At 32.1% G+C, this 137,144-nt stretch overlaps 8 protein-coding genes and 1 pseudogene across 16 annotated transcripts; 4 read left to right on the top strand and 5 right to left on the bottom strand.

Annotated features, from left to right (window-relative positions):
• Nucleotides 1–57,176: 57,176 nt before the first annotated feature.
• Nucleotides 57,177–60,259, bottom strand: LOC146535670 (cilia- and flagella-associated protein 161-like). The gene is made up of 6 exons (XM_085191618.1): nucleotides 60,060–60,259; nucleotides 59,803–59,965; nucleotides 59,044–59,288; nucleotides 58,592–58,750; nucleotides 58,063–58,152; nucleotides 57,177–57,395 (listed from the first exon to the last, which is right to left on the bottom strand). The coding sequence occupies exons 1-6, from the start codon at nucleotides 60,144–60,146 to the stop codon at nucleotides 57,303–57,305; spliced, it is 837 nt and encodes a 278-aa protein (XP_085047744.1). The 5' UTR covers nucleotides 60,147–60,259; the 3' UTR covers nucleotides 57,177–57,302.
• Nucleotides 60,260–60,393: 134 nt separating this feature from the next.
• Nucleotides 60,394–65,379, bottom strand: LOC146535669 (cilia- and flagella-associated protein 161-like; annotated as a pseudogene). The gene is made up of 8 exons (XR_014878341.1): nucleotides 64,880–65,379; nucleotides 64,229–64,318; nucleotides 64,072–64,144; nucleotides 63,097–63,259; nucleotides 62,514–62,598; nucleotides 61,878–62,037; nucleotides 61,120–61,209; nucleotides 60,394–60,618 (listed from the first exon to the last, which is right to left on the bottom strand). The product of XR_014878341.1 is annotated as a cilia- and flagella-associated protein 161-like (transcript).
• A 195-nt stretch (nucleotides 65,380–65,574) lies between these two features.
• Nucleotides 65,575–66,860, top strand: LOC146535668 (cartilage-associated protein-like). 3 transcript variants are annotated; one of them, XM_085191617.1, is made up of 2 exons: nucleotides 65,600–65,776; nucleotides 66,026–66,860. In XM_085191617.1, exon 2 carries the CDS (start codon nucleotides 66,094–66,096, stop codon nucleotides 66,817–66,819), a length of 726 nt encoding a protein of 241 aa, XP_085047743.1. In that variant the 5' UTR covers nucleotides 65,600–65,776; nucleotides 66,026–66,093; the 3' UTR covers nucleotides 66,820–66,860. The 3 variants fall into 3 exon arrangements, with proteins under 3 accessions (XP_085047740.1, XP_085047743.1, XP_085047742.1); XM_085191616.1 differs by having other exon boundaries at nucleotides 65,600–65,932; XM_085191614.1 differs by having other exon boundaries at nucleotides 65,575–66,860.
• A 257-nt stretch (nucleotides 66,861–67,117) lies between these two features.
• On the top strand, nucleotides 67,118–70,763 carry LOC146535667 (zinc finger protein 532-like). Its single transcript, XM_085190580.1, has 3 exons — nucleotides 67,118–67,470; nucleotides 67,894–68,038; nucleotides 68,134–70,763. The coding sequence occupies exons 2-3, from the start codon at nucleotides 67,908–67,910 to the stop codon at nucleotides 69,920–69,922; spliced, it is 1,920 nt and encodes a 639-aa protein (XP_085046706.1). The 5' UTR covers nucleotides 67,118–67,470; nucleotides 67,894–67,907; the 3' UTR covers nucleotides 69,923–70,763.
• Nucleotides 69,920–72,189, bottom strand: LOC146535666 (uncharacterized). Its single transcript, XM_085190581.1, has 2 exons — nucleotides 71,728–72,189; nucleotides 69,920–71,176 (listed from the first exon to the last, which is right to left on the bottom strand). The coding sequence occupies exons 1-2, from the start codon at nucleotides 71,911–71,913 to the stop codon at nucleotides 70,940–70,942; spliced, it is 423 nt and encodes a 140-aa protein (XP_085046707.1). The 5' UTR covers nucleotides 71,914–72,189; the 3' UTR covers nucleotides 69,920–70,939.
• A 466-nt stretch (nucleotides 72,190–72,655) lies between these two features.
• On the top strand, nucleotides 72,656–86,405 carry Patj (patj crumbs cell polarity complex component). 3 transcript variants are annotated; one of them, XM_085190574.1, is made up of 18 exons: nucleotides 72,656–72,777; nucleotides 73,007–73,104; nucleotides 74,192–74,348; nucleotides 74,741–74,913; nucleotides 75,184–75,313; nucleotides 76,098–76,210; nucleotides 76,649–76,785; nucleotides 77,845–77,993; nucleotides 78,286–78,363; nucleotides 78,538–78,739; nucleotides 79,094–79,267; nucleotides 79,517–79,665; nucleotides 79,993–80,178; nucleotides 80,416–80,564; nucleotides 82,165–82,300; nucleotides 83,408–83,574; nucleotides 84,247–84,398; nucleotides 85,102–86,405. In XM_085190574.1, coding segments are annotated over exons 2-18 (2,343 nt in total). In that variant the 5' UTR covers nucleotides 72,656–72,777; nucleotides 73,007–73,014; the 3' UTR covers nucleotides 85,103–86,405. The 3 variants fall into 3 exon arrangements, with proteins under 3 accessions (XP_085046700.1, XP_085046702.1, XP_085046701.1); XM_085190576.1 differs by having other exon boundaries at nucleotides 72,757–72,895; XM_085190575.1 differs by lacking the exon at nucleotides 72,656–72,777 and adding an exon at nucleotides 72,784–72,920.
• A 3-nt stretch (nucleotides 86,406–86,408) lies between these two features.
• Nucleotides 86,409–100,109, bottom strand: LOC146535664 (long-chain-fatty-acid--CoA ligase ACSBG2-like). 3 transcript variants are annotated; one of them, XM_085190579.1, is made up of 16 exons: nucleotides 99,971–100,022; nucleotides 95,052–95,148; nucleotides 93,512–93,716; nucleotides 92,999–93,133; nucleotides 92,391–92,592; nucleotides 92,204–92,305; nucleotides 91,346–91,495; nucleotides 90,266–90,375; nucleotides 89,307–89,447; nucleotides 89,153–89,218; nucleotides 88,673–88,891; nucleotides 88,168–88,402; nucleotides 87,801–87,941; nucleotides 87,422–87,547; nucleotides 86,839–86,959; nucleotides 86,409–86,640 (listed from the first exon to the last, which is right to left on the bottom strand). In XM_085190579.1, exons 2-16 carry the CDS (start codon nucleotides 95,092–95,094, stop codon nucleotides 86,564–86,566), a joined length of 2,073 nt encoding a protein of 690 aa, XP_085046705.1. In that variant the 5' UTR covers nucleotides 95,095–95,148; nucleotides 99,971–100,022; the 3' UTR covers nucleotides 86,409–86,563. The 3 variants fall into 3 exon arrangements, with proteins under 3 accessions (XP_085046705.1, XP_085046703.1, XP_085046704.1); XM_085190577.1 differs by lacking the exon at nucleotides 89,153–89,218 and having other exon boundaries at nucleotides 99,971–100,109; XM_085190578.1 differs by lacking the exons at nucleotides 89,153–89,218; nucleotides 99,971–100,022 and adding an exon at nucleotides 99,599–99,823.
• Nucleotides 100,110–105,622: 5,513 nt separating this feature from the next.
• On the top strand, nucleotides 105,623–110,667 carry sau (Golgi phosphoprotein 3 homolog sauron). The gene is made up of 5 exons (XM_085190773.1): nucleotides 105,623–105,934; nucleotides 106,023–106,170; nucleotides 106,421–106,519; nucleotides 106,686–106,861; nucleotides 107,485–110,667. Exons 1-5 carry the CDS (start codon nucleotides 105,749–105,751, stop codon nucleotides 107,731–107,733), a joined length of 858 nt encoding a protein of 285 aa, XP_085046899.1. The 5' UTR covers nucleotides 105,623–105,748; the 3' UTR covers nucleotides 107,734–110,667.
• Nucleotides 110,668–111,833: 1,166 nt separating this feature from the next.
• On the bottom strand, nucleotides 111,834–135,982 carry LOC146535662 (C-Maf-inducing protein-like). Of its 2 annotated transcripts, none has more exons than XM_085190768.1 (14): nucleotides 134,905–135,982; nucleotides 126,808–127,041; nucleotides 123,911–124,039; nucleotides 123,778–123,828; nucleotides 123,616–123,687; nucleotides 122,426–122,515; nucleotides 120,825–121,063; nucleotides 119,215–119,433; nucleotides 118,246–118,516; nucleotides 118,049–118,147; nucleotides 117,789–117,944; nucleotides 115,920–116,078; nucleotides 114,611–114,755; nucleotides 111,834–114,523 (listed from the first exon to the last, which is right to left on the bottom strand). In XM_085190768.1, the coding sequence occupies exons 1-14, from the start codon at nucleotides 135,535–135,537 to the stop codon at nucleotides 114,399–114,401; spliced, it is 2,622 nt and encodes an 873-aa protein (XP_085046894.1). In that variant the 5' UTR covers nucleotides 135,538–135,982; the 3' UTR covers nucleotides 111,834–114,398. The 2 variants fall into 2 exon arrangements, with proteins under 2 accessions (XP_085046894.1, XP_085046895.1); XM_085190769.1 differs by having other exon boundaries at nucleotides 115,920–116,075; nucleotides 134,905–135,980.
• Between the last annotated feature and the right edge of the window lie 1,162 nt (nucleotides 135,983–137,144).

Genomic DNA, 137,144 nt, shown 5'->3' with positions numbered 1-137,144 from the left:
AAATATATATATTACTCTTTATATATATAATTTTTATGAAGTTTCTTTTAGTCTCACACTTTATCCCTAGCAGGGTAGCCAGAGAGAATAGAGTACCTTAATTATATAATGTTTAATAGATAAATATATTATATCCATATATAAATTATATACTTTAGGAAGGTATATAAGTGTATGTTCGATCGCCCGTTACTATACAACAAATAATACTATAATATAATAAATATCTATTAAATAATTGAAGGACCTGTTTCCTGTACAATATTTAGAAAGTAATTATTTGCATATCTTCAAGCTTTCTGATTTTATTAGGATTTATGTAGTGAAAATGGTCCTCTGTTTGACAGATGTCAGAGGGCTCGTGAACCACAAGGGAAATGTCCTTTTTACTTGAGGAAAATTATATTTAAATCGCTTGATAAAATTTCGAAGCAGTGCCTAAATTAATTTTCTTTTACAAAACTAAATTCTCTGTACTTACCTGCATGAAAATAAAATACACGATGATTAAATTATTATTTAATAACATTAACAAAAGTCATTGTTTTCCTCCACTCAACCACTCACACTCAACTGAATTCGGGGGCAAGGTGGGGACAGAAATGTCTTCATGGGAATCAAGTAACTTAACACTAGGTTCCCTATGCCTACCCTGATTTGTGCAGGAAGCTAAAAAAAAGTATATTAAAATTACAAATATTTGCGAATCAATTCACAAGCGGAACTATCGATTTCAAATCGATTACCTAAAACAAAAAGTTGGCAATCATTGACTCGCTCTTCAGAGACATAGTTCCTCTTTAAAAATAAACTTATAAAAACCTTCATATTTCACAACTTATTCCTTAAATATTATGTAAAGTTTATATTATGTAGATATATAACTGACATTCTGCTGTCGACAGATTTAATTATTCAGCCAAATTAATTTACGCTAGCTAATAACTTGATATATAGTGTATTATCCTAATGTGAGGTGCGGTAGTGATTTGTAGGATATATGTAGATGTCAAGATAAATAGATACCTTCAGCCGTAATCTCGTTAAGTGGTTGTCACCATATATTAAGTTAAGCCGGGCTGACTTGCGCAGATATTTACTGTAGACGTTTCGAAATATTACCTTAATATCATTGTCTCTGTAAAATTTAATCTAGAGACATAGGTATATACTTTGTATATACTTTTACTTACATATTTGATTTGTGTTTAGTTATTATTATTAATATAGAATTTTCTATATAATGTTTATTATATAGAAAATTCTATATTGTTATTTATTTGCGTATAAACACACTTATTGCCTTGTAAATTGAGCGAATAGTCAGGATCGGAGTGACTTAATTCTACGTTTCCTCTGCTTGCCCTGCTATAAGCGGAATGTAGAAAGATTTATATTATAAAGCAGAAATCATTCGTAAAAAACATAAAATAATTAATAACAACGTTAAAACAGAACTAGCAAAAATACAAAATCAACATCAAAAATGTTCGCTAAAATTAATTCTTCATATCTTTACTACACAATTTTTTATCAAGATAATTAGTTTGCAATTTCATTTTTCAATAATTTTGTAATAAGTTCTATAAATGAATATACTTACTATGGAAGGCAATTAGTCTTTGATATACACGTAGCTAGCTCGTACGTTAAATCATATTTGCTACAACGTTTCGTCTGTTAGAAGCAATTTAGTAACGCAATAATGCAACGGAAATAGAGTTCGTCCTATGTGCACATTCGATCTGCCTAATCAGAGCAAATGTTTAATATCATATAATGTGAATTTAGTGTCTAAACATTATTTATTTATAATTATTAGCTAAAATATATTTGTCTCTATATTTCAGAGGTGTTTGAATTTAGTTTGTACTATATATTAGCCACAATTTTTTTTTAACTAAATTTGTTGGCAACGATGATGCGAGAGATATACCTTCATGAAATTATGAAAGAGTTTATTTTTAATTGTTCGTAGATAGAATACTTGATTCTTTGGTATAAACATAAATTCAGTTTAAAATGGTACATTAAGTACATTTAAAATTTTTTTTACGGCAGCTACTTACTTACCTAAGGTACTTTTTAGCTCACAGAAAGCTCTAGAAGCGGTATAATGAAAAAAATTCTAAACTGTAACCAAAGTTAGGATATATTTTTATTCTTACATAACTACAAGCTGCTTTTCTATTCTTTATCAAAAAATAATTAAAAGGCTATTTTGATAAAGTACGTAATAAATTGTAGAAATGTTAAATGAAATCGAAAACTAATAAGGTACAACCAAAAAAAAAGTAGTAAGAAAAGTTTCACATATAAATTTTACTTCTGTATCTTTCAGATATTTCAAATATGTACCTACGTGGGGACTCTAACAAGTGTTTGAAGTGCAATTTTACTCAAGTAAAAAGGCAAAACATTCCCTTTAAACAAGAAATAAATATACACTGCAAATGATACTATGAGAGGTATTACTAGCAAAGGTATGAGTTGAAAGAATTTAAAGTAATGTAAACACGAAAAGTTTGCTTTCGAGTTGAGGCAACTCAAGCCGGAAGCACATTCAGAGTCAACTACGTGGAAAAATCCGAAGCTGCCGCAGAGACGAGGGCGGCCGATCCTCGCCCAACCGTGCCAGCCCTTTCACGATCACTCTCATTTACTGCAAACGAAATTATCGCACTTCTAACTTGTCTCCACAGTCTCATTGTAATCAGCACGAGTGTGTCTTAATTACTCTTAAAAAAAACATATTATGCTTTCTACCAATACGCTATCATTTTATGAACCTTACAATTATACATAAGGCTATTATAATTATACAATTACAATTATACATAAGATTTATAAACCATTTAAACCCTTTGAGCTGTTGAGGAGCTATCGCTTTGTTAAGAGTTTCAAAGTTGCTGTAAAATTCAAAGTTCATTAAAATAAATAATATATAAATTGAAATGCATGAGGTGTTGAGCTCGGGGCGTGCAGTCGCAGGCAATTAGCACCCTGACAATGACATTCAAAACGTGTGCAAATAGAGCAGGCGGGAGTACCTGCCTCCCACAGGCCCACACTGTCCTACGGTTTCGACAGCTCGATTTACCGCCGCGTAATGTCGGGCCATGGAAACTTTGTACTATGTTTTATTACACTGCCTGGAAATTTATGCAAAGTTCTCACGTGTTTTTACAATTACTAAGAGGTGGATGTATTTAAAGCAGTCTAACTATTCTACAGGTGAATATTATTCGTATACAGTAAGGTAGTTCAAGGAATTTGTATGCTTTTAATTAATATAAAAGTGGTGACGTAAATTAATTCCCCCGAGTGGAGACCACGTACCATTCTTTTACGATAGACTTCATACATTGTTTAATTATCCTTAAATATAGACATTTTTATAATACCTACACATTTTTTATAATAATTACCTCGCTCAGAAATATATTCATAATAAAAATATAGATGTTCTCATTCTCTGGATTTTCTTAAATAACACTAACAATATTTGTTTGGACCAAAATTAAAAACATTCAAAATTAAAATGACATGTACCTTAAATAAATATAAATTTTATAAAAGAGCAACATAAAATTTTATTTAATTATCAATTCACCGTTTAGCATAAAGGATACAAACAATCCTGAACCCTTATTTCCGAGATTAATAATTTTGAAGCAAATTAAAAATCAATATCCGGAGCCACAACGAGTGCTAAAATTTTAATCCAATTAGAGCGAGTCTTTACTCCCCTTATAAAACATTTTACTGTCAAAATTAATTCAACAATAAATAATTGTGTTGCCATGTTTTATTAGTTTAAATTGTTGCCGAGAACATTAATATTTTTGTCATATAAATGTTTAAGAAAATATGTATGCCACAACCATATTATTAGTTTTATAATAACAAAAAAAATAAATAAGTCTTTATAATAAAATAAATAATCTTATATTATAATATATAAGTCTTTTACACTATTTAGAGCAGATAAAGTTACCTATAAATATATACATAACTATGCAAAACCGCCGCAAACTTAAAACTTGTCGCATTATCAGGAAGTTTTTACAGGAAGACATTACTTCCCAACCAATTCCAGGAAATGGACCACACTTGGCTTGAAGCTCGTGGGGTTCATATTAACCGAAATTACGTTTCGGGAAAAAATATATATAAAATAATAATAATAATTTTTAATCAATAAATCATTATAAAATTATTATGTTACGATATTAAATTTTCATTATTAACACAAAGTCGTGTCTTCACAAACACACTTCCTTAATAATAGTTGTGCCTGAGTCTCTAACTGGTGGTTCCGACCCTCTTTCATATCCGTTTTGTTATTAATGTCTTTATCCGGATCTGCAATTATCCCGCACATAAGAGCTCGCTTCTGTTCCAATATAGGACAATAAATGCCATTTGTGCGCTTGACTCGTGATCGTTGGTGTAAGGACTGTAAGGTATTGTTTAAACTTCACTTTCTACTTGAAAAAATATAGCATAATATTTATTATAATAATTTCTTCATTTATGTTCTTTTAATTATCCACTGAGAATCTAGGTCGTTATGAGATCTGAGATTAAAATTAAAAGTAAACAAACAAATGGAATATAAATGTAAAAATGTTATTTTATAAATGGTAGCAGTATTTCATTCAGTAAGTAAGAGGACTATCTAGGTTATATGACAACTGCATGAGCGTAAAATTGTAAGTGACATACCAATGGTAATACAAGTTACAACGGTAATCCGTTCCTGGGCACACAGTAAAAAACAAATATAAGCGCTTCGTAACCGAATGGCAAAATCGGAATTCATAGATTCATCGTGTATGTCTGTCCGTCTATCAGTCTGTATGTCACAGCACCTTTTTTATTTTGTTATTTTTTAATTAAATACAAGTGCAAAAATTCAATTATCGCTTGCAAGATGTTGAGTTTGAAATAGATCGAGTAAAATCTTTACTGGTTGTTATTTCATTTAGCTAAAGGTCTCTAGTATTTAGATTTAATACCAAAGGCCATATACAATGTATTGTAATAAACAAGCTGACACTACATTAGGTCTACTAATTGGTGGCTTGAGGCGGAATATGGTCACTTAAAGAGCAATTAATTGTGAATTGTGATAATTAACCTCCTTATAAGATAGTTGATAATCTCTTCGGATTAAGAAACTTTACATACAGTTGTAATGTTTGAACATTAATATATATTTTTAAATTTCCTTTGACCTTATCACTTATACTTATTTCGTAAAATAGGGAAATTTAAAAATATTGATAATTATATCTTTATTCTACAAGTTCCGTATTCTTTCGTCCTATTCATACATACCGTCGTCTGTCTGTCTGTCAAGAGTCTTTATCTTAGGAACGCCCAAGCGTTCCTAAGATAAAGATCCATATCCAAATATATCGAGTTGAAATTCAAACCATATACTCCTATCTACGGCTCCATAATTTCCTGAAAAAAAAATTCTACATTTAAAAAAAAAAGATGTGGTAAGATTTAAAAAATATATTTATATATTTTAAATGAATAAAATTCTGAAAGATACATCGGCAGTGCTACCGAGCGCAAATGGCTTGATATTGTAGGCTCAAGGGAAATAATGTGAGAGAAATTCTGTGATTCTATTATACTATTGGTTATTCGTGCGTTGGAAATGAAAACAGACGTGAATAATACATTTGTGAGAAATACAATATAAAAAAATAGAATAAAAAAAAGAATTTATATTTTTATATTTGAATAGGCAAAGCTTCCGAGTTCTGCAATTTATAACCATTTGGACCCCTTCACCAGTCCATAAAGTACGTAAAGCTTAATTTAAAACAAAGACGTGAGAAATATAACACTGCATAATTTAAAATGATTATAGTCGACAATTACTTTTTAACAAAACCGCAAATATAATGTGACTCTATAAGTATATTAAAGCCGTTACTTTCGTCTACAGTGGTTATAATGAGAGCAGTACAAAGGTAGTGCAAATTAAATGCGTAACTGATAGTACTGGAGCCGGTGAGCTGTACAGTGTACAGTCAAGTGCTGTTCATTTTATTTAATGGTATGGCGAAAGGCTTACGTTCCGTTTTACGATAAAATGTAAATGTTAAGGTAGAATGTATATATTTTTTTTATGTGATATTAATATGATATGTATTTAGTATGTTAATTTTAATTTTCATACATATTTTTTCAAATGTAAAGATTTATTATCATTTTTATATAAAACTAGCGGCCCGCTCGCGGCTTCACCCGCGTGAACTATGTTATTATTAATTTCTGTCTCCATGACTACGTCCTAGTGACGTCTATGCAAAATTTGAGACTCCTAGCATTTGTAGTAACGAAGTTTCATACAAACTTTCAACCCCAAAAACAACCCTTTAGAAGTCGAATATTGCAAATTCCCGTCTTAGCGAGCACCTACATCCTATAAGTAACTCCTATGCAAAATTTGAGATTCCTAGCACATGTAGTTACTGAGATTTCGTGATGAGTGAGTGACCTTTCGATTTTATATATATAGATATGTAGATTATTCAATATATTGGGTTGAATTTAATAAATTAATTATTTCATACAATCATTATTATATCCAATTTTGAGCTCAGCCATTCCAAGTGAGAAATTGGAATATAACAACCGCCTACACGATGTAATATGAGTTTCATATCAGAGGGGATTACTAAACAAAGTTATAACTGTGTATTGTACGCCCAAGCGATGGGCAGTTAAGGAAGAATCTAACAAAGGAGAGACGGTCTCACAGTCAACAATCTGAAACTCCGCTGTAGAACAACTAGTCGCGTGAGACGTGCCTCGCATGCTTCTCCGCTGGCTTGCGTTCCAACCAAGAGACATTAGTTGGCTTTTGCCTTTTACAAAATCTTTCTTATATTTAAAAATCTTAGAAATATGTTTATTTATAATAGAAAAAAGTATTGATTGAACGTATTTTATAATATTATATAAATAATATATATTTTATATAGTAGACTATATATTAATTTTAAAAATAGTGAGCGAGTTCTAAGTTGCATTTTAAATATAAACTATGATTGTGGAGGACGTGCCGTCAGATAGCAATTATACCAATTTGCAATTAATTATTTCACAAGTGACCGCAGCGCTCTCATGACCACTCAAAGCTACATGAATATATATCTACAAACATTAAGTTTTATTTACTTTAATTTATTAGATATGTATTGGGTTCGATTCCACTCAAAGTAATGAATTATTATTATTTATTAATTAATTACAAATTTTCATTTCAACTGAACATGCAATGCTTCAAAAATACGACGGAAAGTAGTAGAAAGAAAGTAGTAAATGACGGAGTGTTATGATACTCCGTTCCCTTCCCTTCCCTGGCTATATGCGGGATACAGCATTAAGCTAAAAAGAAAAGAAAATCAAATATATTACCGATTAATTTAAAAACCAAAAATTAAACTCGAATAAACTTGTCCCAGATTGGGTTCCTATTCTAGTAATATTGATTTTTAAAGAAGAAGATATAAAATATTTAATAGTTCTCTTTATTTATAATTATTATTACAGAGTTTATATAGAACGGGGGGAAGTATGTGAATTTATGTCGTAGCATGTGGCTACGACAACCTACCTATACATGTGAAACCTATTTAGGAGTTTTGTAATTCTCATTAACGGTTAATAAAATTCCAGGGTGTAGGAGGCCATTTACTCGAGACACTGTCAGTAAAATAAGATGTGATTTTGAGAAGAAAAAGAGCTAGTTGCCTTCTCTTCTTGAATATTAAAATAAATCCAAAAAAAATGTTTATTATAAATAATATGAATTAAATTAACACATTCGTTTTCAAAATTTAATTAGGACGATCGAGTAAACGTTTTAGGAATCAATCTGATTCTTGACATCACAAAGACCATTCCGGGTCCGAATTCCGATTTCAACGCTGCCGAGTTCTTCCTTTGTGACGCTAACTAAAAACCTTTATTCGTTGCTATGTTTCTTATGGAATACAGAAAGCTATAGCTATATATAATATACATTAAACGTGTAATGAGTGTAATTTATGTAAAGTTTCTTTTCTGTTTTTTTCAGCTTCGTACGTTGTATCCGCAGGGTAAACAGAGGGAACCTAGTATTAAGGCATACCACTCCCCACTTTCCGCCAAATTGTGGAGGCATTACGTGGTGTGGAGTGGCGGAACTCAACGCTGGAATACCAAAGCGAAGAAATGAAAATATTGAATATTTCATTTCTTTGAATCGAAATCTAACCCACAACCTACTGTTTACAGTAACACGCTTGTGCCTCTGTGCCACGACTGGCCTAAAATGAGCTTGTAATTTTCACATTTTACGACATATTATGTTCAAATGAAATTTAGAATTATGGAGCAGTAAAATAGTCCTATGAACCAATTTCACAGCAATTGATGACTATAGAATTATGTTAAAAAAATCTAAGGGTTTGTCAGGTTTTCAAGGTGTGTCTCGTTTCACAGGTTTTATCAATCTTAAGAGACCGAAAACGAAGAAGACTTTTACCTTTCTAAAATTAAATAAACAAACAATAATGATTAAATACAGTATAGAGTACAGTTAAGTACAGTAACACAAAATTTTTACTATTATAGATCTTTATTATGTTTTTTTCAACACCTGTATTAGACAGAACGTAACGTAGGATAATAAATATTTTCCAGTCAACAAACAACCCCAAGCCGTGCTACATTAAGTAATATCGACATATCAAAGGCAATTTCGTATTTCCGCTAAGCTTATTTTAGACTTCCCGCATGCAAATATTTTCCATATAAAAATAGATTCGATTTACGTTTTAACGTACGACGAGCAAAAGGATTTTCCGTTTTGGATGTTATTACCAGGCGGCTATCCTGAAAATTGATTTTATAAACGAAACTTGAGACTTCATTTAAAATGACAAATATATCACTGTATATTTAAAAAAATATATAATAACATATATACTTATACATATACTATAAAATATATATAGTATAGTATTACATATGCTATACTATAAGTAAAGATATTTAATAAACAACAAAAATATATTTGTATATTTGTTATTCGCCAAAAACAGTCTCTTACTATTAGTTTTATTAAATAAAAGGTTGCCAGTAAGAAATCACTAGGTATATAAGGCCGCCTTTGCACTATACTGGTAAACATTGTAAAAATAATACCAACTATGTGTTCACATCTTTACGTAATAAAGTGATTTTCTGATATTGATTTTGATATATTCAGTGAATAATCTACAGAAATAAAATTAAGGTTATTCATAGAGATGGCGATATATATAGAGATTTTATTCAGACTTTATTTAAAAGGCAACATAAAAATATAAACGAGGTGTTTAATTTTGTTCGATATCTTTATAAAAGCACAAGTGTCCTTGACATCAGTAACGATTTACGGTTCGCTTACGTGACGAATGTGCGGGGTTGATGGATGTCACCCGAAGCACCCCCTAGTCTCACAGAGAGTCGCTCTCTGTAAGCTCGTAAATTATACTATATTTCTACTGTGACTGATGGATGTTACAGGGGCTTGCTCGAATCGTGATTTTTCGGCAAACTACAATGTTATAAATGAAAACTAATATTTTATTTCGTTTTTAAAGATACACCGTGTTACAGATTTATTTATATAATAAATCTAGATAGTTAACGTTAATTTATTTTTTCGTTCACGCTTTACATAGCAGGGAGGTAGAGGGAATCTGAGAAAGTAATTCGTATAGAATATACTTTTATTAAATTAGATAATCAATTTTACATTTTTAAATATAAATTATTATAAAAAAGATACATTTAAAAATATGAAAAAAAACCACTCTTCCGAGGGCGGGACAAGGGTCCAAGCCATCGGTGGCTAGGGCTCCAGAGAGAGAAACCGCCGCACAATACGTGCCGTCTCAAGTAATACTGCCTTCTGTATCCGGTTCTTGATCCAACAGCTAAGCGATAGCCTCTTAAGGTGTTGGTATTATTGTTACGCAAAGCAAATTGCTATTAATAATTGTGTAATTTACACGTGGTCGCTCATTTTACCGAAAAGAAGATTATACAATATTATAGTATAATTTCCCTTAATTATATATGAATTGTATACCAAAGTATTTGTTTTGTATGTTAAATATATTTTTTTAGGTAAATTTTGAAGTACCCATTGAGATTTTCAGAATAAATCTTTTTACTTTATTTCGGCATTATTAATATAATACTACATATACTTATGGAAATATATAGCTATATACGGGAAAGTATAAAATAAGTACAAAGGTTAAAAAGTAAAGAAAGCTTGTTAACTTAAATATCATTAATCTTAAAGGACGACAAGGGGCAACACACATTTGAACCTCAATTTACAAAAGTTGGGAATTACAACTTGATTAATGCTATTCAAAAGAAAGATGTAATCTATATCTATATCTATATATATAATAAAACTGTAAAGAGGGTAAAATCTGTACATTGAATATAAAATAAAAAAAACACTTCAGGGGGACTTAACATAAGTAATAGAAGGTAAAAATATGATTTTTGGAATTCTTGTCTGTCTGTCTGTTGTGACTCTTTAACTCAAAAACTACTGGACAGATTTAAATGAAACTTCTTTTGTTGCATAGCCATTAGTCTTCGCCTACATATAGGCTATAATTTATTTTGATAGCCCGAATATCTCATGTGAAACTCATTCTCTCATTATTCAGTGTGATCAGCATTTTCTGTTGACATAAAAAAAAATGGATCTAATGTGGAACCCCAGTCACCCAGATACATTTTATAAGAAATAATGAGTTACCTTAAAATAAATTATTCTACGTAATAAACATTTGTTTTGACGTTTTTAATACCATAATTATTATTTGAAATGGTTCAACACCAAATGATATAAATTTAAGTAAATATATTAAGTAACTAAAATAGTAATAAAAATAATAGTAATAGTAATATAAAAAGTTTTAAAAAAATCCATAAATTAGTAACATATATGTGTATCACAGATAAAAAAAATTAAATTCTTATAATTTTGAGGCCCGTTGTGGCGCAGTGGCACAAGCACCGGACTGTATACACGACAGGTTCTGAGTTCGATTCCTACTTGAAGAAATGAAATATTTAATATTTTCATTACCTCACTCTGGAACGAGACAAAAGTAATTTTATAATATCAATAAAATATACGAAATATCTTCTTTTTTATAAAAATTAATCGCTGAATGTGTTTGCTAAGCGCAAATCTCGAGAGCACCTGAACCGATTTCGCTAATATTTTTTTTATAATATTCCTTTAACTACGAGGATGGTTCTAACGGAGAGAAAACTTAAAAAAATTGCCAGAAAGGTTCTAAAAACAACACTTCTATATTCCCATACAAAAGATCCGTATTAATATTTAAAAGTCAATTTGGACTTTAATACCCTACTATAAAGTTTAAATGTTAGTAGCTGGATTCCTGAAAGGCAAAACAATTGAGTAACGTTAGTATCGTATAAATATTACAGCCCAAAATCCCAGAGCCGCCAGACCGACGTCATTTTACCAAAGCTGAAATTTTGAGGACTATTAGTCTTACAGGTAGTTAAGACAGTATGCTTACTCACTAACTTGAAAATGGGATCCTTTCAGAGGAAGCGAAAAATAACGGTATATCTCTTTCTGGGAAAATGATAAAGCTATCGGATTGATCTGGTTGCTTATGAGGGGTCTTGAAATAGTCCGTAAATAATGTATTTTAAATTTTAGATTTACTTTAATGTAATTTGCCCCAATTTTAAGGAACCTTTAGGACGTCTGGCAGAAGTATAGGTCCACGTGAAAGAATGTGAAATATACATTTTTTACTTTAAAACATATATAAAAACTCTCTTCCTTACTTAAGGGAGCGTTTTCAATTGACACTTCCAAGTGAGAGACCTCTAAGCTCATGTGTAACTCTATGAAAGCTTGAGTGCCCTATATTTAATACCTCTTTCTATGAAAAATCCCTCACAGTTCAAGCAGTGCGCTTATGGAACTCACTAACTAACTCTATACTGTCGGGCAATCCATCTCTAAATACTTTTAAAATCAAAATAAAACAACATTTTCTTAATCTCATTTGTTTTTTTTTTATTAATTTTCTTTTTCTGTTTCAACTCTTTTATGTCATTGTATATATTTATGTAGGTATAGTAATATTGATTAATATTATGTATATTTGTATGTAGGTTTATTATTATTATTAACATTATATTAAAATACCGCACCCGAATCGCACCCGATTTAACATCCCCTACATTCAAGGGTTTCTGGTAGAGATCTCTATTAGAGATAAGTTATCCATTGTACACATTTTTTCTGTTGTCATAAGTTTTTGTACTTTCTTTCTTGTGTGGTACATAAATAAATGAAAAAAAAAAGAGACTTTCTACTTTGACGTAACTGGAAGTGTGCTTTAAGTTGGCACTATCTCTGAAGGTTTTTTAAGTTAGAGAGTATTAGTCTTAAGTACATATTAGACTATCAATCCTTAAAATTTCAGCTTTGCTAAAATGATGTAGGTCTGGGGGCCCTGGGATCTCAGTCTATTAATGTCAATATTTGTCAATATTTCTATGGTAAGATGTCACTTGAAATGTAAACGTCTCATTGTGCGTCTATATTATTAAATCTAAAAGCCACAAATTTCTATAATATAAATAAAGTGTTTGCATTGTTGTGTATTTGTGACTTACTAAATATGCTTTCTATAAGGCGGTGGATAGCAGAAGTGGTGGCAGAAGAATCTAATCAGAACTCCCAGAACGTGAAGATTGCAATGAATGTGAGCACGATAGTTGACTGATAATGGTGCAAATTGGAATCGAGCTGCTTTTTGTTACGATATATCAATTGATGCCAGTAGTGCCTACAGCTGTGTTGCTATTGTATCTATGAACTCAGCTTACCAATATTGTAAGGTTATTGTAAAAACCCAGTTTGCCAATCAATTTGGTGGCGCAATGATTTTATTATAAGGAGGAGGATTGCCAGTGGTTCCATGTTCAATGCAAGCTGATGAACTGAATTCATGTTTAAAGTCCTCGAAATTGTGGAAACATGTCAAGGTATTACATTTAAGCAAGAATATGCGTGTCATGTTGCAAAATGATCAATCTGGAGACATATTCTCTAAACAACTCATTGATATTGGTAATGGCAAATTTCCTATAGGTGCGCTGACTGGCTGCATCACCTTTCCTGATAGTTTTTGTCAGTTAACGTAATCAAAAGATGAACTCATTCATAAAGTGCTTCCAAATGTTGCTGAAATGTTGCTGATTATTTATTCCATAATTGGTTGAGCGAAAGAACTTTATTGGCTGCCAAACACACTGATGTAAATGAATTAAATATAAATTTTCAAGATGGCATTCCTGGCAAAATAAGGACACATAAGTCAGTTGATACAGCAACTAATGAAGATGATGTCGTGAACTATCCACCGGAATTTTTAAATTCACTTGATTTGCCAGGATTGCTGCCTCACAGCCTTCAATTAAAGCTTGAATGTGTAGTTATAATGTTGCGAAACATTAACCAACTGAAACTTTGTAACGGCACACGCTTAGCGATAAAAAAATAATGAATAACGTAATAGAAGCAATCATATTGAAAGGAAAGTATAAAGGAGAAGACGTTTTGATACGCCGCATCCCAATGATTGCGACTGACATACCATTCGAGTTTAAAAGACTACAGTTTCCAGTACAGCTTGCTTTCGCAATGGCTATAAACAAATCCCAGGGGCAGTCATTAAGTGTTTGTGGTATTAATATAGAAAACTCATGTTTCTCGCATAATTTTTTGTATGTTGCCTGTTCTCGTGTTGGAAAACCATCTGCTCTGTTTGTTTACGCGCCAGATAACCAAACAAGAAATAACGTGTACCATAAAGTACTACAATGAAAATGAAACTGCATTTAGAATAAGTAAAAATAAAATAAAATATAATAAGTAGGCATCATAATAAGATATCGGAAATTGTTATTTTTATTATTATTTTTAATGAATATTATAAGAATTAAAAATTATTTAAGTTTTTATTTTTTTATCTTACTAGCTGACCCGGTGTTGCGAATAGCAGAATACATATTAAAAAAAAATCGACCTTTAGGCGATACGAAGTTCGCGGGTCTGCTAGTTAAACATATAAACAAATACTCTACAAAGGTATGACATGTAAATTGCAATTTTGATAGAAACTTTTTGTGTTAAATATTAATTAATCAGGCATTTTAAAATCTCCGAAAAAAGTTTTTTTTTATGAAATCCTTATAAAACTTACCGATGTTGGTAAATCTTAAGTTTAAACGTACGTGTTTGAACTTTGTTCGTAATCCGATAGGAAAGGATAACTTTATTTGAATTTCTTCTTTGGAAAAATGCGCTAATGGTATCTAAACCTATAATATCTGAGCAAGGATAAGAGCTATTAGTTTTATTTCTTTACTTTTTCGTATTGCAAAAAATATTTCGACTAAATAATCAATTGTAGATAAATCCATCTCACTTTGCAGCTTACAAAGAAGATTGATATTTATAGTTTCGCTGATATTTATGTAAGTATCTAATTCAGTCATGATAACTTAAGAATTGAGTTAAGGCCAGTCGTGGTGCAGGAGCACAAAGTGTGCTTGTAGATGTAACTGATTGTGGTTCGATTCCCAATCGAGGAAATGAAATATTTATTTAATTTAATATTTTCATATCTCTTTGGTGTTTACGCAAAACGCGACGTCAAGTTCCGAAGTTTCCGAAGTGGGGAACAGAGTGTCTTAACACTAGTTTACTTGACTGTGCAAGATACAACGAATACTGATTTAATTTTGGATTTTTTATAATTTAAGAGCATATTACGTACACATGTCATAACTCCACAATGAAGAGGCGAGCTATGTAGTATGTACGAGTATGTATTTAAATAACATAATACTTATTCAAGGTAAAGAATGTTGACGTCATTAGGGTGATAAGTATAAAACTCTCAGTCATGGCGCGGCGGAGTTAATTCTCTCAATTTCAAGGACCCTTGTGTATTTTAATAAAACATCGTGCTCTTCTTAAAACATAATATTTAATAGGAAAAAAAATCTCTTAAAAGAAGATGTTGTGCTTACTTTAAGGAATATATTATTTTAGATAGTTGACATGTATGGAGGTAAGCGTATAATTTATTTACGTACATATTAGGTACTAGCGGCCCGCTCGCGGTTTCGCCCGCGTGAACTATGTTATTATTAATTTCTGTCTCCATGACTACGTCCTAGTGACGTTATGCAAAATTTGAGACTCCTAGCATTTGTAGTAACGAAGTTTCATACAAACTTTCGACCCCAAAAACAACCCCTTAGAAGTCGAATATTGCAAATTCCCGTCTTAGCGAGCACCTACGTCCTATAAGTAACTCCTATGCAAAATTTCAGACTCCTAGCACATGTAGTTTCAGAGATTTCGTGATGAGTGAGTGACCTTTCGATTTTATATATATAGACTACCATATTTATATTAAAAAAGAGCTAATTTACCTTTTTAAATATATATTTTAGAAAAAAAATATGTTAAAAAAATCTGGACCTGGATTCACACCAGCGGTTGAAGAACCTGAAATCCTCACAACAAGCGCCGTCTGGAGCAATATTACGTTCTGCATTCACTTCATGATCCCATAGCTAAACGCCAACAGTAATAAATACAGTAATAGTCATAATGACTTCCCACACAAAAGTAATCCCATGGGCTAGGCCAAAATATAGATAAATTTATAATGTGTCAGACAATAAATAGATAATTTAGTTATGGAGGTAACAACGTAATGTTAGAATTTATTCTCTTGATATTATTGAAGTTGACTTTAAGAAATTAAAGCTAAAACTACTATGATAACAACTCTCTTTAAAATATACATTACTTTTTTCTACTTAGGTATATATTTTGGTTTTACAGGGAGAATACTACCTCGTTTCCAGCATAGCTTATTAGAGACCGCTAGAGATTGGAACTTGAGCAGGTCACTTCAGATCCTTAATAGCGCAGCAGCATACTTATTTGTGCGAGCAACAAACAACAATGCGGCCAAGATCAAAGTGCTTCGAAATTAATTTACGAACGCTCCTTTCATCCTTCGCTGCTTAATGGCTCCTGTACCTTAAGGAATTCTCTGGAGTTTTGCGTTCACTCTGTTTTTCAATATTTCAATATTGTGTATTATATACCAAATAACTTTATACTGCATAATAAATTTAAAATTGCGTTTTTTAATAAGGTTATTAATAATTATTTGTAAGATTCCTTTAATACAAATATTTCAAAAATGTAAGCTTATTTATCACATGTGGGTATTATTTGAAAAATCCGTAACTAAAAAAACTTGTAGTACAGAAATTCAATTAATTCATTTCTACAAGAATACAATTCCTTGGAAGTCGTTGTATTCAGAGCTGATCGATAGCAGCCGATTAAGATCCTCTTTCTTTTAATGCCATTAATTTAGCTTTATTGCTGGTAGTAAATTTCCCCCCAGTCGAAAACTGTGCACATATATGTACAATAGTATTTTATAAATACACTATATTTTATTTCTCGTAATACTTACAAGTGTGTTTGACGTTTGTGAAAAATTATTTTAGTTTTAACTTGGTTACGTGATTTTTATTTTCAAAAGAATGTTAGAAAGTATATCATTCTGTTAAAATATATAAGAAATTGATAGTTTACAGTGTAAATATATACCTAATTGGAATAGTTATAAGGACAATAAATATTTTTTTTAGCTTTACGCGGTATCCCAAACATAATAGGGTAGGCAGAAGAACTATGGGAACCCAGTTTGCCTCGGTATCAGAGCGAGGCAAAGAAAATATTAAATATTTAATTTCCTCGAATGGGAATCAAATCCTCAACCTCTCACGTTTACAGTTACAAGTATAAAATACTAAAAATAGTTTCGGACTTTTTTCTAATTTTAAAATATAGCCTGAATTTCAACTTTTGCCTGCTTGGCCAAAGCGTATATTATGGAAACCAACATTTCTACTGCAACTTGACGTGAGATTGTTTATTGTTTTTATTTGTTTATAAATTGAAATTTACTTTTGCTCTCACCATATGAAACTAACTTTAGATCGTTACTGCAGTATTAAAGATAACACACCCTATGTTAGATAACGCATGCACTCCCCAAGGCCTTTTGTGCCAAGTTACACTCTACGCCTTGTTTACAGGCTAAGTTCAAGCTTCATTTGAATACTCAGATCAATTTTGTCCCCCACCTGTTTGCATATATTGGAATAAGCAATCTTCATGTTTGTAACAAATAAGCATACTCTGGTTCCTTTCTTTATAACTTTGTCTTTATAAGTTTGTTCTGATCAGTGGCGGACTAAGGGGGGGGCGGCGGGGGCGGTCCGTCCCGGGCCTCGGTTCCAGGGGGGCCTCCAAATGGTGCAAATTCCCTTGATCAAATCCTAAATAAGCCCTTGAAAAAACGCATAGTATCTACTTAAGAGGAAATTTGAGGAGGTAGGGGGCCTCCAATAATCAAATAAGTACAGGGATTAGTGCAGCCTGTACCGGTAGTTTACATTATATTAATTAAAATTACTTTTATCTTTCTAATGTCCGTTTAGGTTGCATGTCGTTCCAGTTTCGTAGTTTTTTACTTCAAGTTCCTAGGGCCTCCAGACCGACGTCATTTTATAAAAGTTTGCGTACTCACTAACCTAAAAGTGGGGCGCTTCCAGAAGTAGTGCAAAATAAAGGTACATCTCTGTCTGGGAGGATGATTGAGCCATCAGATCGGTTTGGGTGCTTATAAGGGGTCTTAAAATAGTCCATAAATAATATATGTAAAATTATAGCGTAATTTTTCAAAGTGGTTTTGGAAGTCAAATGGCAGTTGCTCCATTTAAAAACCACCATCCGCCGCTAATATGGAACGCAACAACGTGTCTAGTACGAACACTGCTTAAAACACTAGTACCCAGACAGAAACTCCGCTTTGCAACGTAGACTATTGGCTCTCTAACTGGACGATGCAGAGAACTCGCAGATGTACTTATAAGATTTCGGGTCCAGTGTGCTTTCCTCCAGGAAGCTTGCTGGAAGAGCAATAAGCCTCGCAATAACGGACAGGGTTACCGCCTTATATACACCGGGTCACCCTCAGGTAAAAACTGTGTGGCAGTAGTTCTTTCTGAAGAGCTTCAGAACTGGCTTCTTGAAGCTGATGGTCGCTGCAATAGCTTGATGCGTATAAGGGTGTTGATTGAAGGCGTAACTACAAACTAAACTAGTGCCTATGCGCCGCAGGCCGGCTGTAGCGTATCCAAAAAAGATTCATTCTGAAAGCAGAATGAAGAGGTTCTACTTGCTATACCGTCTACCGAAATGGTTGTTTGTTGTTGGGGAAGACTTGAACAGTCACGTCAGTAAGGTTGCTGAGCCGTATGAACATGTTCACGGGGGTTTTAGATACGGACTTCGTAATACAGAGGGAGAAAATATTCTGAGAACCTATATTGCGTCTGATCTGGCCGTCGCGAATACGTTCTTCCAAAAGAACCCTCAGCACGGGATTAATGCCAAGAAGAAGTAGAAGAAGTATACGTATTTTGTCCCAATATTAAACAATCTTTAGGACGTCTGGCAAGAGTAAAGCCTACGTAAAGAGTTATACCAGGGTTATAATATGTTTTTTTACATTTTTCTCAAAAATATATTTAAATACGAGCGTTTTTACTTTAACGTAGGTGAGCGTGTACCTTAAATTGGCGCTATCTTTGAAAGGGCCTCACTTTCAAGTTAGTAAGTACGCATACACTCTTACATACTTATTAGACTATTAATCTTCAAAATTACAGCTTTACTAAAATAACGTAGGTCTGGGGGCCCTGGGATCTCAGTCTATTTTATTTTATACGCGGAACTAATATTACTATAGCGTGTGAACTAGCTCATGATGATAAATTATGATCTATATTGGAACTAAGCTTATGATGGAAGCTTCAGATGACGCTCTGGCTGTAGTCCTAGATAATCTGGTAGAAATTTACAATGAATTTGAGAGTGATCAGGTTTTACATCTAGAGCAGATGATTTGCCTCCACCTGTACCTATCTATCGAATGGTAGTAATAGAGAATATCAGTGCTCGTAACATTCTTATTTAGGTTTTGATACAAATTCCTGTTTTCTTCCATACGTTATTTACACGGATGATAGCTTCTTTTGTTATCCCAATTCGTCTTTTTATCTCGAGGACACGAGGATTTTTTTTTGCAAAATTTTAGTACATGTACTTTTGATATTTAGTACACACTAATTTGTACATGAAAAAAAATGTGATATATTAAAAATTTTTTACATTTACAAGGGGGGGGTGAGGTTGGGTTGCTCGAGGGGCCTCATTCAACGACACCGCCCCGGGCTTCCGACGGGGTTAGTCCGCCACTGGTTCTGATATTGCTGTCATTAACTAATTTACAAAACTTATTACTAGTGAAAATAATAGAAATATGCTATCGCTAATTATTTATTATTAATTCGATTTAGTGTCGTCAGCCGCCAACACGACATTTAACATTCATATTAACATACTTTTTATTTTATACATAAAAAGCGGAGAGCAAAGTGACTTTCTTCTCTTTCAAATTTTACATACATATTATTTAAATTCATATATCCTTTATAATACATTTAAATATGTGATACATATAATTATGTTTATTGTTCTCGACACAAAAGTGATATAAACGAGCGCGCTACTAATTAGTGCCAACTAAGCTGCACTAGACGGGGATACTTCAACATGACGCATTGTTTTTGGAGACAAATGAAAAATCGTGCAAATTCTCACAACAAATTCGTAATAAAATAATACATTATTAATTTTAGTGACAAAAACAGCCGACATGACCAAATTTTATGTGTATTTATTATAAAAAATCACACAATTTACAAAATATATAGATTTACCTATGTATATAAAGTTTGCTTCACGCTGTATCCCGCACGCAAGCAAAGGGAAGACTTTTGCTATGGTGTCAGAGCGAATAAATGAAACTATGAATAAATTCATTCCCTCGAGTGGGGATCGAACACACGACAGTCGCCGTTGCAGTCAGTCACACCCATGTGCCCTTGCGGCACGACGCCATACATAATATATTTAATAATTCTTATTATATTTAATTTATTCTAATATAATATTTATTAAACATAAAATTCCTTTAAGAATAATGCTACATGTACTAAGCTTAATTACAGAGTAAGCACAGATCTCACCATTATCTCTGAACAGGATAAGTATTAACTAAGTAAGCCTTCTCGTCTGTCCTCATTATTTTTTCCTCTAGTTGCTCCTAAGTCACGCGATATTTCATATCGATTTTTTACTATTAATTAATAGGTATTTAATAATAATGCACGATTTTTTTTTTACTGTTTTATTAATAGTGTACATTGAACATGGTATAACATATTAATAATATGCATTGATTATAATAATATCTACTATCCGTAAAGTTAGCGTCCCCATGTTGGAGTTTTAATTAAATAAATGTAATACTGTGTTGTGCCCGAGGTGTGCTATCATATGGTGTATTGGAAAAATTAATTATTCACAGGGGAAGAAAACCTTTTAACTATTTAGTATGAAACTGGCTATTTTTTCACTTTAATATTTGATATAGTATAAAATCCCTATTTGCCTTTATCATATATTGGATAAAATGAATGATGAAATATAATAATAATGTCGTCGTGGCGCAGTGGGGCAACGTCCATGGATTCGATTCCCTCCCAAATTACTGAACTATTTTCATTTCTTACAATATTTTTTTCCTACTCTGTATCCTGTATCTTAGCATAGGTAGGCGAAGGGAGCCTAGTCTTAGACACTTCGCTCCCTACTTCTAAGCAAATTCTTGAGGCGTTACGTATTGAGTGGCTTTCCCTCGACACCAGAGCGAAGAATGAAAATATTAAATATTTAATTTCCTCGAGTGAGAATCGAATCCACTACCTGTCGCGTTTACAGTCAGAAGCTTCAAGTTCAAAATTATTCTGTTTTATTTTTAAAATATAGTGCTATAAACTTTAAGTCTACCAGTATTAACAGCTGTATTTAGCAGGCCGAACACCGAAAGGTGCTGAAATGTTAGACAACTCAGGCGTTCAACGGAATTCGCATAGCAGCAGAACTTAGAGCAATTTGTTTACTAGTCTTCACATCCTTTGTTCTGTAACTTTACAGACGAATACGGACCAGCAGCGCCTGAATAAATATAATTTGCATGTATTAGAGTACCAACTCGAAAATGAACAAGTTTATTAACGTGGTGCCCAATGTATAAAATAGTAGGTTGCTTTTGTCTTTTAAATTGGTTTCTGATAGAACAATATAAAAAATTGCTTAATTTGGTTCCCTATAACGTATTTAGTCGTGATTTAATGTAAATCTATAGATTAGAAAGGAATCAAATGTTTTTATATGTAAAATTTCATATATCTATAACTCGAATAAACAAATTCTTTCAGCGTGATTTCCCTCGAGCCATCTATATCGAGATATTGCTTTATATATATGTATATCAAGAATAAATGAAATTTTCGCCAGTTTACCTAATTCTGTGCAAGAAAAAAGAAAAATGTCTTATATGGTTATATGCGGTTGATTGCAAGGTATTTCCGTTGAATTTCAGCATATGGTTGCCGCTCATACTAGCGCAAGATTTTAATACAATATAAATATGTAATATTTATTTCTATATATTTGTTTAATTTTTTAATATAAAATCTTATTAGGAATAATAAATGTTAGTGGAGCAGAGACGAACACGAGCAGCGACGCGTCGCTAGCATTGAAAGTAATTTCAAAGCCTATGTGGTTCTATAGCGACCTCTCGCCGCAAAAGGCTTCATGTTATTTATAAGTTGCCTCTTAAAACTTTCTACGTATTAGTCGTCCCGCTGAATTTTAGTTTATTTTCAATTTGCTATAAAATTTACACTATTTTTAAAAGTCAAGTCATCTTTATTTTTCACTACTGCTCTTCAAAGTATTTATGAAGTGCCCATATTTAAATTTATACGTTTAACGTTTTTTTTTTATTTGAAATAACGTTGAATTAAAATATACGATATTTAAACTTAATAAATATTAAAAATCCTGTAGAGTTTTTACCTTCATAATAAATAAATACATATACACTGTATCACGCAGTACTGCAGGATGCATATAGTAAGGTAGGCAAAGGGAACTTGGGAAACTTGTGTTAAAAGACACTCTGTTCCCAATAAAGACACATCTTTCTCATAATTATACTTAAAATATTGTTTACTGTTCGATTTGCACGAATGCATATTATAGTTTCTCTATGAAAATGTAACGAATATGTCGGTCGTTACGAGGCGCACCTTCCTACGACAAGCAACGTGTAAGTATTTACACGAAGTAGTAATGTCTGCGTCTGCTAACTCGCAACTCAATGAGGAACTTGTACAATGTTGATTACCGTCGCTGAAATCTCAAGCTGTAGACGCGCCACTAATTATAACGCCAACTACTTGCCACCAGTGCAAACACAGCACGGCACGTTGACGTAGCTGCTATAGCTATTGATTATTTATTTTCTAAGTAACAATATTAAGTTTAAAAGATTTTTTTTTATAACTGTTATAAATTTAGAACAATCTTTTTTGTAAAATATTAAAAACTAAACATAATAGTAATGTTTTGTGAATGTAACATTTTAATTATAAATTTCTTTCTAGGTTCGACTTCTATTTCATACATCAAACGAAGCTGCTTATTCAGCTCAGCTGCTTAGAAGTATAAAGTGTCTCAAAGGCGAGATAACATACTAGAGTTTGGAATTCTTAGAGATGCACCTCAGTAACCGGAGGATGATTTGGTTCATATTATTCACTTTCTGTGCATTTTAAAACAAACTTCATGTTGGGTTGTAAGCCAATTATTTTACCTTCACCAGAAACGAGAAACGGTTAACTTAAGAAAATAGCTTTATACCTACACGCATTCTTGAAAAAAAAGGTCTAGACACACAGACAGCCTAATTCAAAATCAGACAGTCAGACAAACATACAGACAGACAGACGCACAACAATGTCATCTAATAAATAATAAGAATTCTATTCTTTCTTTTAAGGTATGGAAGTCTAAAAAGTTTTTAAAGATACAATTTCTGTCCATTCTATTTTTATAGATACCTATATAATCTACCATGAAGAGGAACCCCTATAAAGTGAAAAATCATTTCATTAAGAAGTCTATTGTTTAAACCATATACGTGCTCGAGGGTGGATAGCTCCCCATAATAAAAACGCAAAAGGCGCAAGCCAGCTTTTATCACTTAACATTGAAACGGGCTGAAGTAGTAAGCATCACACATTTTGTAATAATGTATTTTCTTTATACTAGAGTGTTATAGCGTATTTTTCCAATATTCATAACAATCTATATAAGGGTGATATAATTTTTATATGAAACAGTTTTACATACAAATTCTTGCAAGCTTTTGATTCTTTTAAATCTTTTTTGAGTGTCATGCCGAGATGCCATATTTAACAATGCCAAATTTCACAGTTAAAATAATATAGGAGAGCTAAAATTTTGTTACAGAAATATGTATATTAATTGACTTATACTATAAATGTGAAAGTTTGCGAGGATAGATACTTCTTCGATTTTCACGCAAAAACAAAAACTTCAAGTTTACAATAGTATAGCTTGTACATCAGAAGCTCTGGGCTATAATTTACATAAAGTTTTAGTTTTGTATAATTTAGTTATCATATCTTTAACAATAAAGTTTAAGCGGGCGAAGCCAAGTTTGAATCGCTAGTACAATATATATATATATATATATATATATATATATATATATATATATATATACGTACTGCGTCTGTGGAAAGGTAAAGGGGCTAACTAATCTCCTTTAAGAGACTGGCACACAGGTCAGTGATACGGAAGCATGCGAAGCACGTCCTGGCGCGACGCGGCGGTAGGGACCATTCCAGCGCAGACTCAGAATGTTGCCTGTGCACGCGTGTCCTTTGTAAGATTGTTCCTTAACTGCTTACTATCGAGTACACAATAGGGAAGTTTGTAACTTTACTCGCTCTACCCTTTCAAATTATTCTTGTTCGTGCTTCTTCTACATTCACTTTTATTTAATTTAATATTTAATAATATTAGGAATATTATGTCTATATAAACAGATTCAATATCCAAATTAATCAAAGGAATGTTAATTAATGACTGTCGGACTTCTACGCTCAAAGTTCGTAACTTAGTGCTTAAGTAATCTAAGTTGTAAGTTTCATCTCAGTTTAACTCTATATGGAATATTGAATATTCAAGAAGTATGATTAAATTTACACTTGCGTTAATAATGTCATGAAGAATAATAATAAATAGCAATTTTTTAAATTTAATAAAAAAAGAACGTTATATGTTTTTTCTGAATACAGTAGTACAGAACTTTCCTTGGGCTAGCCCGACTCTCACTTAACCGGTTATATTTATTTAACGGTACTAGGTATGGGCATTGTAAATAAATGGGCGTACACGAATGTTTTGATTTACGGACAAAACTATTGAACTATTTGTTGAACTATTCAACTATTTTATTTTTGACAATACTAAAACCACAAAAAGCCCGCGAGCTCAAGTTCATTATTCATGGCTAAAGCTATGAACAAAGGTAGCACTAAGGCAGTTGAATTTATTTGTTGATTTTTTTCGTATATATTTATTTTTAGCTCTTTGGAATAGAACACAATCCAGCCCGCCTGGTAATCATCATACCAGAAATTCATCATACCTAATAAGGTATTATCATAAATCAATAAAGTTTCTAAATTTGAAAAGTAAAATTCATAATTAAAAGAGTCAATTAAGAAAATTATATTTCATACTTCTTTTCGTGCATAAAAATATATTACAGTCAAAAGATTTTCTAATTTTTTTCCAACTAGCGGCCCCCACGCTGCTTCGCCCGCTTAAATTATACGAATATTTATCTAATAATAATAACCCACAAGCCCTAACGCAAGTAACATAAGAAATTACACTTCTTTATTTTCATTACACTTCTTTATAACACATAACATTTTATCGTATCGGTTTTCATAAAATGAAAGTATATAATACCGTAGCTTCGTAAAATTTAATTTGTAATTATATTTACGCAGTTATCGTTTCATTTATATCCGGATTCAAACAATAGCTCTTAATGAAAGGTTGATAAAATATTTTGTTAACTGACATACTGTAGTTATTTTGCTTATCATATTTTAGAGACACGTGGTCAATTGATATTTTAATTAGTATTTCAATGAGACTTCGTCTTGGTGCTATAAAAAAATATATTTATAGAGAGATAGATGTAAAGGAAAAGCGCGGCGTTGAGTTCTGCCAATCAACGCCATGCTTCCGGAATTCAGTGGAAAGTGGGGAACCGAGTGTCTTAACATTAGGTTCCCTCTGCCTACCTTACTGTGTGCAGGATACAACATCAAGCTGCTTTATTTGATTTATTTTATTAACAAAGATTTGAAAACACTTAATGAATTCAGTTACTCAATCGTTATACGTTAAATATATTACATTATTGTATAGTACTTAGTCAGGTCAGTTGGAAGCTCTTTAATTGGCGCTACGAAATGCATTTACGCAGACCATCCACTCGTGTATGCACCACCCATATTGCCTAACAAATAGTATGCAGCGGGGCTCATTGGAACAAACTATTACCGAAACTACCTACTACGACCCAGCGACAGTCTGTGCCATCTAGAATGAAGAGACGTCTGTTTTAGTTATAATATAGATAATTAACGTAGAAAATTTAAAAGAATCGAAGATTGAAGAAAATCGATTTTTTATCACTTAAAACATATAAGTTTTAAGTCATGGAAAAATCTACTTTAGAACAAGGCCATCTGCGCTAAAATTATGCACGACGCTAAGCGGAATGGTACTTCATATTTGGAAGCCGTTTAAAAGGGATGAGAAAAAGATAAAAACATCAGTCTATTCGGGACACCGTGTGATAACACCGGGGATTCTTCATTTAATGAATCGCTGTGCATTTCGGCGTCAACTTTTGCTGATTTATCATATTCGTTTTAACTTCTTTGTCCGTACAAAAATATTCTAGCTTTAAGGTCGTTTTTAAGTATTGTTATGCATATATTAAAAAACGTACCTATGTACATTTTTATTACTTCATATTTTACACTAATATATTAAAGGATTTTTTAGCTTCACGCTTTATCCCCAGTGGGGTAACCAGAGAGAGCCTAATGCTGCAGTCTTTGCAAAGCTCTTTCGCTTTGGCCAACCTCATCAACTTTTTCATACATGCCCTAAGCAGGATCTTCGTGTTTTTCCGTGACCTTCCAGCAGAATAATCGATACTATGTTTTCGAAGGTAACCAAGGTCTCTCTCTCCCTGCCTCTGTTACCACTCTTGCTTTATAAATGTACGAGTATATAATCAATATTATATTGGGAAATGCAAATCTGTCATCATACAAGCGATTGTTTAAAGTAGAATTAAATATTCATACGAAAAGTACTACCTATACTAGAAATGAAATAAACATGAAACCCTTAAACGCCCAAGTAATCAGCGGGGTATAGATTACGATTTAATTTTACGCTACGCCAGAAACGGGAATGGTATTCATTCTAAAATGTATTTTGGTACCCAAATGAAATTGAATTCAAAATGAAATTGAATTCAAAATTTCATTTTCTAACCATTTCATTGTTACCCGTCAATCCTGATGAGAACAATCATTCTATATGAAGTTTAAGTCCATAAGTCGTACATATGTAGGCTGTAGCGTAAACTTTCAGAATAGGAGTCAAGTTAAGAGGATTTGTATGAAAGCAGTTACTTTTATTTGTGAATTATATATAGAGATAAATTAATACGCGTTTGTTATTACTACATAAAAAATAGGATTTTTTAATTTAAATTACAATTATTACGAGTACAGATTTCATCTTAATTTTTGAACTTTATTTACGGCGTTGACTGCCGCCACTCAACAGGCAATGCCTCGAAAATTCGGAAAATGGAGAACGAAGTGTCTTAACAGTACGTTATGCTATCATCAACATACAGCGTGAAAGTTAAATAAATAAATAACTAAATTATAATAATCCACAAGTGCTAGTTAGAGTTTTCAAAAAACAATTTAATTGACAGTGTTCAATAAACAGAATTGAAAATTGATATTTATATTTTAACACGATACAGATGATTCCACTTGTTTGAGAATGATCATATATTTTTATTTTAAATATTATATCAGGGATTATAAGTAAAGATTTCAAATGTTTGGGAATTGACTCGTACGTTCCATTATATACTTTAGTTGGAGCAGAACTTTTTAATGAACGTTCCAATTTGGATAACCTTTTGTGTCTGCTCGCTTATAGTGCCACTTATAAGAGAAAGTAAAAATTAATTGTTTGTAAACAAATTAATTAAGGACATTGTGAATTTTGTAGCAGTAGACCCAGCACTGAGCCCGGATAGTTGTCGTAGTTTGTAAAATGATAGTACAATAAAAGCTTTTTTATACACTTGTATTTAGTGAGAATAATGCATTATGTTGCAATGCAGGATGACAACAGAGTAAAAAAAGTTAAATACAACTTAGGCTAAGTTACTTGGCGATTTTCTATACTATTTATTGCAAAAACTTACTTAAAATAACATTATGCAGAACATGGCAAAAAGAAAGTATAGACTTATTTCTTGCATTTCTCTCACGTAAAAGAGGACTATCGTAAGTTACGCCTGTGTCTCAAAATCGCACGATGTCAATGCGTATAACCGCCCCTGGGTGTATGTTTTCATGAACACCTCCTAAGGTGTTCATATACCCTAATATATTCAAAACCGAAACAAGTATCCTACTGAGGACACTATCCAGATTTTACCCTATATTAGTTATCTAGCTTATATTATGTTGTACAAAATTTAATATTTAATACTGATTCAGGCTTCTTTAAGAAATCGGCGCAGACGTTGTAACCCACAACTTACATTAGGCCGATTACATTTTCTTAGACTCGAAATAATTTAAGATATAAGGCAGCATTCGTCTTGTTACTTGAGGTTTGGTCTGAAAATCTTACATGTTAAGGTGAAAACAAAAAGTAACTCGAAGCTAAGTAAAGTTTCTATTATTAGTAAATATTCTTAAACAAAACATTTGTATTTGAATTTTACGTCATTTTTTTATGTCATTTCCAGTGAGGTCCTAATACCCAACACGCTTCGTCAGACAAAGGTGACGAGCGAACCAACTGCTCATGATATAAGGTAATTTGTATGTTTAAATTATTTTATTGAAGGCTTTTAATTTGTATGCTATTTAATCGTATTGTTGTTTTTGTACGTTTATTATCAATGAAAAGAAATTCCTATTACATTCCAATTTCCTCGTTATTTTCTATAATTTAAGAAAAAATTGTCCAGGAAATTATATTTTTCGTCATATTAGTATTGTAAATGTATTAAAATTGTTAAGTAAGCTGTAGCGACAGAAATTCGCAACAGACGTCAAGCTTCGTAGCGAAACTTATCAAAACTTGCTTACTCGACGTCTTCGCCTTTGTTCTGAGCAACTTTACAGTCTTCGGACACTAGTCCGTCTAGAATAAATTCATTAGTTCAGCTCCAATATTAAAATTAAAACATGCAATTTATTACAAAATATTAATTAATTTAACAAGAAATTGTAAAATTTTCCTAATGTATGTTTGTATTGTCTTGTTTTCAATCTAAAACGTAATCTTTTATTAAAAAAACATATATTTTTCTAATTCTTTGGCGGATTATTCCATTTTAATTTAACCCAACCATAGAAAGCAAAGATATAGCCTGTGAGTGCTTTTAGTTTCTTAAACTTATTACTTCAACATTTCATAGCCTGAAAGGTTTTTTAAAAGTATATTTAGCCAGAAGAGCTACGTTACTACGGTACATTATATTTCTTGATATAACGACATCTTTTTTTATTATCAATCTCACATATGTTATAATATAGACTTTAAGAATTTAGTAATAATAACAATATTAATGTAAGCAAATTATTTAAAAAACCGGTCAATTGCGAGTCGGAATCGCCCACCAAAGATTCCGTAGCCATTTCAGAAATGGCAGCGATTAAAATATGCGTATGCATTTTTGTATAAAATTAATTATAAAAATATTTTTGAAAAAAATGTTTTACGATTCTCCGTGGTGTTTTCAACTTTTTTAAAATCTGAATATTTGATATTAAATTCAGCTTAATGCCTCTACACAAACTCGAAATAAATGGTCTAGACTAGACAGACGGACCGCCGACCAACTAAGTGTTCCTATAAAATGTCTGTATTTCCTTTTGAGGTACGGAACCTTAAAAAGGCAATTTATAATACTTATGTATATATATAAAAGGACTTGTCCTCACTGACTGAGGTAAGACGCACGCACAGCCGTAACCGCTATGCGTAGAAACGTGAAATTTGGACAGATGTTTACTTTCGTAATCTGGACATCCACTAAGAAGGGATTTTGAAAAATTTTAACCCTAAAGGGGTGAAATAGGGGTTCAAAGTTTGTATGGAAAAAAATTTTAATCGGCACCGATTTTTATAAAATTTGAAATTTAGATTTTTAAAAGTATTTAAAAGTATTTTAAAAGTTTTTCATCGTTTTCTAGAATTCTCCGCCTAAGGGTGCAAATAAGGGGTTGAAAGTTTGTATAGGTTTTTTTTAAATCATCACCAATTTTTATAAAATTTGAAATTCAGACTCTTAAACATATATAATTAAACACATGTTTCATGGTTTTCTATAATTCACCCCCTAAGAGTGCAAATAAGGGGTTGAAAGTTTGTATGGGAAAATTCTTAAATCGCCACCGATTTTTATGAAATTTGAAATTTAGACTAAAAAATATTTCATTAAACTCATGTTTCATTGGTTATTAGAATTCACCCTTAAATACGCAAGCGAAGCTGCGCGCGTCCGCTAGTATTTCATATAAGTGAATAAATAATGATAGGTGTATAAAATTATATTAAATATGTGTATATAATATGTCAAAATATTATAATTATATGAATAAATTTATTACCGCATTCGCAAAATATTAACACTTACGGAAACAGCATCAAGTTAATTACATCGTTCTGTCGTACAACTGAAATGTGTAGACGTTAAATTATTATTAACCAAGCCACAAATTAATATATATGTAGGTGGATATTAATTTAATTTGTATGAGTGTTTCATGTATGTCTCTATACACTTTTGATACACTAATAATTTTCAACAACTTCGACGTATTCAATGGAATATTAATTTTAACCTACTGCAGGTATTCAAATAAATAAAATATACATTTTCATCTTAACAAGAATTAGAGAAGCTAGAAACGAAAAAAGAATTTTGATTACACAATTTACAAGGAAAATTAAGACCATTGTTTAAAAAATTACGAAGCACTTCTTAAATTAGAAATTCTTAAAATTTTCGTGTCATAAAATTGGTTAAAATCTTATAAAAGTTGCCATTTTTTCTTAATTTTAAATAATACTGGAATAGATTAAAACAAATCTAAAGACCTTAGGATAAATAATTAAGCTATCCTGGCGCAATGGGACAGATTAATGGCTAGAGCTGTAAGTTCGATCCCCACTTGGGCAAATGAATCATTTTCGTTTCCCAACTCTGAGAAGACAGCGCGCGGTTAAGTAATGCCATTACTTATACAGAAAGTAAAGAAAGGAGTGTCTTGTATAGGTTTTCCTTACTATCCCTGTTGAACGAGAGAAAACGTGAAGCTGGTCTTAAATAATCATAGTCGCTAGAATAGAACGTAGTAAATTTAATGAAAATATAACTTTTTAGATTTGGTTTTCGATAATATTTACAAAATATCTTATTGAAATAACTAGGCAATGTCGATGTTTATACTTGTGTCAGTTAATTTAGTTTTCACTGGCATTCCTTTAATACTTTATAATGTTTATTAATCATTAATATTTTAATGATATTTTTCTATTTAAATATTAATGTTTATCTTGAATTAGATTATTATTATATTTATTAAGAAAACTACGTCGAAATTCTTATACGCTTGTTACACTGCTGTTAACTTAAATAAGTAAAAATTGATTATTATTTGTGCAAAATGTGGTCATCTCAGTAATTATTATACAAAGAGCTTAATATGTTAAAAGTATAAAAACTACATACAATTCATAATAAAAACTTTTCCACAGATTATACTTACAAGTGTACAATTCAAAGTTTTATATTATGAAGAAAACCACGCCTATTTTCATTGCAGTTATGTCTAATAATGAACTAGTGTGATTCATTTGTAATATAGTCTGTGGTTAGTAATGGATGCTAGCTGCCAGTGCTGCCACCACGGCGTGATTAATTACAAATTGTGATAGGTAGTCGTCTGCGTCTGGCGGAGAGCCTTTATCGTTTAACTTAAAAATGTAATATAACTTTGACTTCTATAAGTTAAAGTTATTTCTTAGCACATATTTAATTATGTCTTAGTTGTATTTTTAAAGTACAGTATTTATTTATTTTACATTTCTAATAAAACAAGCATGCCACGACACACACACACACGACAGGATCTGTTTTTGATTCCCACTGACATTTCCATAATGAAGAGGAGTGTCTTCACACTAGGTTCCCAAGTTCCCTATGCCTACAGCTATGTGCGCGATATATACATGTAGACCAGGTAACTAAATTTGTATTTCATTATAATAATTAAATAAAAACTAATGCATACTTACACTTTATAGGAGATCAATTCATTACTTTGCGCAGTCCAGCTTCAATTAGACAAAGTCAACATTCATCGCAGAGCAGACCATTGGTTTGATTAAATGACAGTTTCATAAATATTTGTAGATTAAAAATGTATGCTCTTGTGTCATCATCATATGTAAGCTATAACTAAAACAAGTCATTTATTTTTCATTCTTCTCCAATAAATTTGTTGAATAGAAAATTCTGCGGACATTTTCCACTATAACTATGTTTTGTCATAAATATGACAAACTTTAATGAAAAAATATTAGTGACCACCGCAAAACTAAAATTCTGTTTTTATATACCTATTAATTTAATATTTTTTTTTTTTTTTTTTTTTTTTTTTTTTCATTTATTTATGTACCACACGTGATAGAATGTACAGAAAACTTATAACAACAGGTAAAAAAGTGTACAAAGGATAACTTATCTCTAATAGAGATCTCTACCAGAAACCCTTGAATGTAGGAGATGTTATAAGAAATAATTCGGGTGCGGTATTTTAATGTTATGTTAATAATAATAATAATAATAATAAACCTACATACAAATATACATAATAATAATCAATATTCCTATACCTACATAAATATACTTTTACAAACATACACACATACAAACATATAAATATATACAATGACATAAAAGAGTTGAAACAGAAAAAGAAAATTAATAAAGAAAAAGACAAAGCGACTACTAAAGATTCTAATTAAGATGAAGAAAATGTTGTTTTAGTTTGATTTTAAAAGTATTTAGAGATGGATTGCCCGACAGTATAGAGTTAGGTAGTGAGTTCCATAAGTGCACTGCTTGAACTGTGAAGGATTTTTCATAGAAAAAGGTATTACATATAGGGTACTCAAGCTTTCTTTGAGTTACACATGAGCGTACCGGTCTTTCACTTGGAAGTGTCAGTTGAAAACGCTCCCTTAAGTAAGGAGGAGAGGATGACTTTAAAATGTTAAAAAGCAAAGTGAGAATGTGCAGGTTACGACGTAAACGCACAGGAAGCCAATTCAGTTGTCGACGGAAATCAGACACGTGGTCAAATTTGCGTAATCCGAAGATAAAGCGAATACACATATTCTGAAGTCGGTCAAGTTTGTCGAGAGCCTCTTCATTAGCATCAGGATAACAAACATCAGCGTAATCTAGCAGTGGTAGAAGAAGAGATTGAGCAAGAATGATTTTAGTGCGAATGGGTAAGAAATTTTGAAGGCGTTTAAGAGAGTGCAAAGAATAATGTATACGTTTACTGATTACATTAATGTTCGCAGACCACGACAACTGGCTATCAATTATGAGACCCAAATTTCTTGCTGAATCAGACAACGGTACTATTGTCTCGTTTAATTTAATACAAGGTAAGGTGTTAAAATCTACTCTAGCACGTAGTTGCCTACTACCAATTATTAGAGCTTGAGATTTGGAGGGGGGGATATTTTTATACAAATATCAACTAAAAAAATGATAAATGAAAATAAAATATTAAAAAAGCAAATTTCAAACTTTTATATGCACTAATTTAATACTAACTAAATTGTGGAACATAATGTCACTTATTATTTTATATATATATTTTTAATTAAGAATATGGTTGACGATTATAAAACCTCCTCTTTTATATAAAAGTAGTCGGTTAAAAAATAAATAGGTACATTATCCCTGTCATAGAAAGCTCTAAACTTATTGATGGCCAGGAATAAACTTCCGAGAGCTTAATCCTTACCATAAATATATTTTACACGCTTGCACACAGAAAAACCTTCAGAAGAGAGATAATCTCTATAAAGGTCGTCTTAATATTCCACGGTAACGCTTGTAAAATCCCAAAGAATGGGAATACAGTATTATATTGTTCGTTACATCGTCGTTTCTTGCACCCTATAATTGTAATTGTGAAGATATTTTAGTCATACGTTTAATTATAATTTGATGTATATATTTTCATATTTATATTGCAATTTCATCAGCCTAACCAACTCTGAAAAAATAAGTTGTTTACAACTAAAAAATCCTTTTTGAAGCAACTCTAGCATTTAATCACCAGACGCAAAAAGCTATCCAAATAGAAGCATTCATTAAAATGTTATGCTTGGGAAAAAGTGCAAAATAATAAAGCAAGAATTGGAAACATTGTGACGATTATGATTTTTTAGAAGATCACAATTATAATATGCAATAATTAATTATATTTCTTTACTAAATAATTTATATACCTAATACTTTTCTGATATAACCTAATACTTTACACATTTATTGTATTCACACACACTAGTTATTTGTATGTTCTGTTTTACTTCTATTTTTTTTTATATCGAAATAATTATTTAATTACATAAAAAAATATTATATGAAAAATAAGTACTTATATCTATGAATAAGTAAGCGATAAAGAAAATATATATACAATTGTACGTAAAATGGCCGTAATATAAAAAAAAACAGTTACAAAAGAACAATATTAAAATTAATTTACATTTGCGAAATTTAATTTACATTTGTTGATATAAAAAGCACAGTACAATGCGCAATTTCATAAGAAACAACATCTGTTTAAGTGTGACCGTAGAAAAGAGCGAGACTAATTAATGTTGTTTGAAAATGCGGGGCACAGGTCAACATCAACAGCGAGGAGGCATGCATGGCACGTCTCGGCGCTGCAGTATGCTGGCGCTCGGCGCTCACGTCAGTAGTTAGCTTTCAGTGCAGTTTCAAAATATTACTTAGAGGCAGGCTGTACGTAAGCTCTTTGATGTGATAATACCTATCTGTCCTTTCCATGGTATTTGTTCATTTTATATTAATTTAGTGTGGATTTCATCTTAACTATTTGAAATTTTTTATTTTTATTGATATGCAATATTTATTAGAATATATGTAAATAAAAGTTTTAAAAAAATTATCCCAGTCAATATCTTTTATTTATATATTTTTAATTTATAATAAAAACTGATTCATTAGTAAAAAAACGGGATAAGAGCGAATCAGACCCCATTGAGCCTTCTGTATCAATTTCAGGATTATAGATCAAAGGAAAGTACAAGTTATAAAAGATGTCAAATTTCGGTTTGTTTTCATTTTGTATAAAATGTACTACAAATATAAGTTTGTTATGATATATGCCCTGGTAATAAGGCAAAGCGCAGTGTTGTATTCTGCCACTTAACACGCTAATCCGAGAATTCGGCAGAAAGTGAGGTACCGTGCCTTAATGGAAACAAAGTGTCTTAACTTAAGGTTTCCAGGTTCCCTCTGCCTACCCTACTTCATGCGGGATACATTGTAATGCTGAAAAAAAGAAATAAAAACGAATAAAATAAAGTACGTACATGATACAAAAATGAATAACAAATGGAGAGGATAGATTCCAAACCCAATTTAACTTTTATATTTCTTCCATATGGAATCCTGAACAATATAAAATAAACAAACCACAACAACTCCCATTTCCATGTAAGTAACGCAAAAATCAGGTTACGAGTTACGACTGTTGTCTTTATTATCTTCACTTACGTCGGGACCAGACAACTTTCGCTCGATAAAATATATCTATTTCATATGACATGAAACTTCTACTATCTATTATTTAAAATATAATGGCTCGAAAAGGAAAATAATATAAATAGTAATTGTATACTAAGTGTTAGTTGTAGTTAATAGATATTCTATAAAAGTAAAGATTTACGTTCACAATGACAAAATAAATACAATAAACAGTTAATGTAACGTGAAATGCAGATGAGTTCAGTCGTAGCGCTGAGGCACTCGTTTGTGACGGCAAGCGTGACAGGTTGTGGGTTTGATTCCCATGTGAAAAAAATATTTAAAATTATAATTTCTTTACTCTAGTGTCGACAAAAAGCGCGGTGTTGAGTTCCGCCACTCAACACGAAATACCTTCAAAATTTAAAAGTGGCGAACGGAATCTCAATAGGTTCCCAGGTTCCCTCTGCCTTCTCTGCTATGTGCTGGATACAACATAAAGATATATATGTATATAGAGATTAAAGCGAGCTACACACCTATACTCCGTACGCAAATATGAAATGTGTTCACGTAGCTTATTAGTCGTGTACGAGGCTAAAATTGTCTTCAACTTTTCCAATATCCTTTGCCTTTTGTGCATAAGATAAGGTTAAGAAAGTTACTTCCAATATTCACGTGTAATATGGAATATTGCATATTTTAACTGTCTTTTATTTTAATAATATAGGCAACTTACTGTGCCTTTTTTATACATATAAATAAAATTGAAATGTCTGTCTGTGATTTCAAAATAATCGCCTTTTTCTAGGTGTATATAATATTTACACGATTCCAAAAAAAAACAAAGAAAGAATTTTATGTTTATGTTTGAAAAATAATGCAAAGTAAACAACATTTTTCATTTTTCATTGTTTAAGCTCCAATCACAGTGTGTAAAGCCTCGACCAGTATTTCAAGAGGCTATCGTTTAGATATTAGGTCAAGAATCCGATACAGAATAGAGAATGCAGTATTGTTTTAGCCAATTTTAGCTAAGTTTTCAGTTTGGATTCTTTTTCCCTTTATTGTGGTTTTTAAAAATATTTTTTAATGTAAGTAATTGTTTCATTCTGAAACTAGCACATAGCTATTACAACTTGGTATTTAAAGACAAAGCTTGTGATATTACAATGATGTCTATATTTTATACCATTTAACCGGCGAGACAAAAATTTCAAATATCTTCTCGCAGTCAATCGCACGCTCGCGCACCGCCCAGGTAATAGCAATTTTAAACTCTAATAGGAGATCGTCTTCCCTTTGAGACTATTTCACGCAACGTTTTGTATGAATTATTCATATAGTTCTATATATCTCTGCTATGAAATGAAAATTATATAACTAATATGAAAAAGTACGTATGTGTATTGTATGTATATTATATTTTGATATTTTTGCATGTAATACAACGTAAAGGGACGATAATATATACATTTGTGTAATTATCATATTGGGACTATACAGCTTCACGCTGTATTCCCCTTATTGCAAGGTTGGCAGAGGGAACCTATTGTTAAGACACTGTTCCTCATTTTGTTCCCCGAATCTTCGAGGCATTGCGTGTTTAATGACGAAACTCAAAGACGCGCCTTGGTATCAGAGCGAAGAAATAAACTTTTTAGTAAATAATAATTGATTCCCCCGAATAGGAATCGGACTTACAATCGCGTTACAGTCACACGCTTGTGGTCTGTGCCGCGACGGGCTCTAAAAAATTCTTACAAGTACAAATAATATTTATAATCCCTTGAGCATATATTATTTTAAATATTTCAAAAAAAAACATGAATATATTATAAAAGATTTTCTATTTCATTTCTTTTACAAATTCCCTTAATAAGCCGTCATGTCAGCTTTTGCAAAACTTCTGCTGCTACGCTGGTCGTTACAATAGCACAGCGCGTAGCGTACAGCTGTAGCGCGAATGCGGTAAACAACAGCTTTGGTACTTACAATATGTATTTTTAAAAAGATATTCATATTAAAACTAGTAAACAAGAAAAATATATATATTTTTACTATGGCAGTAGAAATGTGACTTTTTTACTCTCTTCGTACATAAAATGCTTATCAAAATTCAATAAAAATTTGTAAGTATTGCATAAATCGAATAGAATTTTCAACAATAATAATATACCTATCTATCTTATATTTTTAATTATTTATAAATCATAGTACTATTTGGTAAAAAACATTTTATACTTTCTATTCCTAAAAATCATTGTAATTAAATAATAGTTATATGATCTAAAATTTCAATATAAAGTCACAAATCTATTACTATTTAAACTTTCCTAATATAAGAAAACAAGTGAGCAATGCGAAGCCTGTCGACATAGAGGAATACCATCAATCTTCATGAGGGACGAGGACGACCCAACGTTACACTTAAGAACTCTTTTAACAAAACTTGCAACAATGGATATCCCCTTTATAAAAATTATTAATGTATAATTGTTTCTTCAGAATTATTATTTAATGTATTAATTTTATTAAAAAGTTACATATTCATATCGAAATGGTAAAATTGTTTGAAATTCGTTTTTTTTCTCACTTTTTACACGTACTAAATGATTTCCACACACAAGTTTATTGTAATTATCATTATATTAGGTCATACCGGTTGGGCTAATATCGAATAATCGGTGAAAATAACTTTTTTTTTAAATTAGCTTTCAATTTAGACTAGATCCTGGGAAGTTACATTTTATAGAAATAAAAAAATACTACTATTATAAAATAAGTTGCAATCAAAATATTTTATAAGTTGCATATGTATCTTAAACTTTTAATAACCCTAGTAAAGTTATAAACAAGTATTATAAGACTGAAAAGGCTTTCTATGTGAACGACATGTTGCGCGGCTGCTTGCAATTGCCGGTATTGCACTTACGAGTACATTTTACTCGTATTTGCTAATAAGTCAAGAGCTTTTCTTATAAAATGTGTGTGTATAACTACTCGCGATTCTTATTGTATTAGACAGAAATACACAATTATTTATTTACTATCCTTGGTTATTATCGTTTTCTAATAATATTATCAGTTTAAATACAATATCTATATAGGTATATAGAGAAACTAGTCAAGCGCAAGTCGGACTCGTGCAAGAAGGCTCCCGTACATTTATTAAAATGACAAGAAAATCGCATTTATTGTATGGTAGTTTGCTCTTGAATATTTTATTAAAAATCAAATTGTATAAAATTATATTATAATTACTTCAAATTAAAGAAAATTCAAAAATAATAAGTGTAATATTTTGGTACAAGTGTAGGTGTACTGGTATAAAAGCCGTTATTTTTGGAGTTGGTGCTAGTATGAATATTTTTAAAAAATTCTTTAGCTCCTAATGTAAAATTTTTAATAGTATACAACTAGCCTTTGAAGTCCCTATAATATTTGAAAGATTGTCTCCCACTCTTAATCGTTAAGGAGTTAATTATATTTTATCGGTCCATAAATGACTTAGACTATATCTATATTAGACAATCATAAAGAAATAAAGTTATATTAATAAAAATAGAACTTCCCTTTTTGGAAAAAGTAGTCGGTTGATAATAAAATTATTATAGTCAATGCGTTGTATTAGAGCAGATTATACGTATTTTGTTTTCACATTTACACACTGCCTAAGACTTAATCTTTTAGGAAATAACAGAGATACGAACGGCGTATATACTTGTATAACTTCCAACGTATTTAGATGCTTATCTCTCCCCATAAATAGTGTATTAGAATCGTTATCCCTAAGAACCAAACCGCTATAAAAGCAAAAAAAATATCGTTAATGGACACGACGCGATGGTCACAAAGAAATATCTCTAATTACTTTTGCGTATTTTAATGACGTCACGGACCTCATATTTATAAAAAAATATGTTCATATATTTTCTACTATAAAAGTTCACTAACCAAGCGTGAGTGTGTGCTTAACGCCTCATATATCAGACGTTTTTATTAGATACTAGGTTAAAAAATGTCGTTGTAAACTGTCGTGTAAGGCTGTCTGCGTCGTAAAGCTGAAGAGGCCGGCGAGTGCGTTTCGTTTTTCGTTTTCGTTTTTCGATTGAGCAGTATGCTGTTGGCCATATCGGCCTCTACAGCGTCACCGGACTTGGGGAGGCCGAGCTAGACGAGCTCTGACCTTGGCATGGCTACCGTGGAAGGTACCAACAAAAGAGAACACAGTGGCGCAAGGGCGTCTCCTTTGAGACTCGGACCGCGACTTGCGAACACCGTTCGTAGTGGGGGGCTTTGCTTCGATCGGTTCGACCAAAGCCTACTGGGGAGGGCTCTTGATGCCCTATTGGATTAGTGAGTGCGGGCTCCTCTCGCGCCGAGGCGCGATTGGGCCACAGTAAAGCTGGGACCTCGTCTCCACCGGCGGGGACGGTGTGCGTAGCGTGTATGTGTGCGATTGTGTGTGGCCCTACCTACAAATTTAGGGTCGTTCGCTTTAGTGATGGGGTCAGCATCATCGGTTAAGATATCCCGGGGTCGACGGCGATCCCACGGGCGACGTTTGGCGTAATTACACGAGTTTACCACCAGCGGATTCGGATGCGATTCGGCTTTAGTGAAATAACTACTAGAGAGCTTGCGACAGTGCTCTTTTACTGAATCTAATTTGACGTCTCTATGGAGATCGGTATTACGCATGTACCACGGGGCACCGGTAGTATTACGCAAGAAACGGTTTTGAATTACTTGTAAACGGCTAAGGTCTGTCTGTGCGAACACAACACAGGCGTAGGCGAAAATGGGTCTGACGCATGCTTTATAGAGTCGGATTTTATTTCTAAGTGAGAGTTTACTTTTAGCACAAATGAGTGGATACAAACAACTTAGGACGTAGGCCGCTTTGCGGCGAACATAAGTAATGTGGGCTTTAAAGGACAGTTGACTGTCGAGAATGACACCTAAGTATTTGGCCTGTTTGGCCTCGGGAATTATTTTGCCTAAAAGGCGGACATGTGGCAGGTAGTCTGTCCTACGAAGGGGGAAGTAAATGATGTTACTTTTATCGGGATTGACCTCTATGCGCCATTGAAATAGCCACTGACCTATGCGGTCCATGGACTTTTGGAGTCTTTTAGCTATGCAGACTGATACACGGCCGGACGTATAGACGGCGGTGTCGTCTGCGAAAAGGGCTAGGTTTGTACCTGGGGTTTTGGGGATGTCGTGAGTGTACAAATTGTACAGAAGCGGGGATAGTATGGAGCCCTGAGGGACTCCAGCTCTAACTGGCCTACTGGAGGAAAGGGTGCCTTCTACCCTGTATCTAAATGAGCGGTTTGATAAGTAGTCTCGAATGATGTGCACGAGTCTGTCAGGTACGTTAGTCTTTTGTAACTTGTAAATCAAGCCATTGTGCCAGACTTTATCAAACGCTTTTGCAATGTCTAAGAAGATTGCCGCTGATGGCATTAATTTGGCTCGGGATAACAGGAATTCCGTGAGGCGGTGTACCTGGTGTATGCTGGAGTGTTTGGCTCTAAAGCCGAATTGTTCGGGGGGGATTATGTCATTGGCCACGACTGCGGCTTGGAGACGAGTGAGGAGGATACGTTCGTATATTTTGCCCATTGAGCTGAGAAGGCTTATGGGGCGATAACTGGACGGGGATGTGCGAGGTTTCTTAGGCTTGTGAATACCTATGACTATTGCCTCTTTCCATTGGTCTGGGAATGAGCACTCTTTTAAGAGAGTGTTGAAAATGGCAACGAGAAGCGTTAGAATGTGAATGGGAAGAATTTTAAGGATCTTATTCGAGATGCGATCGGATCCTGGGGCTTTCTTTGGCTTAAGGCGCTTTATAATGTCTTGTACCTCTTCGACAGAGGTCGGTCTTATAGGTTCGCCCGCTGGTGGCAACGGTGCCCACGTTTCGACCTGTGTGTCCACCGCGGCGACGTGAATTGGATCACACGGTTGTTCCGAGGGGGAGCATTGACTTTCTAAGTTATCCGCTAGGCATTCGGCCTTTTCGAGATCGTCTGAGGCTAGTGTTCCGTCCAGACGGATTAACGGCGGTAATTCGACTACGGTGTCGTTTTTGAATGATTTGGTTAATTGCCAGAACGCTACGTGCGATGGCGTAAGCTCTGATAACCTATGATCCCAAGATTCGTCTCTGATGTCCTCGAACCGGGCTCGAACCTGTCTTTGGAGCCTCCAGAGTTTAGCGCGGTTAGCCGGCGACGGAAATGAATCGTGCGCCCTATTGGCGATGTTTTTACGTCTCATGAGCTTTCTGAGATCTCGCGGGATCTTAAAATGTCCTTCTGGATTACTTGGAATTTCCCTAGAACACTCGTCGAGAGTGCTACCCAGTCTGTCAGTAAGTTGGTTAATTTCCGCCTCGACTACTTCCACCGAGTCGAATCTGTCAGGTATGTCGTCTGTCGGTTCCGTGTCGGGATTGCCTAGGCGCTCCGCGAACTTAGACCAGTCGGTGATGGTGGTTTTAGGAAGAACTGGAGGACAATCGGGTCCTAATTTAACTATTACAGGTCTGTGGTCTGAGTCTAACTCTGGTATTACCTCGATAGAGCGCAGCCTGAGAGAGACGCCCTGCAGGATGGCTATGTCGAGAATTGAAGGTCGGCCCCGGGGCCCAAATCTAGTGGGAGTGAGGGGGGCTATTATCTCAAAGCGAGAGGTGGTCAGGTCATAGATATTTTCGAGTTCGATTCCTCCTCTATTTGTGGAGTTGCAATTCCACCTGGTACTTTTACAGTTAAGGTCCCCGGCTATGATAACCGAGTCCCCCATGTCTAGTAGTGTCTGTAGGTCGCTTCTAAGTAAACTCTTTGATGGAGAGAGATAGGCGGAAGCTATAATAGTGGGTGGATGTCCAGTCATGTGAACCTTACAGACCGAAACTTCGATGTTAGTGAGCGTCGGCGGCGGATCGAGCGGTATGACGTGAAGCGTCTTTCTGTAAAATATGACGGTGCCGCCTTTGGCGCCGTCTCTGTCGTTACGAATAGTGCGGTAATTGGCTATCTTGGGATCCCTATTGCAATTTCTAAGGAACGTTTCCTGAACTAGAAATAAGTCGAGTTGTCGGTTTGTAACAAAATCGCGGACTAGCCCCATTTGCGTATTGAGACCGTTAGCGTTAAAATAACCTATGTTGAGAGAACGCGGCTTGACTCGCGCGAGTCTTAAATCGGGCGGGTTGATTCTAGAATTATTATTGACCGCCATTGGAAGTTTGAGCATTGACAAGTAGTAATTTGGCTATAAGCTTTCTGTTGAGCTTAATTACTTGAAGTCGACTTTTAGGATCGCCGTTTGAGTCTACTAAGCCTTTCGCGAAGGCCAATAATTCGTCTTTATCTAGTATATCTAAAAAGCTGGTCGCAATGTCGATCGCGTCTTCGATACTATCCTGTTCTGTTACCTCCCCACGGGGCTGTCGGGCAGAGGAAGTGGCCCTGGAGGGCTTGGGTTTGGGATTGGAGGCCTTGGCGGCTTGGGTCTCTGGTAGAGGTTTTTTCCACGCATTGGTGGAAGGAAGAGGGGCTGGTTGGAGTAGTGGCTGAGGGCCGGACGGGTTTTGCGCTGGACGGGAAGGCATCGAAGCCTTATGCGTCCTGCCGCCCTTTCCGCCGGACCTGCGTGGGGCCCTAGGGCATCCGCGGTAATTTGCGGGGTGCCCTTGGGTCTCACACAAGACACAGCTGGGAGGTACGGCCGGGTCTGGGACCTTGCGCGGACAGTCAGCAGTAGCGTGACTTTCTAAGCACTTCACGCACCTGGGTTTTGCGTGACAGTTTTTGGCGGAATGCCCATAGAGCTGGCAGCGGTGACACTGCCCGGGAATGCCACGAGACCATGGCTTATCTATAGTAATGCCCGTGAGTGAGCAGATGGATTTAATATTGAAAATTTGTTTGCCCTCAGGGCTGCGGTCTAGGACAGCTAGGACCATGTCGTAGCTTTTTTTAGTGTACTGATTGTACATACGGTGGACTGCCCTAACGGGAAGATTTTGGGACATTAAGTCCCGAAAAACGGATTGGGTCTCTAACTCGACTGGGATACCCTTGAGGACTACACGTAATTGACGCTCGTCCTCCAGAGCGTAGGAATGGAACCCTATGTTTGAATTCCTAAGGTGGGTCGTAAGGACCCTGTGGTCTTTAGGTGTTAACACCTGAATCCTAACTCCCTGCGCTGTGGATCTGGCAGAATTGAACTGCACTTTAGCGGACAACATCCAAAGTTGTAAATTGTCCCACGCTTTCTTTTCCTGAACTATGATCGGGGGAGGTAACCTATCCCTACGAGCGCCGGCCGGTAGCGGTACCGAACCGTCGCCAGAGTTGGACGCGGGGATCGAGCTATTATTATTGCTTGTCTTTGTTGTATTGTCTGTCTTGTCGGTAGAGTCTACCTGCGCACCCTTTTTAACTACCTGCGCGTTGTCCCTAAACCTACGCGGGGGTGAGGACCGCGGGGAGGGGGTCTTTTCTGCGCGCGCGGCGCGTTTGGCTGGGGTTGATGGCGGAGTACCTAGCGATTTGCGGGCCTTCCGTTTGGCCGATTTTGATTTGACGGTCTCGAAACCGTCATTATCCTCCACACCGGGAGTTTCTTCCTCGTCGGCTGAGGCCTCAGAGGATGATGAAGACGACGAGGAAGCCTCCGCGGCCTCAGACTCAGACTCGGGCTCCGCGTCATTTGCGGAAGCCTCGTCCTCATCCGAGCCGGCGTCGGCCTCCTCAGGTTCGTCCTCCATTTGCTCAATTAGCTCGGGCGACTGAGCAATCGCCTCATTGTCGACGTACGTTTTTAGGCTTTCTAAGGCATCGGGGAAATGTTGCGCGACGTAGTTTAGCAGGTTAACCGCATCTACTCGGATCATTTTGGGGACTATTGACCCCCCGCCGTGGCGAGGGGTGTGTGCCTACTTTGACCTAATGTCTCGGCCTGGTGGGGCCGGGGTGAGTACCTAGCTTAAGCTAACACTGTGTAAAAGTACTCACGTGGGTATGGAATCCAGGTGAAATCCTATGGACACTAACACACTACACTGCACTACACAAAACAACGGAGATCGCCGCTCGCCGAACAAAACGACGCCGATTGGTCCTCTTCGTCTTCTTGGTGTTGCAGGATGGCGTGGCCGAGAGTGCGCGCGTGCGTGGATTGGTTTTTGGTTTTTGGGTTTTTTTGGTTTTGGTGATTGCGAAAGCGATGCCAAGCGGACATTGAGACGTCCTGGCGGTACCGCGGTCGGAATGGAACTCTTCGCCGGCGAGTGCTCGACGCAGAGGCAATATGTTAAGGTAATGGAGCGGCCTCGGGGTGCACTTGATTGAGAGAAGTCTGAAAGCAAGATATCGACATTCTGAAACGATGAAATATTATATATGTATTTTGAAATATCGACTATGTGTTAGACGACAAATGCAGAAGCTTCAGTCTTTCAAGCTATTTTTTCAACTTAATATAACATATTTAAAATTGATTGATATTAAATTCACCTGTTCATACTATTCATAGAAATTGATATTAAAGTTGACTGGTATAATATACATCAATAAAATATATTTTCGTTTCATTATCGTTCTCTAGTAGTAGTATGCACGAGTATAATAAAAATGTAGAGTTGAAGAGTTTATTTGGTTGAAATCACCAATGCTAAGAACTACTGACTCAAATTTTAAAAAAAATATTTTTTTCTGTTAAATAGTCCACATTTAAAATGTATTATCTATCATAAGCAATTTTTAGTTATTGCCATGTGATCGCGAGGACGAAGCTGAACTAAAAATCAGAAAAAGATTTTTATTAATATAATTACTTACTTATTATTAATCGTTGTTCATTATTTTAGTTGAAATCTTGACTTTATAAAAATTGTAAAAATTATAAAGTACCTAATCGAAGATTATGATATAGATGAGGATATATTACTGAATTTAAATAATGGAAGAAGTGACTAATGTAGTACTTGTGAATGGAGACAAGCATACGGGAGATTGTGAATGGTCCCATATACTCGTATATATGGTAATCTGACTTGAAGTAATATTATATTTCAAAAAATTAAATGTAATGAAAAAATTATAAATATGACGTATTTATCCATTTTAAATTATTTGTTTTTCCAGACGATCATTTGCTGTAATTAGGCACTGTCTTATTTTCACTGTAAAATACAAGACGTTTAAAGTTATAAAAAGTCGATATACTTATGAAGCTATGGATAAAAAATTAAAAAGATACAGTTTCCTTCTTCAATGCACTCACTTTATACTTAAAATATACTCATAAGAAAGTTAATATAATAAAATGGAAGGATACATTTGTGGAAACACAATATTATGCAGGATCACGTCCGAATAGGCCGATTTCAACCTCAATGATAGGAAATAGATTCCCTACGAACACTCTGAACGGGACGCCTGGCTGGCGGCAAACTCGTTTCTATACCGATCTCCTCAAATGGGATGGCACTGTTTATATTATACTGTAGTATCTACTTTATTATTATGACGGCATTTAGAAAATCCCACCACTTAGCAATTTTCATTTAAAATATTATACGAAACAAGAATTTTGTTGTTAAAAAGAAGACATCTGAAAATATATGTAATAAATATACAAGATAACCTTTGCAGCAATGTAAACATTTGCCGCTTCTTAGTGATAATTGAAAATTTTTCCAGATCCTCAGAAAAATTGTGTTGTTTCCTTGACAATATATCCTAACAACGGCCGTATCTGCTTGTTAAAGAAATAATTGGTTCGTTTCTCTTCGTGTTCTGACATTATAATATTATCCAAGTTAAATAGCTATCGTATTTTAATGATACATTATATAGAAACATGTTCACTAAATAGAAACGAGTTAAATGTTAATTTAATACATGTCTATTAATGACTAAAAAAAACATTTAGATAATGACTAGCACTAGCACGCGGATAACGTTACTTGTGGATTTTTCAGTGAAACTAGCAACAGTTATAGATTCACATAATGACCATTTATACAAAAAAAATCATGCAAACTATCCCAATAACTTAGCATTTGATACAGCCATTTGGGTGTAATTTAATTTATAAAGTGAAATTGAAATATACGTCTATGTTTTTTAAAGAGTTTTACCTTAAAAATGTGCAAAGAATGTTGTATACATTCTTTAGGTAAAGACATCCTCTCGAGGAACGTGACGTTTTTATCAAAATATATACGAAGGGTGGATGAGTTTGGAGAACTTCATAATTCAAGAAAGTTGTCTCCCAGCGACTTGTATATTTAACTTTTATTAACATAAGCTTTACGTTTGAATCATTTTTATTAAAGAGCCTAATATTTTTTCTAAATTACGTAGTTTACTATTATATTCAATTGTGAAATAGATATGATGGAGCATGAATTAGATAAATAAGTTAAAATTTTTTGAATATTTTATGAATTTATACTTGTTTTATATCTTTTGAGTTTACCGTTTTTGGTATTTTTCATTCGAATTATATTAAAGGATTTCCGAAGTCATAGTAACAAAGCTACCCTATTTGAAAGATACTCAAAAGAAATGAGTTTGCCGGCAACAAGGCAAAACTGAATCCCTTAGAAGGCGGTATATTCATTTTAGATCATTTGCTGGAATAACGATATCCTATATTCTAGTGGGATAGATATATTTCGATACTGATCCTACATAGTATTAAACATAAGTACCTCATAGCATGAGATAGTCTTACATTATACAACAACCAGGGTTAATTGATGTCAAAAGTAGAAACTCAAATAAAACAGTTAGCATAAAGCTGTATGCCGCACATAGCAGGGTAGGCAGAGGGAACCTGTGAGCCTAGTGTTAATACACTGTTCCCATTAAGACACTTCCGTTCTCCTCTTTCCACCGAATTTATATATTTGGCATCAATTTAAAATCAAAAATAACAACATTGTCAGACAGAAGGTGTAGTAGAATTGATTAACAGCAATAAACAATTTACAAAAGCAGCCAAGTGGATAAGTAGACATCCCTCCTTCTAATACGATGGCTAGGTATTTGAATTGCTAATGAATTTTCTGAGCAAATAACTCTGCTAGATGTTGGGGAAACTTTTGTTACTATTGCAAATTCAATATTATATAGTACCTACCTTCTTTTATTTGCGGATAGTCCGAAATTTTGTTCGTTACACTGCATTTTGTCTTTTTTGCCAGATCGAAGAAATTAAAATATTAATAAACAATAATTCATTCCCCTGAGTGGGGATCGAACCCGCAACCGTCGCGTTACAGTCACACCCTTGTGCCCCAACGTACATAATGTACTTATGTATGTAATATTAGTATAATATGACATACATACATATATTACTGATTATAAACAGTTTAATTAACTAACAAGGCACCCTAATCTAAGTTGTTCATTGAATAATAAATTGTCGATAAATAACTAGCTAGCTCATTATGAATTCAGAGCTTGTTCGTAACTAAAACTTGTAGACGTTGCTTGTATAAAATAATTTGTAATAATTGTTGACGATATTACCAGTTATTAATATTATTAGTAATATTTTTCAGCTTCGCATATATTTTAAATATTTTAATTCGTCAATTGGAAATGTGGGGTACAAGCGTGCGACTGTAAGCACGACAAATTGTGGGTTTGATTCCCACTTGAGGAAATTAAATATTTAATATTTTCATTTCTTCGTTCTGGTGTCGAGGCAAAACGCGGTGTAGAGTTCTGCAATGCTTCCAGAATTGGGCGGAAAGTGGGGAGTGGAGTGTCTTAACACTAGACTCTTTCTGCCTACCCTGTTATATGTGGGATGCAACGTGAAGCTGAATAAATCTATACAGGTTCCCATAATAGTGAACAATAGAAATACAAAACTTTCGACCTTTTCCTATAAGTTCCCAATATATTTAGTTACTAACGAATACGGATAAACACATGTGAGGTCGTTAGTGGTTTGGTGTATTTATTTTATCTGAACCCAACCGGAACCAAATGTCTGTTGATCCACTCGTTACTATATCAAACTTTTGGAATATGTAGTGACTAATAATCCATATAGTTTATTATACATATTATACGTTTATTAAGTACGTCATAATTTCAGCTAACTTATATTATTATGTTCTTCTTTGTATAGTCATAACACATATGATATACTACTATACTAATCCCCCTCAATTATTATTTTGGAAATATATTCAATGTACAGCCATTTTTACTTTTTTATTATATGTTTGTATAGATTAATGTTAAGACATTATATAATTTTATGGTGTAACTAATAAAAGGTTTACAAATTCAACCACATTTTTTTTCATCTAAAATGAAAGAAAGCTAAAAGGGCAAGAAAAAGTTAAAGAGTTTTTCTTAGAAAGTTCGACTTCGAAAGCGCCGCAAGTTTGTAAGCTACATACACTTATTGTAAAGAAGCTCCTGAAATTTGCAAATATTTGTGTATCTATAAAATACTTGTAAAATTATGAAAAAATTATACACTCCTAATATATAATATTGCAAATATTAAATATATTTTATGGGTAAAAATTGATGACATTAATGAAATTAAATAAATTTAAACGAGTACTCTAAAGAAGTCTAGAAATAGTCAAACCGCGGTCCCAATATATATACTTTCTATAACGCTATATATTTCGGTCCGCTTATAAGTAAAACTTTGTAGATTGTGGTAACAAGTTTGTATATAATCATAAAATTAAGGAAAATAAAGAAAACTGTTTATGTATATATATATGTACTTTAATAAAAATATGAACGTGTCACCTGAATTTAGTAGCTTTTTTATGCAATACAAGTTCAAATATAATTAATTACAAAAACACGAGAAGATTCTTAAAAATCGATTATCGGGAATAAGTAAATAATTTAAGAAGAATTCCGCCACTCAACATGCAATGCCTCTAAAGTTCAACGAAAAGGGGGGAACGAAATGTGAAATGTGTGAAATAAATAAGTACACTTATGTATTTAAATCTGTTAAATTTTTTTAAAAAAAATATAGTAGAATATAACGTTTCATTATGTAAAAGGATACAAACCACCAAATAATCTTGAAAGAAAATGCAGGCTCGGTTCCAGGGTAATACACATAAAATAGCAAAGTGTCTGATAGTCGGGGATAAGCCTTCGAACGGACAGTATTCAATTCGCCGCTATTGCCTAAGATATACAACGGCTAAGCTCAGGGTTTTAAAATGGTACCTATAACCAATAAATCCTTTTTTCTATTTAGTTTATTTCTATGTTTTATTTTGTGTTTATTAACTCTTTATATATTAACATTTAAATGTTGCATATTGTGATGATAGTCAAAAAAAATGTCCTACAAACTAATATGCCTGGACTTGCTTAACAAGGCATTAACTTCTCCACTAATACTTTACTAAAACATTACGTTATCGTAAATGTTATCAAATTAAAATATATTTTTTTAAGTTCTTATGTATTTTTTTAATTAGTAGGTAAAAAGTTTTTCTTTTCGTGGTAAAAAAAAATTTCGACATGTTTGTTGCATGTTTCATAGCTGACCTCAAAGTATCATCATCAACATTAAGTGATAAATAGTGTTTAAGTCTACTTTTAAGTACTTAATAAGAGAGAGAAAGGCCTAACTGTAATTAGAGTTTTTACGTGTGTACCATACATACACTTAATTAATAACATTACTTTTTAAGTGTTAAAAGTTGGGAAATACAATTTTCAGAATCGCTAATAAAGAGGCGTATCGCATCCAAACAGATATCGTACAAAATATATTCGTACAGAAATGAGTTTGTCGCCAGGCAGACGCGTGCCGATTGTGAAAGGCGTCAGGCTTATTCAGCAATTCACTAGTAGTAGGTACTCGTATAAATTTATTCTTTATATTAAAGATATCATAGAAAGCTTATCTTTCATCTACCAAATATAATAATTTAGTAAATAAAAATTTTAATTAAATTTTAGAGTTGGTGTGCCCACCCCAAAAATTTTACATATATGTCATAACTAAAGTCCAGGAACAATATAACTCTAGAAAACATACCTAGCGGCAATTAACACACCAAGTAGAGTGTGTGTGAGTGTCTTAACACTAGATTTTCTCTGCATACCCTGCTGTCTACTGCATGAAGCTGATTTATTTTTTATAAGTTGAATATATTGGCAAGGAATAACAACCCTATTACATAAATGAGAAAAAGAATGTCTTGTTTTCGTGACCTCTTCTCAATCAATTGTAATAAGATTTGTTCAAACCTGGCTCAAGGCACAGAGATTTATTTAAGCTGCTTTTTTTCCGATCCATCTGTGCTTAGTGTGATAAGTACATCATTAACATCAGAATCAAGGTCTGGTGACTACTTGGTCTCAAAATTTTATAATTTATATTAATCCAATCATGGTTACGTATCTACTAACTCGTAATATTTCCCCTCATATTTATATAAAAGTAATGAATTGTCAGTTACATCATTATTTCTGGGTAAAACTAGAAAATAAAGTTGATTAAAAGGGACCAATCGACTTCATCCTCTTATCTATATGCACAAAATAATATTTTAATTTCAAACTAAAGAAACTTGAAGAACAATTAACGAAATTATTAATACTAGGTAGGTAGATAGGTACTATTTATTTAAATACCTATTTACTATTTTAATTCCGTTATTTTTGAAGTCGGTGCCAATTAAGGTTTTTTTTATTAGAATATTAACTTTATTAGGTTAGTATATATATTTATAATGGTTAAAAAGAGTTATTGAATAGATAATTGATAATAATGCACCTTATTATTTTTAATTTATAAATAATAAAACTATAATAAGATGTCGCTACATATAGCAATAATAATAATATACCGAAAATATAGATTTATATTATTGTTAATGACATTCAACTGATTAAGGAGTCTGGAGACATCTTAATGACTCCCATCTCATCGGCAATAGCTTAAACTAAAACTTGGCAGACGTAAAATATAGCAGACATTAATCACCCTGCCATTCAGGTTCGCGTCTGAAGAGATTTCAGTGTTTTAATAGTGCCCTTAAGACCTTGTGGCTGTTCACACATCACGTAACGACAAGTGGATTTTCAAAAGCTACATACCTTTCAGCGTCCATACTCTAGGAAGTAACTTATGTCTAACTTAAAAATGAACTAAATTAAAAAGTGATTAACTATATTTATATTTATTGTTTATTAAGCTTAAAAAAAATTGATTTCGTAATATATATGACCTCTTTATTGTCATATATGTACATAAATTACGTGCTAAATATTCCAGCAAAAGAAATTATTTAAAAATATTATAGGATTGTTTTTTGTCAGCTTCACGGTGTATCCCGCACATAGCAATGTAGGCAGAGGGCACCTAGTGTTAAGACACTCCGTACCGTGGGGTACGTTTCCGCCGAATTTTGAAGGAATTACGTATTGAGTAGCAGAGCTCAACGCCGCGCTTCCCCTGGAGACCAGAGCGAGGATTTGAAAATATGATTAGATTTATGTAATATTTTTGTGTTGACTTTAACATAAATTATGAATTCTTATTAATAGTAGGTACATTACATATTATTAATTAAAAACACGCATAAAACTTTGGTAATGTATTCGTATGTGTTAGACTGCAATCTGTCATTTGGCACAATGGATCAAATTTACTTTCTAAGCACGTAACTGTTATTCAAATCAACACGGCAGGTAAGTGAGGCGGCACCGGCCCCAACTTATGAAATGTAAAATTTGTAACGGGAACAAATGTGAAATTCAATAAGGTGTTCCGGAATCTTATTAGATATAAAAATAAATGGAGACGAGATCCTAGCTTATTTATTTTAATCTTTATTAATTAAAACTCCTTATTAACCAAAAAATTCATTATTGCCTCTTCATTTCATAAATATCTAGTAAATACGTCGTGTTTACATTTTTGTTTTCGTGTTTGCTCCATATTTTCGTGAATTTCATGCCCGGCTTGTGAATAAAAAATAATCAACATTTTTGCGTACGACATTTCCAGACCCTCATATTTACAAATACAACATAGTACTTTGAAAGGCCCCTTTATATTTCGAAGTTTATTAAAGCGCAATACAAACAAAAGTAGGACGAAATATTCTACGTGGAATTATAAATTATTCATATGGGAAAATTAACAACTGTAACAACGTTGCTTCCAAAAAGAAACGTCTACCCAGTTATACTAGCTACATGCTATGCTATTTCATCAGATATGGTTACTTAACGTTTTCACCTTATCTGAAAGAAAATTCAGTTATCTTATTACAAATTAATAGATTCTTTTATATAACAAAAAACAAACTTGTATTGCCGAACTCGGGTAACATAAATAAGTGACGACGTGACCGAAGCGTGATTCAGCATGAGCGTCACTTCCAATCTCTAAGCATAAATCGTTCCAGGAAAATGTCTCAGGTAATCTCGTTCTTTCATCCATAGCTACGCCTATAAATATTTTTATTATAAAGATATTTCCTTCCCTGAGTGCGTAAATTTAAACAATGAAATAATTAAATCTTGATAAATCAATTTCAATTCAGTCACTACCGTCATCATTTTTATTAAGTGTACAAAACAGACAAAAATAATGTAAGTAAATAAATATTAACTTGTTAACATTTATGGCATTGGTGAAAATGAGTAGGTCCGATTCCGATAGAAAGGACTTTTATATTTCAAAGGAGGTAAAAATCCTTTCAAGTTTATATTATGGTAAAAAGATTAAACCTACATGCCCTTTTAAACTGCACGTTTAACGTAAGCCACTAACGGCGTGTGGCGGCGATGCGGTGTATTTTATAGATCAGGAAATATTTAAAACTTTTTAATGTATTTTCTGTTAAGAAACATGTATACGTTACATATATAGCTAATTATACTTTACATATGAGGATAGGAATCGAAGTAAATTTACACACTAATATTGTTATTATGTCTAATTATTATCTTATTACTATGTCAAAGTAAGAATTTTTAAAATCGGTCCACTAACGACGGAAAAATCGAGATAAACATAACAAAAGTATACATTTAACAAATATAGAATCTCCTTCTTTTCGAAAAAAAATTAATTTGTTATTCTTTTTTAGCTTCACGCTGTATCCCGCACATAGCAGAGTAGGCAAATGGAACCCGGGAACTTATTGTTAAAACACTCCGTCCCTATTAAGACGCTTCCGTTTTCTACTTAAAAAAATTGAGTAAAAACAAATACTTTATTAGGCATACTGTATCTAGATGTAATTTTGCATAACGAGTAAATATATTCTAACGCAATCCTTCATATACTCGTATAGTCTGAGAAGTAATTATTGAAAACCGATCACATATTGCTCTACGCTTGAAACTCGACCAAGTTTATTACTTGCGTCTTCAAGCCTTGTTTATTTGAATGTTTCTTAGTATAGTGAAACGCAACAATCTTGATACTTTTCCGACTACACCCTTCCTTTGTAGTGATAAAGTTTTTTTTAATATATTTTATACAATTAATGTGTACTTTAATTTGTTCATGAAATTGTATAACTTTTTAAGTTTTTCAAAGGACAAATTTTATAAACAGATTCTGTGTTCAGTGAGATACTATTAATAATGGCACTTTAGTTTGTTTATAATAAACATTAAGATCAATATTAATAATAATGCTTATACTTATTAAAGTTAAAATCTATTAAGAGCAGGCACGAGTTGTGGTACGCACCTATCTGTATCTCTGGGGAAATTAAGTGAAAGATTTTCTGATTCACATACATATATTATTAGCTCATCTAGCACTAAGAATTGCTTTAGTAACACAACTTCATCATATAAAAAACGTATATAAAGCTTCAAAAGCTAAAAACAATGTTCGAAAATAAATAAAAAAATATACTTACAACTAACTGTAACTTGATTATGTAGATTCTATTTCATCAATACTTTAAAAAATTTGCAATTTTATTGCGCATCTATTACGACTTCGAAAAGACATTTCGTGTTACATTAAAGAGATTCCTGTAATAAAGTTCACATTGACGCGAATAATTTTTATGTTTTATTTATATTGCTTGCTAATTTAAATTCAAATAGGGTCTATTAATTTTTGTATTTATTTTTTTATCATTATGTATTTTTTTTTATTTTCTACTTTCACGCTGTTATTCTGGGCCACCAGCATAGGCAGAGGGTACCTAATGTTAAGATACTCCGTTCCTCATTTCCCATCGAATTCTGGAGGCATTGCGTGCTGAGTGACAAATTTAAAGCCGTGCTTGGCACCAGAGCGAGGAAATGAAAATATTAAATAATTAAGTTACTCGAGTAGGAATCGAATCCATTACCCGTTTACAGTACCCGTCACCATACATACATCTTGAGCTCTAGCAATCGTATGCATATTGTATACACTTATCGTATTTACTTTTAATATTACAATATTTTCACCTCTCGAATTTGTTAGTAACATTTCCACGAAGCTAAATTAAAAGCGTTTCCGATTTCACTGACATCGATGAACCAAATATTCTGTGTATTCGATGTTCGTCATTTATTGGAGTGAAAAACGCCGAGCGCCACTGTCCCGCTTTATCTATTCAAAATATCGAAGTAAATAAGTACTGGTTCACGAGCCGGTGACAGAGCTGCGTTTATATAGCAACATAACGACTCCCTATTGATTGTACTACCTAATGTACTAAAATGTTAACAAAATACTATAACTATGTATGAGTGCCATACTACTTCATTTCGCATAGTGTCTGATCTCTCTGATAATAGTGTTGAAGCCTTTTATTCATATAAACTACTAATATACTAATAAATACTTACTCTACATTTACTTACAGTCGGAAACTGTCTCAGTGCACCACGACGACCTCACAGAAAAATCATTTTCTTATATTTGTCGTAAACATATGTATATACAAGTTATACACGTATAAATGTTTGCGAAATTTTGGCACTCATATTCGTTCATATGCCCAGTAGGCAATAGATACCAATTACAGAGTACGTTAGAAGGCTTATTCTAGTGGTTGGACCATAAGATATTTTGCTATTTTCTATTGGGATTTTTGGAACCGTGCCGGCATTTGTTAAGTGATATTCTTTACATAGTCACGTATAAATACCACATGGGGTACTTGTGTCCACAAGAGAAATTAGGAAAATAAAATTATATTTTATAGGACTGCTCTCAACAGTATCATTGCTACGTATCATCGCTACTAAAAAAATTAACTTTAACAGCATCTAATGACTTAAAATGTTATTTAAAAAATTGATCCCAGAAACCCTACACTGTTGACAGATTATCCTTAAAAAAACTTTCATCAGTATTAAAAGTAAAAAAGAGTTCACAACCTTTTTACAAAGGCGATACAAACTGCAGCACTTTAATGAAAAATATAAGTTCAAAACGACCAGGTCACTAAGATGAAAGCTAAGATGCCTTTCACGTGCTATTCCCGCGTGAATTCAGTTGGTGTTCTTTAGACACAGTATTTTTTTGTTCTTTCATAAACTGTTACTTAGAAAACGATAGATTATGTGGAAATACTTTTTAATTTTTTTTAACTTGACAAGAAAAGAGGTCTAACGAAAATAAATTATACACGTATATTTTTCATTATTACTTTCACAGATTGATACTTGAAATATTACAAAACAATTTAAACATGATGATAAATCTACGCAGAAATGGAAATAATAAAGAATGTACACTCAAAAAAAGACAAAAATACAATGAAAATATATATATTTTGTATATGTATATACATGTTTTGTGGATAATTGTAAATACGTATTTGTTTTGATACAGGTCAAAATTGGTGATTTCTTTTTCGTATTTCTTTTTTTAAAAAGTATTTTTTTATTTTTCTACGTATCTCTATTTCACCGGTCAAGCCTTATGGAGAGACGATGACGTCTTATTATAATCTCCATAGTTTTGAAAATAACATTAGCGGGGCGGTGTGTGCCCAAATAGGAAGGAAACAAGCAAGTGAAATTAATAGATCTAAAATTTCATAAAAATATTAAATACCCGCTGATCATAATTAATATCCACGTATGAATGCAGGCAACCTTTTTTATTTTTGTTGAAAATTGAATAACCCGTCAATAGCAAACAGCGATCTTTGATATGTCGTAAAAAGACATTTATAAAAATATAATCAAGGGGAACAAGCCGTTGTCTGCAAACGCGATAGGTTGTGGGTTCGATTCTCATTCGAAGAAACGAAATATTTAATATAATCATTTTTTCGCCGTTTTTCGGGCAGTCGTAACTCGTGACAACAGTGGCTGTGACTGTAACGCGAAGGTTGTGGTTTAGATCCGAGGAACGACGCAAGGAACTGAAAATATTTATTATTATATATTACTATTTATTATTATTATTATTTAATATATCGTATTTTGTATTTTTTTACCTTTAAAATCGGACATATATTTTTTGCTCATAGGCGACGAAGATGCAAATAAATAAAATAAAATAGGTATATTGATGCACAAAATCTTATGCTATTAAAAAATCACAAACAAGTATACGGAGATTCTAATGTTTAAATTAAATATTATAACGAAGCACAATGACTTATTCATGGTCTGCGAAGGAAGGTGACACGATGTCTGAAGTCTGAAGAAATGTGCTTAAGCCATTAGTCTTGGAATGATAAATAACAACTTCCACAGCACTTCGAATAAATTTATTATAATTTGATAAAATAAAATTATAGTGAAGATTAACTTATAATTTTGCAATCAGCAGTCAAGATACTTTTTAAGTATAAAACCACTATTATTTTTTTCTTATATTATTCTTCTAGTCAGCAATAGGTACGTATATTTGCCAAATATTATTAGGTAATTCGTTCCCATAAACATCTAAGCAAGTCTTCATTAAAGGGACGCATACCTAAAATAAATGACGAACTCTCCTTATTATTATTGAACATATAAAGCATTGCATGAAAAATAAATAATAATTTAGCTTTATTTTCGCCAAGACCGAAGAAAATATTTTACATCTTTCATGTTTAATATTTTTTTAGCCCAACTCACACAAGCGTCTGACTGTAAAAAAGATAATTATTTTTATTTCACTCGGTTTGGTTTTCGGTCTGGTAACAAGACATAGCACGACGTTGAATTCCGCTACTCAACATGCATTGTTCGGAAGCTTGGCGGTGCGTGGGGAACGTAGTGTCTTAACACTGAATACCCTCTGCCTACCTTGCTATATACCTACAGCGAGATACAGCGTGTTTTTTTTTCCCCTTTGACGGATTAAAACCACCATATAAAAACTTCACCTACTTTATTCTTCTACGTTTTGTATGTAACGGAATGTCTTTAGAATGATACCTTCCTGATCAACATGATCAATTGTTTATTTTGATTAAAGATTAAAAATCCGTTCCTAGATTATTAGAATTGCTAATACTAAATTATTCCAAAATAGTATTCAATGTACCTACTATACTATTGTTTCTACGCTAAATATAAGTGAAGTCGAGGAAGAACAATATAGTGTAAATTTGGCATAGGTAATTAAATTATTTTATTAATTTTACATTACTTACCTTTCCATGGAATCCCATTACCCAGCAGCCAACATTTATTCCCAAATTCAAATTAGTAAAACAATGATTTATAATAATATCAGTGTTAACCTAAAACATATACCTATCTTAATACAAGTCCTTCGTAAGTTAACATAAAGTTTTTTCATAATAATATAATTTTATTTTTCTTATAATTGACACCATAATTGACGAGGCGTAGGGACACAACTGGACGGACGGACGGGACTGTAAACACCACAAGTTTCGGTTCTTACCCGAGGAAATAAAATATTGAATATCATTTTGAGTTCCGCCTCTCAACACACAATGCCTCCAGAAATCGGCTGAAAGTGGGGAATGGAGTATAACAACATTAGATACCCTCTACCGATCCTGATATTTGCGGGATAAAGCGTGAAGCTGAAAAAACAAATTATAGCCATGAATAGTTAACAATGCATCTATATTCTGTATATAGATATTTTTATATTTATATATAGATACACCAACAACAGACAATCTTATATTAGGAAAACTAATAGCTCACATTCACTGGTTTCCCTTCCTGCTCGAATCGCGTAATATCGGGTCTTTGAACAGGCAAGATGCGCCATCTTGCATTGGACACCGGATGCTTGCTAAGATAAATTGGATATATGCCGCAAAGGCCAGGTACAGGGTTTGGATCAAATCTAACGTAAAGTGGCTAAAAATAAATAAAGTACATTCTAAATATTGTATTTATATGGTTAAGTAGGTATATGTATTTTTAAACAATAATTTATATAATTATTATTTAATTATCTTTATTGCATACCAAGATTAAAAATCTGATTTGATATTAGGTTAGCTACTATTGATATGACTTTTTGATGATGATTGTTAGAAGACATATCAAAAACATAAGAAATAATGATAAGGCACCTTATGATTAACATTTAATATACCTACCTACTACAATAGCCTACATAACTAAGACTATTTAAGTAAAAAATCCACCTTTTTCTTAGCAACAGATGATGAGAGAGCCAAAAGAAACTCTTGATTATATTTGAGAGGTTCGTCATTACGGTCGCAATAATCTGCACTGGTTATAATAAAAGTATTTCTTTCAGCTGGCTCCAAGTCCGATAGCCCGACCACATTGCACCCATCCTCCAGGTCTTGTGAGTAATTGATTTCATTTGATGTTATTCGGCCCCCAAGAAGTAAACCCTTTTTATCGTCTTGCGGTGGATCGGACGCTAATATTTAAAATGTTGTATTAAATTATATATGTAGTTATGTAGAAAAAATATTTAGCTTTTGTCAAGCTGAACGTCTTCTACACAATAATACACTTTTTGTACACAACAATATTATTTAACTAATGTTCTAGCTTCTTACAAAAAAGATTTAGTGTAAATATAGATGCTTAATCTTAAATTTAATGAAAATAATGGATCTATTTTTCTCCAAAATGTTTTTATTTAGAAATTTAGAGACGTTACGTTTTGCATTGTGGGGACACGTCGTTGTTAAAATATTTTTAGCACACTTTTTCATCAGTAGATTTGAGCAAAACAATATTATCGAAAAGTTCCAAATACGTTACGACGGCAATGTATGTACGAGTATGCACACCGACAACATTATAATGAGCAGTTAATTTTATAATAATATTATAATTATAATTATTACGAGATATTCTGTTAAATTTAGTACAGGAATATAAAATAGACAACGTAGCTTGACCCTCTAACGTACTTTATTGCTAACCTGGCACGTGGGGTGCGAGGAGGGCTATTTTAGCTCCAAAGTCAATACTACCAGAGGATTGAGTCAATACCGTTCGCTTATTAAGATTCTCGGTCATTTTCCTATATTTTGCTAACATTAAATCTCCATTTTTCATCTGCTCCAGGAATTTATTGAGTTTATACTATGAATTAAATATATTATTAATATTATTAATCATAATTTTTTGGACAATACCATTCTAATAATGTACACATCGTTAGACAAAATATATTTACCTCTTCTAATTTTGACGCTTCATACCAATTACCAAGGAGTACACGATTACAATAAACTATACCTTTATCTTCTTCCTTTTTAGACATACTTAAAAATAAAATAGGTTACCCTTTTTTAATATAAATGTTTATAAAATGTGACGTAAGAAAATAAATGTTTAATTTTGACAGTGTTTTATTGTTTGTTTTTAAATATGTCAGAACTATTCTTAGGTATTGACATTACATTCAAAAATTAAAAATCAATAAAATTCAAAAAATATTTTAAATAATTTCAAAATATAGGTAAAATTGAAAAACAGGTAACTAATGTTACTAAAATTTCCAATCTATCTTCGTACGAATATTTTATTAAAATATACAACATCCTTTCTAATTCATATTGCGAACATCACTAGTTCACAGAGTTAAAAGAAATTTTCAAATTAAAAAAAATGGAATCTAATCAAAGTTTTCAATCTTTTTTCTTAGTTTCAACATCGCTCACGAGAGTAAATATATTCTCTGCTGTGTGTCTCCCGTGAATGTCTATGTAATTTCGGCACGTAACCCCACACTCCTGAAAAGTTATTCAATGTTTTGTAAGACAAAGCTGCAATAAAGTAAATAAAAAAATATTTTATATAGCCCAATTGCTAATGCATCTATCTTCCCATAGGTATATGATAATCTATGTCATCATCGCACAACGGGACAGTGTCTGACGGACACGGTGGTTATAGCTCGATTACCACTCGAGGGAATTAATTAGTTTTATTTCCCCGCTCGTTCAGAACATTACACATGAAAGAAGAGAACAGAGAGAAAGAAGAGAACCGAGTTTCTTGATTTTAGGTCCTCTCTTTCTACCCTGCCGCTGTGTCTTGCAGGAAAGATAAAAAAGAATATACTTAAGTATGATAAAAACAATACCCAATTCAAAATTGTTTATAGTTATTATAAATATTACCTCGAGTGGGTTTCTCTAATCAAGACGTGTGGAAAAAAGTAACGATTTTAAATATTTCTATAAAATGACTCTAAGCTTAAGCAGCAAAAATTACTAAAACTTGTCACTTACAGGTCCAAAGAACGTCTGCATCCAGCTTTGATTCATGACACATAAGCTTTTGCCCGCAACACAGTTTTTTATTATTAGTTTCGCTCCCGTCTACAATAAATTAATTAATTATATAAAATCTGTGAGAACATGGAATTAATATTGAATTGAATTGGAATAACATAAAAGAAATATTTTGCCATTAATAGTACCTGAAGAAATAGTATAAATATTCAATTAAAGTAAGTAATTACTTCATGATTAAATAATTCTTACGGTTGGGCGCTAATAAAAAGTATTGATAAAATATAGTATATTAATAGGTAAGAAAGGAAGTAAATTATTGTGCACGTTAGTGTGGAATTATAATTTGCAAGAAAATTACAGTTCCATAATTGGAATAAAAATACATTTAACTGATCAAGTGCGAGTCGGACTCGCCCACAGAGGGTTCGTTCCCTGCCTAATTTAGAGGTGTAAGTCAACGGGAAGTACAACTAGAATATAGTAGATATATTTGTTGATATATATAACAGATGGATTTTTGTTTTTATTAAAGTGAAATAACGACAAAAGGACGTAACTTATATATAGCTATAACTTGATTTCCTCTGCGTACCGATAAAATAATAGAGATATGAGAATACATTTAATATAATATTTTAAAGATATTTAAAATTTACAATATTTTAAAACATTTTGTTAGTACATCAATTACAAGTGAGATCGATAATTCTTCAGTTAATTATTGACTGTAACATATATACCCACATATATACCTTGACAGCACTACCTAAGCCTTCAAGTCGGTCACGTGGCAGTAGTGGCGTTGTGGTCCACCTGCAATTACTATCCTTAATTGCACTTAAGCGTATAGGCATTCTATCTTGAGGACCTGGTACAGCTTCAGGCGTATAGGCGCACATACAATGCAGCTGCCTAAAAATAATTAAACTTAATTTAATTTAAAATATTTAATTTATTTATTTTATAAAAGGTACAGTCCGCGAGGCGCAAGCAGAGCCTTTAATTTAAAGTGATCACCAAAGCTAAAGCCAGAAAAAAAGTCATAATTTTTTTTTTATTGGAATAATTGAAATTTAATGAAAAAAATATGACAAAATATATGTCTATTCTCCTACACCGTAATTTGCATTACCGTTACCAATTTTGTAGGTGTATCTTAAGCTTTATTTTAGTTTACAGTAAAAAATACAGCGTATGAAATTTTCAGTGCCTCCAAACTTTAGGAATACCTCACGTTATTCGCATAAACGAATATAGTTTAGAGATGTAGATTAAATACTAGGTATATTGTCGAGAAAATGAGAACATTTAAAAGATATGAAAAACGAAATGATAGGCCTACTTTTTGTCAATCTACAATGCAAGTGTGAGGAACCCATAGTCATTACCTGTGGATCTCCATAATTTTCAGCCTTTAGAAGAAATTCATCTCCGTAATTCATTTTCTCTCCACGAACATTTTCATCCCTCGTACTGTTTTAATAAAATTGTTACTTTTTAAATGATTACTTTTAAATTACTAGAATTTATACATAAAAATGTTAAATAAGATGGATTTTAAAGAAATAAAGCAAAATATTTGGTATAACAAATAATAGTGAAATATATGTAGGAAAAAAATAATTAGAAGTATGCAATAGAATAATATAATAGTTATTTTTCACTGTTTTTCTATCTTCTCTTTTTATTCTATTACCTAAAAGGAAGGCCTAGCAAGGTAATCTATGTAAGGAAGGAAGAGTATTTTTTATTTTCATTTCACAAATTGTAAACGATCCCGTAAAAAAGAAATATTTCGAAATAAAATTGCAAATCAATTAAGTTTAATCCGCGAGGTCTATGCGAGATTTGCATTATTGTCGGTGTAGTCTTAATTGCTTGGCCTAAACTGATTTTTTCTGCTTTTGGACCTCTATCCTACACCTCTTATAGCAGCGTCACATATTCCATTCTCAAATTAAATATTTTTACCTGAGAATCACAAAAGTATTTCTGCAGCATGGTGTAGTAATCGGTGACAAAGTCATAAGGCATCCATCGTTGATATTTTGCATATAATCTACCTGCCTCTCACTGACCAAACTGGATAGCGCCAAATTATTCGGACACTTTTCTCCGGAACCCGTTTTATTAGCTGATGACAGTTAGAGTATCAAATCATCAATTGTAGTTTAAAATAGAGGATAATAATAATTCTATAATAATAAACTTCACGCTATATCCTGTATGTAGCGGGGTAGCCAGAGAGAACGGAGCGCCAAACGCTACGGTCTCTGCATACCCCTGTCGCCTCGTTCACTGTCATCGACCGCTTCATACATGCCCTCCAGGGGTCCTCATGTGTCCTTTATTTGACCTCCAGTATCATCGACAATGTGTTTTCGAAGATCAACCAAGGTCTTCCCCTACCCTTCTTACACTTTTCCTTAATTTTTTTGCTATTTTTTCTACACTTATTCGTTCGACGTGCCCAAACGGAGAGACGGAGCACGTTATTCTTCATTCTCACCGTTACATCCTTGCTACAATCTACCATTTTTTGTATCTCTTAATTGCGGATTCGATCAGCTAGACTGACCACGAATATAGAGATCGTATCTCTACACCATTAATAGTAACAATCATATGCAGTTTCCTAATGTTTGACAAAAGTCCGCATTAGGAACAGGATAACCAGAAATGGGAGAATATTAAATTTCTTTAAATAATCATAATAATAAGCAATCATCTAGTATTTAATATTTTTATTTCTTCGCTCTGGTGTCAAGGCGGCGTTGAGTTTCGCCACTGAAACGCAATGCTTCCAAAATTCGGCGGAAAATGGGGAACGGAGTGTCTTAACACTAGGTTCTCTCTATCTAAGCTGCTGTGTGCGGGATATAGATTCCGCACACAGCAGAGTAGGCAGAGGAAAAGCAAAAAAAAAAGTATCAAGTATATAAAAACCTTGCATATCTGTAGCCACTATCTGGACATTAAACCCAAAAAGAACAAATGTTCCACTTATAGCCAATGGTCTCTAAAATGTATTCCCTTAGTTAAACACAGTGTCTTTATATATTATACAACACAACATCAAAAAGTTATATAGTACTACATATACCTCTTTAAGTAAATTGCTAAACAATGTTCTAGATCTTTGCAGTAATAATTCTCTTCTGTCTCGTTTTCGTAAAAATAGTTTAAATTCATACTAAAAAAAAACAGCTAGACTTAATATTTTTTTATGTTAAATTAATAAAAAGTAACAGTAGTACTAAAATAAAACGTTCTATATTAAAATAGATACTTACTCGGTAGTATTACAAGCATTTTTAATCTTTAACTAATATAAAAATTGGCTTGGAAGAGAACTAATTCTTTAAAAATAACAGTTAAACTCAAAAAAAGATGTTTGGTATTGTAAATATATCAACTTGGTACCAGCATAAAATTTACGTATTAATTAATATAAATGATAATTTAATGTCAAAAATCAGGAAAAATCAATAAGTAAGTAATCTGCGAAACTTCTAATTTATCAGCTACTTAAGTGTTTAGCTTAGCCAAGTTTACTAAGTACTCGTTAGTAAAATAGATTCATAATATAAAAATTGTAATTGCTATTTTAAATTACATTCATGGTTTTTTTTTATAATAATATAAACATATATTAAATATCTTGAAATATATAAAGAGTTTATAAAAAATGATTTATTTTTTTATTTGTCTACAAAAAGAAAAATATATGTTCATTATTTCAATTATAATATACCTCGTTTTTGAGCCTTTCTTCACTCCAATTGCCTACCAACACATTATTATTATAAGTCATTTTTTAATATATAATATAATGAAAGACACAAAACGATGAAATTTCAAATGTAACTGTCAAAATTGTATTAGTGATGACCCGAGTTGAGTTCTCTGAATGAAATGATTACATAATACAAATCTTTATATCATACCACTACACTCATAATATTTGCATAAACAATATGAAATGGTATTGTTACGGTTTATTATCAATTCATAACATAATTTGTTGTCAATTATTTCAATTTAAAAATTTTATTAATGCTTGTTTAGTTTGTCAAATACGATAATTATGTTTAAGAGATACTTAGTCTTGCATAGATTTTTATTCAACGAGTCTACTAGTTTTCATCCACGTCTATATTAATTATTACAATTTTTCTTTATTAAAAATGGATCACTTAAAAAATAATCTTATACTTATATATTTTTTCAAAAAATACTAAAATATATAAAAAACATGCATTTAAAAAGCTTTTATGAAACTTTTTATTTCAAAAATAAATAATATAAAAATACATAAGTATATTTAGCAAAAGGTTTTTTCCACCAAATTTAATAAACAACTATCCAGCATTGTTTCTCTAGTGGGTCATGTCTTCCTACATAATTGCCATTCGATTAATGAGAATGACAGTTATTTTTTATCTCAAATTAGATATAGGTCATAAGTCCATCGTTCTACAGTAACGTGTAGGGTTGCTCATAATTTAGTGTTAGTTGATTTTTTTTGACAGAACCCCTCTTATTTTATCATTCTTTAATGTTATTTACACATAATATGTAATAATATAGTTTAAAATGTCATATAAATATGTTATATTATGTACCATTATGTTAAGTGCACTTTTAACATGTAAGTGTGTAAAATTTTCATCTTTGGATGTTGTTTACAATAAAGGTGTAGATGCATATGCAAAAGAACGTTGGTCAGAATGTATCCTACAGTTTGAAGGAAGTCTTCATTTATATAAAGTTTATAAATCAATTATAATCAATTGTAGGATTAAATGTAAGTCTGAGAGTCATAAACATAGATTCACTGAAAATATTGAGGAACTGAAAATATTTGAATTCTTTCTTAATATGAAAGATTGTTTAACAGGATGTCAACAAGGAGGCTTTGAAGATGCTAAATTGTTAAGTAATGCATCTGATACAGTGTTATTTAATATGCAGCATAAAAAACCATATGCCTATTTACATTTGTGCTATTATCAAAAAAATGCTTTACATAAAGCTGCTTCAGCTGCTTACACCTACTTTGTGGCAAATACTGATGATAAACGGATGCAAAGAAATGTAGAGTATTACATTCAGCAACCAGAAGTAAATATTAAAGAAGTCAATGATTTAGAAAGTGAGGACTATCAAATTTTATATAAGCTTGGCCTACAAGCATATGAAAAAAATAAATGGGGTGAAACAATTGCTAATATGGAAGAAACATTGACACATTATATGACTTGGGAAAACTTTTGTCGTGCAGATTGTGAACATCAACAAAATCTAGAGTTGTCGTCTGAGTTCATGATAACTATTTCAAACACTTTACTCCCCGTTCTCATATGCAAGCAAAAATGCCAAGATAAATTGAATCCTTTATACAAAACAGGTGTAGAGTTTTTAGCAGATGTATTAAATTATTTACAAATATCCTATTATCACATGGATAGACTGGAAGATGCTGCAAAGGGAGTAGCCACTTATTTATCTTTACATCCTACAGATGAAGATATGCTTGAAAACAAACGCATTTATAAAACAGTTGTTGATGAAAACAAATTTACAGAAAGATCTGACATTATCCATTATTTTAAAAGAGATACAAACGAAAAGCAGCTATTGAATTTATTTCTGGAGAAGGATAATAATATTCCTAATGCCAATGTTGTATAACCAATAAATAAAAATACAAATATATTTTCTAAAACTTCTAATTTGTTTTTTATATGTACAATCTTTATGTTAACATGATTTAAATGAATAACGATTTTTCTATTTTTATATATTAAATATAATGAAATAAAATTAATTTTAGTTTTTTTTTATTAAAATTGATTACTAAATTTATGTTATTACTCTATACTTAAACCACTTTTTTAATATTTTCATGTGACAGAATGATTTAATTTAGCACACAAGCTAGAGTTGATTATAAATTTAATAATTTTAGAATATTTATTTTAAAACAAAACATGTGATACAGCTTTATTTGAAAATATATGCATGGTCTTACTTTTATCAGTATACAGGAAAACAACCATTTGTAATACAATTTTATATTTTATTGAAACTAGTAGAATAATAAAACAAATATTTCAAGATGAGCATTGCATTAGAATAGTAGCTTAGTAATTACATACTGGTAACACTATAGAATTTTTTGTAATGGCGATACCTCGAGGGCCAATATCTGTCATACAAATCATTGAATAGCACTCAAAGATTGAATTAATTTTAAATATATGCTTTAAGTATATGTTTTTCATTATCAATATAAGTGAACTAAAAATATTATTGTTTCATAATTTCCAACAATTAAATAAAGTAAGTTTTTAATTTTTTGTCCTTATTGTACTAATGTATTGGGAATATAAACATATTACTTAAAAGATCTCAGTGGTGATGGTATTGTTGTATATGTATGTATGCATTTTTTTAGTTTCATCCTGTACCCCATATATAGCTAAGTGACTACCTTTGCCTAGAGGGAACCTAGTGTTATTCTTTCTCCACTTTTGAGCACTCTTCAAGACCTTTGTCTTCTTATCAGGGTGAGGAATGAAAAATAATTCTCCCGAGTAGAAATTGAACCCACTAGCTTAGCGTTTACAGTCAGACACTGTGCCGCTGAACCATCACAGCTGCAAACAGACAATAAATGTAATAACAAATTTTTGTTACATACACTTTGTAAATGGCATAAAACTTTTATTTAATAGTTTTATAGATATAAATGGTATATTTCAGGTGAAGAACATAATATGGTTTCAGACGTGATTGAAGATAAGCTGACTATTAAGAATATATTATTTACCAAAGCTTTGCCAAACTACACTATTCCCATACCAATAGATGGTCATAAAATTTTTCCATGTACTGATTGTGGTGATAAGTATGCATCGAATATTTTAATGATTTGAAATTAACTTAATAAACTTAACTTAATATAATATTATAATAATATTTATTTAATAACTTTTTTTTTAGGTTTTTGCTGGAGTCTAGTTACAATTACCATATAAACAGAAAATCCTTGCAAATTACATATTTTTGTAGATATTGTGGTAATGTTATTATTTTTAATAATAGGTGTAAATTACTATCTCATATCAGGTCCCATGCATTTAAAACTGCCACAATTAATGTAAGTGATTTAAAGATAGAACCTCTACCAATTCAAGAAATAAATTGGACAGTTGCAGAAAGACCCAGTAATAATAAAATAATACAAAAACTTACTAAAAATGATATCTGCTTTGAGTGTGATGAGGTAATTAATTCAACTGGAGCAATACAAAAAGATAGAACAGAGCACTATATGAGATACACAAATAAGGTCTACATGTGTCCTATTTGTTTATTTACAGTACCTAACACTTGCATGTTAATAGCACATTTACGAATTCATTTAAGGATTTCTCCATATTTCTGCCCTGAATGTGGTATTAATTTATCTAGCAAAAGTATAAGATATCCATACTTCCATGATTGTGAAGGTATTAGAATGATCAGAGCTACTACTAGAGTACAATGTAAGAAAAAAAATTGTAACAAAATTTTTCATCCAAATGAGTATAGAGAGCATTTTAAAAGTCATATTAAAACAACATACAAATGTTTGATATGTTTTCTAGTATTGGGAAGTAAAAAGAATAATAAAAAACATTTACCTTGTCTATCTGATGAAGCGAAAATTGAAGTTTGCCGTGAGTGTGAGATATGCAATCGTATGATACCTAAAAAGGAAAGTACCTATGCACACTTAAACAAACATTATATAACAACAATTGAACAATTAGGAAACCAAGTTTACCCATGTTTGATTTGTAATATTTCATTTAATGTGATTCCTCATTTAATAAAGCACCAAATAGATGCTCATGGGGCATGTAAGGACATTTTGTCAAAATTTTTATTGGAATCTGATTCTAAAATTGTATCAAAAGGAATATATCGCGTAGTTAAAAGATGTGACAAATGTTTAAGGAGCTTTATATACAAATGTCGATTAGAAAATATCCATATGCTGCCAAATGCATGTCCATATAAATGCTCCAACAAAAATACAATAAATAATTTGTCCCCTGACAAAGTAGGAAAGAATAAAATCAAATGTGGTATTTGCAAAGTATATGTTATTGATGATTGGAAAGCAGTCAAAACTCACTTTTCTATATTTCATAAAAATCATCAGTGTTTGGACTTAATTTTGTCATTGAAAAGAATTGAACATATGACTTCTTTTATTAAACAATCAGGTAAATTATTACATCATAAAAAGAATAATAGACCAAGAGTAAAATGTATAAGAAAAATTAAAAAATCTAAAAAATATTTAAGAGATAGGAAATTTACATTAGAATCAAAATTGGAACCGTGTAGTGCACCTGCTGAAAATAATTGGTGCAAATTATGTAATATTAAATATGATGACGAATTGCATTTTCAAGAACACATAATCACTCACAGAGATCCTTGTATGGCATATCAGTGTCTGGAATGTGGGCAATGCTTTGTTGTTAAACCTTCATTCTCTACTCACTTGTTATTAGAACATAATATATCAAATGTTAATGAATACATAGATAAAAAAAAATGTTACAATGAACTTGCTTTATCTAAACATATAAACAGTGGCTCAAATGAAAAGCATGCTCCTCTTAAAGAAAATCAATGTAAAATTTGTAGAGATCAATTTGAAAATGCCAATGACTTAGAAAAACACTTTAGAGTGCATGGGATGGCATTTTTAATGAAAAATAAGAACAGTCCATAGTTGGTATTATTTTATTTAATAAAATATGGATGTGTCATATTTTTTGTAGCTTACTATCGAATTGAAAGAATCTTAACTATATTTCTTGAAATAATTAGACACTAAGAATTAGCAATGTCTTAAAATAAAATATTTTATTTTTATTGTGTACAAAATTTGTAAAATGTTCTAGATATTATTTGTTATAGATGATAGTCCTAGATAGTAGTGCGATAGTAGTAGTCCTAGATAATAGTGTGGGTGGATGATTGTTCCACTATCACGGCAAATCTACTTGAACAGATTTAAATTAAATATAACATTGAGTTTAAGTGGGTAAAGCCAGTTTGCATCACTAGTTCTTTATATTTTAGGTACCATTTCATAATTTTATAGCATTTTCATACATTTGTATTATGTATTTGCAGCTTAACAAATAATTTATGAATGTATATGGCGCATTATGATGTTTCATATTTATGAAAAAATGTATGTTTTATTAATAATAACCAACCAATATTCGTTCATGTAGGCAGAGGAAAAATAGTGTTAAGACAGTCAGTTCACCACTTGACTGACACTGCTGAATTTTCTAGGCATTGCATGGCTTTTGCCCTGCCAGAGTAAAGAAATGAAAATATTAATAAATAATGGATGGGGATTGAACCCACAACCATCACATTTTGTGCGCCTGTGCAAAGACGGCCTCACTAGAGAATATTATTAATATTGCATATTGACATAATGTCTTAATTATTTTATTATTAAATTAGATCCCTTTTTTATTAATAATATAAAATATATTAATTAAGATTTATTACATTAAGTTTACAATATAATTATATTATACATTTCAAACAAAGAAGTTTAATTATTTAATATGTACATATTTGTAATGTATAAAAGGATGCAAAGGAACCCATTGTCAATTTTTTATAAGTATTTTTATAAAAAATGTCAAAATTAATCTCAAAATAATGATTTAATTTTATTTAGAGAGGAATAACCTGCCTTTCTTTTCCTTACAAGTCTTTATCTCTACTTATTTAGATATAATGGGTGGTAAGCCAATTTTCCTTTAAGACTACACCGACATATAGGACATCTTCTTTCAATTTGTAAAGAATGCTCTAGACATTTAAGGCAGTAAACATGACCACACTTAGTAGAAGCCAATGGATTAGTACCTAATTCATCCCAACAAATAGAACATTCGCCAAACTGGTTTGATGTTTTGTCTTTATTTTTCAATCTTTTTGGTGGGACTTGAGACTTCTGGAACATAAGATTATAGCATAAATAAATAAAGTGCTTAAATAACAAGTTTTAAATTTTCTTAATGCCTCACACAATATTGTAGGAAATTAAGCAGAAAGTAGACAATGGAGTATAATAATTAGAATATGAATCTCTAATTTTTGAAATATTTGTTCAAATGTATTTTAAGAGACTAGCTATTCTGTAACATATACAGATGAGCTTAACCATGTAATAAGTAACAAAGTAATTAAGCTTAATACATATTAATGTATAATTTTCATACACATTTTACCATTAAATGAACAAACAATTTTATTTTATAGTAAAAAATCTCTATACTAATCACTTCATATTCTTATAATTTTATGATTAACTCTGTAGTAAGTAGTAGAAAAGTGAAAATAACTATAATGAATTTATTCTTAAATTACCCACATTATTATTTGATTTTGTAAATTGATGATGAAACTTAAATATTAACATTTAGCTGTAATTTTCATAACCATAATTGCTGAATACAATTAATAATAATCTAATATAATCAAAAAATTATTTAAGTGACTTACCGGACTAGTGTCCTCTTTCTTTTTTTTAGATGATATTGTGTTTGATTTTTTCACATTTATAATTTCTAAGCTCGAGTCAAAGGATTCATCACTATCAACTTCTATAACAGTATCGGCTAGAGCATAGTGATTAGCTAATGTAAAAGAGTTCGATAGATCAATAACAATATTTTTACGGCTGTTCATTGTATCCTTTGTGTATAGAAGCAGATGTCGATTTGTTAAACTTTTGTTAGGTGAAATTGATTAAAACTGGTCTTGGAGCCTTGGGGGCTTAACAGGCGAATTATTAGCTTTAGGGCCAGTGCTCTGATGCTGTATGTAATATGTTTGCCAAATTGCCAAAACAATTTTATTTGTTATGTTTTGTGAAGGTGAACCAAAATAAATGAGTAAATATGTTCGTTCTATGAGTATGAGCTGAACCACAGAACACATTTACTCTGACTGACTGATGAGCTGAACTGACTTTTCGAATCACAGAATACATTTACTCATTTTGTGTCGAATTATGGCAGAATGCAGATAACAGATTCTAGATTCAAAATATTTCAAAGATAAATTATATTACAGAATACAAAAGAGAAAAAAATCACGGTTCGGTTTGATTTACGTTGTACATATATCAAAACAAATAAGCTTATTAATCCAACTATATAAAGTAGCAACGGGTATTTAATTCGTTTTGTATATTGTTATATAAAAGATTAGATTTCATATAGATATAACGGTATATAAAAGACAAAATTTTTGGCCCGTGCTCGGCTCGTTCATTGTCACTTAAGTTAATGCTTTACCAGTATTAATTTATACTTCAATATGAATTATTTTGTACATTTAAGGTAAAACGTAAAAATGTAAACTGTAAAAATCAAATTTATAGTCTGAAAATGTTTCTATTGAACCCATTTTACGGTAATATAGTCGGCAGTCGGCACTATGGGTGTTAAAAGTGAACTTATTTTTCTATCTGTAGCATTTTTAAATATTAATAACATGAACATGACAAAATGACATTCGTAATTGGTCATTCGTATTTGGTGACAAATTGTAATTTTCTAATTATTATTAATAAATTTAATAACAACAAATTATATTGTATAGATTTCCTTTTTTAATTATTTTTATAGAGAGATCGTGATAAATATTTAACAAGAATTATTTTGACGTAAAACAATCTTTATCATATTTAAGTAAAACTAATTATTTTTATTATTAAGATTATACAGTAAAATATATTATTATAATTTTATAATGAAATAATTATTTATTATTTTAGAATATACAATGCACTTGGGCGTAAATATTTCTAATGCTCTACAACAATTGGAAAGTGTTAAAGCTGCTGTAGATCAAAGTGATGATCCCAAATTAAAGGTTTGTTGCCACTAAAACTTATTTGAATTCCTTTTCTTGACAAATAAATATAAATATTTTATAAGAAAATACACTATAATCTCTGTATTGTCGAGAATTTTGTCTTTAACATTTGTATTTTGCATGCTGCAAAATATATCAAGTAAAATATTGTCATTATCATAAGATAATACTTGATGATTATTCATCTGTTTGTCCTCGTCCACTGTTACTACATATATAGTATTCATAAGCTTTTTAGCTCTTTAAATAGTTAGAGTTGCTTAATATAACATAGACAGGAAATCTTTAACATTACTTTTATAATAAAACTTAGGTAAGTTTTTTTAAAAATATTATTTTGAATCATAGGAATTCACTGAATTGTACCTAATACATTTTCTTTATACAACATTGTAACAAAAGTAACAAGCCTGGAGATTCCTACTGAATATTCAACACTCAATGATTTTAATTTGATTGTTAAAAAAAAATTGAGTGTTCAACACTCAATAAATCAATTAAATATATGTATATATATACATAATAAATTGATTTTTCTTTTTTCTTTAATTACAATTTATTCAGGTATCTAGTTTTTTTTCACATTCACAGTTTTATTTAAAAACCACTGGTGTCTATTTTTGCTATATATGTATGTATAGCTAAAGACTAGTAGCTATGTATTGTCAGTTTTTTTTTTATTATAAATTTACAAAATTTTTCTTTATATTTATTATAAATATTTTCAAACTGTGACTGCATAGTAAAATGTTTGATTTATTGTTTAAATAACTTTTATTGTTGACTAGTCACACAAACATGATTTTGTGTGCTTAAAATTATTATTATATTATAGTCATATATACATGACTACATAACTACTAACTTTTATTGTCTGGCTCTAAAAGCAATAGTGGGTTCAATTTCCTCTCAGAAAATAAGGGAATGGAATTGCTGGTAACAAAACCAAGGGTGGTGTTGAACTTTGTATTCTAACATGCAGATTCTCAAAGATTAAGTAGAAAGCATAAAATGCAGCATCATGCTTTTGTGCTTTATATAGGATACAGCATGAAGCTAAAAATATAAATATTTCAATTTCTAGGCAGCGACAAATGATGACCTTAATCTTCTAATAAACCTTTTGGACAGTCCAATACTAAAAAGTATTGCTACTTTACATGACTCTGTTGGCATGCTCTCTACTCAAGTGGCCCACCATCCTTCCATATTGCCTGGGGATTTTGATATTACTCCTGCTGGTACAGTATTAAAATAACATTTTTCAAAAATTAATAGATACATAGTCTATAGTATCTAAAGTAATAAATGTTTTATTCAAATATTTAAATTACATGTGCCATATGAATTTCTTATTTGATATTTCATAATGAATCTTTATGCTTAAGGATTGTGGCCATCATGGTGCAGGGCATAAGGGTCATCAAATTTTTCAATAACTAAACAGTAATTGATTCACACTAGGGAGAATCAAATTCACATTTGAAGTCAATAATACCATGCAAATCTAACACATTTTTTAAGATTTGCTTGGTATAATTGACTTTAAATGTGAATTAAAATTTTTATTTAATATGTTTTCAATAACTTTATAAACATACTGAAAATATTAAATATATTGTAATTTATACAGGTGATTTAGCTTTGCAAACTAGAAACCTGTATGGTACCCATGAAGGTGAAGAAGAACAGAGAGTACCCCAAGTGTCACCCCCTAATAGCTTAGAATTTGGTCCTGGGTCAGACAATGAGCGTATTTTGGGCTTGGACTCAGCATCTGTTAACTCTAATATGTCGCCAAAGCAGGTATATTTAGCTTTAAAAGCAGTAAAAGCGAGCGAGTTTTTCGTGATGTTAAGAAAAAATATATAGAGAAAAATAAAAATATATATAGAATATATTATAATATAATTGAAGCTGTCGTAGCGCAGCGGTATATCGTCTTACTATAAACACGACTGTTGTGGGTTTGATTTGTACTTGGGGGAAAGATTTTTTTAATTTCCTCACTCTGGTTAAAAGATAAACGGAAGCATTGAGTATATCCACCCTTAAGAAAAATAATCTATGTTTCAGAACCGAGGTATTCTTGAAATGTCCCGAAATGATGAATCTCTTGTATCAGCCTCAGCCAATATAGTAGCAGGAGATTGGGCCCAAGTTGAAATTATTAATTTAGTTAATGATGGCACTGGACTTGGATTTGGTAAGAGGGTTAATAGTAAACAATATTAATATTACTATATTATTATACAAGTGAGCCCCGCGTGGCGTCGTCCTCTTGTAGAATACAATCATTTGTTTTCTCATCTCAATGAGGATAATTAACGTTGGTAGCTAAAGTTTTAGCCAACCAATAAAACACTTATTTTGTAGCAATATTGTCGCATGCAACTCTTTATATTTACATAAATTATATTTTTATGAACCGAAATACTTAATTTTAAGTGAAGCTTGTCAGAGTCCAATAGTGAAAACTGCATTTAAATCAGTTATGCCGTTTCCGTGTTTCGTGAACAAACGAACATACACACACAAAAATTTAAAAATCATTGTTTTGGGTTCATTAATAAAGGCCCCCAGCATTTTTATTTACATTATATCTTATCCGACGATCCGTTACGATTTTATTATAAGTATAGTTGAGGCCGCCGTGGCACAGAAACATAGGCGTGGGACTGCAAACGCGACGATTGTGAGGTCAATTACCACTCGGGGGAATGAATTATTTAATTTTTTGATTGAATTCTCTGATAACGAAGTAAATCGTGGCGTTGAGTTCACTCAATACTTAATCCTTCGAGGATCCGGTAGAAAGTGGGAATCGGAAATAACTTGATGGGATCAGATTGTTTTAATACTAAGTTTCCTCTGCGTACCCTACCATGTGCAGGATTCAGCGTGGAGGTAAACGCAATAAAATATTATATTTATATGTTACCTAAGTTCTAAAAATGTATTTATTATTGAATTTAGACTTTTTATTTTAGGTATCATTGGTGCTAGAACTAGTGGGGTTATTGTTAAAACTATATTAGCAGGAGGAGTCGCCGACCGCGATGGAAGACTCAAATCTGGAGATCATATATTGCAAATTGGAGATGTATATATATATTTTTCATATTTAATGATATCACGCAAATATTGGCATAATCACGAACGAGAGCCCGCAACTTTGTGTCGGTGATATAATTCCGTGACACCGTTTTTTGTAGAAATTACTGATTTTAGTGTATGCCCATTTTCTTTGTATTAAAAGAGTTTTATATACACGTATTTAGAAGACTACTCTAATTAAGTGACAATGTCAATTGTTTTGATTTAAAAATTGTGAGACATATCGTACGTTTGGTTGTAAATGCGGCCGTCGTGAGTTCGTTCGGTGACGCCAATCGTGGCGCAGGAGCACAAAGTGTGTGTCGAAACACTACGTTCCCTCTGTCTACCCTGCTGTGTGCGGGATACACCGTAAAGCTGAAAAAAAAGTGGCAGAGTGTCTTAATAATAGGTTGCCTCTGCCTAATCTGCTTTTATCCGGCAGGTGAGTTTAATGGAGATGGGGTCGGAGCAAGTGGCGGGCGTACTGCGCGCGTCGGGCTCGCGCGTGCGCCTGGTGGTGGCGCGCGCCGTCGATCCCGCCGCCGTGCACGCCTCCAACGCGCCCGTCGTGCCTGCCAGGTCGGTCTCTACTTCATACTCAAATTATATTCAGCAGAGTTTGTTTGGTTGAACGCGATAATCTCCGGAACTACTACGGTTGAAAAAATTGTATTGAATAGTGAATTACTTAAAATGAATCATGTATCATACACAACTCTTAGTTAAGTTTTAAAAACGGGTGAAGCCGCAGGTAAAACTGATTATATACTATACTAGCGGCCCGCCCGCAGCTTCGCCTGCGTGATCTACGTTATTATTAATTTCTGTCTCCATGAGTACCTACGTCCTATAGGTTACGTCCATGCAAAATTTGAGAATTTCTAGCATTTGTAGTAACGAAGTTTCATACAAACTTTCAACCCCAAAAACAACCCCTTAGAAGTCGAATATTGCAAATTCCCGTCTTAGCGAGCACCTACGTCCTATAAATAACTCCTATGCAAAATTTGAGATTAATAGCACATGTAGTTTCTGAGATTTCGTGATGAGTGAGTGACCTTTCGATTTTATATATATAGAAGATATGTTTATTAGAGATAGAGAAAATAAAATGTGATGTGTTATTTAATTTTTTAGCTTCATGCTGTATTTTTTAATATTTTTAAAGCATTTTTTAAAACTGTTAAAAAATATTTAATAAATAGTATTATATTGTGCCGAATTCTAATTTTTATTACTAATCTTTGGTTAGAAGAAATTTGTAAAACTCTCCCTACAAATATGTTCACGACATAAATACGTTGTACTAAATGACTTCAACGTGATTTAAGTAACGCTTAGCTTTTCTAAAATGTGTCACACGCTAGAAAAACAATGGGTGACGAATAAATAATTAAATAGGACTAATTACTTATTAAATATTTTGTCTGTCTGCACTATATTTGAACTATTACAGAATGGATTTTTATTGAAACGTTTTTATTGTATAGCTATTGTTTTTTGTTTATAGCTTTGTTTATAGAAAAACTGTTACGTTGATTGATTAGTGCACCTAATGTAAATCAATATGTAAATTAACTAACTAAACAAATAATAATAAAAAAAATATTTCAATATTTTTTTCTTATTTGTTTTTAGACTCTTATCAAGTCCTGAAGCACTGGATCGATATCTGATGGAAGCCGGCTTCGAACAAGTGTTCCATACACAACCAACCCCGATCACATTGAATTCAAATGTATCAAGATTTGTCTTTGATACGTCCATTACTCCGCCCCCCGATGCTGGTATTTATAATATTTAAAACACGTTATTGTTGCATGTGCAGTTATTTCTTAAAAATACCAATATACGAGTACACGCAGCTGTCGTAGCACAGCGGCGCAGCGGCGGACTGTAAATGCGACGGTTATAGGTTATATTTCCATTTTGAGGAATAAATTATCTTCATTTTCTTGCTCTGCGTAAATACACAAACCACAGCATTGAGTTCTAACACTTAACACGGAATGCAAAAAATATATGTTTTGTAGTTTGTTTTTTTTTCTTTTCATTTGTTAACAAGTTGTTTACTTACAGATGCCGAGTCTCCGGAAGTTGACAGGTTCACAGTACAATTAAAGAAAGATGAAAATGGCTTAGGAATTACAATAGCAGGTACTAGTAGTGTATATACTATTTTATTATTCTTCATTTTTCAGGCGTTCACTCAAAAATAGAGAAATTAATTATTTTCATTAACCTGCTCTGGGAAGACAAAGTGCAGCGTTAAGTTCCACGAATCAATACGCAGTGTTTCATAGTTTCTCTGTCTATGTTGAACGATTGCAGGCTATGTGTGCGAGAAGGAGGAGCTGTCGGGTATATTCGTGAAGTCGGTGACGCCGGGCAGTGCGGCGGCGGCGAGCGGCGCCGTGCGGGTCAACGACCGCATCGTGGCGGTGGACGGCGCGTCGCTCGCCGGCAAGTCCAACCAGCGCGCCGTCGACGCGCTCAAGCAGAGCGGCAATGTCGTCACTCTCGAACTGGAGAGGTTCTTTTTATTATTTTTTTTCTCTTTAAATAAGGGTTTACTTTAGAGAATTATCATTCGTTTATTTCTAGAATATACTACAATGGCGGGTTTATTTATTATTAATTGCAGTATTGAGTTTGGTATGTAATATTTAACATCTCTAATAGTTTCGGGTCAACAGTCAACATATTGTTATAAGATGAAAACTTGTGATTTTTTAAGACATTCCGTTTCCCCTTTTCTGCTGAATACTTATTCATAAATAGTAATTAAAAACTCTCCTGATTTAGAATCGACCCCATACATAACATTCACTTTAACAGTCACACCCTTGTGTCACTGTGCCGTATTGAAATAAAATATTTGACGTAGGTACCTACGCGGGCCCAAGTTCGAGCAGCTGCAGCAGGCGATAGCGGCGGGCGAGAGCGCGGCCGCCGCCGCCGCCGCCGCCCCCGCCCCTGCCGCCCACAACCCCTTCCTGCATATGCACCGCCCCGAGCCCGGCACCGACCACGACATACAGATGACGCATTTGTCTGCTAAGTAAGTACTAGCACGAAGATAGGAGCAGTACAAGAGTGTGCGTGCGTGAAGCTTTCATTGTTGACCTGGTGGTCTTTTTTGAACAATAAGTTTTCCAAATACTAATTTAATTTTATAATAATTAGTAGACATTAATTTAATTTGTTATGGACACGATACAGATTTCATTAGTTATACTTTTATTTTTTATTTCACCACTCAAATTCGTAATAAATTCAAAATATTTTCTAACTGATAAAAACATTGTAGTGCTGTTGAGACAAATGTGGACGAAAGTCAACCGTCTCCACCCCATAGTCCGCCGCCGCCGCCCGCGCCTCGTCCAGCGCCTCAATTCGAAATGCCTCGCACTCCGGAACAAAAAGAGGCTATTAAGAAGAAATGGCAGTCCATATTAGGTAGTTTTTTTACTATTCTATATATCATTTAAATGCTAATATAATATGTTATTTATTATTACGCAACATGTTATATTAGTTTAGCTAGCTAGTGATCTTCTAGTTTACTTAAACTGGTATTTACGTAGGCCTAATACGGTATGTAGGCTGTTGAGGTTGAGAGAGAGAGGTTGAGAGCGTGAAGTTGAAGAACACAAATAACAAAAACACAAATATAAACAACAGCCACATGCTCGTCGAACATTAAAATACATCAAAAATATTTTCTAACATTTGTGTATTATTTAAATAACTAATTGATTATGTTTGAGAATGTTTGTATAACAGGGGATGAAGTAGAAATAGTGGTGGGTGTGGTTGTGCGCGGCGGTGGCGGGCTTGGCATCTCGCTGGAGGGCACGGTGGACGTGGAAGGAGGCCGCGAGGTACGGCCGCACCACTACGTGCGCTCCGTGCTACCCGAGGGGCCTGTGGGCCGCGCGGCCGTGCACCGCCCGGGCGACGAGCTGCTAGGTATAGTACCTCTAATGTAGTAGCAGGAGAAGTAAATTATGTAATACCCTACAGCAGATGTCGTAATAACTGTGTGTTCAAATTATTTAATAAATTTGGGAACCTTTGGATAACATATTTGAATGACTTAGTTTATTATGTACTAGATCTTGATTTCTATGATAATATTCAGAGACGATATTTATTTACTTGAATTTAAGATAAAAATGATAAAAATACCATTTGACCCACTACCAGAAGTGAACGGGCACCGGCTGCTCGGCATGAACCACCTGGAGGTGGTGTCGATCCTCAAGGAGCTGTCGAGCGAGGTGTGCATGGTATGCGCGCGCCCGCGCCCCGCGCCGCCGCTAGACCTCGCGCCGCCCGCCGCCACGCTCGTCAAGGTGCACTTACCCACTACACACGTGGGGGAATTGACTTTAGTTTCAAAGTGATATTTTTGTGTAAAGGTTTTATTTTGTTTTTCGGGCAGGCTTAGTTGTTTGTTTGGAGAGCACCAGACTATTTTCGGAGTAGGCACGGTTTTATTTCTGATACTTTTATCTTTTACTATGTATTTCACCCACCAGAAGTGCTCGTGCTATATCTCGTGAATCTAAACTGCAATTTTTATAATTACGCTTTTGATTACATTGTCATATTTTTCAAGTAGCTACACAGATATGAAATATTAGTTATCTGATATATAAGATCCCCTATAGTAAATCCTTTTTGTTGTGTCATAACAAATTAGTTATAAGTTATCAGCCAAATGAATCATTCTGGATTAGCTTTAATGTTAGCAAAACGTCAAAAATATTTAAGTATAATATAGCTTTATTTTAGGAACCTTAGGCTTAATGAAGGACTGTTATTACTATCATTTTCCCACTCTGGTTGACATAGTGTGGCGTTCGTCAGTTCTTCTATTCAATGAGTTATGTATAATAGCGCGGAAAGTGTCTGACGGGTTGTCTTGCTCCTAGTTATCCTCTTGCTACCTTGCTAAGAAGGAAAATGGTGAATCTGTTTTTTTAGACGATTACAACCGTCCCTACCAATACAAATAAAATGTAATCATATATTATGTATTCTTTAAAAGACCTATAGGTTGTCTAGCACACATACAGAACACAAATTCAAATATATATTTAAATATGAAAAACTATAGAAACTATGTATAAAACAATATATGCATTATTTGATTTGATTTTAATATAATTGTATAGTTCATGTAATTGTAATGTAAGTGTATTTATTTATTTATATTTTTACTAGTGGGCCCGGACGCAGCTACGCCCGCGAAGATATAAGCCTAAATAATTAAAATAAGTTAAAAAATTATAATAAGTGGAGATTTCTTATTAGAAAAAAATATCTGAGTAACATCAACATGAGTATATCACTCGTAGGCTAGGTCATTCCGAATCAATTACATCTTAATTATCTATTAGAATGTTATACAGTAAACTATAATTTCCATCTAGATGAAATGCTAAAAGTGACTATTATATTTATTTTCATAAGGATGAATATATCAGATTATAGAAATCATCTAATTTTTGTAAATGTATACAAATCTATATCGGCGCGCGCCATGTATGCATTAAGTAAGCTCATTTTGGGTGACGTTTTCTTAAAACCTGCAAGCCGTTGCTTAGCAACGCGTAGCGACGATTGTTATTAACATGGCGGAATAAATTGCATGTCAAATTAATTGTATATATCGAAAATATTACAAATATAAGAAAAAAAAGTATCCTATGTCCATCCCGAGACCCTCAAGTATATCTATATGAGTATTTTATCACAATTAAATTAGCGGTTTGGCCCTGATTGCGTAAAAGACAGACAGACAGACAGACAGAGTTACTTTCGAATTTATAATATAGGTATGGATTAGGGAAACAAACAGAAATATAAAATTCACAAACATTACAGAAGTATAATATGTGGCGTTAATAACAAAGATTTTACACTGTATATATTTTTTGTTTACATCAGGCTAAATCAGACGGTAGCCTGGCGGGCGCTGGTGCCGAGGAGGGCGGAGCGCTGGGCGCGGGGGGAAAGGTGCGATCGCGCTCGCTGGAACCACTGACCGGTCTCGCTATGTGGTCTTCCGAACCACAAATTATAGGTAAATGCAACAAAACACATATCGTCGGCTCAGAGTGGAAGCCTGCTAAATGCCATTTTGATTGTCATGGACTTTTATTGTATTCTTTTATTCTTTTCGAAAGTATAAAAAGGAATACTAAATAGACCTTTATTTTATTCCAAAATATATTAACGGAATATACTAATTTGAGTTTAAGATAAAAATACCATTTGACCAGAAGTGAATGGGCACCGACTGCTCGGCATGAACCGATAAATTTGAACTTAACTTTAAGCTTTATGAATTTTAAACTCAAAGTTCTATCTATCAGCTTATTATTATATATTTGTTTCTGAAGTTTTGGGATATCATAAATTGTAAAAAAAATTTAAGTTAATTTTTCGAGGGTGTTTTTATATACGTTAATTGACACTTATCATAATTATATATAATGTGTACAATTAATTGTACATATTACTTAGCTATCTATACAAAAATATAAGAAGTAATAAAAAAGCTAAGAAGTAGAACATATCTCAATACGCGAGCCCGAGTCGCACTTGGCCGGTTTATTATTTATTCATTAATATAAATTTATCTCGAAACATCAATTAATTATTCTAACTTTATAACAATGACGTACATGGAAACAACATAATGTAACATTGACGTAATGTAAAAATCATTGAACTTTGAACCCTCTATTTATTCAACATTATGAATTATAATTAGTAATTAAAGATATATTTAGACAACATTAATTATAGATATAAACATGTATATTTACATTTATTATACCTTATAATTTGTTATATCTTCAACAGTAATTGCGTTTCTTAGTTGTATTTACTATTGTATTGTAATGATTTTCGCATCTGATTACAGACTTTTATAAATTTTGTGATTCTAATGAGTTTTATCTCTTAATAAAAAATGAGGAAGGAAGTATATTTTTTCAACTCTTATAAAATATTAACTCATTTGTGCACATAGAGTACAAATGTAAAAAGTAATAATAATTTATATACTGAATTTTTTATAATCCTTTTTCAAAGAAATCATTTAGAGGTTTTTTGTAACCAAAATAGATGAACTTGAACTTTCTAAGATGAAATAACATAACATAGAAATAAATATATATTGTAGAGCTAGTAAAGGGAGAGCGTGGTTTGGGTTTCTCAATCCTGGACTACCAGGACCCGCTGCGACCGTCGCACACGCTGGTGGTGATCCGCTCGCTGGTACCCGGCGGCGTGGCGCAGCAGGACGGGAGACTCATACCCGGGGACAGGCTCCTGTTTGTTAACGATCAGGTATGATATTTTATTAGTCTTTGCCGTTCAGATATATTATCTATTATCTTTATATTTTTACTAAAATATTAAGATATAAATATTTATGTACAGATTTAGATTCTAGATAATAATTGTTTGCTTACTTGCTTACTACTTTGTTTTGAGTGATTTATGAATAATTAAAAAAATAAAAGTCCCTTTTTTATCACAAGGGTAGATAAACTACTCAAGTAATAAAATATAATTGTACTGTAATAATTGTACGTAACATGAAATCTAATTTCCAGCTACAATATTGTCATACATACATTAGTATTGTGTAGTTTCAAAATGGAGGAAGAAACCGCGTCCTTATATATGTTTCCACCTGTCCTAAGTTGATCAAATTTTATATGATGCATTTCCTCATAAAATATTAATGTTTTGTGTTTGTTTGTGTTAAGTCTTCTATGTAAATGTTTTAAATATCTAAAACAAAATTTAATTGTAAATAAACACTCTTGTAATATTTTACTTATTACTAATCTACTATTTTTCACTTAAGTTACTCCTTTCAAATCGCGTATCTTGGAAATTGTCCAAGCTCTCTGATCACAAAGCTATACGTTCTTATCCAGCTAAGTCGAAATTTTATTTCGCAAATGTGGAATAATACTTAATACTAAAAATATAAAAAAATGTCTTTATTAGAATTTGGAGAATGCCAGTCTAGAGCAAGCGGTGGCGGCGCTTAAGGGCGCGCCGCGCGGCGTTGTGCGCATCGGCGTGGCCAAGCCGTTGCCGCTGGCCGACGCGCCGCCGCCGCTACCCGCCTCCGCGCCGCCCGCCCCCAACACACACTGGTACGTACCTGATCACTCGATATTTACAGAAACAAATACACTAGTAGTGGACCATAAACGTAACCTCTATTCATATAACCTATGGACATAGGTGGCATTGATCATGTATGACGTCTTGTCATAGTTGCTGGTATTTTGTTTATTAAAAAACAGACATTTAAAACTGATATGATTACTTAAATTAATTTTGGAAGTTTATAAACAAAACCTATTACTATTCTCTGATTGCTTATTACCTACGCTATCTCAATTGTATATAATTAGATTTCAATACAATGAAGAATGAATAAATCCATTAACTTTACACAACACCTAAGTGACTATTTTCATCTCAAAGTAACAATTTGTGATATACTGTACATTTACTGGTATTTGCTTGTAAACGAAACATAAATACAACAGGAGGATTCCCTGAAAACATGTACATATAGAAAGGGATAAATTTTACACTCTCTCTCTCATTTCTTGTTTTTACATTGTCATTTCGGTATTTTTTGAGAAGTCTTTTCTTTTTGTTTCTTTACATATAGCCCAGTTTCTTAACAAATACTGTATGTAATAGTTCAAAATATCTAACAAAGAATATTGTATATTTTAGTTATTATTAACTATGATTATTTAAAGAAAAAATCTCCTCATATAAAAATTCGCCTTAAATATAATGGAGATGCAAATTATAATGTACATTGTGATTCCATTCCAGACGGGTGATTATTTGAACTACTAATAAAGATTACGAAAATAGCAACGCTTGCAAGATCCGATATTTTAAGTAAGTATAATTTTATGTCTTATTTCTTATAACACCTATTTTTAACATGCACATGATAAAAGTGTTATCTATTGACGCAATAATAAATTTATTACTAGCCTTTAAAAATACTTTTTATTCTTCGAAAATATCATTATTCGATTTTTTCCTAGAATATTCGGCTTATCGTTAATGTCTTGTTTGTTATTGTCATATAAAATTATTTGGAATTTACACATTACAGTTGTAGAATAAGTAAAATAATTTCGAATTTAAAGGCAAAAAGTTGTATTTTTATAATACGTTGACGTAGAAATTATGTTTTGATTTCGATATTAATAAATAAATTAATTAATTAATTTCGATATCAATAAATAAATTAATTAATTAATTTCGATATTAATAAATTCACTAATAATAAAATAATAATTACTAATTTACGATTCTAATGCACTGACTTTGTATTTTTAACGTTCTATACATTCCAACAAGTATTATTTTCTTAATATTGTTTTTTTAATCGAGACTTAAGTTTTCTTTGGTCACTGATATTTTGCAGTGGCATACTTAATAAAGTACTTAATTTATATTTTACCACTGAAAATTATGTTTATATTTTCATCGTATATAACTTTGTTTTAAAATCATATAGTATTTTAAGACACAATCTCATTTACAATATTTTACCTGTTATTAAAACTTATATAAAATCAACTTACATATTTATTTTAAAATATCTTAAAATAATTGTAATTTAGTATATAAGAAAATAAATTCCATGAAAAAGAATATTGTGATAGAGCTACATTGCTACAAATGTATATAAAGTTACGGGCCATCCATAAATTATGTTACACGAATTTCATGATATTTTAACCCCCTTCCTTATCATAGCTGCTTACATCTGCTAGACGCCCCTCCTCTCACCTAATGTGACGTCACATATTTTTAATAAGAAATTATTAGTTTATATGTTGTACTTTAAAATTAAGGTATAATGTCAAAAAAATTATCCTTGTCACATTTTGTCGACCCTTGTGACTAATTTGTGGAGAGCTCTTTAAGTTTTTTCAATGTTACTCTTGTAACTCTTGTTAATTGAACATTATGACAATTACTTAATATTATCACTGTTGACATTTAAATGTTTACAATATAAGCATAGCAAATTATATTTTATTTTTATTGTATAATACATACAAATTTGACTATTGTAATCTATTCTATAAGGAATAAAGGAATGAATCAAAACAAAAGTGTTTTATTTGAAAACTATATATAATATATAATAAAGTAACAAAAATATTTACACCACTTCAACCAATCTCAACAATTGCACTATTCTCTATTTGAGCAACAAAATTGTAGTTCACAACTCCCAATTCCCTAAAAACTAGATATGAAATATTCTAGGTTATTCCTTGTAGAAACCTTCAATTATGTCTTTGTACTTTTCATAAACAACATTCCTCTTTATTTTTAAGGTAGGCCCTGAAATTATAAAAAAATGGTTATTATATTTCTATTGTTGTTTATGAATGTTTAAATTATTATACGTATACGTGTATGAGATTATATAATGAATCTTATTATATAATTAACCCTTTTTAGCCAATATTCTAACACAAAGCAGCTAGAAATCTAAAACATTTCAATTTTAATATCAGTCTAATGTGAACAGCTAATTACCTAATTCTCCAGTATTCATAGAGAAATCTGCGGGTAATATAGCAAACTTTTGAATCTTCTGCGCATTAGAAATAGCCTGCTTATTTGCACGTGCGAGTCCACTTTCTATGGCTTTGTAAACCTGAAAAAAATACTTTTTTTAACTTCACAGTACCAAAGAAATAGTGTTAAAACACTCCGTTCCGCACTTTCTGCTCAATTTTGGAGATATTACTTGTTGAGCAGTAAAAAAAACTGAATCCTCGCTTTGTCTTGTTACCAGAACCAGGACAAAAAATATATAATTCGTTCCTCTAATGGGAGTTAAACCCACAAACAATCGCATTTACGGGCGGACAAGATACAGATACTTTCTTATTATTTATTGATAAACAGAAATTATTATCCATGTCCTATCAATGTGTAATAAAAGACTCAAATTAATTGTACTTAAATTGTAAATAAATTGGTGAGTCATATGCCTTGTATACATGTATCATAAATATTATTAGTTTATTGTTACGATATGGATTTTATCAATTTCAAATATTATATAATTACATTATACATCTAACTCATTTATATAAATAAAAAAATAACTTACAGCAGGGTCTTTAGTCCTAACAATCTCGCTGATTGTAGTGGCTTTGCTTCCAAGGTTAGCTACCCATTTCTTTGTCTCAGTATCCAGTTCATCTAAAGGATCTCCAGATGCAGGATGGACTTTAGCCTTAAAATAAATTATATATACTTTGCATAGGTCTGATTGTCTATTTTCGCAAGGGTTTATTTATTAATTTTAGTTTTGTTCAGTTTTGATACATAAAGTATATGTCTTTGTATGTACATATATACTTATATATATATATATTTGATTGTCTTGCCGTGATCATTATGATTTGTTTAGTTTTTTTTAATACATAGATAATTCTTATCTTATGACTTGCTTATTTAGAGAGTAAAAGTAGCATCGTTGAACTAACCTTAAGTGTTAATAATATGGACAAAAATTTCCGCCTGTCTCCAATAAGTACTGCATACCCTACATGCAGTAGCTCGGATTGTACAACTTGCTCAATCAATACTGGTGCTACATTTTCACCTCCAGCTGTTATCAACAGTTCCTGTAATAAAGCCCAAATTATAATCTCACGCTTACCTTAATACAGTTAATAAAGTTAAAGTCCATAAGCCCCCCATTATCCTTCTATCTACTATGGAATTAAGATAAATGATGAAAAATAAATTTAATCATAACTTTATATTATATTAAAATGTTATTTATTACACACGATTATAAACTTCTACTCTGAAACTTCATATAAGATTAAAAAAAATCGAGATAGGTACCTTTATTCTGCCGGTAATATACAATAGGTTGTTGCTGTCTAATCTACCAACATCACCGGAGTGGAGCCATCCTTCCTCATCGAGTGTAGATTTGGTTTTCTCTTCATCGTTCAAGTATCCCATAAACACGTGTCGACCTCTCATGAAAATTTCACCTGGTCCATTAATACTAGCTGAACCATCGAATTTCGTTTCAGTACCTTCGAGAATTTCACCAGATGAATCTAATTTGAATCTATAGAGGAAAATAATTACAAAAAGTTGGTTTAGTTTGTCAATATTTTAAATAAATATATACGCTGATAATGTATTTTATATATTTTCGTATTTCTACAATAATATGGGGCTGAGAGAACCCAGTAATATCCTGAAATAGTATATTATTACGTTGGAGATAATTGAGCCCAAAATCACTATCTGTAGGCTCTCCCTGAGTTCCTGAATATATAACAATGACGACAGATTAATACATTTCCATAAAAAAAATACTGGTGGCCATACTTACTTAGGGTATATACTAAGTGTGTGCGCTCCGGCCGCCTCGCTCATACCAAAGGCGTCCATAATAGGGATGTCCAAAGACAAGAAGAACTTCTTGATATCAGGTGAGAGAGGTGCGGCCGCGGTCACGAACGTGGTGCACTTGTCTAGACCTAGATTGTTGCGGACTTTGTTGAATACCAGGGACTTGGCTACTTTGTAACCACATGATGTACCGTCTTGCCTAGAAATATTCAAAGTAGTTCATGTTTCATATCATTACATTATTTTTTACACTAAAATTATAAGCCAAATATTCATCATACTTTTCTGGCTAATCGTGCAAAAATCTATCTACTGATTATATAGTTAACAATTAAAAGTCATGTTAAGATATTCAAAGAAATGTATAAACGAAAAGGTAATATATTCAATAAGGGATTTTGTATAAACACGGTACATGCATATTTTTACATCATCTACAGACTACGGGGTATGGACGTACCAATACTTTATCATTTGTGATAGTGTGAAGTCTATTGGGAGACCTCTCATGTCCGCTGTGAAAGCACTAATAACAAGTATTTTTTTTTATTTATATATCTTAAGTCAAATATATATTTTGTTAAGTGATTATCAATAATTTCAGTTTTACCCACCCATTAATTCTCGCTGTATGATGTTGTGTGCCTTTGTCTTTAGCCCACGTTGCCATAGATTTCTTCAAAGCTCCGCTCGATGCACCGATGGCCATAATCTTTTCGTACATCTTCTCCCATACTCTTGGTACTGCCAAGAATCTGATTAATAATAGATTGTTATTTATAGCATTTTATGTATTGTTTTATAAAAACATTTAAATTAATTAAAACTTCGTTTCTTAAATAAAGATTTATCTATATTATTAGATATATCCATTAGTCATGTATTTCAATACCTAGAAAGTAATGTTCTATAGGTTGATGACTTGTCATGTCAGTCATGAAGTCACTAGATTCTAGTGAATACACGCATAGATACGGTGTATGACTCTTACTATACATGATCCTTATCAAATAAATTATAAATGCGTCAATTTAATTGGAATCCTAAAAACTATTTTAAATATCTACAGTAATATAATTTATCATATTCATAATAATTCATCTATCTGATTACAATGAAATAACACTATCTCCACTCATAACGTCTTTGTGTCCCTTACGACCGACGTCCAACCCGTTTGTTTTTATCTGTTTACAGATAAGTGTTCATATTAATTTAAAAAATCATTTGAGGCATGTCGTGGTGCAGGGGCATAGAGTGCGATTGTAAACGCGACTGGTTGTGGGTTCGATTATCACTCGAGGATATGAAATATTATTAAATCTATTTTTTTATTTATGCGCTCTGCTGTCGAGGGAAAACGCGGCGTTGAATTTCGCCACTCAACACTCAATGGCTAATGTAATGAATTCGGCGAAAAGTGAGGGAAGGAGTGTCTTAACACTAGGTATATAGTCTCTCCGCCTACCCTGCTGTGTACCCCCAGTATAGCGTGAAGATGATTTTTTTTTGTTAGTAAATAAATTTCAATTAAGACACTAAGACTAAAATAAATGGTTTCATTATCACCAACCTCGTTGGTCTTACTTCTTTGAGAGTCTCAACTAAGCTTCCTTTAAGAGCGTCAGGTTGTGCAAAATATACCGTCACAGCGTTCGTCAGTGTTGTGTAGATATCTACTACCTGTGAACATAACAGTAAATTATAGTTTATGGTTGCATTATGAACACATCCTGGATATATAGTTTATATTAAAATTAGACACAATAATATCTGCATACTTAGTCGGTCTCTTGTAATTTGTAAACAATCAGTACAAAGTTTATTATCATTACATAACGCTTGCATATAATAGCAATAGAATAGAATTGTCGAGACAATTACGTGCTTAAGGAAAATCTTGACCTATTCTTTATTCTGATTTTTTTTACGTTTTTTAATGACTCTTGCTTTTTTACTTGCCCACCTCAATTATCCGACCGTGAGAATAATGAGTGAATCTAAGATAAAACTAATTGTTATAATGAATGTGTTTTTTTATTGAAATTAATACAGACGCATGTTATAAGTTATAATTACTTCATACATGTAAATTTTATTAATAGACTCTATCGTGGCGCTGTTGCAAGTCTGAATTTATACAAGGATTGTCGATTCATTTCTCACTCTTAAAGAATGTTTATATTTAGACGATTTTTTCATCTTTTGGTAAGACATGTGTCTTGTATAACCTAAGTTGTATGACCTGCTTTAATACAGAATGTCCCTAAACTACCAGAAAATAAAGGGCTAAGTTAGACTTTGCAGTAAGTTATCTGCTTACCCCACCAAATGCGGCAGTGCAAGAAGATAAAAAGCCTTTATCATTCTTTATCTCTATTAAAATTGTCCATTCTTATCTTTCTATGCAGTTGATAAATTGTATTTTTAAATCAATAATTACAGATACATATTTGTGTGTCAATATTTTAATACATTTTAATACTTTCATATATTTTTTTTAGTAACAAATACAATATATTTTAATTATAAATCACGCTAATTAAATTTAAAACAATTTTAATATGACCCCCTTGACAGTATTCATGGCGGATTTTTCTTCATATTTTTAAAACATAACTTCTTCAGGATTATTTTAAGGTTCTTATTTTACCTGTGCTGCCACGTGACTCAGTGGTAAGTATGATATAAGTCGTTCATCAGTTGGTCTCAAATCGCGTAGTCTCTCACTGATGCTATACGCGTCCCAAATCAGATTATCATGAGACAGCATAACAGCTTTCGGTGGACCCACAGTGCCGGACTGAAATTATAATATTAGCTTAGTTTTTCGCGTATTTGTATATAATATATATGTACTTTTTTTAGCTTCACATTCTATCCTGCACATCGTACCCAAGCAGAGGATGTTAATACACTACGTCCGCTCCCCAATTTTCGTCGAATTCGGGAGGCATAGCTATTTTTTTTATCAAAATTCATATAACTATAAATAACATAAAACTTTTGCACTGCTGCAATTTGGTATTTCCATAAATAATTGTTGGTTGTATTATCCATACTTTAAGCAAAAAAATATGAGTTAATATTATTTATTGCATACCTATGAAATATTGAAAAAAATATCTTTATAAAACGAAAATATTATCTTAGCAAAATGAAAAATAGTCAAGATTTCTATGTAGTTTTTATTTTTTAAAATATACTTATATCATAATCAAGTCTACGTACACTCATACATACGTCTTATTACAATCATAAGGTAAATTTGTAAAAAATGTAAGAATCATGATAAATCCGGATGTTAAACCACTTAGAATTATTTATTTTTATCTAAAATCTCGTTCTCTATCTTAAGTAGTTTGTTCGACGCCACAACATACGATATTTTATCAGATATTAAAATTAAAAGAATTGGCCAATTTTTAACGTAATGACTATTGATTCTATATTTAGATATTATATAATATGATAGCAAATTTATTAAAGACGAAAAAATCACAATACTTACAGTATAGACAAGTGTACAGCATTCGTTAACAGCGATGGATTTCAAAACGTTATCGAGCTGCGTGTCAGGTTCCTTAGAACCCATTTCCATGAGCTGTTCCCACTGAGGATAGATATAATTACAATATATTATTTGTTATATATATTCAATGTAATATTTGTTATAGTATAAAATGTGAGTAACTTACACTGTACACTCCAGGTATAGAGGTGTCTACAGGGCCCTCCCACTGTACGATAGCTTTAAGATGTTTTAGTCGACTCTGTATGGACAGTATCTTTTCTAGCTGCTTTTTGTCTTGAACAGTACAAATATTAGCGCGAGATGTTTCAAGACAGTGGAAACACGCTTCTGCTGAGTTAGTTGTATATATACCCGCTGCATAGCCTCTAAAATCATATGCATTTTGTTAGCTCTCATTAAACTATTTTTTTTCAGCCTCACACTGTATCCCGCATATAGCAGGGTAGGCAGAGGGGACATAGTGTTGAGACACTGACACTCCGTTCCCCACTCTCCACCGATTTCACGAAGTATTGTGTGTTGATTGGCGGAACTCAATGCTGCTCTTTAGTACCAGAGCGAACAAATGAATATACTCGTGTGTGAATGTGAATTACAATGTGCATTTTAAGAGTTATTACCCAGCCGTACCGCTTTATAACTTACCACGACTTAAGGTATTCTTCTCTCCGGTACCGGTAGTTTTTTACCTACCCTGCTTAATGGCGGAAATACGATAAAATTTATTCTAGGTTTTATTTTAAAATAATTTAATGTTAATTAATAACTTACCCAGCATGAATAGCCGCAAGGTCGGAGATGTACCATTGTTCGGAATTAAATCCCAAAATACAAACTGAATAGTCTCGTTCAAGACCTAATTTTAGAAAAGCTTTTGCTATTGTGCGTACGTTTTCCTGGTACTGTCTGAAATGGAAACTCACTGCTATATATTTTTGTATTGACATACAAGTACACAATTATTTGCGCTTTGGAGTTTGGACTGACAGAAAATCATTTCCTTGTTCTGTGTTCAAGTAAAAAATGTAATATGTAAAATGTTTAAAAAATAACAAACAAATATAGTAATATTTATCTTAAAAATTTTAACAAAAGAAATAACTATTTGAAGCGCAATTAGACAAAACAACATTGTATTACTTATTAGTTATACAATAGACATCATTTATCTTTTTTACATATAAGTAGGTACAGCTGATGTACTCGTGACATTGTGCTATTATTAAATGACTCTAATGTTATAGTAAACAAGGGTATTATGACATGACAGTGCGTTTTACTCACTTGTACGTAAGTGTATGCCATTTTCCGTCTTGTTTCTTTGTGACTAGAGCAGCGGCGTTAGGATAACGAGCTACGATCCTATTTAACAGACCAGGCACTGATAGAGGAGGTTCCGCTGCAGGTCCTCGCGACCCAACGCGGAGTTTTACATGACCTCCTGGTGTACAACATACGTAGCTGTCAGCTGGTACAACCTGGTCAGGTCCTGAAACATTATTAAGTTTAATAATTTTATATTTTAAATTTACATGGTAGATAAACCTGATAGATCTTTATATCTATACATAATTAAAGTGTCAATCTATGATTTAAATATAACGGTAGTATAATTTATTTGTAGCTTCACGCTGCATCATGCACATAGTAAGGTAGGCAGAGAGAACCTGGGAACTTAGTGTTAAGGCACTCCTTTTCCTATTCGCTATTAGCAGAGTTCTACATTACGGTTTCTGTATAAGGGAGAAGTGGCATGAAAGAGCCAGGTTTTGAAAGAGCCACTTGCAATATTTTAGTAGTTTAGGAACGGATTCATTAGAATATTTTATTTTTAAATGGCAATATTGATTTCCCGCCACCCACAAAAATTTTACAGTTCATCGGAACCAACGGACGCCGATACGTCGAGTTGAAGTTTTTGGCATTCCAAAGTAAATATTTTAACTCCTTTGAGTTGTTTTTTAGTATTTCATTGTAAACAAATACGGGTAATTGGAATATAGATTGAGTTTATGTATATATTTGGCCTTGTAACTACATTAAAATTGAGTTTGAAAAGTTTTGATATCGTTGTCATTTTGGAGGTTACATTTTTTTATAGAATAAGTTATGAAAGAGCCGGGTGGACGGGCCTTGAAAGAGCCGAAAGAAAAAACGAGAAATCAGTAATTGAAGAATAAAATTGGCCATGGCCAATGGTTTCTGCCTAGATAAGTGGAAAGAAATTGAAAATGCGAGTGATGATTGGCTCAAAGGATTCATATAATGTTATTGGTCTGAATAATGTAAGATTAAAAAGTTTGTTAGAATAATCTACTTAAAATGACTGATAGAATTAAAAAAAACATTACTTTTTAATAAGAATTATTAAATCGTTTTTATTTAATATTGTTTACCATAATTTTCACTGTTATACCTCATAATATAAGACTGGCTCTTTCATAACTTTTAATGGCTCTTTCAATACCGAAATGTTATGAAAGAGCCAAATGACACATTTTATTAAAATTAATATTTTATTGATTAATTATTGTATTTAAGGGTTATTTCGTACGAAATTACCTAGTTTAATAAATAAATAATAATTTGAGGGAAAAAAATCTTAATTTCTTTAATTAAAAGTATATTTTTTTGCTTCATTTAGTAAACTGGCTCTTTCATGCCACTTCTCCCCTACTATTTGTCTAACAAAGGCAATAGTATACTGCTGAACTCACGTTTATTACCTACGTAATATATAATGTTGTACTCTATAAGTTGTTATATACTTACATATATATTATTATAAAATTAATATAAGTAGGTATTGTAAAATTATATTCACCATTTAAGTATTTTTTACTGTCTATGCCGTTAGGAACTTGCATTTTGCTAATTTTTACAATTTCTTCTCCGTTTTCCACTGTGACTGTCGAAGCATCCTGCAACAATATAATTTAATTCTACTTATCATTAATGTTATCAAACATATTTTGTAATATTTGGTCGCTATTGACCTCTAAATATTATCAGTGCAACTTTAAGTCTTAAAAGATATGAAGTTATCAATTAATCTATAGCATGTTATGTGTTTTAAATAGCAACAATGTTAATTCCATGGGCGTACGAAGAGAACCCTAGAATTGGTTAATTCATTATGATTTAAAAATTATTTCATCTTAAAAGTCATTAAAATAAACTAATGTTTTTAAATAATAAAATAAACAAAGTCGTAAAAGACCTATAATTCATATAAGATAAAGTTTGCTCCCTATTGACCTCTAACTAAATATTATCAGTGCAACGCTAAGTCTTAAAAGATATGAAGTTATTAACTTAGTTATATGTAAACTATAGCATGTAATGTTTATTAAAAACAACTTTTGTGTTTATAATTAATTCATTATATTAATTATATCAGCTGTAGCTGTATCTACTACCCAGCAGGAGTCCAGTCCGTTCCTCACTTTCCGCCGATTTTTTTAACCATAGCCTGTTGAGTGACAAAACTAAACACCGGGCCATTTTAAATTGTTTTTTTAATTGTTCAAATAGCAAGCAAGCAAGATCAAGAGCAATAGTGTAGACGTATCGAATATTTGAAAATATTATTCCTCATTGAATTTCCTCATCATACTCTACCAGTGGAACGAAAGGGTCGATAAACTACGAATCTATTTCTTATCTACAATGAATGTAATGATATACAAAAATAGTTTTCGTCAAAATGGTCGTTGCTAATAATATCCATGATTAGCAACGACCATATTTACACGACGATTACAATTTATGGTCAGTTTTAGATAAGACGCGTTATATGAATAAATAATTCAGTTATGGTTATTTAATATCCATATATTAATATATCTTCGCTCTGGTCACGTAAACATATAGACGATATGTATTTTTATTGTGTTTATTTTAAAAACGTTAACCTTTTCCGATTTGTAACAATATTGTAAAAATTGTAAAACAGTATAATATTGTCTATAAAAGAAAATCTCTTCCTTGCGAGTGAAACGTAGCGCTTAATTAATTTCAAGTGTTCAAAGTACAGGCAATAAAAATATAATATTTATACGTAGGTAGATTATATTTTCATTATACCTATTTGATTTAAATACATTGATATCAATTGTTTTTGGTGACACTAAACCCAGAGAGATCACTGTATTTTGTGGATTTACCAGGGCTCAGCTCTGAGTCCGTTTTTGTGTAATGCTAGTTGCTAAGATCAGCCTCCATGGTTGATATTGTATGCTGATGACATAGTATTCATTGATGTGAACCGAATGACACTGGAGCGCAAAGTGAACCTCTGCAACTGCAACGCTTGACAACGGCGGTCCTAAACTAAATTTTCCGAAGATCGAATACATGGCCCGCTGGACTCTCTGGCAATAAAAGCCGGGACTAATACCATATAGAAGAAGAAAATATATTGTGATATCAATTAATAATATTGCTCTTACATTAGAAACCTTCTAGTGCACTTTAATTTCGATTTCGAGATAAAATGTCTTGTAGATATAAATGTCACAATAAGCTGCTGCAACGTACTGCAGTCGTATAATATAAAACTTTATGGTGAACGATAATTATGCATGAAAAAAAATTGCCAATTTGAATTGTTCGAGAATCCCAGATGATATCATTTAAAATTTAATTTATATGGTAAAAAAAATTCAGTCGAATTGATAACCTCCTTTTCTTACAGAAGTCTTACAGAAGTCGGTTAAAAAGAGGATGGTTCATGAATTGAAAAGGTTCATATAAGCAAAAAGGTTGTTAGACGTTTTTTTTTTTTAAACTTTGGTAGAGTTATAATTGTGTTCTAGGACAGCCAAAATAGAATACTATCAAACATTTCCTCAAGTAACAAATAATTATACAAGCGTAATTATGTAAATTGTAATCACAATATATTTATTTATCTGGTTATCTTGCGCCACATAACGGAAATTTGTGTAGATAAATAAAAATATTTTTGAAGAGCCCAGGTAAACCTTAACATAGAATTGAATAAAACTATTAGTAGGTGAGGTAAATGGGGATTTTAAGATTTATGAAATAAAAACTAAATCAGCTCCACGCTGTATCCCGCACACAATAAGAAAGAAAGTTTAAACCTGTCATAACCTGTTTATTAACTTTAAATATAAGAAGGAAAGTTTAGGGCAGCCAATCATCATGTTCATTATTTTTATTCCACCCCTTCGTGTTGTCACCGAGCCAGACGTCAGAATAACATCCCTCTGTCACCAGAAACAGGTTGCACGTATACATTGTTAACGTCTGACGCACTAACTAATTGGTGACTGTTTTTATTTACATTTTTGAAACTTTATATTCGCTTCCAACACTATTAGGGCAAACATCATATTATAAACTTTTTTCTATTCAGCATCCAGTCCAATCCATCTTCACAATCCAAGTCGCCTACAAAAATTTTTTAGTATTCTTTTTTTACGCTTTATATTTTATACTATATAAGTGCCTTTGTATTATTACAAAGAAACAAATATTCTTTCGAAGAATTCGATTCGATAAAATGTAGAATTGTTTTCGATCAATATACATAATACATTTACGATACAGGTAAGTACCCGTTATCTGCGTTGTTTCTTAAGAAGCGCAATATTTTGCTTATTATATTAAACAATAAAAAAAACCGGACAAGCGCGAGTCGGGCTCACCCAGCGAGGGTTCCATACAAAAATTGGAGGTCTCGAACTTTTTCTGAAATTTAAGCTCAACATAGTCAAAGCCATTTCATTTGATAACTCACATGAACTAGCGGCTATCTAGCTAACCAGCTTTAGGGCTATTATTTTTTTAAGATCTAACCACAAATGTATAAATTTCAAATTTCATAATTATAGGTCAACCGGAAGTACCCTATTAATTTTGATTCTCTGTATAATGATGAAATACGCGGTTTTCACTATATAAACGTCAATACCCTTTTTAAGTAAAAGTAGAAATACATTTTTTACGAGAAATCAAGGGACCGTAGATCTAAGTATATAGCTTGAATTTCAACTCCGTACCTCCAAGTACTCCTGAAATAAAGGCTTTTGACAGATAGACAGACAGATAAGCAGATAGAAGGACAACAAAGTGACTGTATCTTAGGTACAGAACCCTAAAAATGTAACTTTTATGTTACAAAGAGTAAATATTGAATTTCTTGGCTGTTCTTTTTATTACTTATATGTATATTTATCTTATTTAAATAAAACATGATTGTGTTGTATCTATTTATGTTCATACATGTTTTTACAGTTGGTCAAATTGGTAAAATAGAGTACCTAATATTCAAATTCAAATTCAAATTCAAAATATTCTTTATTCAAATAAACTATAAAAGCACTTTTGAATCGTCGAATGTACATGTCAACAAAAAGCTACCACCGGTTCGGAAGGCAGTATTGACATTTTAACCGATCCGAAGAATTAAGATAACTTTGGTAACACAAATTTTATTTACCATTTATCAGTTGTTAGTATCAAGCAAGCTTCAACATTGAAATGTATAATTATGTAGACTTTTTCGTCTCGTCTTAATTATTAGGTACTATATAACATAGTGTATGCACATATATAATTATCTTTACAAATAACGAATCGAGATAAACAGAAACTTAAACACTCTAACATGTTGATATCGCAATCAATCACAGAGTACCTAGCATGTGCGTGATAATTTAGACACTTGCAGAAATAATCGTATATACTATAATTATAGTTGACATTACTATTGCAGATTGCCGCCAAAAAGTCGATATTGACATTATTCTTTTTTATATTCTTGTTAAAGTAGGTACCTTAAACGATTATATTGTTATGTACAAAGTAATTTACTATTATTAAATATTTTTTCTAATGAAACAGGTTTTTTTAAACGATATTTAATGATAATTTAGGCGACCGCGCATTATTCTAAGTTTAATTTTCATCAGCGTAGAAAATATATATCTACCTATGATAGAATAAAAATATACAAATAAAATAATTTCTCTGTTTTGTAAAAACACATAACATTATATGTAAACAAACCAATGTGTAAATTTCGGCAAATGCGGCCAGATAACGGACGTAACGGGTTTATCAAAGGTATCGTTCGCCTGACTAACAAGTGACGTAAGTTGGTAACCGCGTGCGCTTTGGGCGACCAAAATAGTATGGAAAATATATCGTCCAGGTGTGTAAAACGAATTAATGAAAACAGAAATATTTCTCGTAAGTGAAAACAAAAAATATAAATATCCAAGTCAAATTACAAGTCAATAAATATTTTAAAAGCATTTACGACAGGTTAATTGACGTTCATTATTAATATTAACGACTATGACTAATGTGAATAATAATATTTCAGGAAAACAATCTTACCGACTACGCGCAAAATCCCAATAATTTTCTTATTTTTTTGCACTTTAATAACACTCAAATATTCACATAGTAATCGAAATGCTCATATACGGGGAATACTATTTTATTTAATAAAAGAAAACAGAACAATAAAAATATCTGCGAAAAAATTAAAGTGAAATAGAAAAATATAGATTGCAAAGTTACGACGACCGCGACGATACGAGTGCGCCAGCCAACTGGCGGTTTGCCCTATCACACCACTCGACAGTGTAAAGTTCACCATTGGCAGGATAGAGAATAGAGCGTGTACAATTCTAAACATCTGTTTTATGTTTATTATCGCTTAAAAACTCAATATTAATTTTATGTAATTTTAAAATGCATGCATACCGTGATAGAGTCGTGTTCGTGCGCTGTCCTGGCGGGCGGCACAGACAGACAACTGCGCTAAACTCCGAATGTATTCCGTCTGCGCGTACCCGCCGTTTTTCTCCGGCTGAAACCCTGATAAACTACTGACTGGCTTTGCCTATCAGTAAATGATAATTGACGCGCATTACTTAAAATTATCCTATAATATAGTTAATGCATAATCTTATCTTAGAAATTTATTATTGCAGTATATTTTTTTTTGGTTTATCCATTTTGCTAATTATGAAATATTTAACAAATAAAATATAAATAGATGTATAAATGTGCTTATATGGAAACTTTAAAGACAAAAAAAATCTCATATTTATTTTTCAAAGCATCAAATCTCACACTAGCTAGCTAATTTAAAGGTGCATAAAAATAGTTTCATACTATATTTCTTTACTCTTATAGCTCGATAATATGCCACTTTAACCAATTATAAAAACAATCGACTGTTTTTTATACCTTATAGAGATACAAAGTGTATAAAGCATTGAGAGAAAATTGTTAATAATTATTTAACCTTGAGGTGCTTTTTTTCTGATTTACAGTGACAGAAACAGCAGTAATGGACTATGAGGTTATCATTATTATCTATATACGAGTATATAAAAGGACTTGTCCTCACTGACTGATGTAAGACGCACGCACAGCCTTAACCGCTGATGGTAGAAACGTGAAATTTGGTCAGATGTTTACTTTCGTAATCTGGACATCCACTAAGAAGGGATTTTGAAAAATTTTAACTTTAAAGGGATGAGATAGGGGTTGAAAGTTTGTATGGAAAAAAAATTTAATCGGCACCGATTTTTATAAAACTTGAAATTTAGATTTTTAAAAGTATTTAATTGAACACGTGTTTCATCGTTTTCTAGAATTCTCCCCCTAAGGGTGCAAATAAGGGGTTGAAAGTTTGTACGGAAAAATCTTTAAAACGCCACCGATTATTATAAAATTTAAAATTTAGATCCTTAAAAATATTTAATTGAACATGTGTTTCATGGTTTTCTAGAATTCACCCCCTAAGGGTGCAAATAAGGGGTTGAAAGTTTGTATGAAAAAATCTTTAAATCGCCACCGATTTTTATAAAAATTGAAATTTAGACTCTTAAAAATATTTAATTGAACACATATTTCGTGGTTTTTTAGAATTCACCCCTAAATACGCAAGCGAAGCTGCGCGCGTCCGCTAGTACATACATATACGGTATACCTATCACTCAGGAATGGCCACGTAACGGATAGGTAATATAGATTTTTACAATGTTTTCAATAAATGCTTTTAAGTTATCATAAGGCACGTATTTGCGCCTTTTGACTCTACAATTGTGGTTCCAAGGTTTCAAGTATGTTTTTAATATTTACCGATCTAAGTACTTAGGATAAAGTCCGTCCTGGCGTATAGGGAGGTATAAGAGTGTGACTGTAACGCGGCGGTTGTGGGTTCAATCCCCAATCGAGGGAATGAATGAATATTTCTTAATATTTTCATTTCTTCGCTCTAGTATTAAAGCTTTTGCCTGAATGCCAGCGTGAGTTCCGCCATTCAACGCGCATTGTCTTGGCGGAAAGTGGGGAAGGAAGTATCTTAACCCTAGGTTCCCTCTGCCTATCCTAATGTATGCGGGATACAGCGTGAAGCTAATAAAAAAAATATTTAGTATAAATAATATTTGTAATAACAAGCAATTACTTCGAACGTACTTAATAGTAAAAAACAACATAAAAGTGTTTGCCATATAGTTTTATCTATTTTTCAACGCTAATCATTTCAACATAATGACTGGTATCATATTTATAATGTTTTACGTTTTATGCATTCTACTCAAAAAATAGAATAATAAGTGATATAATGAAAAATACTGTACATTATTTGTTTCCGAACCTAGTAAGTATATATGTATATAATTTTTGTGTGTGTGTGTGTGTGTGTTTTTATACGGTTACATTTACTTTTTAGGGTTGTAGAATTCTGTCTAATGTGAATGGTCTCAGTCTGCCTGCTGGCAATGGTCACAATTTTGGTTTTTTTTAGTAGTTGTTGTGGCTAGTTAATTAATCTGGGAAGGCTATATTAGACAACCTATAGAAATATGCTATATAATATCAGGTTAATGATCTCAGCGTATTTTTTATTTTACCTCGGGTACATAGATAATGTTATGCACAAGTTTAAGTTACTTCCATTTCACTACGAGGCCTAAGCCACAGTTAAAAGTTAGGACATATGTATATAGTAGGTACTATAAATATGTACCTATGTACCTAATGATGATTAAGCATAAAAAATGTTTAATAAAATATTTGATTTCTAAAATATATTTCGTTATTTAGGTATAACGATGAACCTTTAGGTTCGTTGTAATAGCGGGCATTGAACTAGCTGCTAGCAGGTTTCGTGCCTATATTTGTATTAGATAAGGCACTTATGCTAATTATTTGTATAAATCATAAAATACACACCTACCTACCTAATAATATTTTTACTAACAGAAATATTAAATAGCCTTATGAAGACTGACGAATGAAGCCCGATGAAGATAGAAGACTTTTAGAAATTATGTAAGTTTCAATTCCTATATACAGGGTGTCCCAGGAGTCAACGATAAAACGAAACCAGGTGATAGACCAAGTCATGACAGTTATGAGAAAAATATAAAAAAAAATCTTTGTCATGTATTTTTCATATTATATTGATTTTAAAAAATATCGGAAAAACCGACACCCTGTGATGGTTTTTCAAGTCCCAGGACTACAAATATTACTCTTTCTTCATTTTTTTTTCTGTAATGTAATCATGAGTAACCCTTCTATGAATTACAGTTTAAGATTGAAACATACCTGCATCAGTTTTCAATAAAATATCGTGTTTTTGCCAAACATTAAATTCAAAATATTTACTACACTCAACTTTAACCGACTGTACTATAAAAAAAATGTACTACACTGTTTTTGCAAGTAACTTTAAAAGTTGGCGCATTTAATCTGGATTCCGAAATGGTACGACACTTGCTGGATTACTTCTTTGTTGAAGAGAGAAAAATCTAAATACACGATAATCGGGATGACGTTCAACGTTTTGGTATCTTTTCCGATACATTTTAGCTGCAGCATTAGCGTTACATAACAATTCTCCATGAATGAAATGCATATTGGCAATGTGTCAAAGACCGAGTATATGGCCTGCGAGAGCCCAGACCCGAGCACTATCCTTATAAGTCCTGGGTCAGCCCCTAAGTCGAAAAAGTTCAGGTATCTTAGATCAGTCATGCACGCGTCTGGAGGCATCGATCACGATCTCCATGGTCGGATAAGCGTTGCCTGGGCTAAGTGGCGGGAGGTCACAGGTGTGATCTGTGATCGCAAGATACCGTCCAAACGTTTTCCGACTTAGGGGCTGGCCCAGGACTTATAAGGATAGTGCTCGAGTCTGGGCTCTCGCAGGCCATATACTCGGTCTTTGACACATTGCCAATATGCATTTCATTCATGGAGAATGGTTATGTAACGCTAATGCTGTACCTAGAATGTATCGGAAAAGATACCAAAACGTTGAACGTCATCCCGATTATCATGTATTTAGATTTTTCTCTCTTCAACCAAGAAGTAATCCAGCAAGTGTCGTACCATTTCGGAATCCAGATTAAATGCGCCAACTTTTAAAGTTACTTGCAAAAACAGTGGAGTACATTTTTTTTTATAGTACAGTCGGTTAAAGTTGAGTGTAGTAAATATTTTGAATTTAATGTTTGGCAAAAACACGATATTTTATTGAAAACTGATGCAGGTATGTTTCAATCTTAAACTGTAATTCACAGAAGGGTTACTCATAATTACATTACAGAAAAAAAAATGAAGAAAGAGTAATATTTGTAGTCCTGGAACTTGAAAAACCATCACAGGGTGTCGGTTTTTCCGATATTTTTTAAAATCAATATAATATGAAAAATACATGACAAAGATTTTTTTTTATATTTTTCTCATAACTGTCATGACTTGGTCTATCATCTGGTTTCGTTTTATCGTTGACTCCTGGGACACCCTGTATATGCAATTAGATGAATTTCTTTATTTACTCTATTCCCGTGAATATAAATATTGTAACTTAGAGTTTCATATATAACTACCAAATAGAAAAATAAATAAAAAATCATTGGATACGTAGATTTTCCTGCTTATACTCAGTCTTGAGTAGTTTAAATCTTAAACATGTTACCGGTTATACACAAAAACTTGCTCCTATGCACTATAGAAGTATGTTGTTTTTTATATAACGAAGATGTAAATATTGTTATTATATTAATACTTAGGTATTTACAATTACATATACACTCTGTAGGGAAGGGGAAGGCACGGTACGGTACGGTATACTTCAGAAAAAATTACTCGTAATCAACAAATTACTTTAGAAACTCTTATTCGAATGTAATTATTAAAATTTAAAAAGATCTGCTTCACTCTATATCCCGCACAAAGAAGGGTAACCTACAGTTAAGACTCTCCGTTCTCCACTTCCAGGGGCATTGTGAGTACTTATTAGAGATCAGTCTATTATTGGAAGATAGTGAATGATTTCCAAAATCTTTTTTCCTCCGGTTTGCCCGCTAGAGGCAGTTTATCCTAAAAGGGTAAAATAAATTTACGCTACACTCAAATGGCGGTAACAGTCTCGAAGAAATTTCACCAATTTTATCCTTCTCCTTCTATTCTTTATTTATTTTTAATAAAATAAATAATTGGGGAGGTAACAATCGTTTGTTTATTAATTATTCTTTGTAATCAAATTTTATAATTGTTTACATTTTGTAAATTATTGTGTACCTATTTGACTTAACACAATAAAAGTAATTAGCCTAAACTTGTTAAGATACACTTGAATAATGGAGTAATAGTGGTAAACACATCAACACAACTATCACTGTGTGTATAATGTGGAACAGGATAGGCACAGGAAACCAAGTGTTAAGGTACTCTGTTCGCCATTTTCCGCTGATTTGTCGAAACTCAACGCCGAGCTTTGTCTCGTTACCAGAGCGAGAAGACGGAAACATCAAATATTTTATTCCTTCGAGCGGAAATTCAACTGACTACCCACAACCGTTGCGTTTACCGTCACACACTATGATATTGTACCACGACTTAAATTGTACCATAATTATCATCTCTTAATTTTAGGGGTTTTTTACTCTTTTTAATTATAAAGATCAGTTAACATTACAATGCTAAATATAGAACTAAAATAACATACTATTAATTATTAATACACAGCACAATACTGCCATCTATGGGCAAGTAGCAACCTTATATACAATTATACAAAACCTTTCAATTCATTTTTATGTGCCAAAATTAGAATTTCATAAGGACTATTAGAACAGGGAAAATATACTCTAAATGTATAGTACTTTCCAAGTTATACATGCGTTTATATTATAAAAAATTGCAAATATTTCTCAAAAGTATAAAATTATTAAATAATAATTTAATAAAATTTAACTTAAAAAATAATTTATTAAATATATTTAAAGATTAATTCATAAACTAAGAAAATATTTCAAATTAATAACTAAGTACTGAGAATAGCTTATTTTGTAAAACAGAACGTTGTTTGTAGTGTTCAGCCATGTTTTTCTCATATCATACGTCGTGTGGCAAACGTCAATGATTAGTTTACTCACTGTTTTACAAAATTGTCTTGTCGTCAATACTGAAAACTATTTGGTTTGTCAACTATATTGGTAATTAAATGATAAAATGAACCGTACAGAAGGATTAGTGCAACGTAGAAACGTTGTGAAGGAAAATAATCCCGATGGAAGTCGGGAAAACAACGATGTGGACGATAAGAAAAACGATAAAAATTATGATGATGGCGATTCCAAGGAAACCCGACTAACACTTATGGAAGAGGTATTGTTATTAGGACTCAAGGATAAAGAAGTAAGTTCTAAACTTATTATAGTAATTAATCTAATGTCTTGCCAATAAAAGATAGGGCTCTCAAAATATTTACCGGGGTTGATTTTAGGGCTATACTTCATTTTGGAACGACTGTATATCTAGCGGCCTCAGGGGCTGCATTTTGATCGAATTAGGATTAAGAGGCCGAGTTGAATTAGAAAGAGCTGGCATGAGAAGAAAGGGACTGCTATCTAGGAAAGTTATAGTGAAATCAGGTAACAAGCACAATAATATTGCTATTCATAACTAATGAATAACAAGTCTTTTAACTATGTTATGTATCTGTAAGCTTTGTATAGTATAAAGGAAAAATAAAAATATTGATAACTTCTCAATTATTTTATACAGGACTATCATAATCATATTTTTTTGTGATAAGAAAAAATATTTTTATCTTATTTATCGTTAATTATAGACAAGGTAAAATGCAATAGATATTATAAATGTTTTATATTTCATTCCTAGATAATCCTACAGGAGATGTTTTGCTTGATGAGGCTTTGAAACATATGAAGGATACTGATCCACCAGAAACGGTTCAAAGTTGGATTGAATATCTTAGTGGTATGTTAATAAACAATTATTTATTTAAAAATTATTAACAAACTAAATGAAAAGAAAAAGCTTTTGTTATTGGTCTAAAATAAATAATAAAGTAGCAAAGGGAATAGTATATGTAAAGCGAAATATATAATCAATTTTAACATCTTTGTTAATTATTTTTTACTAGGTGAAACATGGAATCCAATGAAATTAAAATATCAGCTTAAGAATGTGCGGGAGAGACTTGCTAAAAATCTGGTTGAAAAAGGTGTGCTTACAACAGAAAAACAAAACTTCCTATTATTTGACATGACAACCCACCCCTTGACGGATAATGTTATTAAATGCCGCTTAGTCAAAAAGGTATGATAAAAATGTTATACTAAATACTACTTAGTATATATTTTATGTGAGGCTCTTGTGGTACAATAGCACAGCATCAGACTATACGGATGGTTGTGGGCTCTGGACCCACTCGGGGACATTGTATTATTCAGTTAGTTTCATTGAGTTGCTCTGACAAATAACGAAAGTGAGTTTCTTAATATTTTAAAAAATTCTGACTGTGTATCCCCATACATAGTCCAGTATTATGAATTTTAAACATTTCATATTATTTGGCAATTCTGATATGGTTAATCTACATACAATGTTTAACATAAAAACACAATTAACTTTTATCTAATATTCAATATCATTGGTATAATTACTCAACAGGATTTTTAATATAATAATTTATTCAGCTTTGTAGTGGTACGCTACACATGTAAGTTTTTTATAAAAATAGGGTATTTACACTACTCATATTCATAGTGCATACACAGTTTATGATGCTGAAATCCACAAAAACATTTACTGTTCTTCAAAGGATTAATTAATTATAGTGAGTAACTCAAATTTAGGGTGAACCCTGCTATTATTAGAATAAAAAGTCTAATTCATAATCATTTATTAAAGCATTTAATAACTTGGCCATTGCATTGTAGGTTCAAGAAGCTGCATTGCGTCGTTCCATAGTTGATGTAGCACATGCTGATAAGAGATCACTAGCACTGCTGATGCTTGCCCATTCAGCTGACGTTTTAGAAAATGCCTTTGCACCACTCTCTGATGAGGATTACGAGCTAGCTACAAGACGAGTCAGGTCCTTACTAGATCTAGATTTTGAAGCTGAAGCAATGAGACCGGATGCCTGTGAAATTATGTGGGCAGTCTTCGCAGCTTTCACTAAATAGCACCGGATCACGTTTTAGGCCACATGCATTGAAAACAGGTAACCATGGTGGCTACTAGTAGTATGATTTCCAACATAATTTAGTATAATTGTTAGAATTGTACAGATTGACTTTTTTGTGATCAGTATTAAGTTTAGGCCGAATTGGATTGCTTTATAAAGGGAAAATGAAAGTGAATAACAACTAAAAATCAGAAATTGCATCAATAATAGATGAATTTAAAAATGGCACAAATGTTTTGTGAGTGTAAACTGAATACAGGTGCATAGATAGCAATAAATGATTTTGAGATTCAATTAAAACTACATTATACATACAAAGTTTAGAAACAATATTCATAATTATTGTATAATAATATTTTTGAACATAATATGTATTGTGTATATAATATGTATTTGAGAATTTACTATGTGATGAAAATTATGAAATGTGAAATATGTATTATATATATGTAAAATATTTTTAAATTTCTTTATAGTTTTGTGTGCTTCCTATTGACTATGCTTTGAGTCAATTTATCATTTTAAATCATTTTTACATAATTTTTATCTATTTTACTTCTTTCTCCAAAATTTTTGTACAGTTGACATGAATTATTGAATGATAAATATTTATTTCATTTATTTTTTAAAGCAGAGGTGGGCCATTGATATAAACATACCGTGTTATGTTAAAAACATAACGGTTGAACATTTGACCTTCTCTGTGGTTTTTTAGTTATTTTGTACTTTGACTGTAACGCGACGATTATGGGATCGATATCCACTCGAGGAAAATAAATATTTATTTACATTTATATTTTCATTTCTTCGTTCACCAGAGCGAAAACAAGGGGCAGTGTTGAGTTCCGCCGCTCAACACGCAATGCCTCCAGAATTCGGCGGAAAGTGGGGAACGGAGTGTCTTAACACAAGGTTCCCTCTGCCTACCCTGGTGTGTGCGGGATACAGCGTTAAGCTGCCTTTTAAATGTAGTATAATAGAAAATTCTTTTGAATACTAATATTTATTATTTCACTTCATTCTTCACCAATGATGATATTGTATGAATGTGATATAAAAGAAAATACACCAATATTCTTTATTTTTATTAAGTAAATGGCAATATACCATAATTTTTCCAGGTTCTTGCATACTTTGTTTTCTAATAGTACACATGTGTTTATAATATCTCTATTATGGACCCATAATATTTATTCAAAAGTTACAGGAGTAATAACTGGCGTAACTTATTTCTTAATAACGAAAACGTGTTTTACTTAATTTTCCAAATATTAATGAATATGCCTTATATGCTTCTGTATGATTTACTTACTATTTGCTAAGATACCTGCAAATTATTAATAATTAATAATCACATATATAAATAAAAGAAATATGGTTGCTGCGTAGAAAGTGTATTATAAAATTGAAGCATTTGTCGATGTTACCTTAAACATTCGTTCTGTATGTTTTGTTGGATACTGTTTGTTATTTTCGTTATCATTAGTTCTTCCAATTATTATTTATTTAATGTTATAATATTGCTATTTTATTTTATCAAATAGGGCGAACTATCAAAATTGTGCCATCAATACTATTGTTTTTCCAATTTCTTTATTTCCACATATCATTACAAAACGCAACCTGATTTACAGAAAAGTTGTTAAAACTTTATTTTTATTTTAAACTTGTAGATAGGTTCTAGAGTTCTAGACCATTATATTTAATTTATTAGTGGTAACAATAAAATAAATTAAACCCTAGAGTAAGGCCAGTGTCAACCTTGCCAAATAACACTTACTGATGTATATTAAAATAGATACTTATATATTAATCAGTATCTCTTACTAATCTGACTGATTAAAAAATGTACGTCACAAGTTATTCTTAAGAAATAAAATATGACATCTTTTCGAGTAATATTTCTATACACCGATTCAAATTACTGTTACATTATCTTGTTTATTGATTGTAATTCGATAATTGTGTATAAATTTATTATAATGTTTAATGGCTTTGACGTATAAAACTTCAAGGTAAATACTGTATACAGCAGGGTAGGCGAGGCAAGGGGTGTTCCCAGTGTTCCAAGACATTCTGTTCCCATTTTTGTTTATCGTTGACATTGCGAGTTGAGTGACGGAACTTAACGCTGCGCTTTGTCTGGTTTCCAGAGCGAGGAAATGAAAATAATTCGTTCCTCTAGTGGGAATCGTACACACAACACCACGTCAGCCTGTTTAGTGTAGATACGTCACTAAAGTATAAAATATTGTAATACAGATAGATGAGTGCAGTCAAACGCGAAATTTTATTTATCAAACATTAAATTGGATTTTCAATGTACTTTTAAATACTTATTTTACCTATGCGAAAATAAGTTTCGATGTTTTTTAAATAAAATATACAGCAGTGTGTGGGTTTTGGCAAGCGCAAAACTAAATTGATGTTTCTTGATGTATAAGCTAATAATGTTAAATTAAATTATATGACATACAACTTGAAGTTCTAAATTCTTGTCACTACACATTAAATTTATTCATCTAAATAAATTATTAAACGATTTTCACGTTTCTTTTTTTTCTATTTTAAGATAGATGTCAGATATTTTTATCTGTTTAATTGTATGATCTGTAGAATTAAGGATTTTTAATTGGATAAAATTTATATGAGGAGACTTAACAATTTATTGTGGATAAAATATTGTTGATAAATTATAATTAAATGTCGATTTCCAGTAATATGTTAGAAATCAAGTATCCTAGGATGTATTAGATTTTTTTATTTTTTCTATAAGTAAACGGAAATTCTTTACGTAAGTAACGAATGTGCTTTGAGCGAAATAAATTTCACATTAAAATTGATGTGTTGTTAAGATGAATAAATGTATATAAGTTACGTTAAGAAGTGTATCATATTGAAAATTACTCAAATATAATATTCCTTAGTAAAATTTATTTTATTTCAAATCTTTAATTTTTTTAAGGTACGTTGTGGTTCTACCGGCCGGATTTTTGATGTGTTAGAACGGTAATATAATAAAAAAAAATATTTTCTCAGCTTACACTGCGGTTTACCTTACACTAATGTTACTTGGCGTTAATTGTGGATATTGAAATTCTACATAGCTCTAAATTTTGTTTTGAATCTTATAAAATCAAGATATATTTTTTTTAATATCATGTAATTTCAATAGAGTCTAATTGGTTTTTTCATTTATCATTTATCCACGTATATCACTTGCTGACTTATCAGCAGAGCTTGTCTCGACCATTGATCGCCGAGTCGACATGAAATGGCGTTGCATTATGTGGAACTAATATTAAAAATTATACCTAATTAGCCGGTAATTTGATCAGTATTTGATCTCACCAGAACCAACATCGAATTCATGCTATTAGGTCTATGATTATAATTTCTATTTTTGTAATAAATTCTTTTTTTTTTATGAAGCTGAAATGCATGTTTCTGTATCATGCATATAGCCGAGTAGGTGGAGGTAACCTGGGGTCCTAGTGTTAAGACACTCCATTCCTATTAAAACATTTCGGTTCCCCATGTTCCACCGAATTCTGAAAACATTGCGTGTTTAGTGGCAAAGAAATGAAAATAATAAATATTCATTTCCTCCAATGGGAATCGAACCCACAACCTATCGTGTTTACAGTTTCACACTTGTGCCCCGTTTGATATTAGTAAAGCGGTAAATCAATAAAATCATAATTACGTTTGATTTTATTGATTTATCGCTTTACTAATTAACTTCGCTGCTTACGCATTTAGTACGACCAATCTATACTTAGCATATGGCATTTTTCATTTTAATTACGTTTATTAAAAAAATATTATTATCGAATGACGTTGTACTTACCTGAGTTTAGTGACGTGCTTACAATGCTAGTTTTGGCAAGTATTTTATAATTAATTGCTTTCTCAATAACTTAAACCTTGATTATATTGTTTTATATCCAAAAACACACCAGTTTTTTCTCCTCTGCCCTTTACAGTAAGAGAGTTATAGGGGTATAAGTTAGCTAGCCAGAGAAAAAGGAGCGCCTATCGCTTCAATCCCTGCATACTTTTTTCCAATTATGGTTATTAAGAAAATAAAAGATAATATACATTAATAATTTTATTTAAAAAATCGTAAGTCTTAAACCTCTTTATTTAATGAATAATCACTTATCTACTTAACTAAGGGTGCTTATACATTACACAATCTATAATTACTATTTATAAGCAAGTAACAGGTATGATCGGCAATAATAGATCGAAAGTTTTTTTAAAATCGATTAATAAAACTGTATTTATAGATTTTTAAGGCTATTCTAACCAGCTATCACATTGTTTAAGATTTTCGAGTAAAATGTATTCATGGACATTTTTAAATGGAGAATAATTAGTGAGATCTTATTCTTATCAATTCTAAATATATTTCTCTATATCTGAATTATAGGCAGATTTGTCAGTGTAGTTACACTTGTGTTTATAGACATTATATTTCCTAAAGTGATGTGCTACATATTCTTATCCCCATTAAAAGAAGCTACGACCACATCATCACACCACTATTATCACCACATCACATATTCATCCACTTTCTTAAAATCAAAATCGTATATTCTTAATTTTCTCTTTGATGCTGTAAATTGTTTGACATGTTCAATTATTAACTGACGTTAGTTAGGTGAGTACCTATAGGCTCACATATATTATGGAAGGTAGAAATATATGTATATCGTTTATATTTTGCAAATAAATGGTGGTTTAGAGTTCTATTTTAGATATTGTTATATAAATGTTAATAAGCGCAGTTATGATATGCTAGACTGAAAAACTTTCTCATGGGAAAAAATATTTAAACAAGCGAGCAGCGCCAAAAAGATACAGAGCGAAGAAAAATGTGATTTTTCAAAAAAAAATAAAACGACCTTTACCCTCCATAATAACAACATGTATACAAGTCCCTACAGGCAAGTGTTCTTGCTTACATACGTTCATAGCGTCCCAACAATATTTCTCACAGCCCCAACTATCTAAAATTACCTTATACTAACAATACTTAAATTTAAGCGTATTCTTTATAGTTTAAATATGGCTATAAAATAAATTATTTGGTGTGCTTTCTTGACATACTTAACTTATATTTTACGACCATATTACATATATATATACATATCCTACAACTGTACCGTCAAAAGGTGGGGAACTAATCGCTAGTCAATATTTTAAATTACATATTATTTAAGTCATTCGTATAAAACAATATAATCTTACGAGCTTAGTTTTTATTTACGAATAATTTATATAATAGAAGACAAGACATGAGAAGAAAATATTTGTATGAAATAATTGGACAATGTGAAGTTTTCTTCTTAACTGAAATATATTTTTTAACAATCATAAAAATATAATACACATACTAGTGGTTAATTAACATACTCTCGATCATCATTAAACAGAAAAGTAAATTAAATGAACATAATAAATGCAAAAGGCTAAAATGCTCTAACAATTTAAGTAGGTGTATCAAATAAAAATATATTTTTATTTATGAACTTAATGAACATAATAACTCAATAAAGATATAACTCTACTCGTACCTTTTAATTATTAGACTATTTTATAAATTCGTAATAGTTTTAAAGTAAGTGATTTAATACGATATTGCTACTATGGTAAAGTCAATTCTATTGAACAATGCATTTTCGGCGTAGAAATCCAATTCTAAAATGTAAAATGGGAGGGAGATTCTTCAGCAGGTGCGTAAGCTTAACGCATATACCCCACAAACAAATTCTACATTTTAGTATAAGTTTTTGATATTAGCGTATAAATAGGTAATAATCACAGAATTTACAGCACATGTTGTATTTATCAATGGTTGTGTTCATGTTTGCTTTATTATACTAAAACAAATTACGTGTTCTTAAGTAAATTAAAGCTTATTTGAAGATTGTACAATCTATTATTCTTTTTCCAAGAAGGTATTACAGTCATTACTTACGCTGAAATATGATGTTTGTAGTGAATAATAGTGCATATTTTATTTAAATGATTAAATATTTATCTGTTATTAATTAAATTATATAAGGTGCTAAAAGTAATTATATTACAATTAGCTAAGCTCTCTGTTTTTAATAATAGTGGTCATAATCGTAAAATAAAGTTGGTTGCGTAAAAAAGAAACAACCATCAATTGCTATATTTGCAAAACTAACAAAATCATTTTAACATTACAGATAAAAAATAGATATTGTAACTTTACAAATAAAAAATAGATAATAGAATTCTATATATAGATAATGAACGAATATTTGAATTATATGTAAAAATTATGGCAATTTTCAACATTAAAGGTAAAATAAAAAAAATCCGAGTAGTGAATTACTGAAAAATTTAAAAAATTAATTAATTAAAAAAAAATAAATATAAAAGAGGCATCTTTTTTATAGAGAGGTATTTTATAAAAACTAATAATAATAAAGAAATAAGTGAAAAGGACATTGAAGTCGTATAAAACAAACACCGAAACGAAAAATTGCCCAATTTTTTCTACTTTAGCTTAATAAGACTTTGGAAATTTCTTAGTAGATTACTATTTGAATATACATGAACAATTTAGGAAAAGATGTTAAAATTGTTTTTTTTTTATATAACCTACAGAGGAGAGTTGTCCCACTGTCACCAAGCCTCAGTGTAGCGGATATCGTATTCCTGGAGTTGCGGCAATCTTTTACGCAGTATTTCAAAAGCCTCCGCTGACAACTTTGTACTGTTTAAATTAAGACGTCTTAAGCTCGACAAGCCTGAAATATAATAAATTAAAATTTCAATTATTTAGGCATTACTTTGTTATGGCCATAAACCAATTTTTAAATAATTTTATTATTTACCTGACAAAGCCTCTATTCCTTTATCGGAGACGGGCGTTTCGCAAAGGTTGAGTACTTGCAGCCGCGGGAGGTGTTCCGCTATCAACTGCACGCCGCTATCCCCAAATTTTGTAGCCCACAAATTTAAATAGCGTAGCGATGGCAACTATAAGAAAATTTTATATGAAATATATATAGATTTGAGGTCGTCGTAGCATACCGTCACAGCGTCTGAATGTAAACGCGAAGGTTGTGGGTTCGATTCCTGCTGGGGTCCTAAGACGCTGCAATGCCCAATTTCGTGTTGAGTGCCGCCAATCAACACGCAATATCTGGAAATTGGGTATTGTGTGAGGAACGGAGTGTTATAGCACTAAATTATCTCTGCCTCCTTGGTATATGGGCGGGTGAGAGCGTGAAGTTAATAAAATATATATAAAGAAAATTTTCAACTCTTCAAGGCTATTCTCGTTCAAAAGTAGCTTATGAAATTTATGAACAACGATTGAACAGTAAAAAAATTCTATGACTACAAAAAATCGTAAGGTAAACATGTTTATGTGGAAAAGGCCTTGTAGTTTCATCTAATGTATTTCAATTCGTATCTTATCAAAACGAATACGTCATTCGACATTGATACAATACGAAAGGGAATAATAAAGTATTTTTTAAAAATTCTTAATGTGTAGTTTTTATCTTTTGGTTATATTATTCATAATGACTTCAATTTGTTTTTTCAAATTTAATATTTATTCATCGCCTTTGTAACGTATTTACGCCACGCCATAATTATGAGTTTAATTCTAATTTAGGCATTTTTTTTTATATTTTAAATATTTTCTTTTTCCCGCCTAATAAGACAGGGATTGGGTTTCACAAGACAACACGTAATATTTCTAAATATCAATGGAATGTGATAAGCTCAGCGTTCTATCAATAAGCTCCTCCCTACTTTGCGTAACTAACTACTTATACGAGTACAGTTAGATAGCCACCAAAATAAAAAAAAGTATAAACAAAAAATTCGCATATTTTACGATTTATTATATTTATAAACAGAGAGAACGTCCTCCGCTTTCCGGTTGAATTTTTTACATTGCGTTTTGAGTTGCGAAACTTAACACCGCGCCAAGTAGTTAGGAGTAAAAAAAAATACAATCGTTGCGTTCACAGTCAGTACCCTCGAAGGTCAAAAACTTTTGACCTTCGCTTCGCTTGATTTTCGCGATTTTTCCATTTCTTTTCCAGTTATATAAGCTTTAATTTCATTTCATAAATGTATAATTGTAATTAACCCGGATAAAGAGTTTTATTTACAAGTCTAACTTACTTTAATAAGATGATGTGCACATTCACTGGTGACGCTGGTGAAGGCGAGGCTGAGGCACTCGAGGTTGCCGAGCGCGCCCGCCTGAAGCAGCGCCGCCACGTCCGCGTCCGTCGCGCGCACCGGTAGTGCTAAACGCCGTGGACCGCCTTGGGATTGCTGCTTACGAAAAAACAAATAAAAGACAATTAAAATTAAAGTTATGGACGGGAGGTATGACTTACTGTAAAAATAATAATTATGGAGAAAAATTAAGTAGTTAAAGTTCTGGACTGGACATATAATATACTCTAAATAAAAAAAATCGATTCGTATTTGACATAAGCCATTATAGACGAATGCATTATATTATTATAGACGAATTGAGAATGGATCATCCTTTTAGAAGGCTTAAAAACATTTTGGAAAACTAAGTATATAGCAATACTGCCTTGCTATAAAGTTTACAAGCAATATCTACTTTTGTTAGTGATTTTTATTGCTGTTAAGATATAATTATAATTTACTTACGTCAAGAATATTTAATAATATTATGTGAAATACAAAGTTATTCTTAACTGAATGTCCTACGTAATAAACATATTTACACGAACAAAGAATAAATTTTAATAATGTATTTATTATTTAATTAATTAAGCAAAACTTGTTGATTTATAAACATAATTACTCAATAAGGCCATTTATAAAAATATACCGAGAAAAAAGCATTTAATTCCAGTGTATAGAATTTTCTATAAAAGAACATACCTAATTAGAAAACATGCTATACTACGAATACATATTATATAGATTATATTGCCCTTTTGCAAAAGTTTAAAAGTTCAATAACCGTTAAATAATCCTTTGACGTAGCTCAGACGTAGTAATATTTTTTGTTTATTACTTGAGGTCGATATGTCTAAACATATGTATATGTATATTCTATAAAGAGAAACTTTGGAAATTTTGGAAATAGTAACAGAGAGTTTTTGTGACTTTGGCTGTTATGCTGTCATAACATAATAGACGATGTATGAAGTATGTATGTATGTACATATATATTTTAATATATATACTACGATAACTACGAACACAGTAAAGAAATATTGGTTAATATTATTTTTTCAAATGTCGGGTTATACTTATCTACTCGTATATACCTTACTGTGTGAAAGTTTGAGTTTTATACATAAAACATAGAACTAAAACATGAAGGTAAGTACTAGGTTCCTTCTGACTACCCCTCCCGTGTGTGGAATATAGCGTGAAGTGTTTTTCAGAATAAATTTATAATATGTACTTACTGAAAATATTCAAGTATAAAATGCCTACCCCACTTGTATTTATTTATAAAGAAAAGAACTATAACTTATTATCTTTGCTTTCGGTTCTACTTCATTGTTATTTGTTTCCTATCAATTGGGTTTTCTCAGTAACGTAATGTGCAAAGATCAAAAGCGATTATATTTACGTCAAATTATCTACTTCCCGGATATTGTTTAATTTAAAGCATTTTACTTTGGTGACAATAAGTTAATTCACTAATTATAAATATGTATTTTTAAGATTCTTTTGACTATTAAGAAAAAAAAATTAATATAGTCGTATCAATATGACAAAATTATCTCAGATATTTTCTATTGACCTTAGCTCTTGGTCCCAGAGGGATTCCATCTTATAGTATGTATAGGTAATATAGCAATGCAGTAACATATTATGACACAAACGTAAGTAATAGCAAGTAATTAACAGAGTGCAGCGTTGAGCGACGTCATTCAACATACAATGCCTTGAAACTAGACGAAACGGTGTCATAACACTAGCTTTAATCTGCTATATACGAGAAACAGCTTGAGTTATATATAAAAAAAGTAATTGTTAAAAATATCTCACCAGTCTCTGAAGCGTCTGTTGTCGTTCACATAGATCTTTATAATACTGTTGTCCTAATTCAGTTCCTTGCAAAGCTGCTATAATTTCTAATTGTGTTTGTTCACCGCTCGCTATTTCCCATTCTAACATTAGGCACAAAGCTTCTAATGCTGCTGGCTAAAAATAAAAAAAAAGAAAGTTATTATTTTTCACTATATTCATAAAAATAAACTATATAATATCTGTGTATTACTTGTAAATGTGATACGTTATCTACTTACGTGTTCGGTCAAAGCGACAATTACGAAATCAGGCAGATGTTTGCTCATGCTTTGTAGAAAACTTTTTCGTTTACAGCAACAACTTAGGAGAGATTTAAACTGAAATTTTAAAATAATAAGAACATTTATCTATATTCGATTTAAAAAGGATTGCTTCATGACAAAACTTGCGTTAATAGTGGTCGCAAGCAACTCACCATATCTCCCCAGAGCTGGCATAGTTGACCGTGCGGCAGGGCCAGCAAGGGGTCCGCGGGCGCCGCGGCGCGCAGCCAGGAGGGCGGAGAAGGTCGCGCGGCGCGGGCGGGCGCCACGCAGCAGTGCGCGGCGCAACGCGGGTCGCGCACCAGCGCGTCCAGCAGCGCAGCCAGGCGCGCCGCTATGCGCGGGCATCCCATGGCGCCGGCGCACAGCGGCACTGGTTGCAGTACCCCGCCCACCACCACTAACCAGTCGTCGTATTCGCACCTGTGGTGGAAACATAATAATGATTTCGTGTTTTGACTGTACGCGATACATACAGACTAATCTATTTCATTCATTGGATAGTCCACTCATCGAGGAAAGTTACAGGTTATATTATATTGTATTTATCAAGTGAATGTTTTCAAATTGCTCGCATAATGTCCTACACAACTCTTAGTTACTTCTGTTAGACAATGCAGACGAAGCCGCAGGAAAAACTACAACTTTATAAAATTTAAAATATTATAATTTTGCTTTGCAATTTAATCGATCTCAAAACAAAGGGTTTGCGCGTTAGTCAATTCATACGTAAGGTAGTAAGGTGTCTATGTAATAACTCTCTTGTCTTGTCAAGCGGCTGGTTGTAAGATAAGACAAGCTGATAATAATATTCATAACAATAATGTCTCTATCTTAGATAATATATGTACATAGAACGACCTCGTCAAGTTTCAGCTGTTTTTATTATTAAATAGTAATTCCATCTATTGATAAAATGTATAAATGCTTAGTAATAAAATATGAAATAATACTATAACACTTTTTAGTCCTTAAAAGCCCTTCCCATATACAATACTACTATATCACTGAATTTCAATACTCATAGACTCATAGAAGAAATCAAAAAAAACCAACTAATGAATAAACCACCTCTCCTTAATATTACTTATAACTTTAATAATATCAAATTTGATGCTTACATATGCTGCAAAATATCAGCAAAACACAAAACGTCGTGTTCATCATCATCACAGACGTGCGGCGTGGCGGAGTCGCGGTAGTGGTCGTCGATGGCGGCGAGCGCCACGGACGCGAGGTTGGGCGCCGCGCGCGGGTGCGGGCAGCACGCGCCGCTGCCGTGCGTCACCTCTACGAACCGCCGGACTAGGCTTTGTCCTGAATTGTGGGCGCTAAGAGCACTGCAAATAAATATTCATTATTAGTCTATGGCTTTTTGAAAATAAATATTTATTGTCATGGAAAAAATATACATAATAAGAGATACATGTGTCATAAATTTAATTATCGCAAAAGGTCTAATTATGCTAATGAGGTTCGAAGCTCAGGAAGCTGTTTTTCAGGCGGTACAATGAAAGACAACAATTTCTCCAAATTACTGCGATCATGTTCTTTTTTTTTTGTAAGAAGGTATTTTTTGAATTATATTTATTTATTTATTTAAATAAAAATCTCGGCTAATACTAGTTTACATTTTGTGTTTATTTTATATAAATAGGTTCATGAATAATCAATATATAAAATATTTTGTTGAAATATTAATAAATTGCAGTAAAATAACAGCTATTTTATTGAGTTGACTCAAACTTAAATTTTCTGTAGTCTTTAAAATAACAATATTATTCAAAGACGAAAATAGTCCCGATTAGTAACAAAAACATTTTGCTCAAACTGGCGAAGCTCGAGGCGAGTACCTAATACTTAGTACTTACTACGGACTACCTTAGGTTATATATTATGTATCTGTTGTTTATTTTATTATAAATCTATCAGTAAATATTGTAAATTTATTTTATTGTATTGTATTGTATTGTACCTAATACTTAGTAATTAAGTATGCTAATACAAATGTATATTTAGGAGTGTACGCGTCCTTGACATAGTTCTTAATGATTGAATAAATAAAGCTACATTTCAATTTCAAATAATTTTAACTCCAACTAGTTTGTTTAATGTCAAGGGCAAGAAATTTAGGGAGTTAAAAGTATTCTCGAGTTTACTTTTTATATAGACCGGTCACTTAAATGAAAGAACTACTTACTTATTTAACAAAAATATAAACTTTACATGAGTGATAATATGAATAAATAAAAAAATATAATCTCCCTTGACGTCGTCGCGATGTTAATATAATTTATCATTGTGAAGTTCATAATTGAGATTATCTCAACTGTTTTAATTTTAAGAATTCTTTATTTTGAAGAATTTATTTCAATCAAAATAAACAATAACCTAAGAAGCAAATTTACTTGAAAACAAATGAATTATTAGAATAAGCGATGACGAATTTTGACTTTAACTGAATAAATGATAAACGAGCTTGGTTGGTCTAAGTTCTTGATTAATTCATATATTTTTGATACATTTTAAATAAGAGTTTCTAAGCTTCACCTAAGTTAAAGAGCAAGTAACAATGTCTTGAGAACTCAGCAGAAAGCTGGGAACGAAGTGTCTTAGCAATAGGATTCCTCTGTCTTCCCAGCTATATACGGAATACAGCTTAACGCTCTATTCCGAATATAGCGATCTGCATCCCGTTGAAAAGAAAAGAAAAATTCAATAATGAAATAACCTTATGTAATCTCTAACAAACTGCCTGGCGTGGGGCGCCTTGCCGAAGTCGACGTTGCGCGTGAGCACGCGGCGCACGGGCGGTGCCAGCGCGGGCAGGGGCGCGGCGCGCGGCCGCCGCCGGCACAGCCGCGCCAGCAGCGCGCACAGCTCGCCCGTCACGCCGCGCTCCGCTAGCAGCGGCGCCGCCACGCTCGACACGTTCTCCGCCCACTCTTCCCAGTCACAGCTGTCTTTGTTCTACAAAATTTATTATTTTTTTATTTATATATCTAATACCTATTACATATGTAACTACGTATTATATTTATTTATTTCTTGAGACTACAAAGGGTTACCACATATTTTACATTTAAAAGTAGGATACGTTGAAAATTTGACACCTAAATTGGGTACTTTTAAACGTTTTATCACAACCTCGACCGTTCATTATTATTGTATCGTATTGACGTCACAGCTTACATTATTTTGTATATTTGTTCCTCAATTACTACAGCGCTTGTCGCTTATACTAATTAAAGCTGTATTTGTTAACGAGTTGATAATGATGCTGGCAGATAAATACATTAACTACGTCAATGACTCTCGACGACTACCTGTTCAGTGCTTGTGCTCATATGTTACAACAGAATTTACGACTGAAAGATTGTTTTAAGAGAACAGCGAGGAAGTTAATAGTATAAGATGCAAAACACAAAACCGCCGCCACGTTTTATAAATATTTACAATTAATTTGAGCTCAAATTCAGCTTACACGCGTTGACGCCAATGTGCACTGATATTATAAAGAACTGTTTGTTTGTTATATTTACTTGTATTAAGATTATGGATGAAATTTAAAAGTTTTTAACTCATTTGATACACAATCGGATTTCACCAATTATTTACCTTTATTTTAAGAAAGTAGATATTATACTGTAGAACTTAAACAATGAAAATAAAGATTAGAACAATTATTATAAAGCATGACTATAGGACTATATTTTTTTACATTCACGCTGATCTCCACATGGTAGGCAGAGGGGACCTAGTAATCATATGGCAAGACACTCCGTTCCCATTAAGAAACTTCCGTTTCCAACTATCCGTCAAATACTTCGAAAATCAACACCGCGCTTTTCCCTCTTTACCAGGGCGAGGAAAATGAAATTATCAAATACTTAATTTCCTCAAGGGGGCTCGAATCACCAGCCTATTTACAGTTGCACGCCTGCGCCCCTGCGCCGATACTGGACTATAATTTTAACTAAAATATATGGAAAACTAAATAAAATTTTTTTTAGACCATATAGGTCAAACCGGGTAGGACAACTGTTACAGTATAATATGCACTATTTATCGACGCTGTCAATTAAAGTTTGCGATAATGTGCCGTATATCTAATTAATGAAACCACTATTATAAATGATATTACGTCAATGGCTGTATCTGTTTTGCATAGCGTGTAAATGTAATAAAAACAGATAGTTTAAACATTTTTTTTTATGTTCAAGGCATAAATAATTAATGAACTTTTACAGACGCCAGCAATTAAATAATAATTATATTATGAACTAAAATAAAATTTATAAATAATTATAAAAGTTTTTTTATCTTAATTACCTCTGAGAGTAAGTCCGTGAGAATCTGTAACGGAGCCCGCGTCACATTTTCATCTTGTAATGGCGTTGTCATCGCAAAGTCTACCATATTCTAAAATGCAGAATGATGAATTATTATTATGTAAATTTGTATTTAAAGTTTCTGAAATAAATTCAATGACTTAGGCACCAAAGTTAACAGACAGCTACTTTGTATTCATAATATTAATACTCCTATTCAGGTTCCATAATCCTGGACGTATGTAAAATGAAGAAATGAAATAAAGAAGTAATTACTTTAATTTATTTAGGTATTCATGATATATTTGAGTTCCAAGACGAAGTTTTATTAATAACTAGCGGACGCGCGCCGCTTCACTTGCGTATTTAGGAGTAAATTCTAATAACCCATGAAACATGTGTTCAATTAAATATTTTTAAGAGTCTAAATTTCAAATTTTATAAAAATCGGTGGCGATTTAAAGATTTTTCCATACAAACTTTCAACCCCTTATTTGTATCCTTAAGGGGTGAATTTTAGAAAATCATGAAACCAATGTTCAATTAAATATTTTTAAGAGTCTAAATATCAATTTTTATAAAAATCGGTGGCGATTTAAGACTTTTTTCATACAAACTTTCAACCCCTTATTTGCATCCTTAGAGGAAGAATTCTAGAAAACGATGAAACACGTATTCAATAAAATACTTTTAAAAATCTAAATTTCAAATTTTATAAAAATCGGTGCCGATTTAAATTTTTTTCCATACAAACTTTGAACCCCTATTTCACCCCTTTAGGGTTAAAATTTTTCAAAATCCCTTCTTAGTGGATGTCCAGATTACGAAACTAAACATCTGTCCAAATTTCAAGTTTCTACCATCAGCGGTCATGGCTGTGCGTGCGTCTTACCTCAGTCAGTGAGGACAAGTCCTTTTATATATATAGATTATACCAATACTTTGCCCAAAAATATATGTACTTCATTGTTACCTCTAGTATGTATGTACGTTTTAATGTTTATTGCTGGCAATAAACATTAATTAAAAAAAAAAAAACATTAATTAAATTTATGATTTTATTTAACGTGAACTACGTAAATTAATATGGAAGGAAACAGTAAATTATTAAATTGATACTATATAATTATGGTATAGCGTTTTGTATAGGTACATATATGTACTATATATTGAAATTATTACAGCACTTACCTTAAGTTCTTTTAAAACGACTTCTTTTCTCACTGATTTTGTTAAAAAGTTGCGATATCTAATCATGTTTCTCTGAAAGGGAAGAATATTATTTATTTATTGCGATAATATAAATCAATATAAATAAAGAGACAAATAAAGATACATAAATATTTCACTTACTCTCCAAACAATTGAATAGTACCATTGGTCCCTAGTGTAAGCGTCGTTAGCCTAAAAAAATAAATCAAATATAACGATTCTTTTCAAAACTACTTTCAATTTAACTTATAATTATGTTGAATGAACTACGAACTTGTAGGAGAAGAGAACCGTGTGGCATGACGATACGCAGACAATACTTCCTAGCTGGGTCCCAGCGAGAAATACAGTACACTTCTTGCATGCAGCTGTACGAAAGCGGATGTTCAAGCAATCCCGAAGGCTGTAATAAAATTTACATATTACATTTTAATTATCAAGTCTTCATTCTCATGGCTTCGCCCGGGTTTTTGGCTATTTCATATCTGTTATAGGGATAGGTACCCGCGAGCGGTTCTTTTGAAATCGGTAAGTATAGATGTATGTGGAAAAACTTTGTAAAATTTGGAATTAGTTTAAATAATATAATATATCTTAATTATGTCTAATTTGCTTCCGTTATGATGAATCTTAAAAACTTTAGTATGTTTTATAATTCTGTATTTAATTTACTTACAAACATACATACTTATTAGTTATTATATAATAGCTATCACCAAATCCTCAATACATAGTCTATTCTACATAATTACATCAATAATAATTAAACTATCCATCTATATTCACCGGAGATACCAGTCAACCAAATTAATCGATCGTCGCTATTATTATATATACTCGTAGATAGGTACGTATGAGGATTAACAAAAGAACGTATAAATGAATGAGGATATTTTTTATTCTACGCTTATTACGTTCGTGTTGTTTGTTTTATTATCAGTTAACAGGTGACAAATACAATATGTAATCATTTGTAATGAATGTATCGACAGTCGACGTATGTCTCATGTTTAGGGTAAGAATAATGTAAGCCAGATCGCTTTGTGTTTTTGCTAGTAAAGTAGATACGCGTTTTACGTTACGGAGACGGAGCATTGGCCGGCGGGTCCCGAGGTTGCTCGTGACGTCATTATGCTCATCCCATGCATGTTTGCTGGCCTGGTCCGCGCGAGTGGCCTTTTAACTTACAGTACCTATCTCGTTCACCTTCGGTTGCTTTATATTTACAAAACCATGACCTTTTGTACTATTTTGTACCTACTACATATTTAAAAAAATATATATATACATTTACGTTTTATATGTAAAAATTAAATATAGATTTAATAATTAAATTTTCATTCAAATATTACAAAATACAATTAATATTACAATAACCATACCTACGTGCAATATGACGTCAATAATAAAGTGATTAGTCATATCGATAAATATTTTGACTTTTGTAAGCTATAAGCACAATAAGCGAAAATATTAAGGTGCATTGCAAATTCCTTGGCAAGTGTTTTTCGTATTCGATGTCAAGGAATAGATAAAAGATATTTATTTGTAAAAATATTTTTTTCTAGGTACCCAGTGTATGAGTACCCACCCATATGTGGTAAATAAATGATGGTATTTTTGAGTTCGTTATGGAGAAGATGGTTATAATTAGCCTTGTAAAATGTAAACATGAAACATTATATCTATAGGTCATACGGTATACCTAACGTGACCATTCTTTCGGTTGGAAGAATAAACAGGACGTTTATTTTTCATTAAGTAGCAATTATATTTATTTTTACTATTGTATTAAAATATAATATTTGACTATTTCATGTAGAATACGACAGTGCTTGTGTTTTTTTTGGCGCTTGCTATCCAACGTGACCATTCGTCGTTCGACTTAAAACAGGATATCGGTTTTATAATTTTTAATTATTTTTAACTATTTTCGTTTTTTAGACGTCTGATAGTGATTTCGTTTTTTTAAAGATTATATTATTTTTATTTATTTTATTAAATATTATTTTTTTAAAGGTATATAATATAATTGATACTTTCATAAATAATTGAATTATTTCCATTCAGTTACCTTTTGACAATAGCTTACCGTGATAGTCGCGGCGAAACTTGTTTTTATCGACCGAATTTACGTGTCATTTCGAAAAAACGGGACATTTGTACGTCCCTGTGCCCAAGCAAAATACGGGACTGTTCCGTTCAAAACGGACCATCTGGTCACGTTAGGCACACCCCATAACATAATAGCGCGCGAGTGTTTTCGTTATCTGCTCATTGACCTCATTGAATTAGTGATAAAAAAACTGTACCTTTCTATGACTTACAAGTCTAATTAATCCGTATTTTATAAATTTCATACATATATTTTTAATACCTCAGGATTATTGAGATTAGATAATTAAAAGTATGTTTCTAAAATGACACAGTGTTTGACAGAGGCCAGACAATTATGTTCTTAAGTTCAAAGTATATACTAAAAGTACGTACGTACATAAGTCTCCACTTTGTAGTATTTAGCTACTTTGGCAATAATTTTAAATTTGCTAATAACAGCTTCAGCTTCTACCTACCTCCCGCATGTAGCAGGGAGGCAAAGAGAGCTTTGTGTTAAGATACTTCGCTTACCACTTTCCACCGAACTCTGAAGGCATTGCGTATTGAGTGGCGGAATTCAACGCCGTGCTTTGCCTCGACACCAGAGCGAAGAAATATAAATATTAAATATTTCATCTAGCTACCAAACCAAATAGAAATTGTATAAATGTTAATATAACAATTATAAAATTTCTAATAAATTCGTACAAAAACACGTATCTGATGAGTAATCGGATTGACGTATATTTAAATTTATACAGCTGTAAAATATACCACTAGCTATTTAAACATATACAACTGTCGGTGAAAGTTTTTATACCCTATAAGTACATGTTAGTAAAATATTTATTTATAAATATGTTTTTGTTTGTTGTAAGTGCAAACGCTATTTACAATTTCATAAAGCTTTATGAAATTTTAATTTTATAGCTATAAAAGACTATTTAAAAGCCCTGTCACGCAATGCCTCGAAAAAGCAGAGTGTTGTAACACTAAGCCCCCTCTGCGTACCCTGCTATGTCCGAGATTTGTTTTACATACATAAACGTCTCGGTTATTATAAGTATTACTTACAGTTTTTGATACAATGTGGTCTTCTAATAAGCATAACATATGAGTTTCCCATCTTCTAAAAAATTTTGCACCTAGAATTTTATCTACGACAGTCCGGGTATGCTGAAAACAGCATACTCTAAGAGCGCCCTCGCTGGCCAATTTGTAGCGTGGACCTGGTGGAGGCACTGGCGCTCCGGCCGAGTTCCCGCTTTTGGTCCCACTGCTGTCAGCACAGCATTCTGGACTTGATCCCTGTCAAAATAAATATAGACAGTCAGTATTTTACCTTAGTCCCGGAAAATAGTCTTTTATAAATGAAACTTCTTGTATTGTAGAATAATTGAATAAGTATAAAAAATTTGGTATATAAATATCTTTTGGAATATAATAATAATTGTAATAAAAGAAAGTTAATCATTTACAAAACAGAATAAATATTTTTACTTAATGAAATAAAATGAAAGATTTAAGATAAATTTTATGTAGGTAAGTTCATATTGTCTTTGTAACATTGGAGTCGAAAAACTTTTTAAAATATATTACAAAGGCAACTAAAAAAAACAGAGTTGTACCACAGTATAAAATACAGACGGACAAACGATAGCCAAGATTTAACAGTTGGCTAAGCCACTTAAACGACGTAGACATAAATAACAATACCTTCGTAATTTTCATATGGAATTCCAAATTTTTATATATATATATATCTTTTTTATTCACATCCTCCCAGTTACAGGCATTGTATGTTAAGAATCGATATTCTTGACTGCACTTTATCTAACCGAACTATCCATTTTTAGTTAAAACCATTGCGTATTGCGTAATTGAACTCCAAGTCATATTATACAATCAGACATGACTTCTACGCCAGGATTGATATTTATTTAACGAATACGAAATTGTACGCCATTTGTAGCGCAGGAGCACAACTGTAAACGCGACTGGTTGTGGGTTCCATTCCCACTTGAGGAAATTAAATATTTAAAATATTCATTTCTTCGCTCTGGTGCCGAAATTGAAGAGTGGTGTGTATTAACACTAAGCTCCCTCTGTCTACGCTGCAACATGCGGGAAACAACCTAAAGCTGAACTCAAAGCCATAGCCGTAGTGTACAATCGGACATGTCTACGCCAAGATCAATATTTATTTAAAAAGTATTTAAAATTGTGTACAAATAGTCTACACAGATAAAAAATAAATCAAACAATATTTCTATGTCATACCACTTTTTAGGTCACAATCCAGTTTCTTATAACAAACGATGATGATAAAAAGATTATTGTTGTGCATTTCACAAAGTTTCACTCATATCACTTTCACATAACGTACGTCACTCACGGTTGAACTGTGATATTTATGTATGGATATTTTTAACTTATTAAATACTATATTGCTTCTTTGTGAAATAATTCTTTAAATGATATAAATAATTGAGCTAAGTAATAAATTTACGCTCAAACCAATTTAAATGGCGTCCAGTCAGTTTCCATTTCCAGCCATTTAATCACACATATTAAATTGTCTAAAATATTAGAATGTATCGCAAGTTTTACAAATTACAAAAAAGCCGCTAATTCAAGTGAGATAAGAGATAAAAGCGTTCTGGCTAAACTAAGCTTGAATTTCAGAAAAAGCTCGAGACCTCCAATTTTTGTACGGAACACTCGGTGGGCGAGCACGACTCGCGCTAGTCCTGTTTTTTTATTTAATTTAAAATAATAATGTTAGTAGAACACGAAATTTATTCTGATTACAAAAAAAAAGTGTAGTTCAAGCGGGCGAAGCCGTGAGCTGATCACTAGTTAAAATATGAGATTTTCAGAGCTGAATATATTAATAGGTAAATTAAAAATAGCTTAACATCAACAAAAACAAAATTCCAAAACATCTACAAGAAATAAAATAATATTTATAATACTCGTGCCGTTCTATTTTGCGGTGGCTTTCCCAACAACAAGTGTTAGGCGTAACCAAATCGTCATCAGTGTTTTCCTGTACATAAGCTCGGTTAATCATAATATCTGAGTGCATGGCATCACTTATACGTACTTACACGTAAATATTGTACTTTTACGCTAAAATACAAATTCAAAACGATGTTGTCAAATTTTCATAGAGAAATTAGAGTGAATTACATAAAAATATTTAACTTGATGTAATATATCCTTCCTCGATAAATGGACTATGCAATACAATAAGATTTTTTTCAATTTGAACTAGTAGTTTTTGAGATAACAGCGCTTAACCAAATAAATTTTGAGCTTTATTGTATTAGCACAGTCTTCGTACCTACATAAACAGTTGTTATTTATTAAAAAATAAACTTTAAAAGACATTTATAACGACATGTTTTTATTTCTAAAAAACTAAATCCCTACCAGTTTTGTTTTGTACTTGGAAGATATTTAAAAACAATGTTATTGGGGACCTTAATTGAACTTATAGAACTGATAGAACCCAAAACAATGATTTTTAAAATCGTCTGTTTGTCCCTTTGTCTGTGCGTTTGTTATCGCTAATCTCAGAATCGACTTAAACGATTTAAATGCAATTTTCACTATTGGATTCTGGCAAGCTTCCGAAAACATATAGGGTTTATTCTATTACAATCGGTTCATAAATAATAAAGTTATGCCAATTTAAAGTATTTAGTTCGACAAATTTGCTGATTGCTGTAACAGTTATTTTATTCAACTGCTTTACTGAATTGGCTAAATTTTTAGTTTTCAATTCCTTTATTAATATTTCTATTCTATTCTATTTCTATACACGGGCCCACTAGTAATTAATAATAGTACAATTAGTTTAACAGAATTCATATACCAAACGAAGGTGGGGCAGTGTTTATCCGAAATGAAATTGACATAAGCGCTTACTAACTAGCAAATAAATGTCCGTTTTGACGTCAGTCGCGGCCTTGTGCTTCAGCCATATAGGTAGATTTTAATTACAAAATAATTAATTGTTAGTTAACTTATTTATATAATTCATTATATATAATTAACCATAATTGAGTCATTAAAGAGCAGTGAAAGCATAAAGGAAAAAATACACATTATTTTGTCAATATTAAGCTTACCTCCTACGAGTTGTACCTATAATTTTTGTATTTTCAGTTTTCGTAATATAAAATACAATAAGGGAAGACATCAACAACCCACATGTAACTGATGTTTGTTTTTAATACAAGGTGCCTCAAAAGAAATTTTATATTTATAAATATCATTAAAAAAAAAACTAAGTAGTTTATTAGTAAAATGTTTATTTATTTCTAAAATACGGACTTTGGGAATTTATTTTTTAAAAGTAATATCATCCAAACCTACTACTTGAAAATATTAAGTATCTACTAATTATTACTTAATTATTATTATACAATATATTTATTGTTATTAAGAATAATTAATATGTATTATAATTGAAGTTAGTTTTAAATAAATCATTTTTGTGGAGGATTCAGGAATGATACATTTCCATTACATAACACCACATTTAAGTTTGAACTTTTATACAGCTTATAATGTTATAGCTATAATTCGTTTGTTATACAGCTGTAGAGTTTTGATTCACGTGCTAAATGTCCGATAAATCAAATGTACTATTTTCAAATTACTAAAAGAATAATAATAGTCCATTCCAGTGGAGCTTCAAATCTGAATTAAAGAAAAAAATCTTTAATTAAAAAATGAATAATAATATGCATAGCAAAACATATAATTAATATACTTAATTATGAATAATAAGATCAATATATTTTTAATATAATATTGATCCCGTGTCGTTTTTCTACGGATGGCCCGAGTGTCATAATTGGTATTTTATCTACCGGTACTAATAAATACTGAAAGACTCATAAAAATATGTAATAATTATATATTTTATATTTCGAAGCATATGATGGCACGACCTTTTAAGATCGAATTTCCTATAAAGGTAAAATATGTGTAGGATCGACAGGGACACATATTAATGATCAAAGAGAGCTTTGATCAATATTGCTGTGAATGTTGCTTGACGTCACGGAGACTGACGTGACGGGCTTGTGCGAACTGTTATAACAACGTTAACTTAGCATGTCGTGACTGATGCCGTCTCGCGGTACGTAAGCTATGCTTGTATGGCATTAATCGTTGGCATAATGTGACTGTTGCTCTACGGCTTGGTATATGGTTAGTAGGAGTAGGTGTATGATGCTATTTTATGTCCTAGTGAATGGGGTGTCAGTTACAATTTCCTTCTCTCGTAACAAAACAAAGTGCGGCGTTAAGTTTCGCAACTCAACACGCAATGCCCCGAAAATTTGGGGGAAAGGTGGGAACGGAGTCTTAACACTACGTTCCCTCTGAATTTATCTACATTACAGTAAAAGAAATGTTTATTAAAGTTGTAATAGATAATAGCTAGACATAATTTGGTTATAATTATGTATTTAGTTACTTAAGTGGACTTGCTTAATATAATCGTTGAATATATATTAAAAAAAAGATTCCCCCAAATTGAGAACCTCCTTTCTTTTAAAAGTCGGTTAAAAACGGAAAATGGACTTCCATAAAACGGGAAATAAATTAATGTCTCTTGTAGATGTACAATATCTAAACTAGCAAGTATACATTTTTAAAATAAAAATCGAGGTAACAAGTAAATAATATAATATCCTAATATAATATTATAATGTACTATAACAGATATGCCTGAAATTCATAACAACATAGGTGAGTACTATGAAACGTATATTATATTTTTTATTATGAAAGCACAAGAGATGCAGGGTGGGTCAGAAGCCGGGTCACTGTACGGGCGCCCCACAAACATGTCTTCCTGATGACGTCGGTTCTAAAATTTGGGTCATGAGGGCGCGAGGTATGAGTCTCGCTTCAATCGACCCGAATAGCTTATCGAACCGAAAGCGAGCTGTCTTTCAGAAAATAGAAACAAGCTGACATAATAGCGATGATAAAATCATATAAGATGTTTATGATAACTTAAATAAACCATCGAAAGCATAACGACGATATGAAAGAAAATATTTTTATTTACGCCAAATTTATTCTATTATTGGAGTGTAATGTAATAGTTGCTGACGTCGTACGTCCTCAAAATAATATTATGTAAGGATAAATATCTATAACCTTTTACTATGTAAAAATAAAGATGTTATGTAACAATTTTGTTAGTAAAATAGTTGTCACGTCAAACAACGCACTTATATAAATTTTCTACAAGATAAACTAATAATGTTTTATTTGCAATACAAGTATATTCTGTCGTTAAAATGTTTATGGTATTATGATTGTTTGTGAAAGATCACTCACCATTACTGGTAAAATCGTCTTAGGGTATTGCAATTGAATTTGGTCCTATCAAGACACGCGTCAGTCAGCTTTTCCAGCCAAGTTTAAAAGTTGGACACGCGCGATGTATATTTTACACAAACTATTTGAAGCTACTTTTGAGCTCCTCGTAATTCACAACCCAATTAATCCACATCCATGAAATTTTACAAGTTACTTAAAATCCCTTAGCTTATGATGTATATCGAATTTCAACAATTAAATTGAAACGGTTATTGATACATTAACGTTTAAAACCGGCATTTTTGTGACTGATTCACTCACTGATCGAGCACTTAACCCACTTCTAGACAACCTAGAAGCTTGATATTTCGTACCAAAGTATACAATCATTCATATATACAGGAAAAAATGTGAATTGATGGTCATTTGCTTAAGAAAGTAAAAAAAAAGTATGAAAGTTAGTTCAAGGAAAATAATTTTAAAAATAACAAAGTAGTCATGATTGATAATAATTATTTTACAAAAATTAATGATATCATCAAAGCATAAACGTGAAATGAGAGCCAAGTTTTAAATGTTAAATAGTATTTCATCAACAAAGAAATGGGAGATCTATATGAGTGCCGAGTTAAGTGTTCACTCGGGATAAAATTCAAGTTTTAAATTTGACTTGGCTATTTTTACCAACAGGCACCAAACCTAATATTAATCTAATAGTTTAATACAAGCTAAAAGTACTTGTAAATATAATTAAGCCAGTATATGTACCTGTTTAGAATTTAAGTTTTATCCCGAGTGTATACAGAACTCAGCACTCATATAGATCTCCCATTTTTTTTGTTTGTGAATTTGAGAACGACGCATTACTTAACTTGGCTCTCATTTTAAATTTACTTTTTTAATAGTATATTTTTTTAATTCCTTAACTTAGAATCTTTTAATATGTACAATAAAAAAGTTTTATCGTTAGTAGTATTATAAAATGACATACACGTGAGTAATTAAAATTGACTTCTTAAAATTACTTTTAAAAATATAAACAAAATTGTAATTATTATCAGGTGAATTTCAATCAAGCAACAATCTGAAGAATAGGCAAGCTATATAATTTCATTTCTTTGTAATTTTACAATTTTAAATTTTCTTAGGCTTCAGAAGCAATATATCAGTAGCAGACTGGAACCAATCAATGAACATTCCACAATCCAGCACGTGGTTGACATGTAGCGGGCGCGTGCTCCCTCAATGAGACTAAACTAATCTAGTATAGTTGACCATTTCTTTATCTGGATATTTGAATTAAGTTGTTTTATTTATATATCAATGCAATAAAACATGAAAGATGTGTTAACATTTTCTTTAGCAACCTGGGGTTTTTATTTTTAACGTGGCTGTCATAAAGATAAACTGACATTAGCCAGAAACATCAAATAAACACATTCGTTTGGTGATAAGTATGTTTTACGCGTTTGTGGCTGTGGCAAAGTAGGGCCTGCACACCGTGGTCGCGCGTTTGTACCTAACTCGAAGTACGAGTATTATTTATATTTGAATTATTTAATTAATAAAATAATTCAAACACACAATGCTTCTGTTTCGGCGGAAAATAGACAACAGAGAAATCAACTGGTTATCTACACCTCTGAGTAAGGTGAAAGATGCGTATAAATAAAATAATGTTGTTCAGTTGAGCGCAATCTCGCAAAACAAATATTTGTAAAGTGCTTGATAAACAGAAACAATTACAACGTTCCGGCCTAACTAAATCCAAAACCATTTGAAATGCTTATGTATTCAATAGCATTGAAGATATATTTTAGACAGCGACCGGCAACGCTCTTATGACGTCAAGAAACTTGATTTATACGATAAATATTCTGAGGCTCTTCAACCGCGAATAAAACTGTCGATAATAAACTTATCAAAATATATAATTTCAAGCCTAGAGTAATGTGTGCATATTTTTTTGGTGTTTATTATTATTATTTTCTGTAATGACCGTGGAAAATTGTCCTACGTTATGGCATTGTTTCCTGCGAGTGCTATCAACTTATCAGTGACGTAAAGAAAGCATTAAATAACGTTTGCTGTGAAGGAAAATACATCTCGAGCTGTTGGGCATAGTCCATTTGTTTTTGTTCAATCTGCGATTGTGAAATTCCCAGTAATCTTGCACACTTGACGAGACTCCGATTAGACAAACCACATACGGTAATCATTTTTTATATGGGTTTTATAAAACACTAGCGGCCCGCTCGCGGTTTCACCCGCGTGAACTATGTTATTATTAATTTCTGTCTCCATGGCTACGTCCTAGTGACGTCCATGCAAAATTTGAGACTCCTAGCATTTGTAGTAACGAAGTTTCATACAAACTTTCGACCCCAAAAACAACCCTTTAGAAGTCGAATATTGCAAATGCCCGTCTTAGCGAGCACCTACGTCCTATAAATAACTCCTATGCAAAATTTGCGATTTCTAGCACTTGTAGTTTCTGAGATTTCGTGATGAGTGAGTGACCTTTCGATTTTATATATGTAGATATATATCTAATAATGTTTTTATTTAAAAAATAATATAAATATAGTATAGTAAAAAAGGAAAATTTGAATTGAAACTACAACAAAGAATGAATTATTATTAGGTTCGCGATGTTAAATATATCGAATAAATATTGAAATTCGATTTTTTCTTTAACGATATTAAAGAAAAAACTTGAAGTGTCAATATTGGCTGATTGATCATATTAGCATGTAAATTTTTGAAATACCCAGTATGTAAACTAAAACAAATATGTACAAATGAACATAAAACACTTACAAAATAATCTGCTGAACTCTGATCAGCTAAGGAAGGTGTGAGTAGACAGCTTGGCGAAGGTGGAGCGGTTGCGGCTGGCGGTGGCGGTGCCAACGAAAGCAATTCTCCAGCTGAAGCGGACATGTTACTCGCTGCAGCTAAACTCCGGAGGCGGTCAGCGAGATCCGTATGACCACCATTAAATGTTTTCACTACACCATTGCACACGTCATCAGCACTGAGATTATTAATGATTCGTGGTCGACGAAGTTTTCTAGATGCCGCGCGCCATCTCCGTAGCCGGCAGGCAGCATTATTAAGCACCTCGTCTGTCTCCTGATTCTGAACTGGTTCTTCATCAGACTGAACTATGCCGTCTGCATCTGTTAATTCATCAATAAAAGGCAGTTTTTGTTCCACGTTGGAAGGAGAAGGCCCGTCTTCAGTTAGTACCATATTAGGAGGACCCAAAAAATCCCTTAAAGCGAATGCTAGCCTTTGGTCAGCATTAAGACCGGGTGGCGCCCCATTTTTGCCTGACTCAGTTGCGACATATTTAACTTCTTCGTTTTGATTCTCTTTCGATTGATTTTTATACGCAACATCTTCGTTTGAATTTAGGTCTACTTTTATTTCTTGGCTATAAGAGGGCATCACGACAACTGCTAAAGCTGCTTATATTATAAACAAAAAATCATGATCGCCTCGCCGCCTAGATATATTTTTACACTCCGATATATGTACATTCCTTTATAACACGCTTTATGAATACAAAATATAAGGTTTTCACATTTTATCGCTATACTAGTATAAATTTAAGATGTCCAAACGCACTTTGTGGGACTAATGTGGAAAAACGATAAAAGTCGACGAGAGTACTATCATATTGCATACACTTCACTGTGCTCAACCTTGCTGAAAATCAACTTGGAAAGAAATTGATATAAGACAATCGATTACCCGCAGAAAACCTACGAATTTTATGCGTCAAACCGTAACACAATTGTTTCGAATAAGTCAAACTGTGTGCGCTAACTGAGCACTTGAGCAGCGACTGCGAGCACTACCTACTGGCTAGCGCCGTCATAAAACTATACATATATCGTATCGTCGACTGGAGTTTTTTCTTGTTTATATTGACGTACATTCAACATGCGCAAATGCGGACGATATACAGCGCCCTCGAGTGGTAATACTGAATCAGACGAGTGGCTCCATCTATAGCAATTTATTTAAACTATATTTAACTTGCAAATTCCGTTACTGTTGGAGGTTGGAGATGCTCCATTTAGTACAGCGTGTTCGTGCAAGAGGGCCTAATTTATTTTTGTGAAAGTGTTAATGTTTTTTGTGAACCAAATTACCAAGAAAATAAATATGTACGCATTATTTACTTCAATAATTTTCTTAATTTTAAGTATTTATATGAAATTATATTATTTTTTCCAGTTTCAGACAGAAACTTCCTACTAGACTAGATGTATAAAGCAGAAATTAGATATTACTAATTTGGGTTAGGGAGTACAGGAGAGCATAAAGAAAAAAATAAGATTTTACATTTATATTCGATACCATGAAATATATCGAATAAAAATGTAGTATAGAAAGATAATCAAAATAGTAAATAACAATTCGATAAAATTATGACAAAAACTGCAATAAAAACGGTTGTTGTCATTTTTAAAACTCTAATAAATAAAACAAACACGCAAAGAAAACAACATGCGCAAATATAATTAAAAATGTTAATTGTATTTTATGCTTTAAAAGTTATTTAAAAAAAATCCCTACCTTTTAAAATCTGTCGTAGATTTATTAGATTACCGCTCTTCGGCTTTATTATATTACTAGCGGCCCGCCCGCGGCTTCGCCTGCGTGACCTACGTTATTATTAATTTCGGTCACCATGAGTACCTACGTCCTATAAGTGACGATCATGCAAAATTTTATACTTCTAGCATTTGTAGTAACGAAGTTTCATACAAACTTTCGACCCCAAAAACAACTCCTTAGAAGTCGAATATTGCAAATTCCCGTCTTAGCAAGCACCTACGTCCTATAAGTAACTCCTATACAAAATTTCAGATTCCTAGCACTTGTAGTTTTTGAATTTCGTGATGAGTGAGTGACCTTTCGATTTTATATATATAATATAGATATAGATTAATATTTAATGTAAACCTACAGGATGGAAACAACTGCGCTCCTTTTACAGAAGCAGTATATACGGTAAAATATTTCAAGCCCATACCTAAAAAAGT

This window comes from Heliconius melpomene, chromosome 10 (genome assembly GCF_056956725.1).
Source record: "Heliconius melpomene rosina isolate 202511_hmr_F chromosome 10, ASM5695672v1, whole genome shotgun sequence".
Lineage (NCBI taxonomy): Eukaryota > Metazoa > Arthropoda > Insecta > Lepidoptera > Nymphalidae > Heliconius > Heliconius melpomene.
Note: the sequence above shows the minus strand (reverse complement) of the source record. Positions and strands in the feature narration are given on the sequence as shown.

Excerpts from the sequence above, each read along its gene's own strand:
- LOC146535664 (XM_085190579.1), bottom strand. The coding sequence starts at position 95,094 with ATGCAAGTTCCTAACGGCATAGACAGTAAAAAATACTTAAATG. Across the intron at positions 93,717-95,051 it reads CAGTAAAAAATACTTAAATG|GACCTGACCAGGTTGTACCA; the intron begins GTGAATATAATT and ends ATAATGTTTCAG. Across the intron at positions 87,548-87,800 it reads CCATATTATTAACACTTAAG|GCTAAAGTCCATCCTGCATC; the intron begins GTTAGTTCAACG and ends ATTTATTTTAAG.
- sau (XM_085190773.1), top strand. The coding sequence starts at position 105,749 with ATGAACCGTACAGAAGGATTAGTGCAACGTAGAAACGTTGTGAAGGAA. Across the intron at positions 106,520-106,685 it reads TTGGATTGAATATCTTAGTG|GTGAAACATGGAATCCAATG; the intron begins GTATGTTAATAA and ends ATTTTTTACTAG. Across the intron at positions 106,862-107,484 it reads AATGCCGCTTAGTCAAAAAG|GTTCAAGAAGCTGCATTGCG; the intron begins GTATGATAAAAA and ends ATTGCATTGTAG.
- LOC146535666 (XM_085190581.1), bottom strand. The coding sequence starts at position 71,913 with ATGAACAGCCGTAAAAATATTGTTATTGATCTATCGAACTCTTTTACA. Across the intron at positions 71,177-71,727 it reads AGAAAGAGGACACTAGTCCG|AAGTCTCAAGTCCCACCAAA; the intron begins GTAAGTCACTTA and ends CTTATGTTCCAG.
- LOC146535668 (XM_085191614.1), top strand. The coding sequence starts at position 65,722 with ATGTCATATAAATATGTTATATTATGTACCATTATGTTAAGTGCACTT.
- Patj (XM_085190574.1), top strand. The coding sequence starts at position 73,015 with ATGCACTTGGGCGTAAATATTTCTAATGCTCTACAACAATTGGAAAGT. Across the intron at positions 77,994-78,285 it reads TACTCCGCCCCCCGATGCTG|ATGCCGAGTCTCCGGAAGTT; the intron begins GTATTTATAATA and ends GTTTACTTACAG. Across the intron at positions 79,268-79,516 it reads ATGACGCATTTGTCTGCTAA|TGCTGTTGAGACAAATGTGG; the intron begins GTAAGTACTAGC and ends AAAACATTGTAG.
- LOC146535670 (XM_085191618.1), bottom strand. The coding sequence starts at position 60,146 with ATGTCTAAAAAGGAAGAAGATAAAGGTATAGTTTATTGTAATCGTGTA. Across the intron at positions 58,153-58,591 it reads AGGAAGGGAAACCAGTGAAT|GTTAACACTGATATTATTAT; the intron begins GTGAGCTATTAG and ends TATATGTTTTAG. Across the intron at positions 57,396-58,062 it reads TAATGGGATTCCATGGAAAG|GTATGCGTCCCTTTAATGAA; the intron begins GTAAGTAATGTA and ends CATTTATTTTAG.
- LOC146535667 (XM_085190580.1), top strand. The coding sequence starts at position 67,908 with ATGGTTTCAGACGTGATTGAAGATAAGCTGACTATTAAGAATATATTA. Across the intron at positions 68,039-68,133 it reads TGTACTGATTGTGGTGATAA|GTTTTTGCTGGAGTCTAGTT; the intron begins GTATGCATCGAA and ends CTTTTTTTTTAG.
- LOC146535662 (XM_085190768.1), bottom strand. The coding sequence starts at position 135,537 with ATGCCCTCTTATAGCCAAGAAATAAAAGTAGACCTAAATTCAAACGAA. Across the intron at positions 123,829-123,910 it reads ACGGTTCTCTTCTCCTACAA|GCTAACGACGCTTACACTAG; the intron begins GTTCGTAGTTCA and ends TTATTTTTTTAG. Across the intron at positions 118,517-119,214 it reads GCTGATATTTTGCAGCATAT|GTGCGAATACGACGACTGGT; the intron begins GTAAGCATCAAA and ends TTTCCACCACAG.